This window comes from Lepidochelys kempii, chromosome 18, assembly GCF_965140265.1.
Source record: "Lepidochelys kempii isolate rLepKem1 chromosome 18, rLepKem1.hap2, whole genome shotgun sequence".
NCBI classification, from domain to species: Eukaryota; Metazoa; Chordata; order Testudines; family Cheloniidae; genus Lepidochelys; species Lepidochelys kempii.
The window spans coordinates 24944589-25066644 of NC_133273.1; the positions used below are offsets into that span (position 1 = coordinate 24944589).

At 42.6% G+C, this 122056-nt stretch overlaps 1 protein-coding gene across 8 annotated transcripts; it reads left to right on the top strand.

Annotated features, from left to right (window-relative positions):
* The first annotated feature begins 46433 nt into the window (after positions 1-46433).
* On the top strand, positions 46434-121200 carry SLC45A1 (solute carrier family 45 member 1). 8 transcript variants are annotated; one of them, XM_073316558.1, is made up of 10 exons: positions 46434-46721; positions 54754-54825; positions 98226-98633; positions 101400-101492; positions 103080-103304; positions 104459-105198; positions 107064-107217; positions 108812-108988; positions 112199-112404; positions 120795-121200. In XM_073316558.1, exons 3-10 carry the CDS (start codon positions 98237-98239, stop codon positions 121059-121061), a joined length of 2259 nt encoding a protein of 752 aa, XP_073172659.1. In that variant the 5' UTR covers positions 46434-46721; positions 54754-54825; positions 98226-98236; the 3' UTR covers positions 121062-121200. The 8 variants fall into 8 exon arrangements, with proteins under 8 accessions (XP_073172659.1, XP_073172660.1, XP_073172664.1 ...); XM_073316559.1 differs by lacking the exons at positions 46434-46721; positions 54754-54825 and adding an exon at positions 90168-90187; XM_073316557.1 differs by lacking the exons at positions 46434-46721; positions 54754-54825 and adding an exon at positions 92222-92411.
* The last annotated feature ends 856 nt before the right edge of the window (positions 121201-122056 follow it).

The following is a 122056-nucleotide window of genomic DNA, read 5'->3' on the forward strand; positions in this document are numbered from 1 at the left end:
TCAGGCACCCCAAAATCATTAGATTGACTTAAATATCATCAGATTAAAAAAAACTCATAATATAATATATTAGATTCCCTAATTGCCTTTAGTTTTGAGCTTTGAGGGCTGGAAACTTAATATATTAAAAATGAAATCTGATATTCTCACAAAAGTACAGAATTCCAGGCACTCTGACTGAAAGAAAAGCATCAAATGTTAGGAGACTTGTGATGGAATCATGAAAGATGGCAACACTGCAAATAGTTTTTGAAATGCAACACTATGCACCAGTCCAATAAGAGGGAAAATAACAAAGTTATGGTGTATGAGCTCAATCAAATAGGTCGCAACTTAGAAATTATTTTAGTTTTATATTGAAAGCTATTGTCACCTTGATCACCTTGCTTGATCGGTCCTTCAACCCTCATGTGTATTGCACCGATCACAACACATCTTCCATTCTTCTCTTATCTCGGCCTTCCTTCTCCATGTGCGGCCATGTCTTTTCACGATAAAATCTTCCCATCTCTTTGGAGGTCGGTCGAGTGGTCATTTCAGTTCCCGTGGGTACCACTCAGCGGCAGCTGTAGTTCATCAATTGTCAGTGAGCCTAGTTATGTACCTGCTTTCCACAACGACAATCCACCCTGCTGTCTGATCACTTCATTGAGGACTCAGTCACGGATTGAAAGAAGAATTCTGGGGATTTCAATCCACGACCAAAACCTATTGTATTGAAATGAAAAGTGAGGTAAAGTCTAACATACTGATTACGAAGTTTAATACCTTGGCTGACAGTCTCACAGCATTATAATGAGAGGATCTCCAGTTACACAGCAACTGATCGAGACACAGTATGGTGGGTCATGTCACAGATTTCCAGAGGAGTGGGGAGGAACAAGTGATGCTGCTGTAGAAAGAGACAGAGAACTCAGTGCAGTGTACAGGTCCATCTTGCTGAACTGATGGTAACTCAGGTCAGGCCCAGCTAGCTGCCCACACTGGCACTCCAGCTTTGATTTTATTCTGCTAATTTTTAAATTGCCTTTTTGCTCTCTATTTTCAGTCCCATGCCAGCTGAGCTTTGCACTGGATGTTTGGATGCTCCTGAGGCAAAGAACCTGATCTCTGGTCTTGGAGGAGGTTGAGTCAGGAGAGAAGTAACAGACTGAGCATTTGGTCAAAGGTGAGGTAACTGCAGGGACCTCCCCAAAAGAAGCTGGCATAGTCCTGGGTGGCCAGAGAAATGTGTAGCATATCCGACTGTCTGACTCAGAGCTTGGCAAGGATTCTATTGACTGCATTGTCTGGAAATTAATTCTGGCAACACAAGAGGAAGTGAAGTGGTTAAATGAAGGTGCTGCATGTGGTGTGACAGTTACAAGTGCAACCTCAAGCAGGCCTCTGCCAGCAGATCCTGTATTTCAGGTTGGTCTGGAATCCCGGGAGGCTGCTTCTTTTTTAAAGTACTTTAGATCTAGCTGTCCTCCCTCCAGAAGAGGCTCTTCTGGAAAACAAATGTGTGTATGAAAGAGAGTGAGCTCGATGGCCTGGCCATGACCCATACAGTAGCCTGGCTGTGAAATAGTTGAGTTTCAGTCTATACTGCAGGTTGGACCCATGCTATAACTGAGTCAGGGAAAACTGTGGCGTAATCATGTTCCCTGATGTTATTGCACTTGCGCTGTGGATAGACCCAGAGCATTTACAAAGGTACAAAGACACTCATTGCCCTGTTTGGCTGCCAGCCCACCCCAGAGGTGAGAATCTGCTATGCTCTCTGTGCTGATGACCATACAAAGGTCTCTGCATATTACCACTCCCACAGGTTTTTCCTCCAGAAAGATGAGTACTAGACCTAATCCCTACTTGAAACTTTGTATATTTCCACCTTTCCAGCCAGGGTCATAATACATATGTATACTTAGTGGACGAGTCACCATGGTATCTAGGCACCAGAGTTCCTGGAGGAATTTCCTGCCTTACAGATAGGAGAACAAAAGGGTTTTCAAATCAGTATTCCAGTCAGTTACAATCCTGTTTGACACGCAGAATGACACAGTCTAATCTAAAATATTGTTATCCAGGCTTTGGCACTTCCTTGGGTTACTTTCCCTCCCACCAATCAGCTCTCCCAACTCATCCACAGAGATTCTCCAGCTTTGGAAACTTGTCCTTACCGAGCCACAACACTGCTTGTGTCAGTTGCCCAGACTCCTGCAAAGGCTTATAGGAGGAAAGGTGACAGGCAAATGAACTTTTTCTGGGTTGGTAAGGGCATGGTGAGAACGCTACAGGCCCTTTCTATGGTGCTGCTCACTGCAGCTGATTCAGCACCTTCCTTGAAAGATTCAGAGGTAATGTTTTCAGTTTAAGAAAGTCTGAGAGGCAACAGCTCAGTCTGCATTACCAGTGTCTGTAGCGAATGAACTGCAGGAGTGAGCTTTCCATAGTACAGAGGGTGTACTGATTGCAAAGCTGACAGTGGCTTGCACCCATTACATTATATAAAAGCGTGCATTACTCCTTCAGCAGGATTGAGACCTGGAGGATTGAATACTTGATGCAGCATTGTCTGGTGGTCTGAGAACAGGATTGGGAGTTTAGGAGGACTATGTAATTCCTTACTTATTTCACAGATACATTGTAAAGAACAGTTATTGCCTGTACAGATCTTTGAAGATGCAGTGTGCTACAGATGATCTAAATGGTGACATCAGCACAGAAAATTTCCTGCAGATTTGTGTTCCAGTGAATCTCCTTACTGGATTATGAAACAAAATGGACCTTCTTATAATATGTGTTCTGTTTTGTTGGCACAATAAATAACATAAATAAATAAATAACAGTTGGTTGTGACTCTCTATTTGTCACTTTGCAGACAGACTGTCACCCAAATCTGTGCTAAGATGGCTGATTGCTCACTCAGGGCTGCTGGACTAGATGGACCCATGCTTTGGTCCAGAATCACAATTCCTGTATTTTGTCTACCAGTAATGAACTTTTCTCTTTTGTCTGTGCTTTAGACAGTAACTGACATTTTTTAGCATGCCTCTTATAGAAAATTGGTGCACGTCTCAGGGCTTTCAAAGTGGGGAAGAGTCCAACAAGAGTTGTCTTTCCTGCTTGCATTGATTATCACAGATATTTGTGTTTTAATCTGTAAGTTTCTTCCCCACAGCTCAGTCTCTCTTTTCATTTGATCTTTGAGAATTGATTATGTTGAAACTGTGACATTAAAATAATTTCCATGGCTCCAGATTCTGACTACACCATGAAAGAGGAAGCAATTGCTCAAGGAGAGGCCTTATCAGTAACAATGTAGATCAGTGGTTCTCAAAGCCAGTCCGCCGCTTGTTCACGGAAAGCCCCTGGCACGCTGGACCGGTTTGTTTACCTGCCGCGTCCTCAGGTTCGGCTGATCGCGGCTCCCACTGGCCAATGGGGGCTGCGGGAAGTGGCGTTGGCCAAGGGACGTGCTGGCCGCCCTTCCCGCAGCCCCCATTGGCCTGGACCAGTGAACCGCGGCCAGTGGGAGCCGCGATTGGCCGAACCTGAGCACACGGCAGGTAAACAAACCAGTCCGGAGCACCAGGGGCTTTCCCTGAACAAGCAGCGGACCAGCTCTGAGAACCACTGATGTAGATAGAAAAGGAGTACTTGTGGCACCTTAGAGACTAACAAATTTATTTGAGCATAAACTTTCGTGAGCTACAGCTCACTTCACTGGATGCATTCAGTGATGTAGATGACACGCACAAAGGGAGACACCTCCTGTATGTTGCTTTCTGAATAAATACTTCTTTAATCTGCAGGAGCCAGAAAGTCCCTTAATGGGTCTGATTGCTTCTTTTAGCATTCTGAGTAACTTTGGAGCATACAGAATTTTGTTCTTCATCAAGAAAGCAATATGCACCAGCCTAGAAATGCAGAGCCCAAATCCAGTGGGATATGAAATGAGCTAATGGGATCAGAGGAAAATTGGAAGCATTTATTTAGCTATTTAAGATACTCTGAACAAATAATTTCAGTTTCCTGTTAACATGCCAACAACCTCTATGGGTGGGGGAATGGTATCTTATGCAAGAAACAGACAGCAAGGCAGCTAAGGCCTTTGTTGCTTTATCAGAATTTAATGATGGTGAAGCACTATACTAATATCAGGTTCCTCCAGCCCCTCAGAATCTAAGAAGTGGAGGATTCTGGGAAAGTTTCTCCCATGCATCTGCATCAAGAAAGGAAAATACAAAGCCCTAGAGACCAGACTTCATAGATTGATCTGTAAAGTTGAACATCAGTGGGGATCAAGTTAACAAAACGGGTCCCCAGGAAAGAAAGACCAAGTCTTTAAAGTCACCAGCATGGAAAATAAATTGAGAGACATGTAAAAGAGAAATATAAACCAAAGAAGAGCAGACTCCAGGTGAAGGAGGAAGCCACAGTCTTCACAGGGCCTCCTTTCTTTCCAGGGTAGGAGGTGATGGATGTAGTCCTTTGGATACTGATCAGAAGGGAATTCATTTCCCAGCTGTTTTCTATTCTCCCTTGTTAGTTTTTGCTCCCACGGTTCTATAGCAAATACCGGATCTTAGCGCCTACAGTACTGTGCAGGAACTGCAGCTTTACTCATGTGTGACTCACAGGATACTGCAAACCACCTACTGTAACAGCTGGCCAGATGTCATTGCAAAGAGAGCATAAACTGGGTCTGAATGCCATTTAGATTTATTCAGAAGCATAATAAACTGCCTGCTGCCTTCATGAGCTAGAGTTTGCATTTTAAACCCATGAGGGATGGTTGTTCTTTGTTTTCTTAAGATGCTTTTAATTCACTGTACAAACATTAGAAAACCATCAGCACAAAACTTAAGCCCTCACACAGACAAACTCTCAATTGCATAATTAGCAATATACTAGCAGGGGCCTTCTCTAAATGTCCTTATCTCCACATCACAAGCATTAGCCTGTAGGATCAGATCTCTGGAAGAGTGTGATTTCACAGGCCAATTCTGTGGGGCCAGGGGAAAGCACAGTTTATGTCACACCTCTGCACTTGCCAGCTTTTAGGTAATAACTAAAAAAACAAGGAAGCAGGAATTTGGTTAATGCTGAGACTTTTCTTTCCAGCCCTTTTCAAGGTGAGCAGTTTATGTGGTGAGAACTTGCCTCACGTCAGCACCATCTCTACATTTCTACGATTATTCTGCTGGGACTCTGGGAGCTTTAGGGTTATATAAACAGGAGGAATCCCCTGTTATTCCCACTAAGTCCCTTTAAAGCTTAAGAAGCCCAGGTACAGGGATTCCTTGCTTGTTCATGTGATGAGCTTCAGTTATATTCCATAAATGAGTTTTCCTGCACCTTTGAGGCTGTGCACAGGTTGGCCAAGAGACCCAAGCCATTTCCCTGAAGAATGGCACACTATTAATTAAAGGAAAGGCAGCAGCCACTCCTTGTGAAGGGCCTGTGGGACCCATTTGTCTTCCTTGCTGTTCACAAAATGGGCCATATGGAGCTGTAGGTGCTCAAGCAGGTTTTTCTCTGTTTCTGTAGACTGTAACCATGGTCTTGAGCAGCAAATGGTGATTCTTCAGTTCTGAGTACAGAATGCGAAGGCTGGTTCATTAACACTATGTTCACTAACACTCTCAATAACTATGTGCAGTTTGGGACACAGACAGCATGGTAAAGACTGGGCAGAGTAGCGGGGGGGGGGGGGGGAAAGCATTTCTCTGTTTCTGAAGCTGCAAGGAGCCAGAGAGAACAAGGGAGTGGGCAGAAGCAGATTCTGATTCCACCTCCCCAGTAAGAGAGTGAAGTTCAGTGTCCCTACATGTCACATTGAGGCATTAGAAAGCTTATATAGATGAATATTCCAGTGCCACTTAAGAAGCCATGGGACTTCTGCCCTGGTCTGCTTCTTTAGCCACATGCAGCTCCTTTGGTGAAGGATTAGAAATGATTAGAAGACACCTCCCTGTATGTTTTTCAATGTCTTAAGTGTCAGTTACTTCTAACTGCAGCAGATTGCCTGCAAATTGCACCAGATCATGGGATTTTGCTTCTGAGATTCTCTGACTGAGGAGTTTAAGCACAAAGTAAACAAAGCCAGAGCAAAGTGAAAGTTGGATGTGGGATTTGAACTTTGTATAGAACACTTTAAATATGTTCCTTGGCATCCTTTTGTAGGAGACAGAAGGAAAAAGATGTGTGTGCTCCCCTAACACCCAAACCCTCCAATGAGTATATCCATGGACTACATACATTTAGAAGAGCTCTAGAAACCAGGACTGACCCCACAACCAGCACGGTCTGTACGCCCCATGTGCTTTCCCCCTTCAGAAGAGGGAGTCTGCAGCTTTCAGAATGATCATCCAGGATGCTGTTGTTAGATGTCTGTATAAGCTCGAAAGCATGTCTATCTCATCAACAGAAGTTGGTGCAGTAAAAGATAACCCCTCATCCACATAGTCTCCCTAACATCTAGGATATATCAGTGGTATTGAATCTATCTGAGGCACAGAGCCTCTTCTCTTGCTTCTGAGTCTCCAAGGAAGCTGCATGTATTTCATTTCCATCTTCCAGGGAAAACGTGAAGGTTACTGCTGTGCATGCAGACAGAACACCAGAGGTTACTAGTTCAGATTTATTACACATTACATCATTTTATTGCAGCAACTGACTCATTAGATCAGTTTATTTAGCAATTAAATAATATTAAATGAGGAAACTGTATCAGCTATACCAGCCCAGGCCCAGCTGACAGCACAGCCTACTCCCTTTTCTAATCCGCACCCTGATACATTTATCTCCACTCCCAGAGACAGGGAGAGAGCAGTTGTACCTGGATATAGGCTAGTAGGGAACATGGATGATAAGGAGAGAGAGAGGATGAGACTTTAAAAGTCTGTAACCTTTATTACTATAATTATTATTTATTTCTATTATGGTAGTGCCTAGAAGCCCCCATCATGGCTCAAGATGCCATTGTGCGCAGTGCTGTACATTCAGAGTGAAAGAGATGGTTCCTACCCCAAAGAGCTTACCATCTAAGTAATAATGAATGATATAATTGAATGAACCTGGACGTGAAGACTGCAGGCTTTATATGAACTTTGCACTGGTCCTAAGCCCATCCACTCCTATCTCTAAACTCTGCTATTGCAGCTTTCTCCTGACCTGCTGCAACTCCATTCCTGACCCTGATACCCAATTCTGCCAAAGCACCTTAACCCTGCCCAGCAAAACCCCTTCTGTTCCACTTCCACTCCACTAATCACTGGCAGTTGTACCTGATACCAGAGATGGTTTTCTGATGTTTATGAAAAACCACTGGAGGAGATATTGAACTCACTACACTCCTTTCATTTGTAAGTTACCTCCTCGCTTCAAAGAATGTAGTCAGGTGCAGTGAACTCATGGGTCATTGATAAGGCTATGATTTTTTCATGGAGGTCGCGGAAGTCACAGAATCCGTGACATCCAGCAATTTCCATGAATTCAGCCCTGTAGGCCAGGAGCGAGTGGCAGGGGTACCCGGGAGCTCCAAGCCGCTGTAGGCGGTGGGGGTACCCTGAAGCTCCTGGTCACCACGGGTGGCAGGGGTACCCCGGAGCTCTGAGCCACCAAGGGCGGTGGGGCCCCTGGAGTTCCAAGCTGCCACGGGTGCCTGAGGTCCTTCAAAGCTCCTGGCCACCATGGGTGGTAGGGGTACCCTGGAGCTCCAAGCCGGGGGACTCTGGAGCTCCGAGCCCCCAGAACTTGGAGCAGCCCCCATAGCTGCCCAACCTCTGCAGGTGGTGTGGGGACCCTGCAGCTGGGCTCCCCATTTTGTCAGGGATATTTTTAGTAAAAGTCAGGGACAGGTCACGGGCTTCCGTGAATTTTTCTTTATTGCCTGTGACCTGTCTGACTTTTACTAAAAATATCCCTGACAAAATCTTAGCCTTAGTCATTGAGCCCCCAACTCCTGCCTATGTCTGTAGTTGTATGTGAATGGTTTGGAGAGTCCTTACAGACCCCACTAGCACCCTCCAGACTCAATAGAAAGGAGAACTGGGTATGCAAGGACAGAGAAGATGTTGCCAAAAACATTTTAAAGAAAGAGATTGTATTTTATGGATCAGAAAACACATTATCTCTTATCAGAGTAACAGCCGTGTTAGTCTGTATTCGCAAAAAGAAAAGGAGGACTTGTGGCACCTTAGAGACTAACCAATTTATTAGAGCATAAGCTTTCGTGAGCTACAGCTCACTTCCTCAGATGCATCTGAGGAAGTGAGCTGTAGCTCACGAAAGCTTATGCTCTAATAAATTGGTTAGTCTCTAAGGTGCCACAAGTCCACATTATCTCTTAGAATCTCATTTTGAGTGACTGTTTGTGCAGTAAACCCTGGAATATCTGCAAAGCAACATGCTGTGGTTGCTGAACAGGAAAATGACTTTCCTGCAGTTGGAGGATAAAGTCTCCTGTCTAATAGGGCTAATTTTGGTCAGCTGGAACAACATCAACCTGGTTCAGTCTCTTGGCTGAGAGCTGGGAGGCTCCACTCTCTGCATGAAATCCTGGCCGCATTTAAGTCAACAGGAGTTTTATCATTAACGCCACTGAAGCCAGGATTTCATTCTCTTTCCTCCAACAGGGATTGTTCAGGCCTGGCAGGGCTTCCTCGGAACACATCTAAGTTCAGAGTTAGAAGTTGGAACTTTGTGCTGCAGACTCCCATGTGCATAAAGGTCACACGTCTGCATCAGGTGATTGTCCCCACTCTGCCAAGCCAGTAAGCTGCCATTGCCAGGCCGACAGCTGCCACCAAGACATGCTTGCGCTGTTAGTTTTTAAATCACTGTTATGGTGCCATATACCTGCGCACGCTGATATTCCCTATGTCTATTTTTGCCATTTAATTATGGATACCGTTCAAATCCTGGTGGTGGAGGTTCCATCCTGTAAATACTTGCAAATACGGTAACCGTGGCTTAGCTCCATGGCCCAGCAGCATTAGGGGAGGTCAGAAGGCAGCACTGCAGTGAAAAGAAGGCCTCAGGATGGTTTGAGTTAGCACAGTTAGTTCAGAATTGAGTCCGTCCAGGTATGTCTAGAGGACACTTGCATTAGTGTAAATTTCACCTTCTTCTGACCCATCAATGTTTGTTACACCAGCTCAGACCCTCCCATATACCAACCTGTAACTTACACCCTCACCTATGTGTGATAAATGGTGCTCATACATCTCAGGGATTATGCATTGGTGTCAGTCAGGATAAAGTTGCAGCCAGAAGAAGGCCAGATCAGGAGCAGAATGAAAGCATAAGTAGGTGTAACTTATGTACATGCATCTTCACTTCTGTTGTCCATGTGTTACACCTGTGTCTGTAAGTCATCTCCGTGCAGTTTCCACTGTCTGCAAAGGGCCAGGGCCATGAGGACCTGCAAGATAGAGGCTCTTGCAGAACAAGGGATATGCTCTGTATTTATATTTCCTTAATCTACAGTAAATCACCTAGGCTGAGAGTCCATATTTGCTTTTTGTGTGCAAACACGTGAAAGCAGGGAAAGGGACCTATGTTACACTCCTCCCCATCCCTGCATTAGTTGCTTTGCTTGCAACACCCTCCTGTGCCAGCCCTCTGGGGCGTGACTTATGTCTACCTAGGCTGATGGGTCAAATGCTGCCTGCTTATGGTACCAAAATGAGACATCACTTGCAATAAATTGGAGTGATGTGAAATAGGAATTAAGTTATACGTGGAGAAGAGGCTCCATGTATAACTTAATTCCTATTGTAGTTAACGTGCTGAGAGGTTGGAAGACAACCTCAGTTTTAGCCTCTTCAATATCTGATCGTGTGTGCCTATTGTTGAGTGACAAGGGACTGTTAGACTCTATCTCCCTACTGTATTACATGATTTGGGATTGCACACCATAAAAGACACTAGAGAAAACTACCCCCCTCCCTGCTCCTAATTCTAACACAATGTGCCTGTGTCTTTGTCAGACACAGTGTCTTTCTTTTGATCGGGGAGAGAAATGTTGTTGCTGCCTGTCAACCCCAAAGGGAAGGCACCAGTGATTCATTTATATTAATCTCTCTACCTTTTGCACTCTGAATTCATGCAGACAATGCAGGCAAAATTTTTCCTCTGCTGCCTGACCTATCCTACCCTTGCACTCCTAGACACTAGCCTGTTTTCAAAACAGTCTCAGTCCTGCCTTTAGCTATTAATTTTCAAAGAGCCATAAAGGAGTTATGACCCTTTTTCTGCTACCACTTGAACAAGTTAGTTCACAGCAATGTTTCCTTACATTTTAGAAAGAGGATGTTCTCTTAGCAGTGCTGCTGAGTGAAAAGTTAAGTTGGCCTCAACAGGGGCAAGATCTATGAAAAAAAAAAACACTATTTAAGCCCCTGAAACCTGAACTGTCCCAAAGATAATAAGAAGAAACCATCACATGAACAGGGCCAGATTAATCTTTTGTGGGCCCTGGCCCCTGGACCGTGCCCCACTTGGCCCTCTTTCCCCCAAGGCTCCGCCTGCTGCTTGCATGGTGGGAGGAGGAGAGAAGCGAGCAGGAAGTGAGAGGGGAAGGGGGCGGAGTGGACCGAGTGGCAGGTAGGCCTTTGGGCAGAAGAGGCCGAGTGGGGACAGGGCCTTGGGGTGGAGCATGGGCAGAGCAGCAGGGTGGGGCGGGGCCATGATCCAGGCACCAGGGCCCCTTCTGAATGTGGGCACGGCGCCCTTGGCACCATTGTCCTGGTACTGCATATAAATCCTACTTGCATGGCGATAATTATCATCAAATGCAGTGGGAAATTAAGGTTGACTATCTTCCCAGAGAAAAATTCTATGCTGTGTGTGTGTGTGTGTGTGTGTGTACATTCACATGTGTGTGAGAGAGAGAGTATATGCTGTGTATGTGTGAGTGTGCTGTGAGGGCCATATTGTGAAGTCCTTACCCCGGTAAGAGTCTCTTGGAAGTGAATGGGAATTTTCTCTGAGTAAGAACTTCAGCATTTGACTCTGTGCATTTTTGGGCATGCACATAACTCACAGTAACTGGAGAGAGCACTGGTCTATGAATAGTAGGATCTTTGTTCTCTGGGTTTGGTTGGCTCAGAGTTGCCAAGCCTCCAGGATTGTCCTGGAGTCTCCAGGAATTAAAGATTAATTTTTAATGAAAGATTATGTCATCTAATGAAACCTCCAGGAATACATCCAACCACAATTGGTAACCGTATTTTTACACCCCAATCGTGTGAATGGGATGCCTGCCCTACAGGGTGCACACGGGTGCTGTATCTGGAGTTCATTAGAAAAGCTCTTTGGATCTTGGGGAGAATATGTATAGGTAGTGTGAAGAATCTGGACTGGACCACTGAAAAAGACATGCACAGAAGAATCACAGTAAAGGGAATGACATAGAGAAGCATTGCTGTTGGTGGTTACCAGGGCCGTCCCTAGCAATTCTGGGGCCCTACGCGGCCCCTCCCCCCAACGCAGGGGGTGGGGGGCAGGCCTCCGTGGGGGGCTGGGGCTGGCTCGGGGGGCACCACCCCCCAGCACTCCCCAGCGGCGCGGCCGGGGCCTGGTTGCTGCACTTCCTGCCATGGTGAGTGCAGACCCTGCCCTGCCGTGGAGCTCAGGGGAGTGGGGCAGGGCTGGGGCAGAGCAGGGGCTGGAGCGGCAGGCAGCTGCGCAGAGCAGGAAATTTGCCAGATTTCCTGGTGGCCTATGCAGCTGCGTATTTTGCATGTGGGTAAGGATGGCCCTGGTTGTTACATTAAGAGAAACCTGATTGTGCCAGGACTTTGTTCCTCATGTGTTATGAAGCACTGACAAAGGAACATACGGGCTACAGTCGCTGGGCACAACAGAAAAGCATCAGAGTGGAGATGCAGTCTTCCTTCTGAGTGTTCTTGAAAATGTTTTGGCTTCAGCTATACTCTGACAGTTACTGTATTTAATTTGGGGTGGGGACGTGAGACTTGAACAACTATTGTTATGATCAGTGTTCTGAGTAGCTGTGTAATTTACAGGGATTATTTGTTGTTCTTCAATTTTTTCTCTTTCTCTGTTGGCTGAAGCATTTATATCCCATTACCTGCTTTCTGTTTAGCTGTCAGGAGGATTTTTGATAGCATCCCAAAGACCTAGCAGTCTCTCACTGGAGGAGGATTGGTCATTTCCTTTCTATAAAGGGTGGGTTCATTGGATCAAGTGACTATTAAGCACCCACACTGGCTGCCTGGAGAGTAGGAGGAAAATGAAGAACCTGGTTCCTGTTTAAAACTCTCAGTCTGAGCCTGTTTCCTAACCCAGCTAATTAGAGGCATGCTCCCAGAATTTCAAGTCAAGCATAGAAATGATACACATCTGGGCTATGCGGCTTCTGCTGAATCCCAGAGCTGCTGCAAGTTTGTGATTTCGAGGGAAAAAAACCCCTTTTATACTTTTAAACAAAAGGAAAAATTTACACTAAATGTGGAACATTCCTTAGCAATTTTGCGTTACATTCTTGTAACACATGCAGAAAATATTTTCTAGCAGAGAAGTTTAAGTCTTGAAACATCTATTCACCAGGGCAGGATTTTCCCTTCTGGATTCACTGTGACCTACTTCACTATATAGGAAAACCTTGTTTGCAAACTTGTTTAAATGCAATTCAAATCTAGTTCTCAGTAACTCAGTCTGTAGTAGTTTAAAGGGCAGGGTTCAAAACCAGTTGACATGTGTCTCTGTGCTGAACTGGCGCCTCTCTGAAACTACTATCTTGTTCTCTAGAATTTCAGATTTTATTAAAAATGTAAGTCTATTATTATTGTGAAGAAAGCCTAAAAAGTATGAACCAAGTGCAGCCAAGGCAGAGATGTCTGCCTGAGTCTGCATTGAGCCTAGACTAATAACTCAGTCAGGTGTGAACTGCCCTATTCATCTCAGCAAGGAGTCAACAACGTAAACATTTAAATTATAATCACTGGGCATCTGAGTTAACTATTTCATGCCTCATATGTGACAGGATTGTGAGCATCACAGATCTACACAATTTACTGCAAGTGATGTCTCATTTTGGTACCATAAGCAGGCAGCATTTGGGAGACACCACCAAGGAGAAAACAAGGCCAAAGAGCCTGCTAGAATGCCTGAGTATATTCAAGCTCAAGGAGCTTGTGTAGCCAAGTGGTAACACAATTATATTTTAAATAGCTGCACAAGCTGCTGTGACTGGCATCTGATTTTGGTGATTCTCATGGGCAGAGCTTGGAAAAGTACCATTTGTTTAGCTCCAATCTGTGCCCTGTGAAAGATCTAGTATGCATAAACCACTGTCAGAAAAGGCTTTTAAAAATATTTTCTAAACAAAGTGGAACACTCGTTAACCCTCAGGGGGTCGCAAAGTTATTATCTGGGAGGTCGCAAGCTGTCAGCCTCCACCCCAAGCCTCGCTTTACCTCCAGCATTTTTAATAGTGTTAAATATTTTAAAAAAATGTTTTTAATTTATAAGGGGGGGGGTCGCACTCAGTCTTGCTGTGTGAAAGGGGTCACCACTACAAAAGTTTGAGAACCACTGGTCTAGTCCATACAGTGAGGAGTCAGCGCAGCTCAACAGAACCCAGATGCACTGGGCTATCAGAGAGAGTGATAGTGTATTTTAACTGAGCTCCCAGATGCAGGTGGAAAAGCCAGAATAGACATTTTCTCTTGACCCTTTGCCAGCCTTGTCTTTGGCAAGTTACTGACCTGGTACATAATAATCTTCTGTAGTTCTCCCAGTTACTGGGCGCTATCCATTACTATTTGTCTTACACAATAATTATACTTCAGGGTTAGAATAAAAAATTTCCCTGGACAAGACCTGCTATTGCATCAGAGCTGAGGCTCCTAGTCTATGAACATTCTGGCAGAGGCATACAAGCAGTTGACTGCAGTAACCTCTTACACATTAAAAAAAGCCAACACTACACTGCAAATTAAAATCGATCAGTCCTCTCAGCATGTAGCAACTGCACAGATTCTGATAGATGGGGGAAAATAATACTGCATTACTGGGGGAAATCAAATACTTCAGAGAGATTTCAAATTGCTTGTTCTATCCATTCAAAAGCTGTTGCTCTGGAAAAAGACAGCATGAAGACATTTGATTATCTTAAAGACACATCAGTCTTGTGTGTGCGTGTGTGTGTGAGAGAGAGAGACTACCATTGATGTTGTTAGGAGTAAGGTATATGATTCATTAAGGAGAGGTGGCATGCTACAAAGTGAAAGATTACGGCTGCTGCCCTGTTAAATACATTGAGCATGTTTGTTTGCACCAGTGTAAAATGTGAGTGAAAAATGGCTTGAGAATATTCCTTCCACAGCCTGATACAAGGAAAATCTAAATAAAAGGTGCTGTGTCCCTTAGGTCCTGTCTGCAGGTAGTGCTGATCTTTCACAGGGTAAATCTCAGACAGGGCTTGGGCTCTAGCACAGCACAGTGACATGCAGGCCTTGGTGTCTCCCTGTAGGACCGTCCAGAGACAGAAGGCCTCTGAAGCTTGTTAACATGCTGCATTTTTTTCTATGTGAATCCTGCTCCTCTGGATTATTTGACTATGTGCCAAATCACAAACGCTTGGAAATACTATTTCAGCATTTGTTTTGTGTCTGGGGAGCAGACTGACAAGATCATTGGTGGCATTTTCTGTGTCATAATTTGCACTTGTGCCTATATTGTTCAATTTCACGTCAGTTTGCCTTCAGCAGCAAACACACCCATTAGAACAAGGAGGCCATCTCAAGAGCATTGCTCAGTATGTCAGCTATGGCTATAATTGTAGCATCTACTTTTAAACCAGATGTTTTCTGGTGATTCATGCTGAAGTGAGCTGTAGCTCACGAAAGCTTAAGCTCAAATAAATTGGTTATTCTCTAAAGTGCCACAAGTCCTTCTTTTCTTTTTGCGAATACAGACTAACACAGCTGCTACTCTGAAACATGCTGAAAAGTGTAGCCAAACTTGGCAGTTTAACAGATATCGCCAAACACGAGGTTTTGAACAGTGTGTCATATTACACCAATACCACATTGTGGTTACTAGAAGCAAGATGAGTAAAAATATGCTAATTAGTGCCATATGTGAGTTTGTATAGTAAGACAGTAGTCTAGATCCCAGAAACATCAGAATTTAGGGCACTAAAGCTTTTTCCTCCATGAGTCATACCTGTCTTTTATAATTTGAAAACCAGTTTATGAATCATTCATGAATACTCCTGCTCTTATTTGGCTAGATGGAGGTTCATTCCTATGTCAGCTTCTGATGGGCTCTGACAACTGCACCAGGCTCCTCCTTCCTGCTGGCAGGAAATAACACTATCTGAAAATTATTAAAGCAAGTCTATTTTACAGTCATGCCCATGCTCATCCAGCTGCTTCCAGGCATGCATGAATGATTAAATGAACTGCACAACACACTGTGTCCCCATGACTAAGAGACTGCCTTTCCTGTCCAGATTCCATCCATGGGTTATGATGAACAACCTGACCAGTTATGGCCTCTGGAACAACTCTATGACCAGATAGTCAGACTCTCAGGGAGAAATGCAGTTTACGTAGAACTTGCTTATTGATCATGAACTGATTGTATACTGTAAAGTACTAGCAAAGTATGTGCTGTCTATGACTTCTACGTAGAAGGGATGATACTCAACCTACTATTGCAATGCTCAACACAGAGAAAATAATCTAACACTGAATATTTCTTTATTAATACTCAGATCAGTTACAGTAAAAAACAAACTGTAAGAACATGGAAAAGGAGTACTTGTGGCACCTTAGAGACTAACCAATTTATTTGAGCATAAGCTTTCGTGAGCTACAGCTCACTTCATCGGATGCATACTGTGGAAAGTACACAAGATCTTTTTATACACACAAAGCATGAAAAAACGGGTGATTACCACTACAAAAGGTTTTCTCTCCCCCCACCCCACTCTCCTGCTGGTAATAGCTTATCTAAAGTGATCACTCTCCTTACAATGTGTATGATAATCAAGTTGGGCCATTTCCAGCACAAATCCTGGATTTGTGCTGGAAATGGCCCAACTTGATTATCATACACATTGTAAGGAGAGTGATCACTTTAGATAAGCTATTACCAGCAGGAGAGTGGGGTGGGGGGAGAGAAAACCTTTTGTAGTGGTAATCACCCGTTTTTTCATGCTTTGTGTGTATAAAAAGATCTTGTGTACTTTCCACAGTATGCATCCGATGAAGTGAGCTGTAGCTCACGAAAGCTTATGCTCAAATAAATTGGTTAGTCTCTAAGGTGCCACAAGTACTCCTTTTTTCTTTTTGAGAATACAGACTAACACGGCTGTTACTCTGAAACCTGTAAGAACATTAGGAAACTTTTACAGATATATTGTTAATAGTTATTGAAATTATTTTACCAAGCACTTCTCAATTACTTATGAAACACTGGATACCTTCCATCCTTGTAATATACAATCTTGAGAGGATTTATGTTTACAGACATAAGCTGGAGCCTTCACTTAGTATCATGACACCAGTGAATTATTACTTTAATTAAAATAAATAAGCAATTAACACTTGGTATTTTACATAAATCTATAAAACTAAATATGGACATTTATGCAACATGTGTGAACCAGCCCTACCCCATCTTCTCTCACTACATAACACATTTATCTCTATACTTTCTTTTCCATTTGTTTGCATTTTACAAAACAACAATTTTTTAAATTTAACAAAGAAAGAAGGTTTAGAAACAGCATTGGCCTTGGTATGAAGCCCAGGGACTGGAAAGTCCATATGGTTGGAGTCACCTAAGTGAGTCATTTCCCAATCTTCTGACTGCCCATCTCCAGTAAATGAACCACTTTCCAATTTCTAACAGCTCTTTTTTAATCACATGGAGGAAAGGAGCCAGCATCTTTTCTGCGGCCCATGACTGGGTGTTAATGAATCATGAATGAGGGAAAGGTGCACTTACAAAAACATCTGTGGGAGCACTGAGTGTTGAGGAGAGGTACAGAGCGTGGAAGTATCATGGAAAGAGGAGCATGGAAGATCAAGGGAAGGGTATTGGGGAGTCAAACAGGGATAGAGGACTATGGGACAAATGAAGAAACCTAGATCAGGGCATAGGGAGCATGAGAAAAGGGAGTATATGAAGATGGTGTGGAAGAGCTTAAAAAAACTAGGCAACTGCAGAGAATGCTTGATGAGCTCCAGGAAGTCATTGGAGCATTTGGAATTTACTTTTCTATGCACCAAGCATCAAACCCCTGTGTCTCTGAAGTGTTTACTAGAGCAGAGGTTCTCCAACTGCTCCATGGAGAAAGCTGGCTAGTCACACACTGCTGTCTCCTCCTCTTAATTTCCAAATGCACATCATCATCAAGACAAATCCAAAAGGGACGTAACCTCCTTGCAGATTGAGCATCACCTGAATTGATCTCTAGCTAGGTCCTTAAAATGGTCTGTCTGGATGTTCAGTCTACCTCAATCATTAGTGAGCTTAGCACACCTTCAAAGCTTTTGGTAATAGTATGATTGTTGACTGCATAGCGGCTTTCCTTGGCAAATGCACTTCATAATTCATTGGTCTAGTAATATATCCATACCAAGAAAGTTGATAAAATTAAACCAGTGCTAACAGAGATGGTTGCTGAATATCTTCATTGCTGATCTTGTCCTACCACTTAATATGGAGCAGCTGACAAAAATAATGCAAACCGAAAATGTCAATTCGTTGTTCTTCAGGGTTTCTTAGCACCAATGTTTCACTGCCTTCCAACAGAGTTGGTATAATCGTGGTTCTGTATATTCACAGCATTGTAGTAAACCTGATGTCCTGACATCTCCACAGAAGCTGCAGAAGGACCCAGAATGTGGTGGCAGCAGCTGCTATGAATATCCACATCTTTTGAACATATCCCAGTCCTGTCTATGATGCTACCCAAGTACTTAACAGATGCTACCTGTGCGATATCCTCTTTGGACAGGTTACTACTGAACAGGTTGTAATCTAGCATTGGATGCTGCTTGATGGTAATGGTCAGGGATTTAGTTTTATCTAGATTAATAACCTGACCAATGCATGCTACTTCTTTCCTGATCAGATCAGCCATCAGCTCCAGCAGTCACCCATCTAAGCCAACAAGGCAGTGTCATTAATACATTTCAGGGCTCCAAGTAAAATGGTGTTCAGTTCATTGCCACCAGCGGCTGCATCCTCAAAGTTATTCATCAGCCAATATACGCCAATATTGAACAACAGTGGTGCTGGAACGCAGCCTTGAGTAACTCCTTTGGGGACAGAAACCATGCCATGTATCATTGACTTGAACATTGCTTTCTCTTCCATTATATAGCTCTTTTATCAATGACACTATCTTTGCACAGATGCCAAGTTGCCACATCGGATCCCATAAACTTGCTCCATGCAGTGACTCAAAGGCCTGAGGAAAGTCTATGAGTGCTTTGCACGGCTTATTAAATTCTCATAAAGCTCTCTCAAGGAAAAGATTTGGTCGATAGTGTGTGTAAAGGTGCACTAAGCCACACTTTGCCATAAAGTGCAATACTGATTCTAGACATTACCTCAGAAATAAAGATTTTCCTGGGACCAACAACAGTGCGATACCTGCCTATTCCTGTTCTTCTGTCCCATACTAAACTTCCTGAGCGTATTTGCCCAGGTGACATTATCCTTTCTTATCTGTACATTAACGTTGCTCACTGTAATGACGTCTTTTATCAAGATTTCATTATCAATTGTCTACAGTTGCTGATACAAATTATCTGCAGCTGCATCATTGATCTTGGCGTTGGTGGGACCATACACAGAGACGATGGTATGATGCCTGCAGTCAGTACAGAATCAAACACTGATAAATTGCTCATTAATCATGTGCCAATTCTACGATTCTTGTCTGCCATTGGGTGAGAGTACTATGATCTAAACTTGCTCAAGCAACCTAGCAGGGCTGCCTGAGAACAAAAATGTATAGTCCTCAACTTTGTTTTCCCCACTTCCTGGCCAGTGCACCTCAGATAAGGCACAGATATTGACGTTCACGGTTTTCAACTGCCTGATGAGGAGGCTAGCTTAAGCAATTTTGGACAATATTTGGACATGCCAGGCACCAATTTTACATTTACCACTGACATACAGAATGCAGAGATGGCCTTTTCACACGTTTTCACTGGTCATTTCTCCCTCCATTGCAGAAACAAACTCTTGACCATTTTGACTTCAAAAGCAATTGACCAGATTGTCACAGGTGATTGGCTTAATTAGAAACACCCTCATGAGATAAACCCATTGATCCTGGAGGACATTTCCAGATGTTAAATTGCATTAAAAGCTAAAAATAGATTATATGTTTCCCGGATGTGGGCTTTCCATGAAAGCAATTGATGCAGGTGGTACAGTGATGTAACCATCAGTGGGAGGGTAGTTGAGTCTGTGGTGTCCCAAATAGGAAGGGCTGTTACTCCATGACAATCTTTTAGTTGGTATGTGCTCCATATCTCAGATGAGTTTGAGAATTCCTGTGCTAGATGGCTTTGGCATTTCTGCAGATCCTTCACAAAGTCAAACTGATACTTGTTCTGTTCTACTACAGATGACTCTGCAGAGAAAATTATTCCCAAATCCCCTTTCTTGTCTTGTCCAGAAGATCAGGAACAATTTCCTGACGGGGAGGAGCTCATCTGGGTCATTGATGCTGCCTTTTGCAATAACATCTGCCTGCCCATCCATATTAGGCAATGTGACCAGCCTGAGAGGCATTCCTTTTTCATTCAGTGTCACTGAGCTGTACGTGACTCAGTTCTGATATATTATTTACACTGCACTGTTATACATACAGCCAGTCACACTGAACATACCCCTGTACATAAAGCAGAGGGCTTGGCCTCCTAATTTTTACACAAACTACTGGGAGCATATTTTAAAGAGCAATATGGAAATTTCCATTTAAATTCTGTACTAGCTGAAAGGCTGTGTCTCTTCCAAATCTCTTAATTGGTCTAGTAAAATCCCTATGTCATCAGTTAGGACTGGCTGACTGAAAATGGTTTAACTGTGTCACAGGCAGGTAGTTTTCTGACTCAGCTGGAGGAAAGTTGAGATGTACAGTTCATGTTGTACACAGACTTTAGAGACTCAACAAGTCTGAGACAATAACCTTGATGCAAAATGTAAATTCCAAACCCAATTGCTTCATCTTTCTGACATGAGCTTAGTTCCTTTTTAAGTAATGGAAAACTGAAAATTCAATCATGTAAAAACCATTCATGCAGGTCACTTAACGCCTCTGCATCTGTTTCCCAGTCTGTACAATGGGAGTGATATAGTGGGATTGAAATGGTTCATTAATGTTTTTAAAGCAATTTGGTATCCTCAAATGAAAAGTGTTGTGTTGTTCTTTTCAGGCCTCAAACATAGTTTCACACGCAGAACATAAAAACTTTATTCATAAAGAAAAAGGTGTTGTTGTCTTTGCCTACATGGTAATATTGACTTGGAAAGACAAATCTTGTCTCTGGACCTGCTTTGCCAAAATATTTATAGAAGGTCAAACATGATTTTCTTCCCCACTGAACTGAGCAGCAAAGCTTATTTTGCATTAAGCTGCAGGTGTGCATGGTAGCCTAGCCTGGCTCATTATCATTTCCTTTCTGAGGAAAGTGAGAAGGACCTGAGTTGAGGCCCAGATACTGGAGAAGAGTCAGGCCTCCCTGCAGAAGCCTCTGAAAAAACAGTCTGCATACAAATTCTAACAAGAGACAGGGCTGAGGGCTTAGAGAGGAACATGAAAGATGGAGGAACCCAGAGTGACTGGCCATTAGATACAAACCTGCAAGAGGGAGATGCCCCTAACTCCCAATCCAAGTATTTTTGTACGTATGCTTAATTTGCTTGTCTTGCCTGTTTCAGAACTGAACAGCACCTGAACACAACCCTCGGGAAGCTTGTCATTTTATGAGTTGTGTGCCAAATCCTGATGACATGGAAGTTAATGGTAATTCTTTCACCAACTTCAATGAGACCAGGATCCAACTATGTCTGTAGTCATAGAATTATGTGCTGGTCATTTCCCTGCATGTGAGGGGCCTCCAAGACTTAAATCTGTCACAGAACAAATGAAAACAATGGTTTTATCACGTGAGTGAGAGTTTTCATCTTCCAATTTTCGAATTTCTCTGTGTATATACAGCAAGGACCCCACTTTGAGCTGTGAAGGGATATGCTCTGTCAAGTAGATCAAATTCCCCAAACTAGGAAGGTATGATATCAGTTATTGGCATCCTGGTCTCTTGGGATCCTGCAACTGACTGATTCCTGAAATGCCCTGCACTGGATGTCTGAGGAGGGACAAAGTCTGCCAGCTACTGCAGCTTTATCCGCCAGGGGATATACAGAAAACTATCAATTCCTATTCCTCCTGTCTGGAATGTCAATGGGTGGAAGCTTCAAAGCACCCTTAGTTCTCATGCTCCTGGTCGACCTTACGGGCAAACTTGTATTTTGGTGCCCTTCCTTCAAGTTTAAGAACAGCAACGTGCGGCACAGGGAGGACCAGGTCCTGGCTTCAGAGCCTGGCCAGGCTGCACAGGAAAGAATTTCTGAGCCCAGCCATACACCCCCTGACCACCAAGCTGGAGAAAAGCAGATGCATGGCCACTACCCATGCCCACAGGAAGCGGGGACCCAGGGGCTGGCCTGCTGGCTCCACCGGGGCAAGCCCTGCTGCCTGCATTTCCCCACCAGGCTGACAACTCTAGATGGTATCACCAGCCACTCACCTGGCTGGCCAGGTATTCCAGCCCTAAGCTTGCTCGTATTCACAGGCCCACCAGCTTGTGGCACTCAACGACACCCCTGGACCATGGCACTCTGGACAGTCACACACATCACCCACCCATAAGGTCAGCCCTGCCCTGGTTAATACCCAGCTTCAGTGAGACACAAGTGGGCCCTTGGAGAAGAGCGCAAATGGGGGCACTAATACATTCTAGTTATAATCGATTATAGCAACCTCTATCCTGAGGCAGTGCCCTACTCAGACTATGATCAAGGAATTAGTCCAAGTTTCACCAGAGTTGAACTCCCTACTGACAGCATCGCAGAGCAAAGAACAAATTTCTTGTCCTGCCTAACACAGAAGGTTTGGGATCCTCAAGCTAAAATCAGTTCCTGCTTCTGTTTATCACTCCAGACAGACGGCTCAGTTGAGATTTTTAATAATCCTCCAAAAGTATATTGCGTAACTTAATGATGACAGATGCAGAAGACTGGGACTGGTGCTTCTCCCTTGATGCCTCTTTGTGATTCGGGACATTCCACACACTGGCAAAATCTGAAAGTTGTCTCCGGTACTTCAGCTAAACTAAGTTAACTGAAGGTGAATGGAAGGTTCCTTTTGGTCTCTGTAGAACCCAGCTGCAAGTTAATCATCACATTTTCAAGTTTTACTGATACTCTCTTTTGTACAGCACATTTACAAACGATAAATTATATTTTTCTTCCTTCTGAAAATACCTGTCTACCCCATACAGTCATTCACAGCCACACTACACATTCTGGGTTCTCACCACCATGCTGAACCATGTGTTTTCGAATTGCTGCAGAATCACTATGAGAAATTACACAGTCCCGGTTTGTCTAATAACTACATACTGTATATCCTCCCTCAGAAACAGCTTACCAACCATACTGGGAGGTCGTCATTAAACTAAATTCAATTATTTTCTCTCTTATCTGAGTTCAGTTGAGACAGAGAGAGCACCCTTTCTGATCCATGTGAATAGACTAGTTGTCCAAGCAGTTTGGCTTTGCTCACGTGACTGGACAAACAAATGGGCAGCTTGATGAATGTTTCAAGTTCTGCAGGAGCAAAAAGCAATTAATTATCTCATAACCAGTGCGTATGCCATGGAGTCCCATTCCCATTGAGCCTCTATTGCTGGTCTCACTTGCACTTGGTAGATAAAATTTGTAAATTCCACTGGGAAGGAGTCTGAATGTCTGTGGGTAGAATTTTAACCATTGTGACTGGCCAGGGGAAAGTTTTATCTTGGGTTGTGGAAAGCTTTGCATGTTAATAGCTTTTATCTTTGCTAAAAAAGCTTTTTCATGTGTGTCCAAAAGGTCAGCCCTGAGGGGCAATTCCAAGAGGTCAGAGTTTCTTCATTAACAAGCCCTGAGGCCCAGCTAAAAAGGGGAAGGATTGAAAAAATATCCCCATAATTCCTCTTTATATAATCTTGTCAAAACAGTTTCAGATTTCTGAGATTTCTACAGGAGTGCAGAACTAGGCTGGAAGAATTGTCTGAGTGTTAATTTACTACCTGATGTCTCAGCCTCCTGGAAAAGACTGGAAAGCAATGGTCTCCTGCTGGAGTCTTGGCCAGAGGTGAATAGCTGAATGAAAAAGCCTTTGCTCTGTATTTGAGCCTCTCTGACCTTTCACTTCCTGTTCAGTTGTGAAACAAAAAAGTAAACATTTAACTGAATGTGCTAGCCTGGGACAATTGGCCTTATTGTGGGATGAATGCCAGTCTCGTCTCTCTCTGCATAAATCCTCTTCACTGGCAATGCTAATGGATCTGCTGCAGAAGAAAGCCATGCCCTGTATAGGGCAAGACCTGCATCTAGTCAGAAACACAAGTGGTCTGTTGTTGGGTCCCTGGTAATGTCCTGTATGAAGAAGGATTGTTACATGGGGTGTGCAGATCTCTCACAGTCAGAGAGAAGAAGGGCTCTCAAGTACTTACTTAATTTTCAGTATAGAGTATTATGAGTGAATTTTTAAGTCACCAGCATTACCACGAGGTTTGATTCCAGAGTAAACTGTGGAAGCAGTTAGACTTCAGCCCTAAAATTGTGCTGTCACAGTTATTGGGATAACTACCTGTAGGTCTGACTCCTCCTGGTGGTCCGATCAAGAGCACCACCTTTTCAGGTCTCATGACTCAAACCATCACCTGGCTCAGCATGGAATCATGTGATTCTCTCACTTTCAGACTGGCCATGCACTCCCCTGGTACTAGCCATGAAAGTCTCAGCAGGTTTGACTTAGGCTCAGATGCTGCAGTTCTGTTCCTTTTGGGGCAATGACGGTAGTAATCAAGGCACCACTTATTTAGGACAAAAGCATTTAAGACTAAATATATCTTAAACACAATAAAACAGACTGTATGAATATCTAGCTTTATCCTAAGGCTTATCTTCTCTGGATCTGAGAAGGCCCAATTTCTTTAGACTCCCTCTGCAGAGTCTCCCTCTGTGTCAGCATGTCCCACTAGACAGCTTTGGACATGTAACTCTCCATCCTCAGAGGGCTTTGAACTCTTTAGTCTCCTGGCAAAACAAGCTTGCTGCTCCTTGGAGACAGGAGGTAAGGTCCTTGAAACTGATAGTTTTGTGCATGGTCTTTCAAGTGCATACTGGGGTGTTCTTATCTGGGAAGCCATTGTGGTGCTTCTGTTTGTTCTTCCCACAGACCCCAGTATAAGTTAGATCAACATAGTCATGCAGGAAATTCTTATAATCCAATATACAATAACTTTCCCTCACTGACCTGGTCACATACAGGGTTCAGAAAATTGTCACATCTCAGTATTCCCACGATTATTACATATCAGCTCTGCTTGTGTCACATGTATATCTCTGGATTGTTTTGAAGACACCTTGCAGCTCCTTTCTAGCTTCCACTACACCTGACCTGACAGGACACTCTTACATCATATGTATTGCTGGGCTCTATTTGAACTAAAGTGAACATAAAAAGCTGTAATTCAAACAGCTATTCTAAATTATAACTTTGCTTTCAGTAAGTCTCACCATTATTTCAAGATTTATGGCTTAGCTCATGAGCTCTACAGAAATCAATACCACCTCAAGAAACATTTATTTACAATTATCCATTGGTTTCTGGAAGTACATCTTTCAGAAGGGTTAGCTGGATTGTTGATATGCAGTAACCATTGTTATGCATATTGCAAACATATGCTTCACAATGCCATATTATATGCAAATCCTTATACCTGTTACTTTTGCTTCGTTGCTTAAATGTACTATTGTATTGTTTGAAAAGAAAAAGAGGCTAAATAGTTCCATTATTCAAGCCTTCTGAATCTGAACATAGAAACATTATAGCTAAAGGCAAGCCTTGTCAAACATTGGAAGTCTGGAGGACAATGCCAACCTCTTGCATATTTTGCTTATTGTAGAAAGTTGCATAATTCCTGGGGTAGAATTTTTAAAGCACGTTCATCAGTGCTGAACACTAAAATTCTACCCTGCCTTGGTTTGTGAGTTCTGAGGATAGGAAATAAGTTGGTATGTGATTGTGTGTTCCCAATGAACATCAAGAAATTAGTCCTTGAAGCCTTCTCATGACTGAAAGGATCCTTCTAAGATTATGGAAATTGGATGCTTTTCTTTCTCAGGCTGACTGGCTTAAGGTGTTGTCTACAGTAGCACTGATGGAGAAACTACCTTTAACAGGTTTCAGAGTAACAGCCGTGTTTGTCTATATTCGCAAAAAGAAAAGGAGTACTTGTGGCACCTTAGAGACTAACCAATTTATTTAAGCATAAGCTTTCGTGAGCTACAGCTCACTTCATCGGATAGTGAGCTGTAGCTCACGAAAGCTTATGCTCAAATAAATTGGTTAGTCTCTAAGGTGCCACAAGTACTCCTTTTCTTTTTACCTTTAACAGGAGACTCTGGGAAAAGTACAGTAATATTTGGTCCCATATGAAAGAGCAACATACCATAGTCATAGGTTTCAGAGTAGCAGCCGTGTTTGTCTATATTCACAAAAAGAAAAGGAGTACTAGTGGCACCTTAGAGACTAACCAATTTATTTGAGCATATGCTTTCATGAGCTACAGCTCACTTCATCGGATGCATTCCGTGGAAAATACAGTGAGAAAATTTATATACACACAGCCCCTTATCCATATATAGCTTTCTGGGTACCCATAACTGAGATTCCAACTGCTGACATAACTAGTGTCAATCCCACATTAATACATTTCCCAATGTTTCCAGTACATTAATGTGGTTAACCTCATGGTTAGACATACTAAAAATCACCCCCAAATTGGTTATTTCGTGATTCTGTGGTGTAATTCTTTATCACAAGCTACATATTGCAAAATATTGCTAAACTTTATTACCTTAGGTTAAGCAATTTGCTACTTAGGCTAACTATTAAAACCACCACTAGGCCTCAGCTTATTGTCAAGCCTACCTTAGTTATTACACAAATTCTTACATTTCCTACTTCCTTTACAGCTTTAATAGATTATGTTTTGCTATCTTAAAGCATTTTAGTATGCTTTGTCACATAATATGTAATTTAATCTTGCACCCTAAAATCAGGTCAGAGGTTACAGGTCAACAGATTGGTCTCTCAGCACCCTGTGTTGCTTTGTAGACTGAATGCAGACTGAACCAACTAGTTTCAACATTGTCAACAGTTTCATCATTTTTAACCCTAAATATTTATTTATAGCCTTTTCACTCAGAAAAGGGATTTGGTGAAATTAAAGAAAAGTTAAGTTTACATCACATATAATGATGAGTCAGCTAACAGTTCTCTAAGTACACTGAAATGCTCCTATATTTTAGTTTGCTTAATGGGGGGAGGGATAGCTCAGTGGTTTGAGCATGGGCCTGCTAAAGCCAGGGTTGTGAGTTCAATCCTTGAGGGGGCTATTTAGGGACCTGGGGCAAAAATTGGGGATTGGTCCTGCTTCAAGCAGGGGGTTGGACTAGAAGATGACCTCCTGAGGTCCCTTCCAACCCTGACCTTCTATGATATGCCAGATGCCAGAATTGTAAACTGTAAGCATTATATAAGTAAGCTTGAGTCCATAAACCTGAAGTCATAATCATTGCTGGTTTTATTTCACACTTTGGTGGTACTGTTCCATGCAGTATAGACAAATCTTGATTTTACTAAAATTTCAGCAGACAACACAATATTTGTAACACCTACAGAACATGTGATTGCTGGTTATCGGGCAAGGTGACAGAGGCATTTTAAAAATTATTATTGTTTGTAAAATTGGAGTTTGCAAAATCAGAGTTGGGGTGAGATTCTCAACCCCACTGTGTATCTGTGTGCTGGGTAAGACAGCTGGAGCAATGTAAAGGGGGTAGAAGAGCCTTTGATACAACCAGGAAAGAATTCCCCCAGCATGGGAACTGAGAAGACAGCTGCAGGATGTCTTTCAAGGACCTCACCCTTCCCCAGCAAGCCCTAGCACAGGTGGTATGCAGGGAACAGTCGTATGTCTGAGGGGAGAGGGTTATATCTGGGGGAGGGTCTGCAGATAGTCCTGTGGAGACTCTGTGCAGTACTATGTCCCACAGGCAACCAGGAACAGACTGGATAACTTTGGCAGCCCTAAGTTTTGCTAGGGGCTGTGAGAGTCCCCAGAGCAGCCCAGAACTGTAAGGGAGGTTACAAATGTGGTTTAAAGCTACTTCAACCCCACTCTTCCCCTCCTCCTGGACTGTGAGTTCTGTGCTAAGCCTTTTACAGGTGCAGCACAGAATCTCAATGGTAATCTCTGAAAGAGCCCCTGGGTTCTGTGAAGTGCCCTTTAATGTCATGCTGCCAACTGAAATAACTCTAGCACTGAACAGTTCTACAGAGATCCTGGATGAGCTGCACAATGAGACTTCACAAGAGACTTGGAAATTGAAACCAGATTTTCTTAGACTATTAACAGAATTGCGACTGATCAGAAATCTTAACTGCCAAATGTTGTTAACACCTTTAGAATTCCCAGTAACGATCCTTCTTAGTTTTTTAAAAATCTCACTCTAGTTTAACACTGTAACTTTGAGTTCCTGGGGAATCATGAGTTATGGATAAGATTTGGAAATCTAGAGGAAATTTGGTATCTTATATGCAGGTACACATTTTTCATTACTTATCTATGGACTACACAGGTTAGGTTAGGAGGAAAAAATGTTAACTTGATGGGTTCAATTCCAGTCTTTGTGATACACTCCTTCTGTACCAATGTGTCTTATTTAATTATGATGCTAAGGAATTTTTGGATGTAAAAATCAAAGAAAGGGAATGACCAAGATAAATAATGATCTACGGTAGTTTGTGAAAACATGAATGAGCTGGAGGAGAATACATAGGTGATTCTATATTATTCTGAAAAAAGAAAAGGAGTACTTGTGGCACCTTAGAGACTAACCAATTTATTTGAGCATAAGCTTTGATGCATCCGATGAAGTGAGCTGTAGCTCACGAAAGCTTATGCTCAAATAAGTTGGTTAGTCTCTAAGGTGCCACAAGTACTCCTTTTCTTTTTGCGAATACAGACTAACACGGCTGTTACTCTGAAACCTATATTATTCTGAATACTCCCTTCTCTCACTGCAGTAGTGTACAATGACTGGATGTAGGTGTATGGATAATAAGGCCCATGATTGGTGAGACAGTTATCAGTTCATTTGGCACCATTACCTTATGCTAGCCATCTGCAGCATTAGTAAATTGGCGTTAATTTTTCTCACAACATGTCCCACCCCTCGCAAATATTGTGTATTTTAAATCTGAGAGGTTTGGAACAATTTTTAGTAGCCAGAAATACCCTCAAAACACGTATCTTTGGTGTATAATTCAAGTTATGCCACTCAGTGGTCTATTTACCATAAATTTAGGGATGAAATATTATTGCAATGGAGACAATGTTGAGAATACAGTAAATAAAAAGTTAAAATGAACTATTCCAACCAGTTTAGAACTGACATACAATTTCCAAACCAAAACATACAGTATATATCTGGATTGAATCCAAAATACCTTCCCCTCCAAACTGGTTTAGGCCTGACAGACAGGACAGTCTATAGAGCAACAGATCATGTGATTAAAGAGTGAACAAACTATGGTGTATCATTAACAAAACGCCAGACTGGATTTCATAGTGCTCTTTTGTGATTAGTGACCCATGCAATTTGCTCAAAAAAATAACAAAGGGACAAAGGTTCATTCTGTTCAAAATATACCCAATAATAAAAAAAAAGCAAATGAAACCGTTTTTGTATAGCAATGTACGGCTACCCATCATTGAAATATAACTGCAAAGAACCTTGTGTTCTCTACACAAACCTCTACACTTTGTAATACACTATGAGAAAGAGTTTAGACAAGTATTGTGCCTGATTTCCGCACACCCCAGTTCTGCTGATGTCCTTCAATCCTGACTCTCAGCCTCCCCAGAAATCTACCTTTGCCAATGCCCGTCTATCCAGGTTCTCTATTTTAGCCCATACCTCCCTATGAACACAACTTGACCAATGCCCTTCAATCCTAAACCACAGCCTCCTGCTATTCCAGTCCTGGGGCCCTTCTGCATTCTGCCAATACCTGTCAATTCTCATCCGCAGCCCTCCCGGATAACTCAGTCCATGGACTCTATTGAGCAGACTGCCATTCAAATTAGGCTGTAGGGTGATCTGAATTAATGAACTGTAGACACAAGGATGAGACCCCACAAAACTCACTTCTTTTGTGATCTGAGCCAAGTTTTGAGCCATTCTCCAGAGATGAAAGGCGAGTCCCCCATCCTCTACCACTATTTTTAGACAATTTTACAATGTTCAGAATATGAGGTAAACACCTTTCATCTAAAATTTTTGCCTAGAACAAATGGCTGCTCTGGGCTGGATGGCTGTGGCCCTTTAAGGGCTGCTCTGACTTGAAGGCTAGGCACCAGCAGGTATGGAGGCTGCTCAGATTGAAGGGCAGATGGCATCTGGAGAATTTTGGAGTACTTTATGGCCAGCTGGTTGGCACCTGATTTTGAGTGAAGATCAAACAGATAAATGTGAGGTGCCTTGGCTGGGAGCTCAACAGGAGGAGAGTGGAAAATCCTGGATAACCTAGGCAGTAATTCAAAGAAGGGGAAGACCCTATTCTTGGAGCGTTTAAGGGTATTGTGACACAAAGACTCATTTGTGGTTCACTACTCTGACAACAATTCTTGTCAGGTCTGACATACTCCTGACACACCTTACATTCAAAAAGTTGCATGTAATATATCCTTGGAAAACTAATTACACAGTATGCATCTGATGAAGTGAGCTGTAGCTCATGAAAGTTTATGCTCAAATAAATTGGTTAGTCTCTAAGGTGCCACAAGTACTCCTTTTCTTTTTGCAAATACAGACTAACACGGCTGTTACTCTAATAACTCACTGATCATTAATATTCTTATGTGCTGTATATATGTGGTGTGTACAAAGAATTATGTTCTTAAAATGTGTTTTGGCAAGCAATGCATAAGCACAGTCTGCTTTGGCAAAGGAATGGGTATTTGCTTGTCTGACCAGCCTGGTCAACAGGCAGAGACAAAGGTACATTTACATAAAAGGTAAACAAAACCATCAAACTAGTAACTGGGGAAGATAGCCTCTTAACTGTAAAGGCAGAGGGCAGAACTTCAAATGATAAGCAATTGAATCAACATTATTGTATTATAGATATGTATCACGTATGGTCTTTTATGAAAGCCAGTGACACACTGCTAATTGAGATAATTGTGAAATGTCTGCATTAACACTATATGAGGAATTATAGCTACTCACTGATATTACACTTTAAAGGCTGACCATACACAGGGAGAAATAGGTTCTTTCTCAGACAGGAGAGAATGCAACTATCAACCTGTCTCCAATGTAAATTGACCAGCATGGAATCAAAACAATGGAAGCCCAATTTTCATATGAATCAGCAGGGGGATTAAGGTCCAAAGGAAAGAAAGAACAGCAGGAAGCTTCCTGCTGTCTTGTAAGTTCAGACAGCAGCAGAAAGCAACCAGTCCTGAGGCAGGGGGAGAGGGAAACCCCTGACATCAGCCCCTGCCTCCCTCCCCGGGCTCTCTGCACAGCAGTCTCTCTCTCTCTCTCACACACACACACACACACACACACACCCCCCCCCCCCGCCACCCTGCATTCCACATTAATGGTTTGCTTTGTGTCCCGGAACAGATCAGCACAACACGCAACAGCTGTCAGAAATGGTGCTTTGAAAGGAGAGAGGTGCATGTCTCCAGGGCAGCCGAGTTCAAACCAATGAGCAGAGCGGTCAGGTGAGGCAGTATGGGACAGCTCCAGAGGCCAATTACAGCGCAGAAAGCAATCAAGTGTCTACACTGCCATAGAGCGCTGGAGCCTGCACAAATAGCCTTACAACTCTCATCGATGTGGGTTTTTCTGTAGCACTACAACTGAGGAGTTTCTGCACACAAAGTGGCTTGGCAGTTGTGTACACGTCTGCAGTTTGAGTGCAAAAAACTGCTTTACTGTGCAGAAACTTTCCAGTGTAGACAAGTCCTAAATAGCAAAGGTGCTGCTATTTTGAGACTGCAGCTTGTTGCCAATAGCAGTGCTTTTCCCTCAGACACCACTAGTTATCTTCCCTTTCCGTGCTGTTAGTTGGCACATAGCACCCTATTTCTTGCTGACTCCAAACGGGAAGGTATTTTCCCATCTTTCCTCACTAACTAAAATATCTAACTAGAGGAGCAGGGATTTTCTAAGGCACTTTAGGGATTGCATTGTTTTGGATTAGACAATATTTTTCTATTGAGCAGCATGTATCAAAGTTCCAAATGAAGTGCCTGCCCCAGAAATGTGAGCGAGTTGACAGCATTAATCATAAGCTGCAGAACCAGGAAAGCAGGGGTGGCAACATTATTATTATTTGAATAACTTCCTACCCAGCAGCAGGTCCACCTAGTGAGCAGCTGCAGCTCAGAGCAAGAGCTTGTTAACTTTCCAGCCAGCAAATAGCTCTGAAAGTGGAACATGTAATGAATAGCTTCAATTCATCAGCCTATTGTACTGTCTATATGTGAAATTTGGTGTTCAATTTCAAGTAATTATCATTGTTTCAGTTTCCTGGAGCCTTCTGTTCACATATTTGTGTTAGGTCAGCTAACCTGTTTCATAAATACTAGAAATGCCTTATGAATCTCAAGAGTTTGCAACATTAAAGCAGAGTTTAAATATTATTAAATCTCAGGAACTGTGATGCTTTACAATAAACTTCAGATATGTAACTTTATTATAGAGTTAAGATTCAACAATTCTCCCTTTCAGTCTTAACCAGCCAAAGAGTTTGTGACCAGGTGTCAAACACACAGTTCCCTTACAAACAAGATTTCCTTCAACAGTGGCAAAAAAAAAAAAAAAGTTATAACAGATGCTCCTAACTGGGGAGAGGGAAGGGGGAAGCAAGCCTGGTTCCTGTAGCATTTAAAGCCCCACATGAAATTGCAGTCTCATTAGCAAGGGGTCAGCAGTCATTACACATGACTGCTCATTTAAATGTTACTGAGTGGGTAAAGGATCAGTTCTTGCTCTGCAGCTGCTTGCAGATGCAAAGACTGAAATCTAAGGGATCAGTTTGTTTGTTTTGAGGTTGGAGAAGAACTAAATCAAATAAGTGAAATATTTAAATAAACATTGAATGGACTCTCTGAATATAAAAATCAACCCAGGGAGGGAACAAATTTCACAGGCATTTCTTTGAGCCCAGAACACATTTCTATACACCGTGAGGAGGAAATTAGAGAATATAAAGATGTTTAAATATACAAAAGATTTCTTCTTCTGCAGGATAGTGGCTACGAAGTGACCTCCTTTACCTCATTCAAATACCTTCCTAAAACTGACTCCTAGAGTCTACCCAGTAATAGCACATCAAGCCCAGAACACAGAATTTACTTTTAAAAATAATTCACTGCTGCATGAATTTTGTCCTTCACCAGTGTCTCTTGTATGTATGACTGTATTTGGACTGTATTGTCTGGGTTTTAGATTAAGCTCCTTAGGGCCAGGATTCTCGATTTCTGTTTCATACAGCCCCAAGTAAACTATTAGTACTGAACAAAAATAAATAATAGCAACTCCCTGCTGCAATGCATGACAATGACAGGCAGATAACCTATACAATTAAAGAAAAGGAGTACTTGTGGCACCTTAGAGACTAACCAATTTATTTGAGCATGAGCTTTCGTGAGCTACAGCTCACATCCAATGAAGTGAGCTGTAGCTCACGAAAGCTCATGCTCAAATAAATTGGTTAGTCTCTAAGGTGCCACAAGTACTCCTTTTCTTTTTGCGAATACAGACTAACACGGCTGCTCCTCTGAAACCTATACAATTAAGGCTTTAGCTGTGAAGTGGTTAAAAATGACCAGAACATGTTACACAGAACATGACAGGGCTTGTGTGTCAGAACAATCAGGGCAAAATTTAGAGCTAGAGCCAATCATTAGAAATTCTTGTTCAGCTCCAGAAAAGTGATTATTGATTGAACTGGGTGAATTCTAATGAACAAAACAAAGAAAACAGCAAGTTGTTTAACAGCAGCCCTGAATTTTGAAAGGATGGAAGATTCTATACTGCCCGGAAAAGAAACTGCACATCTACACAATAGAAATTGAGGGGTGTGTGTGCCTATTTTTTAGCTCTGGCTAGGACAATTAGTTACTGTCAGTCCCCCCCGTCCAAGAAAAAAAACCCTGTCCAAACCACACATCGAAGGCAATTTATAGCAGACCCATAACAGGGAGGCAAACCATTATTCCATCAAGTCAATTGCCCTAGAAACTGCTGCATGTGACCTTTATGAGAAAATTCTCAGACGTTTCACAACAAAACTGCAAATAGAAACTCTGTGACCTATTTACTAACCAGGGGCATAGATTAGATGTGAACTGATGACAGATGTCAGAATATTTGTGTAAGCAAATATGGCACAAGTTTTCTGCCCAAATTCGGTGTGGTTAATTCAGGTGACTTCAGCCTGCTGAAACATTACATCACTGTTACTTCTCCATGGCTCACATGATGAAATCTCAAAGAACGAGGCAGGAGCTGTTTACATGGGAGGGCATGAAGAATTTTGCTATCGTTTCATAATACATGCACAATGACAGTTGTCAACATCCAGCCCTAGTGCAACTTCACTGATGTCAATTGATGAATTTGGCCCTAAGGGTCAAATTCATGACACTAGAATCTTCTCTTTGGTTCTGATATTGACTCCAGAGTTGAAGTAGAGAGAATCCAGTAGGGTGCCAAGGATATAGTAGGAGGCATGTACAGGGGGGAGATACACAGGCCAGGGTTGAGGAATTTACTAAGACACTAACAGACAAAAGTTTTGTAGACAATTACTGTTTTAATTGGTTTCTTGCAGCTCACTAGACTTAGGCCCTGAGTAATGACCCTACAAATTAGGAAACCAGCCAGCCAGACACCTACAGAGAGACTCCTTTTTTCCATCTTTATTATTCTGGGATGCGCACACTTAGTCTTCTCCAAAAAACCCTCTCAAACAAGGAGTTTTTGAAGCACACCTGGAAGGGTCACCGAATTCAGGGTACTTTGAACCAAGGGAGCGGAGTGGTTTCCAGAGTCTAAGCCCTTCTATAGTGAGGGGGGATACAGCTCAGGCACATCTAATGGCTGCAGGCTGTAGCAATATAGTACAAGGATAGGCGATCACTCAGACAGACTAGGATCAGGCCATGTAGGTAGGGATGACCATTCAATTACATATAGGGTTTAACACTCTTTATGGGAAATGCCATTTAGAGCCAATTATAACCTGGCTGACCTTCACTGGATTTTAGAATGCCTAGATGAATTTGCTTTATCCTCCATGATGGAGACTTTGCTTTCTTGCTCATATCTGGGAAATTCATAGATCTGAATATCATCCTCATTTATGTTAAAAAATAAGTGCCTTGCATAATGACAGGTTTCAGAGTAGCAGCCGTGTTAGTCTGTATCCGCAAAAAGAAAAGAAGTACTTGTGGCACCTTAGAGACTAACAAATTTACTGGAGCATAAGCTTTTGTGAGCTACAGCTCACTTCATTGAATGCATCCGATGAAGTGAGCTGTAGCTCACGAAAGCTTATGCTCAAATAAATTGGTTAGTCTCTAAGGTGCCACAAGTACTCCTTTTCTTTTTGCGAATACAGACTAACACGGCTGTTACTCTGAAACCTGTCATTATATACACAGAGACCATGAAACAATACCTCCTCCCACCCCACTCTCCTGCTGGTAATAGCTTATCTAAAGTGATCACTCTCCTCAGAGGCTCGTTCACCTGCACATCCACCAATGTGATATATGCCATCATGTGCCAGCAATGCCCCTCTGCCATGTACATTGGTCAAACTGGACAGTCTCTACATAAAAGAATAAATGGACACAAATCAGATGTCAAGAATTATAACATTCATAAACCAGTCGGAGAACACTTCAATCTCTCTGGTCACGCAATTACAGACATGAAGGTCGCTATCTTAAAACAAAAAAACTTCAAATCCAGACTCCAGCGAGAAACTGCTGAATTGGAATTCATTTGCAAATTGGATACTATTAATTTAGGCTTAAATAGAGACTGGGAGTGGCTAAGTCATTATGCAAGGTAGCCTATTTCCCCTTGTTTTTTCCTACCCCCCCCCCACGTTCTGGTTAAACTTGGATTTATGCTGGAAATGGCCCACCTTGATTATCATACACATTGTAAGGAGAGTGGCCGGGTTTGGATAAGCTATTACCAGCAGGAGAGTGGGGTGGAAAGAGGTATTGTTTCATGGTCTCTGTGTATATAATGTCTTCTGCAGTTTCCACAGTATGCATCCGATGAAGTGAGCTGTAGCTCACGAAAGCTTATGCTCAAATAGATTGGTTAGTCTCTAAGGTGCCACAAGTACTCCTTTTCTTTTTGGTTAAAGATCGAGAGAGAACACAAGATCTTGCTATGAAGTCCTATCCATCATGTTTAGAACTGTCAGTGTTAGGCTTTTTTAAAAAAGAAAATGAAAACAATTTGCTGTCTAGAAGTGTAACTGCGCTAAATCCAATGAGGTCGAAGGCAGCCAGTAGGATTTGTTTTATCTTACTAGTCACCTGTCTCCTACAGTCCCATCAGCACAATTGCCTTTAATCTATGGCTTTGTGCTCCATACAAATTCTATTTTCAGTTCCACTGGTTAGATCAGAGTAATCTTTTTGATTTAGTGGAGTTACTCTGGATTGGAATCAGAATCATACATCAAAATTCAGGATGTAGTTTTCACTGCAAGGAGAAAGAGAGTGATGCCTAAGTGTTTTGGGAAAACATAATAAAAAGTAAAAGCCAGAATGTTTGTTTGGCTTATGCCCAAAATGTCAAAAAGATAAAATATTTGTGTGTGAAATAGCTTTGCACAGATCACTGTAGGAGCTCAACAGCCTTAAGAATGCCAAATTATGACCCTATAGGGCAAGGTTAGATATCCCTCAGAATCTGGCTTTTAATTTTCTGAGTAATATGGGAGAACCTATACAAAAATAAAATAGTAGAAAAGCATTAGTACACTTTGAAGTAAGTATAATAATGTAGTGCTATTGTCTGTGTTCCCATTGGGTAAGGATGTGGTGTGCATTGATGTCTTTATTGTGTCTGCACCCAACGTACTCCACGGGAAAAGGCCTGCCACTTCCTCTAATAGTTTTTTTTTTTTTTGGTGCCAAAAGGCAAACCCTCCTGCAGTTGTCCTATGCGTTCATTAGCACTGCAAGGCAGTACAAAAAACTTAAGCAGGCCATGTCTAGATTTCCTTTTAATAAATTTAGAAACCTATTTAAAGGAATGACTTGGGAAACACTTCTTTAATTAAAGAAAAAAAAGTGTTTGTAAGCAGGAGAGTGGGGGGCTCTCTTTGTATTGATAATCAAGGTGGGCTATTTCCAGCAGTTGTATTGATAATCAAGGTGGGCCATTTCCAGCAGATGGCCCACCTTGATTATCAATACAAAGAGAGCCCCCCCGACTCTCCTGCTGGTGATAGCTCACTTTACCTGATCACTCATTATAGTGTGTATGGTAACACCCATTGTTCCATGTTCTCTGTGTATATAAATCTCCCCACTGTATTTTCCATTGCATGCATCCGATGAAGTGAGCTGTAGCTCACGAAAGCTTATGCTCAAATAAATTGGTTAGTCTCTAAGGTGCCACAAGTACTCCTTTTCTTTTTGCGAATACAGACTAACACGGCTGTTACTCTGAAACCGATCTTTAACCAGTTTTTCTTTGGCATTCACGTACTGTGAATACAAATTTCCTGGTTTGATCTCTCAGTCAGCTGCTTCTCCCTCTAAACCAAACTACCCTGTCATGGATCAACAGCAGGTCAGTGGTACAATGAACTACCCTTCAACCGTGGTTATGTGTTCCTGGGAGAGTAATAATGATAAAACCCCCAACCTAAAATAACTTTCTTCCTGATCCTGTTGCATCCCTCAGTGGTGACAGGACAGCATAGACTTACTTGAATGATACACATTATAGGAACAGAGCTCAGGAACACACTCACTCCCATGCAGCCTTTATTGTTTCCTCTCCTTATCTTCTTGTCAGAAGGAAGCTGCTGGGATGAAAGTCACCAGATGACTAGGCACCAGCTGTGTCTGAAGCTGTTGCTGTTATACTCCAATAGGTCAGGTTATCAGTGATGTTATTTAAATGACACAATTAGCCCATGTCTCTGCAGAGTGAAGTGACTTCTCTGAGGCACAGTTACTTTACAGCATACACGCCTGAGGCAGGGAGTGACCTATTCCATTATCCAGCCTGCCAATCTGACTGACAGAGACATGAACTTGTGCTTTTCTAACTTATTCATTCCGAGTTAAGACACAGACATATCGAACCAAACAAATGTTACATGTGCAATCAAAATATTTTCCTAAGTCAGTCATCTATTCCTATTTACCAGTGATTTCTAAAACAAAAGAATCCCCCCCGCAAGAGAATGAATCAATAAGTAAATAAGGAATCAGCCTTTTCAGGCAGCTTTTCTTGTTTATATACTGGCTGTTTTCCTTAAAACTTTAATTTATAAGCAAATCCCTTGTTGCCAGAAACGGATTTCCTCCCCCCCACACTCAAAAATTTTTTTTTGAGATATATTTCTCAAAAACTGATACTTCTGTAGAAACTAATCAGAGAATTCGTTTCCTAACACAGTTTCTGCACATGCTGGTTGATACACATGTGATTCTATAGATTAGAATTTTAGGGTGAATATTTCACTGGAAATTGGTCAGGCAATTGAAGTTGAAGAATTTTTAAAATCTCCATTCAATATGGCTTTGACAGAAGACAGAAGTCTCAATTAATTCAATATGGTTTTGTAATTTCTGCTGCAAGAAGTCAGGAAATCAATGGCAATCTTGAACAAAATGCTTCTACGTGTCTGTCCTAGTTACAAGGTTAGCTGCACCTCTGTCACTTGTCTGGGCACTCTGAGTACACCCCCTTAAGTTCAAAGCCCTGAGCATTCACCTCTCTGTGGAATCCTGCAATTCTTCCATTCTTAGGCCAGGTCCTGGGCCTGCAGTGCACCATGCTTACCCAGCAGGTGTGAATGGGTTCAGCACCTGTAGTTCTTCCCTTTGGGAACCTGTGACCAGTGGTAAACACAAGTGACTCAACACAGCCTTCTTAAAACAAAGTATTGTCTAGTCTTTAACATTAAGAACAAAGCATTATGTAAGAGAATGTATGTATTTAAAAAAATAATAAAAGGTCTATACACATATCTACCTTACCTAAGGCTTGCCACCCCCACAGGCTGCTTAGGAAGGCCTAACTTTTTCAGATCGTCAAGCATGCGTCAGAGTGTCAGACTGTTCTCTGCAAACAGCTTCCTAACAACTGCCTGACCTCTGCTGAGAGAGAGCCTTTCTAACTCTTCACTGTCTTTTTGATCTGTTCAATTCCCAGCACTGGCAAAAACAAGCTCTAACGTGGCTGGCACCAAGGTAGTATGATCTTCACAGTTAACAAATGACTGCTTCTTGGAGCAGCTAGTCCTATAACCCACAAGCAGAGAGGCAATTCTAGATTTAGTCCTAAGTGGATATGGTCCAAGAAGTGAATATAGCTGAACTGCTTGGTAATAATGATAGGTTTCAGAGTAGCAGCCATGCTAGTCTGTATCCACAAAAAGAACAGGAGTACTAACAGGAGTCGCTAAGGTGCCACAAGTACTCCTGTTCTTTTCACTTGGTAATAGTGACCACAGTACAAATTATATTCAACATCCCTGTGGTGAGGAAAAAACACCACAGCTGCCCAACATGGCAGCATTTAATTAGAGAAAGGGGATCTACACAACGAGGAAGTTAGTAAAACAGAAATTAAAAGGCACAGTGTCAAAAGTGAAATCCTTGCAAGCATGGAAACTTTTTAAAGACACCATAATAGAAGCTCAACTTAAATGTACACCCCCAAATTAAAAAATACATAGTAAGAAAACCAAAAAAGGGCCATCGTGGCTAAATAAAGTAAAAGAAGCAGTAAGAGACAAAAAGGCATCCTTTTAAAAGTGGAATTTAAATCCTATAGAAGAAACTAGGAAGTAGCATAAACTCTGGAAACAAAGGGTAGGAATGGTCAGTTTTCAGAATGGAGAGAGGTAAACAGTGGTGTCCCCCAGGGGTCTGTGCTGGGACCAGTACTATTCAACATATTCATAAATGATCTGGAAAAAGGGGTAAACACTGAGGTGGCAAAATCTGCAGAAGATACAAAACTATTCAAGATAGTTAAGTCCAAAGCAGACTCTGAAGAGTTACAAAGGGATCTCACACAACTGGGTGACTGGGCAACAAAATGGCAGATGAAATTCAGTGTTAATAAATGCACATTAGAAAACATAATCCCAACTATACATTTAAAATGATGGGGTCTAAATTAGCTATTACCACTCAAAAAAGATCTTGAAGTCATTGTGGATAGTTCTCTGAAAACATTCACTCAGTGTTGGGAATCATTAAGAAGGGGATTGATAATAAAACAGAAAATATCATATTGCCACTATCTAAATCTATGGTACACCCACATCTTGAATACTGCATGCAGAGATGGTCACCCTATCTCAAAAAAGATATATTGGAATTAGAAAAGGTACAGAAAAGGGCAACAAAAATGATAGGGGTCTGGAACAACTTCCATATGAGGAGAGATTAATAAAACTGGGATTTTTCAGCTTGGAAAAGAGATGACTACAGGGGAATATGATAGAGGTCTATAAAATCATGACTGGTGTGGAGAAACTAGATAAGGATGTGTAATAAGTAAATAATGCTAGCCTGATTATTGCTTGCATATTTATACCTGCCTCTGGAAATTTCCACTACATGCATCCAACGAAGTGGGTATTCACCCACAAAAGCTTATGCTCCAATACGTCTGTTAGTCTATAAAGTGCCACAGGACTCTTTGCCACTAAATAAGTAAGTGTTATTTATTCCTTCTCATAACACAAGAACTAGGGGTCACCAAATGAAATTAATAGACAGCAGGTTTAAAACAAAGAAAAGGAAATATTTCTTCACACAACACACAGTCAACCGTTGGAACTCCTTTCCAGAGGATGTTGTGAAGGCCAATACTAGATAAATTCATAGACGATAGGTCTATCAATGGCTATTAGCCAGGATGGGCAGGGATGGTGTCCCTAGTCTCTGTTTGCCAGAAGCTGGGAATGGGCAATGGAGATGGATCACTTTATGTTTACCTGTTCTGTTCATTCCCTCCGAAGCACCTGGCATTGGCCATTGTCTGAAGACAGGGTAGTGGACTAGATAGACCTTTGGTCTGAACCAGTATGGCTGTTCTTATGTTCTTAATACCTCAGGCATTGTTTCTTAGTTCCCTTGAAGTGTTTATCCGGAGGTGTTTTGTTTTCCAACAACCTGTTATTTAACTAAACCAATATATGCATACAATAAACATCACAATGACCCAAGATAGCCACACTGCAATTAGCCCAAAAACCAGATTACACACAGTTTTCAAGAATTATTACAGATCAGCCCCACAGCCTTCAAAATGGCATCAAGCTGTGGAAAATTGAAGAATATTTTCAATCCCGACTGCAAATGCAGAGTTACTCCAGACAGCACCTTGCAATGGGAAATGAGAAGTAAGGGGTTAGGGTCTCCCTTCCAAATACCCCAAATCATAGAACTGGAAGGGACCTCGAGAGGTCATCTAGTCCAGTCCTCTGCACTCATGGCAGGACTAAGTATTCTCTAGACCATCCCTGACAGCGGTTTGTCTAAATGGTTCTTAAAAATCTCCAATGATGGAGATTCCACAACCTCCCTAGGCAATTTATTCCAGTGCTTAAACACCCTGACAGTTAGGAAGTTTTTCCTATGTCCAACCTGACCCTCCCTTGCTGCAGTTTAAGCCCATTGCTTCTTGTCCTATCCTCAGAAGTTAAGAACAATAATTTTTCTCCCTCCTCCTTGTAACAACCTTTTATGTACTTGAAAACTGTTATCATATCCCCTCTGAGTCTTCTCCTTTCCAGACTAAACAAACCCAGTTTTTTCAGTCTTCCCTCATTGGTCATGTTTTCTAGACCTCTAATAATTTTTGTTCCTCTTCTCTGGACTTCTCCAATTTGTCCACATCTTTCCTGAAATGTGGTGCCCAGAACTGGACGCAATACTCCAGCTGAGGCCTAATCAGCGCAGAGTAGAATGGAAGAATTACTTCTCGTGTCTTGCTTACAACACTCCTGCTAAGACACTCCAGAAAGATGTTTGCATTTTTTGCAACAGTGTTACACTGTTGACTCATATTTAGCTTGTGATCCACTATGACCCCCATCTCTCTTTCCGCAGTACTCCTTCCTAAGCATTCATTTTCCATTTTGTATGCGTGCAGCTGATTGTTCCTTCATAAGTGACATACTTTGCACTTGTCCTTATTGAATTTCATCTTGTTTACTTCAGACCATTTCTCCAGGTTGTCCAGGTCATTTTGAATTTTAATCCTATCCTCCAAAGCACTTGCAACCTCTCCCAACTTGGTATCGTCCGCAAACTTTACAAGCGTATTCTGTATGCCATTATCTAAATAATTGATGAATATATTGAAAAGAACCAGACCCAGAACTGATCCCTGTGGGACCCCACTCATTATGCCCTTCTAGAGTGACTGTGAACCACTGATAACTACTCTCTGGGAATAGTTTTCCAACCAGTTATGCATCCACCTTACAGTAGCTCCATCGAGGTTGCATTTCCCTAGTTTGTTTATGAGAAGGTCATGCAAGACAGTATCAAAGGCCTTACTGAAGTCAAGATATACCACGTCTACCACTTCCCCCCGTCCACAAGGCTTGTTACCCTGTCAAAGAAAGCTATCAGCTTGGTTTGACACGATTTGTTCTTGACAAATCCATGCTGACTGTTACTTATCACCTTATTATCTTCTAGATGTTTGCAAATTGATTGCTTAATTATTTGCTCCATTATCTTTCCGGGTACAGAAGTTAAGCTGATTGGTCTGTTATTCTCCAGGTTGTCCTTATTTCCCTTTTTATAGATGGACAAATATAGTACCATTTTCCAGTCGTCTGGAATCTCTCCTGTCTTCCATGACTTTTCAAAGATAATCACTAATGGCTCAGATATCTCCTCAGTCAGCAACTTGAGTATTTATACAGGCTTCCTGCAGCTTAAGCCCCTGTTGACTTTGTTTTTTTGGCTGAAAGGTCATTCTTCATTACAATTGATTTTAAAGTTTCTACCATTAGTTTAAAGAAATTTGAATTTAATTCAATCCACTAAACGCCATAATTAGTATCTCCTCTCTTTATGGCTATTGTAAGTATCCCATTAGTGCCCATAGCAGCACAGAAATCTCAAACATTTGGGCATCAATGCAATTAAATTAGAAAATTTAAATTGTAGTTTGAATTTTTATGTTGTACGATTTGAAAGTTGAAACATTTACTGTGCTGTTTACGATTTTCAGGTTTCCTTCTTCTGTAAATGACTGAGGGCCCCTTTGACCTGATCCCCTCCCCACCATCAGCGGCATGAAACCTATGGCTCCTGAAACCCACTAAAGAATCAACCCACCCCAAATAATCAATAGTATTTTCTCAGCTGGCAATATGGTTTACTATAACTGGATGATATATCGTAGATGGGCTCGTCTCCCCACAAAACGGGAGACTCACAAGTACCCCCTTCCTAAAGATTCAGAGGACCAACTTCAGCTCTCATTTATACCACTAGATATCTGGAGTTACTCCATTAAAGTCAGTGACTACTCCAGATTTACAGTATTGTAACTGAACAGATTTCAGCCCAAAATGTTTGGTTACCTGATGTGATGATATATGGACTATATTGCAGTCAACTGCATGGCATAGAGCAGGTATCTCAAACTCAAATGACCACGAGGGCCACATGGGGACTAATGCATTGGCCCGAGGGCCGCATCACTGACACACACCCCTGCTGCCCCGGCCCCGCCCCCACTCCACCCCTTCCATGAGGCCCCACCCTTGCTCCGCCTCTTCCCAGCCCCCATTCCAACCCCTTCCCTGAAGTCCCCACTCGATCTCCGCCCCCCCACCCCCAGGGGGTGCAGGGGGTGTGCAGGTTATGGCAGGGGACTCAGGGCAGGGAGTTGGGGTGCAGGAGGGGTGAGGGGTGCAACAGGGGGTCGGGGTGCAGGCTCCGGCCCGGCGCCGCTTACCTAGAGTGGCTCTGGGGTGGCAGCAGCGCAACCTGGGGAGCCTGCCCTGGCTCCGCTCCAGGAAGCGGCTGGAACTACGTGCCTGGGGGAGGGGGACACAGGGCTCTGTGTGCTGTTCTTGCTGCTTCTCCAGGCACCGCCCCACCGAAGCTCCCATTGGCCGCGTTTCCCCATTCCCAGCCAATGGGAGCTGTGGGGGGCGGTGCCTGGAAGCAAGAGCAATGCACGGAGCCCTCTGCCCTCTCCCCCCCAGGGGCCACAGGGACATGGTTCTGGCCACTTCAGGGAGTGGTGCGGGGCTTGCAGCGCCATGGGGGGCAATCCCGTGGGCCGAATCCGGCCCGCAGGCTGTAGTTGCCCACCCCTGGCCTGGAGGTGGGCAGAGGAGTGGGGCGGGGAGCTTGGCGGGCCACACGAAAGAACCGCGTGGGGCCCCGTGTTTGAGGCCCCTGGCATAGAGTCACAGCTTGTAATGTCTGATGTTTGTTTATTGTATTGAGTTTTATTCAGAGGTAATTAAAATGCTATAAGTGTTAATACATTGTAAATGGAGTTCACAGCATGGGGACTGAACAGTTACTGTGGTGAGAAGCTTAATATAGGGCAAATGGGTGTGGTGCTCAAAGGGCCATGGAGGATCCCCCTTCTCTTTTTCTAGTGAACAGGGCCTTCTTGTTCATTATAGCACTGAATGCCTCAGAACACCCAATAAATGAATTATACATATGCCAAAGAGCACTTGTGCCTCACCACAAAAATGCAGAAAACTAACAACAATGGAATGTATAGTGGATGCCTCCTTAATGCGCATCACAGAAAGATTACCTAATGACATGTGCAGAGTCCAAATTAGCAAAATAAAGACAGATTGCAATGGATTAACTTTAACTAACACTTCTTTATTGCAAGGCAGCCATGACAGCAATGGAGGGCACTTCCCCTCAGAGTTCCCCCAACTTAATTTCCATATATCTCACAGGGATATTCTACCTAGTGACCTCACAAAAAAATGCCATTTGACATCTGTTAGGACACAGCCTCCACCTAGAGCAACTTTCTGGTGTCATTATAAACTGTCAAATTTACTCTTTCAGACAGAAATTGCTAAACCAGTGGGGCCATCGAGTCCAGTATCCAGACTCATACAGTGACCAGCACCAGCTGCTTCAGAGGAAGAAGCCCTACAGTAGGCAGCAAGGAAATGAGAAAATGGAGTAGCTTCTAACCCCCAATGCTTAGAAGTTGGCTCATACTTTCAAGCAGGTGGTTTTAGAGCCTTTTCAAAATTCTTGTTTAATTTTTAATATTTACAATTATAGTTCGTGATATTCTGGTTATCCATATAAATCATAGACATGTAGGACTGGAAGGGACCTCAGTAGATCACTTAGTCCAGTCCCCTGTACTCATGACAGGACTAAGTATTATCTAGACCATCCCTGACAGGTGTTTGTCTAACCTGTTTAGGGTGCCAACCTTCCTGGTTTCGCTGGGAGTCTCCCGGAATCAATCCCTATCTCCCAGAGGCTACTGCAGCCAAACCGGGAGATTTTCGGCACTAACAGTCCGGCAGTGCAGCGGGGCCAATGCAGGTTCCCTGCCTGCCCTTGCTCCATGCTGCTCCTGGAAGCGGACGGCCCTGTGGCCCCTGGGTCTCTGTGCGCTGCCCCCATCCCGAGTGCCGATGCTGTAGCTTCTATTGGCTGGGAACTGCAGCCAATGGGAGCTGTGGGGGTGGTGCCTGTGGGCAGGGGCAGCACATGGAACTCCCTAGCCCCTCCCCACACCCAGGAGCTGCTGCCAGAGAGATGTGCCAGTCGCTTTCAGGAGCCACCTGAGGTAAGTGCTGACCCTTCACTCCCTCCTGCACTCCAACTCCCTGCCCCAGCCCAGGGCCCACACCCAAACTCACTCCCAGAGCCTGACCCCTCACCTCCTCCTGCACCTAAGCTCCCTCCCAGAGCCCACACCCCCTCCTGAATCCAAACTCCCTCCCAAAGCCCACACCCCCTCACGCACCCCAGCCCTCTGCCCCAGGCTCAGCCCAGAGCCACCTCCTACACTCCAAACCCCTTGGCCCCACCCCCAAGCCCAGAGCCCACACCACTCCTGCACCTCAACCCCCTGCCCAACGTGGTGAAAGTGAGTGAGGGTGAGGAACTAGATTGAGTAGGGCCGGAGCCTCGGGGAAGGGATGGGAAGGGGGGTGGGGCAAGGGTGTTTGGGTTTGTGCCATTAAACAGTTGGCAACCTGTTCTTAAAAGCCTCCGGTGATGGAGATTCCACAACCTCCTTAGGTAATTTGTTCCAATGCTTAACTACCATTACAGTTGGGATTGTTAAGCACTGGAAAATGCCTAATCACTTTTTCAATCCTGCTAAATAATGTTATCTAGCAGCAATGAGCTCCACAGTCTAATAGTCCACAGTGTGAAAAAGTATTTCATTCTATCAGTACTGAATTTACCACCTTTCAAATAAATTTTAATTGAATGTCCATGCTCTTGTACTATAAGCCAGGGAAAATATAAGTTCCTTACTATCCTCTGTTAGGGGCAAATTCCTAAAGCTGTGTTTGTATGGCTATTAGTATTATGATTTATTATGTTTGTATGGAACCCATTTTGTTATCTAAAATGGAGGACTTGGTCATGTGATCAGGAGGGCAGTTGGAGTGTTTTCCCGCCCTTTCCAACAGTCAGCAGTGGCTCAAGTAGTAAACAAGTTCCAGTTTTAACTGGATTTTCCTGGGGATTCTATGGAGTTTCTCACTATAGTCTATATAAGAGCAGCAGTTACCTCAGCTTGGGGCTGCCCATCTGAGTGGCAGGTGTATGCAGGTTTGCTTCCACAGGTGATCAAAACTCCGGACAAGTGCCATCTCCAGCTCTTACTTACCATCTGCAGCAGTTAACATCCATCGTTGTCATTCGCCTGTGAACACCCAGCTGCCATCCTGTGAGTCTGCCGCTGTGTCATCTGGAGCCAGTGAGAAGGACGAGTCATCGAGGGATCTCCTCAGAGTTCCTCTCCTGAGGCTCTGAACAAGCCAAAGGATCGAGGTCCTGAGCGACCATCAGAAGGGTGATATTGTATGTTTACTTACCTTTTGTACTCCATGGGGGTCTAGTTTGGGTCTTGGCTTCAGGACACAGATGTTTGAGTTACTGTACCTATAGAGGGAATAAGTTTCTGTTATTGTTTTATGCATTTTTCCTCTTCCAATTTATGTACCTCAGTTTCCCCAAAATAAACACAATTTGTTTGGTTTATATACACCTGATTCTACTTGCCTCATTCCAGCAGAGAGAGGGGGAGGAAGGTTACATAAGGAGGATTATCTTGGCTACCAACCAGGTGATATATACTGGAGCTCGCAGTAAAGGACTGTGGACCTATATTTTTGTTGGGGGGGGGGGGGCTGTAGCCTTTCCATATTTTATTCCTTGACCTAACACCACCTTTACAGATTAAAAAACTCTTGTGATAAGAGATGGACCAGATCTGAATTGTCTGCTGCTTCTATATACCCACTATACACAGATGCCCCCAAATTCCTGTGAACCCTCCAGCTCCCCTATTCTTGAGCTACTGATAATTTTTACAGAGAAATTCAGTTGCATGCTAATCTTGAATAAATTATCCAGTGGTCATTGTGTGATTATTAACCAATTCCACAGTTTAAGATTAAAAACTTATTTTCTAAGAGTACTTTGACTTTGTTTATGGCTCCACTCTAGAACTATTCATGCTGAGAGATTTAACCAGTTTTTCAATATATAATCAATAAAACAGACATAATAAATGTACAAAAGTTTGTACATTACAAACTGGAAAAGGTGATTTCAAGCATAGATTTCACTAGTCTTTCTCCACCACTGTGGTCTAGGGGCTGTGGAATAATTTCTGATGTGTTGCATTGGTGTGGCAAAGTGGATTGATTTAAGGTTTGGCACCGCTGTATCACAGCAAAATTCCTGCAATACGCAATTTGACAAAACTGAGGAGTGTTATACAAGATTGTAGTGGAGTAACTCCCATCAGTGGGAATGATGGGGTGAAACGTCATGCAGCATTGTGAAAATGTCCATTTTGTTGTTTGGATTCAATTGTCATGTCACTACATTGTCCTACATATTATTTTGAGGTCCTAATTTTGCAGTAAAAATCTTAGTGAATTTAGAATCAGTGTATAGAAATCTTTTTTTAAATCCTTGTTCAGATTATATATTTAATTTTGGATATATAATGTCTTGCGAAGATTTATATCCATCCAACCCCCCCCCCCAAAATCGCTGATTACCTTGAAATCTAACACAATGTAGACACTCTCCAGTGCCATGCACTGATTTTATAGTTTTACTATTTCCAGAAAAATCTATTGTAATCCTGAAACTTTGTAGATTTGAGTCATACGTTTTATAATCATATACTAATACAGGGCTAAATTCTCCAGGTTTTACTCATGTGAAGAAAAGGTTGAATTCTCTCAGCCTTTACTCCAACCACTTACTCACTCAGATAAACCATGTGTTACTACTTTAAGATGTGGAATCTGTTCCACACTTGGGAAATGTAAAGGACCATCTCCCTCTAGCATTTTAACCTCAATAGTAAAAATAAAATACCTATATGTAGCTATAATATAATAGGCCTTTCCCCTCTAGATTCTATAATTCTGGCAGCACCTTTCATCTCAGGGGATCCCAGAATACTATACTTTACATACAGGATTAGCTTACTCTACAACTGAAATACAGCTACCTTTGGGAAAAAACATGGCAGCTCTCCAGTATTGCACAATGACACCATATGACAGTTTAAAATAGGTGTAAAGAAGAATCCTGCATTAAGCTGAAACTTCAGGGTAATACAGGAAGGCAGAATGTATTCATCCCAATAAAAATTTGGCCAAGACAATAGGATTAGCATTCCTATTTTTGTTAAAAGTGCCACTGGATATTTATTGATACCCTCTCCACTTTTAAATCTCTCAAAAAACATCTTTCACTATGCTGATGATAGGGACTCTTGGTCTGTACAGAAAATTCCTTTTGTTTTTTCCTTCAGACTGAACTCCATCTGTCTGGTTGGCTGGCAAAGGAGCACCCTCCAGAGGACAATGATCCTGTCCTATAAATTATACAAACTACAGCTATTGGGCTGCACGACTGGTGATTTATTCCTGTTGAATGTAGCCAATTTAATCATTTTTTTAGTAAATTTATAGTACTATATCCTCACGCATCCTCCAAAAGACTCTGGAATCTATGTGTTTCCTCATTCACATATACTTATCCATGACAAGGACAGCTTGAAAGATTAATCTTCAGATGCCATCTAGAAAATTCTGGTAGGGTCTTTGGGTGCAAATGAGAAGTGTCAGCTTTTGTAAATTCAGCTCAACTGTTGGAGACCAGGGTCTTGTTTCACATTATACTGACTAATTCTACTGGAATGAGCCATTGCCCTTTTAAGATACAGTGACATCAAGGAGTGAAATGGAGCTGAGTATTTGAATTAGTAGCATGTAGCAGTGGATGTTAACTTCAGCCTTTCCCACCCCCGCATCCTCTTTGCTGACATTCAGAGCAAGCAAGGCAGCGAGAGCATGAATCAGTGGAAATAGTCACACAGACAGGAAGTGGATTCAGTAAAGCCTGTGGCATGGACTTTTCCTGAAGATCAGGTTTCCATTCCTTTCTGGTGATCTGGCCTTCAACGTGCACTTATCAATTGTATTTTTATACGTTTAGATTTTTTTTTCCCCTTCAAGTGAGCACTTGTGCTACTTGAGCACTTCCTCGTGTCTGTCTTGCATTTTGGAAACTCCAAATTTATTTATAACCTGTATATATATTTATTACTTCACACCTGAAATTTGTCTCTCTGTATAAAGTAACAGACAACGGCAAGTGTCCAAGCATAAAATACCTCTTAGAGGGTTACTGCTTTTCTGAAGATGCTGAAATATTTGGGCTCTGCTTGCATCTGGCTAAAAATAAGTGCCTATACCATGTAACTAGTCACATTAACATATAATTAGAAGGACAGGAAATAATGTTTTGAAGCTTTATAAGGAAACGGAGTGACAGAGACTAGTAAGAAGGCCAGTTTATGCATAGATAGTAGCACAATTGAGAGATGATCAGACTTCCTGTGCAATGCCCAGTTGGTTGAGTCAGACTCAACCGGTGTTCTTGTTTGCTCCGTGAGAGGCTTCATCCTGTAGGGAGGTGAATTATTACAGTGGGATGGAGTTCTCATACTTTAAACTGTTAAGGGGGAAAAAAAACAAAACAAACAAAAGAAAACCAACATTTTCTTCACTCAGCCTGTGATCAGAGCCCATTAGCAATGACGTCTGACCACATGGAGAAGGCCAGAGGTAGCAAAATTAGCAAGTTCAATGCACACTGATGTTTGTAATAATATAAATTAGTAAATATTCTAAATATTTTATTTTAGAAGGAAGGCTACAAACTACCACAAATTTCTGAACCTACACAAAACAACCAGAAAAACTTCCAAGTTAGTTTAAAATTGTTCTGTTCATGAGCGCAGCACCATTGTACATCTGTCAAAGTGTCCAGAGACAAGCCCATGGTGGACATGTAGCTTATGTTTAATTAAAAAGATGAATAATTTTCATTACTCATTTCCACGATATGCATTTCATTTCCACGATATGCATCTGAGGAAGTGAGCTGTAGCTCACAAAAGCTTATGCTCTAATAAATTGGTTAGTCTCTAAGGTGCCACAAGTACTCCTTTTCTTTTTTCATTACTCAGTTTCTGTCAGGATGAATGTGCCATGTCACATGCAGAATTGTATTGATCAGGATTCCTGACACATTGGGGATGACACAGGCTCTAACCCATTGACTGCTTCTGCATTCCCTTCCATTTTGACAGTCACCATAAAGTTTCACAAATATATACGTGACAGTTAGTTTATGGTGTATTGGAAATTAGGGATAGTTAATTTCATGGATATGCAGCCTGACTTTGGGAGGTGATGAGTGAAAACTCCTTGTTTCAGTGAGACATTCAGACATATAACTGGTAATTGACAGAGTATGTGAACATAAATGCAATAGCCCCCAACTAAAACCTCTCCAACGCATCATCAAGGATCTACAACCTATCCTGAAGGACGACCCATCACTCTCACAGATCTTGGGAGACAGGCCAGTCCTTGCTTACAGACAGCCACCCAACCTGAAGCAAATACTCACCAGCAACCACACAACAGAATCACTAACCCAGGAACCTATCCTTGCAACAAAGTCCGTTGCCAACTGTGCCCACATATCTATTCAGGGGACACCATCATATGGCCTAATCACATCAGGCACACTGTCAGAGGCTCGTTCACCTGCACACCTACCAATGTGATATGTGCCAGCAATGCCCCTCTGCCATGTACACTGGCCAAACTGGACAGTCTCTACGTAAAGGAATAAATGGACACAAATCAGACATCAAGAATTATTACATTCAAAAACCGGTCGGAGAACACTTCAATCTCTCAGGTCACTCGATTACAGACAATTCTTCAACAAAAAATCTTCAAAAACAGACTCCAAGGAGAGACTGCTGAATTGGAATTAATTTGCAAACTGGATACAATTAACTTAGGCTTGAATAGAGACTGAGAGTGGATGGGTCATAACACAAAGTAAAACTATTTCCCCATGTTTATTCCCCCCCGCCACACACACACACACCTGTTCCTCAGACGTTCTTGTCAACTGCTGGTAATAGCTCACCTTACCTGATCACTCTCGTTACAACGTGTATGGTAACACCCATTGTTTCATGTTCTCTGTGTATATAAATCTCCCCACTGTATTTTCCACTGAATGCATCTGATGAAGTGAGCTGTAGCTCACGAAAGCTTATGCTCAAATAAATTTGTTAGTCTCTAAGGTGCCACAAGTACTCCTTTTCTTTTTGCGGATACAGACTAACACAGCTGCTACTTTGAAACCTGTCATAAATGCAATAGGTTTCAGAAAGCTGTGAGGGAAGGTATTGTGATGCTAACAGACCACTCTCAATAGTTCAGTGGGCAACTATAATAGGATGACCAGATAAAACGGGGGGGAGGGGGAAGCGCAGCGGCCGGAGCAGCGAAAGCCGCAATATCAGGACAAATGGCATCCTGACTGTGCCTCGGTCAGGACGCGGGACAAAGAACTAAAAATCGGGACAGTCCTGATTTTATCAGGACATGTGATCACCCTAAACTATAATGACCTTTTGTCCAAGCACTGTTGGTAACATTTAACCTGCAGCAAAGCAGGAAGACAGCTAGAGTGCCAGCAGTGGGTCTCATGGTGGGTGACTGATTACAGCCTATATAATTTTTAAGCCTATATACCATGGCTGTGCAACGGACAAAGAAAAACTGGGTTGATCTAAACTGAGTGTCTTGGTGTGAGGAATTTTCCATTTACTTTGTGGATTAAAAAAAATAAATCTCTGAGACCCAAACTGAACTTTCTGCTTCCATGGGACCCAACCAATATCTCATGGGTAGGGCCCTACTAAATTCACAGTTCACTTTGGTCAATTTCATGACCACAGGGTCTTAAAATTGGTCAATTTCACTATTTCAGATGTGAACATCTGAAATTTCACAGTGTTGTAACCATGAGGGTCCTGATCCAAAAGGGGATCATTGCGGGGGGGGGGTGTCCCAAAGCTGTTGTAGGGGGTTTGCAGGATTGCCATACTCACTTCTGTGCTGCCTTCAGAGCCCAGTTCTGAAGGCAGCAGCTGCGGAGTTTCCTGCAGCTGGAGGAGGCTCCTGGAGGTGGAGGTAGGTCCCATCTCCCCAGTGCTACTGGGAGCGCCCCAGCTAGGGGGCTCCTAGCTGCTAGTCAGGGCCAGTGGTGGATTAATTTATGAGCCCATGCAAGGGGCCCTGGACATTTTGAAAAATTAGTGCCCCAGCCCTGGCAGGAGCGCCAGAGCTCAGGCAGGAGCTGTCAGGGACAGCAGCCCTGAGCCCAGGCACCTGAATCCCTGTCTTGAGCCATAGAGTGGGGGGGTGGGGAGGGGTGCGGCAGCCCTGAGCCTGGTCCCCAGGTCCTGGACAAGAGCTGCAGGGGGTGGCAGCCCCCATCCCAGGTCCCTGAGCCTGAACAGGAGCCACAGGGGATGGAAGCCCCGAGTCCTGTCTGGAGTCCAGATGCCCTCAACCATGGCAGGAGCCACTGAGGGGGTGGAGGGGGGGCAGGGAGAGGGAGCAGCAGCCCTGGAGTTCGGGCATCCAGAGCCTGGGCAGGAGCCATGGGGTGGAGAAGGGGGGCAGCCCCAAGCTGGGAAGGAGCTGCAGGTGGTGGCAGCCCCCAGCCCAGGTCCCTGAGCCCAGGCCGGAGCTAGGGGATCAGGGAGAAAGAGGGGAGCAGCAGCCCAGGCAGGAGCCATGGCCCATGAGGGAGAGGGAGCAGTAGCCCTAGAGCTTGGGCTCCCTGAGCCCGGGCAGGAGCTGCGAGAGGTGGCAGCCCCAAGCCTGGGTGCTCCCTGACCCACAAGATCTGTACTACCCTCACTTCTGCGCTGCCTGTGGAGGTGGGTCTGATCTCTCTCCCCATAACAGCCATGCACGGGAAGGACAAGTCCTGTCCCTCCCCAGTCTGGCTGATTTTGGGGAGCTCAGATTTCATTGGGCAGGGTTTATTTCACGGTCCATGAAATTGGTAGGGCCCTACTCATGGGGACACATACAACTTTCAGTGCTTGAGTTTTGGTCAGTTACACTACAGCCAGCACCTATTAGACCCATGTCCTTCCCAACTGGTTACAGCCAATGGGGAGACATTGAAGCCATGAATGATTGAGATTCTCAGTACCACCATGTGGGAGGAGCAGGAAACCAGGGGTTCTGAAAGCAAGCACTGGCCTATTTTCAAATCCTTGTTGGATATTGATGATCTTGGAAACCACTGACCTGTGTCAAACCTACTGTTTTAGGGAAAGCTAATGAGGCCCTAACAAGTGGATGGAGTTGCTTTAATACAGCTCTGCTCCTTTCTGACCAAGAACCCAGCAGATAATTATGGGCGATTGTCACAGTCTGTTCCCCAGTTACTGTATTTGATATGTAAGCAGAGTATCCCTGGCTCATTAGGCAGCGTGTTGCACACACAACATTTAATTCACTCAAGGCCAAGCAGAGCACAGCTGTGCAGTAAACAGCCTGCCTTGTTAGTGTTTGGCCAGAACAGACAGTTTTAATCTCTCTCATGAATCATGGTCTCTTGAATTTATTTTACATGTTCTGGAACACACAGTTTTCCTCAACTCAGTCAACTGGACATAAAGCCCAACGGGGCGGTGGGGGGAACAGGACATAAATCCATTTTCTTTATTAAAAAAAAAAAAAAAAGGTGTTTGTGGGTGGTGAGTGGCTTGATTACAGATGAACACTTTGTGTCATTAAAATGTACAGGAGAACCTCAATTCTCCTCCTCAACATGGTCACTGCAAGACACTTGGTGTGGGAGCATTATGGGTTTGGCTACTGCCAGTCTGACTAGGGTACCAGATGGAAGAATGACTATTTGTGTGTATGTGTGCACATATTAGGGAGAGGGTAGGGAAACTGCAGGCATGGGAATGTGATAATGATGCCTGCTCTTTTCTCTGAATTGATTCCCAAGGACTTCAGACTCCAAATATTCATATATTAATGTATTTTTCCTTATCTTTACTCATGCTGGTTTTGTGAACAGATCCTTTAGGAAAATAACATTTATTATTTAGTATCTATTGACTTGGACCCTGCCCCAATAAAACAACAGTTTAAATTAGACCCAAACAATATATTAACCCATAGATTAGGGTGCTGTTTTGCAGCAGGGCAGATATTAAATACATACTTCAAAGAGAATAGTGCCTGACCATAGAGTATGAAGACTTATTTGATCATATTGTTCACAAATGAATACCAAGGCCAGACTATCATGATGGGTGGATGAATGCAGGGTTTTTCTAAACTCTAAATCTGTGTAATTACTTCCCATTCCTATAATTATATATGGACTGTGATATTGCAGCCTGAGACCAGGGTGGTCCATATGCAAAAAACTAAAAATAACATTCTTCACTTAGATTTCCTAAGTTACCTTCAGGATGGGGGCAGGATCAGCGTCTGCTTGTTGGAAGGGGAAAGCTACGGTGTAGGTGAGTCAAAAATTTCAATACTGAGGGAAGATCAATGGGAAGTTGTAGGATGGGCAGTGGTAGGTGCTCAGATACTATGGTGATGAGCATGGTATAGACCAGTGGTTTTCAAACCGTGGGTCATGACCCATAACTGGGTTGTAGAATGGAAGAGACTGGGTCACGGCAGCTATGGTCAGCACCGCTGACCGGGCCGTTAAAAGTCCCGTCGGCGGTGCTGCCTGGCTAAGGCAGCCTAGTCCCTACCTGTTCAGACACCACGCTGAGCCCCGGAAGCAGCCAGCAGCAGGTCCGGTTCCTAGGCTTGGGGGGGAGTGGGGGGCACGGGGCTCCATGTGCTGCCCCAGCCTGAGCACCAGTTCTGCACTCCCATTGGTCAGGAACCGGACAGTGGGAGCTGGTGGGGAGGTGCCTGTGAGCTGCGCAGAGCTGCTTACGTCCCTCTGCCTAGAAGCCGGACCTGCTGCTGGCCACTTCTGGGGCGCAGCTCTGTCCGTGGTGTCAGGACAGGCAGGAAGTCTGCCTCTGCACCCCCGCTGACCGGGAACCGCCCAAGGTAAGCCCACACCCCAACCCTGCTCCCCAATCCTCTGCCCCAGCCCTGAGCCCCCTCCCATACTCCAACCCCCTCATACCCAGCTCCATTGGGTCACAGGCATCAACAATTTTCTTCAACTGGGTCACCAGAAAAAAAAAGTTTAAAAACCACTGGTATAGACCTCTGTGTGTAGGGTGCCAGAATGGGGGGGGGGCGCTAAGGGGCCATGGCCCCCCCACTTTTTACCGGAGGTAAGGGTGAACAACAGGCAGGCAGGGGGCAGAGAGGAGCAAGTGGGGGGGAGGGTCTAGGGGGAAGAGTTGATACGGGAGTGAGTCCTTGGGGGAAGAGGGAAGGCAGGGGCCCAGGGAGAAGGGGCGGAGTGAGGACGGGGCCTCAGGGGTGGGCCCACAGTTCAGGCGCTTGTGCCCCCCCACATTTAGGGAGCTTCCATCGCTCCTGTTCTGTGTCATACTTTTGTATGAAGCTAGACCCTTTAACACATGGAATTGTTCACGTAAAATCCACGTCTTCACTTTTTCTGAATACTCAGTAGAAGTTTCTGTTTTTCTAGCTGTACACAGCAGTGCCATATCAATATTATAACAAAGTAATAATATAAATAAATAATACAGACTGAGAAAAGTATGGCAAACTGTGACCAGACATGATCCAGACACATTCCTAATAAAATCCTTAGGGCTGCAATCTCTAGTAATACCTCTACACATGAAAACTGTACCCCCAAATCTGCAATAATTCATATTCTGGGGGGGAGGGGGAAGCCTTCTAGATGATTAATTCATCCTGTTTCAGGTTATTTACTAGACATGACACACCTCTTGGCAGAACCATGAGCACAAGATAACATCCAGTGACTCAGTGATAGCACCAGAATCCCTAGCAACAAAGAGACAATCCTACTGATCCCTAAAGAATCAGATATATTACAGGGCTTCCAAAATACAAAGGTAATATATTATCTGATCCTGAGTCTAGTCTGCTAAGGAAAGAATGGGAATATACCTTCTGACACAACCCCTCTTTGATATTAGGATCTGACCAGCAGTTTCATGGTCTGTGTTTGGATGATGCCTGTTCCATCCCTGTAATGCCAACCCAAAGGATCAAATCAATGCAGAATTAGAAAACAAATCTGAATGGTATAAAATGCTTGTGGTTCTGTACTGTTGGAAGGACATGTCATCATTTACTTTTGCATTGTTTACCCACCTCCTGTGTTTTCTGATTCACAATGACCTGCAAGGGAACATTCCTACACCATAGCCAGGGCACTGAGGTGTAGCTAATTGAGCAATTAAGTTATCAGGTGATGGAAGTAAAAAAAAAAAAAAAAAAATATCAGCACAGCTAGATGGATTTGGCTAGCCAGCTCCTTTTTGTTTATTACTTGTTATTATGTAACATGCGTGTATAGCTCCATGGGTGCACATAGTTTGGCACAAAGATGTAATCAACCACTCTCAGGTAGACTCCAGCTGGCATCTGGGGTCAGGAGTTCAGTCAACTGACCACTGAGAAAGGATAATAGGAGTTTCTTACCCTATTGTCTGGATTTCGAAAGCCAGTTTTTAAATACAATCCCCCATGTTTCTAATAGAGTTTTCTGTTAGGGGTCGACTTCTGAGGCTGTTGGCATTTAGAAGGGACTATAGTGTCACAGTTTTTTCAGTCAGTAGCATTTCACCTATATAAAGTTGCTCACCATAAAGTGTAGGGAAATGGGGAGCTATAAGGTGCTAGTGGATCCACACACATTTGGAGAGGGAAGGAAGGAGGAAGATCAACCCCCATGTCAGTGGAGAATGACAAGTACTACCTAGATGACCCATCAAACCTTGAGGCCCCCTCAGTACTTTAGATGGAGGAAATGCAAGATAACAGTGCTTCTGGAGAGCCTTTAAGTCGTGCTGATGGGTCAAGGCAAGCTTCCCCAGTCAGTAACCGTGGAAACAATAAATGTAAACCAGCATTCTTGGCCCCTTTGTCTGCCATGCACAGGGCTGCATCAACAGCTGTGCAGCAGTGCTGGAACAATTTTTATAGTGGGGGTGGTGAAAGCCATTGAACAAAACCATAAACTCTGTATATAATGGAAACCACTTTAAGCCAGGGGCTGTGACAGCACCCCCAGCTCCCCTAGTTCCAGCACCTATGCAGCTGTGATTATTTTTAAGAGGCCAAGTCAGTGAGGGAACAAAGGAGGGGCTTTCTGGGTTAAAAATGTATGGTGTCTCTGTATAATTTTTCATGAGGGGTGTACTCAAATATTTGGATGGCAATATCTAAACTATATCGTTAAATTTAATCAATCAATCTAAATTTGGATTATTGCTGATTATGTACTATATTTATTGTATGATTTTTTAAACCAAACTTTGTACTTTGGGATAATTTAAGCAATATACCCAGATGTACAGACACTATTTCCTTAACCTGTAAAATATACATTAGCTTTAATCACACTGCTCATCGGAACCCATCACTGCTTTGCACCTTTGATGTAGTTAAAATGCCCAAAGAGCTGGAGAGGGCACATTTCTTACTTAACAATGTCATGACTGTAGAAGTCAGGTGGCTATGCATGTGTATCAAATGTGCATGATGCTCAGGCAAGATTTCTGAGGGGGACCAACTTAGATGAAGTATTATAGTATTCTTTATGGTGAGACAGGCAGGAAGGAGATGAAGGCACTAAGAAATTGGTCTCATTATCTGCACCAACTCAGCCTATTTTAGCTTACTTGGTTTAGAAATCAGGCTGAGGGAGTCTTGCAGGACATCTCAGTGTCGATATTTGTCAAACCAAAGTGTGTCCAAAAAAATCATGAGTCAGACCCTCAAAATTCCAGGGAATGGCTTAAAAAATCATGACTTATTTAAAAATAACACATTGTGGGTTCTTTTTATTTACCAGCTGATTATGGAACTGTGCACCGGGGTGACATTCTCAAATTTTTCTCCACAACCAGGAAGGTTAGAAACTTTTTAAAATGAAACCTGACAGTTATGCAGTCACACAATTCCTGGAGCTGGGGCTTCAAGAAAGGTGACAAATATTGAGAGACTCAACAGAATCTCAAGAGTTGGCAACAGTGTGTGGGAAGATTGCTTGCTTTTTTGACTGGGCTCTGAAACGCCCATATGTATGTTACTTGGGCTTCTTGAGATGCCAACATCAGTCCCCTACTTGTGACCTGTCCTGTCACACCTAAATTAACAATACTTTTCATTTGGAGGGGGATAAAGGGGAGGCATAGATCAGCATTCATGTTACACTCCCCATCAGTATCTGGCCCAAGCCAGCGAAGCTAATGATACGAGTGTGCCAAATTTGGTCACGTGCAACCTGAGGTATGTTCTGCATATGCTAAGATGATGATTTGAAAGGGTCCCAAACTGCTTTGTAAACTATATTTTTTATATTAAACCTCACACTCATGAAAAACTTCACCCATTGCTGAAAAATTGCTTCCTCTGAGGTAGAATTGGGTAGCCATTTAACATAAACTAACAAACAAACAAGTTTAGGACAGAGTGTAAAGAATGCTATTTCTGATAGAAATTGTTGGGGGGCTTTAGGAAGTCAGAATGTAATTACGCAAATGGGAACTTGGCCACCACACCAGGGCCCGCTAAGACTCCTAATCTTGCTGAAAATGCCATGGAATTTTTAATAAGTGGCCAGATCCTTGGTTTTATGCCTGTCTGAAAGATCATGTCGAGTAGCATTTGCTAGGACACCAGCTCAGTAATGGAAGTGTCACCAATACCACTTAATATGCTGCTTATCAACCAGTTATTGCTGCAGCAATTTATTAAGTTGCTCACACTTGCATAGATTTACAGTGATTAAATTATGTGGTATCATCCATCCCCTGCCTAGAGCACTGAACAAAGAAATAATAGAATATCTCAGCTAGAAGCTATGCTAGGTACCACAGGCTATATTTACTAAAAATAAATTTGTCCTTTAATTGAATAATGTTGCAAAATGTCATTGATAGCAGCACCTACTCCCACCCTGTAGAGTTTAGAAATATTTGCTTTAAACACTGTTTAGAGAATTATAATTAAGCAACACATATCCCAGGTCAAATTTAGCCCTAAAGAAACTTAGAAAAGGGATCATTAGTATATATATATATATATATATATATATATATATATATATATATATATATATATATATATATATATATATATATTTCAGAATTGTATAAAAATGGTGGTTCAGATGCCGTTTTATTATGTAATAATGGCTGCTTTCTAATGAAACACCTGTCTGTCTAAAAACCCTGTCATCACATTATGTAGGTTCTTTATGTCCAACCCCCCAGGGTTCCATCTGAAAGGCCCCACCTTAAAGCTATAAATTAGAGATCCAGACAGACTTAGACCTTACGGCTAGAATTCCCCAGAGATCCAGATGAAACTTAACCCCAGAAAGGAAGCTCTTGTGATTAAGGCACTGGACTGGGATATAGAAGATTCACAGATTTTAAGGCCAGAAGGGACCATTAGATCATCTAGTCTGACGTTCTGTATATCACAGGCCATAGAATTTCACCAAGTAGCCCCCTGCATTGAGCTCAAGTAATTTGTTTGGCTAAAGCATCTTCCAGAACGACATCCAACCTGAATCTGAAGACAAACTAACTATTGGAACAAACTACCAAGGAAAGAGGTAATCACGCTCAGTTAAAGATGTGTGCTTTATATCTAATATGAATTAGTCTGGCTTGAATGTCTAGCCATTGGTTCATGTTATGTCTCTCTCTGCTCAATTAAAAAGGCCCATTAGTATCCAACATTTCCTCCGTATGAAGATACTTATATACTGTAATCACACTTTGATAAACTACACAGATTGAGCTCTTAAGTCTGTCACTGTAAGGCATTTTTTTTCCAGTGCTTGATCTGAAATTCAGTTCCCTGCTTTTTCATAGTTTTCCTGTGTGATTTCAAACAAGTCACCAACCTCTGTATCTCAGTTCCTGATCTGTAAAATGGGGCAACAGCACCATTTCACAGGGGTGGTGTGAGAAGTTAATTCATAAATGGGAGGCACTGAGATACAACAGGGATGAGCACAAAGAACCCAGACAGACTGCTCCAAAACTTTGGGATCCAGATGAGACCTCTCCCCTAAGGATTGTACATTTTCTGTGATTCAGTAAAAACATGATCCTTTTGCATTGCATGGTGTGGGAAGTGGGAAGTTTACAGCAGTAAATGATTTCTTTTACTGTCATATTCTGGTCCCTTTGAAGTCACTGCCATTGATTCTGATATGACAGGCATTTTGGTCCTTATAGCAGTGCAAGTTATCAGTGTTCCCAGCAGAATTACTGGATAGTCTCAGCAAAAAAAAAAAAAAAAAAAATCACATACTGTATTTGTTTACAACTGCTATGAAATTAGCAAATGTAATTATTGTACAATCACTTTAAAAATGTATCTGTTAGTTTTGGGAAAGAAATACTAGCTACTATGAGTGATCACAAGATTCCTCAATAATATATGTGAGCAGCCAGCCCCTCATAATTCAGAAACATCTGAATCAAGTATTTAGAACATAAGACACCTCCATTATCCCAAAATAAGTAAAGGTTAGAGCAAACATTTCCTGAAGGTCATTCAGCTTCTGTATGTAATGGCCAAGAGGTTTTGGAATCTAAGAGCCTCTTAGCCCTTTGAGGAAACCAGATGGAACCACACATTACTTCCCTCTGATTAAGAGACTACTAGATTTTTTTTACCCTTCTCAGCAGGGGGTTAAATTGGATACAGTTGTGCAACTGTGCTGGGTGTAATTCTCCTGTACTTACTGTGAGTTCTGAAAGGCATGCAATCCTGATTTGAAGACATCAAGAGATGGGGGAAGTTTGCCACTTCCATTCGTGATTTGTTCCAAATGTTTAAAATCACACTCACTGTTAAAAATTCATGCCTTATTTCTAATTTGAATTTGTCTGGCTTTAACATCTAAACCATTGATTCTTGTTATGCTTTTCTACAGTAAAGAAAAAAGAGTAAAAAAAAAAGTAAAGAGTCTTTAGTACTGGGTATTTTCCTCCCTGTCACATTACTTCTATACTGTGATCTTGATCTTTTTGTTATTCTAAGAATATTGAGCTCTTTAGGTTTTCCATTGTAAGGCTTTTTTTCCAGCTCTTGAATCATTCGGGTGCAGAGAATAGCAATTATTTTTTCAAACACTTTTAAAAGGTAGACACCAGAACTGTATGCAGTATTCCAGTGTCGGCCTCACCAATGCATCATATAGAGGTAGAATTTACCTCCCAATTCCTACTTACTACTCCCCTGTTTATACACCCAAGGACTGCAGCCATACATCCCCTCCTAACCTGTCTCACTGATGTGCCTCCACCCTGATTGGAGGGATTCCATGGCTATTCTGTCTTTGACCTCTGCGCTAAGACTGCCAAGGTTGATAACTGCAGTGATAGTGGTAGTGTCTGTGCAAATAGGATCAAACTGTAAGAGACCAAACCACTGTCAAGAGGTAATGATTTTCAGTCAATACTGAACCAAGCCAGATTTGGAGGGATAATTTTACAGACCATCTCTTACTCCTAAAGGACAGAAGATTCTACCAAGAAACTGATTACACACCTGTGGATTCTCTCCACACAAAAACAATTTCACTCATCCAGCAGGCTGATTTTAGCTCCTGAGATTAATTATAGCACCTGCAGGATTGGCCTCATATTTTGCATCCAAAGTTCATGGTTCCAATCAGGGACAGTTAGTACATCCAAGCATCAAAATCAGCACATAAGCATTTATCAAAGACTGGATAGAAGATATTTGTGCATTGTTTGTTTACATTAGCTAGCAGTTTACCTGGGGTTAGGAGTTCACGGTTTTGTTATCTGTTCTATTCCTCTTACTCAACAGCTTTGGCAAATATTTACCTGACAGAACATACTGTCCCATTACTTTTTTCTAAGAAAATGCACTCAATCCCTAGAGAAACACTATCTTCGCACATGTTCCACTCTGTATTCTAGACAGTAGAGTTTTACTGGGGAGAGCAGAAAGTGTCTCAGACACGAGAACAATCTCATGCTGACCTAGGTATAGGGACCTATTACAGAGGGAGTCAGGGAAAAGGAAATATGTTTGAACACTTTTGTTTATTTCTGTTAGTGGCTGAAATTCTCCTCTGAGCTTCTGTGAAACAGTGTGTAGAGTATATTGCACCCTGAAAACAACTGCATGAACATTGAGACTGGTCACCCTAGTATGGACCACAGGTGTGTACATAAGGCAACCAATTTGGTCAGACTAGCAGAAGCAAGAAATCATTGTGAACAGTAATAAACTGCAGTGGAAAGAATTCACTCTTTGGTACCCTGGGTCAGAGGCGTGGCCATGGCTTTGCAGTGCCCTAATTAATCAATGTTCTGTAATGCAAATTGTTTAGGCACTGTTTGTACAAAGCTTTGAAAATATAAAACAGGATCAGCCATTTTTACTCTATTGGGTGGAATTTGCACCTTTGGCAACCCATTTGGTCCTAGGTCTCATGACGGTCTATAACCAAATACACCTATTTTGACAGCATTGTGTCCATTGAGCAGATGTACAGACCCTTATCCTTAGAGGCAAAGATTAGATACCTGATGCCATGGTCTGCCACTCAACAGCAGCCAGATTGGTGCCAAAGAGATTTTTGAAAGAGGAGGAAAGAAAGACACGAAGCACATGCCAGGTAAGTCAGTAGCCCTCAGAAGAGCTCCTATGGAAGATACTTTGGGGAGAGAGTAGTTCAAATCTGCCTTTGGAAGTAGGGTAGCTGGGTGAAGGTGCATTAATCTAAGTGGTTGAGACTACAGCTTTTATAGTGGTAAAGACTAAGGAGACTTTGCACGTATTTCTGCTTCCTCATGAGCTCTGAAGCTAGAGATAAGCACATGGGATGGCTCTTAGTTTATATCCAGCCATGGGAAAAAAGAAAACTGGCCGGTCAGGTTATTGTTATGAGCTTTCATTCTAGAATGTATCAGATGTCATGTGGTGCCAGTCAGAAACCAGAACCATGCAAGGTTGACCATCTGCAGTGATGTGTCCAGTTTATTCCCAACAACCATCTGTGTGCAGCTCAGTCTGGCATAGTTACTGAAGGCTCTCTTCCATAGAAGAACATGGGGATGCCTGGGAGAGATTTCCTGCTCTCTCTGGTAGGTGGATGGGAGGAGGAAGGTGAGATGGATGAAAACAGAAACCTTGTTATCAGTTTATTTATTAATTTAAGAGTCTGCAGTTAACACTGCATCATTAAGCTGAATGGCTTCTGTGTCCAGATTTCTATCTGAAAGTTAAACATCTTCAATTTTACAGTCTCCCAACTGCATTCAGCATTAAATAAGATTAATCCAACAAATGTAATGGATACAGTCATCTCAGGAGAATTTGCTGACATGATTTCCACTGACTGTCCTGGTAGAAGGCTTTCCTGTGAAGCACCTCCCTCACTAAAAAGAGTTTGAGCCAGACCGTTGGGTCCAGCCAAAATGCACACAACACAATCCAGGTAAAAAGGTGACCCAGTGCTCACTTGTGCTTCCCCAAACCTGAACTAGCTCTGTGCCAGACTCCTCTGCTCTGACCGACTCCAGCTGCTGAAGGACCCTAGGGGCCAAACCATAGGCCATGATGAACTGGGCATAAGGGTATCCCATGCAAGCTCCTCTACCTAATCTGTGGCCTTCTGTGCCAGAAGCAGGGAAAAGGGTAGCATAGGAACCACTGTGCTGTCTCCCTCACCCAGGGAGCACCTGCACTGAGGTGATGATCCTCATGTGTCCAGTTACATTGGATCTATGGCCAGATGACAGCAATGTTGTCCTCACAAAGCAGCCACATGCCACATCTGTCCATCTGCCTGTCTCTGACAGAGAAGTAATTGTTAGAGATGGCACATAGACAACTCAGTGCTTTATGGCTACACTCTTTCTTGTCACTGCACACTTTGGGACAGGGAGGGGCCAACATCCCCTGCCTCATCTGTCTGAAAGACACACTTTACTAATGGACGAGACAAAGTTAAACACAGAAGAAGTGGACTTTCAAGTTTTTCCTGATGACTGGTGTATAGGAGAGGAGGGAGCAGTCTGAGCCCTGTAATTAAATCAAGTGCTATTGCATCCCATCCTGTAATAGGATATAGATGATAATCTGAGCAGAAATGCATACTGCACTGAGTCAGAAATACAGGGGAATGCTGGGTTTTGAAGGAGATAATTAGGCCCAGGAATCTGGTGGTTTCTTATTTCCATGTTAGAGACAGGGGGTAGGGTCAGCACTTCCTATAGGTTTCTTTGGTCAATAGGCTATTAATCAAGATTCCACTTCTGTTTAAAAATGTTTGGGTTCAGGTAAACAGTAAATTGCATGAGCTTTCACACATAGTCATGCCCCATGTGGCCAGTCAGCACCTCAGTCTGACATGTTTCATCCTGTGCAGCACTACACCTTTCCTCCCCCTACCATACTGCTCCTCAAAAACCCACTACCATGTGTGGTACCACTTCCCTGCTCCATGCCACACTTCACTAACCAATTTTGTGAACTTGGCTCCCTGTGCCATACTGCACTTCCCCTGCCTCCAGCCACATGGGCTACCACCTTCCTGTGCCATACTGCATATTCAATTAGGTGATCTGAGAGGACTGGCGTACAGGCTATAAGTTTCTGTATGGGGAGAAGACAGATGACAGTGATCTCTTTAATCTAGCCAATGAGAGCCAATGGCTGGAAACTAGACAAATTCATACTGAAAATGAGACATAAACCTTTAACAGTAAGGGCAATTAACCCCTGGAACAGTTTATCAAGGGTGTGATGGAGTGTCTGACTCCTGAAGTTTTTAAATCAAGATTAAAGGAGTACTTGTGGCACCTTGGAGACTAACCAATTTATTTAAGCATAAGCTTTCGTGAGCTACAGCTCACTTCATCCGATGAAGTGAGCTGTAGCTCACGAAAGCTTATGCTTAAATAAATTGGTTAGTCTCTAAGGTGCCACAAGTACTCCTTTTCTTTTTGCGAATAGAGACTAACAGGCTGCTACTCTGAAATAAATCAAGATTGAATGTCTTTCTAAAACTATATGCTCAGGATCCACCTGAAGTTAATAGGCTAGATGCAGGAACCACTGAGTGAGATAATCTGGCCTGTGTTATATGGGAGATCAGAGTAGATGAGTGTAATAGTCTCTTTTGGCCTTAAAAAACCCTCTATGGATCTATAACACCACTGCTGTTTTAGACGTTGCTAAATCTCCTACCATTTGCAATATTGTCACCAGCTCCAGTCCTCCACCTCTCCTCCTTAAAAGCCCTCCCAAGAACTCACCTTTCTGAGATGCCCTGACGGATGAGTTAACAGCCACTACTTTACATCTGTACAGTCCTGTTCTTTGTATTAATAATAAACAACAAACAAAGATAGGTCCATGCCTGTACTGTTCATGTAATTGTATGGCTGTGACCCTTGTCCTTCCCCACATTCCCTCCATACTATTTGTCACCTCTACTTGATTTGGCATGTCTGCTATTTAGATTGCAAACTCTGGAGGACAAAGATCACGTCTGTCTCCACTTTTTGGGCATCATAATTTGCCATTCTCTACCTCAAACAGCTCCACAGCCTGCCTTGTGCATTCACACCTCTTTTGTGTATCAGCTCCTCAAGCCACCCACTCATGGTGCCACACTGCACCAAAGTGTCACACATTAGATCTTTGCTTGGTTGATTTGTTCAGAGCTTCTCCCTCCAAAAGCTCATGGTGAACATCAGGCTAGAAGATATGCTGCTTCTAGAGAGAATTATCCTTTTGTGCCCTTTGTGTTAAAGCAAAACAGACAGTAAATTAAGTTGGATTTCCCTTATGTGAGATCTGCAGAGTGGTTATGGGAGCTGGATATGAATTAAAGAACACGTTTTCCTTGAACACCATAGTACTTACATAAAACATTGTATGGCAGTATACTCCCATCGCATTTACTGGATTCTATTAGTGCCCTCTAGTGACTAATTTTACATGCAGCAATTTTGTTTTCAATCAATATTTGTAGGGGCTGATCTGTTAATCCTAGTCTAGATCTTGTGTTTCAATTAGTTTGATGACCATATCAACTTTTCTCTCAGTAGGAAGTGAAGGGTGCTCACTCTCAGATGCTGAATGAAGTTAAATGGGGGTCACTTAGTGGACATCAAACAATTGCATGGAAGTCGCATGACTGCACTGAAGCAAAGCCTAGCCACCTGGACACCAATGTAAATGCAATGCAGCAGGCTCTTGCTGCCCAGAACCCAAGTGGCTGCACAGGAGCCAGGACAAGGGTGGCATGTTTTCCTGAACAATTGCTTTCTAGAGGTTGAAGAGAGGCTAGCATTTTACCTCAGATTGCTCTGGCCTGCGCTGACTGGTCACTGGTGTTTCATGTATTGCATACTGAGTAATAACATGAGGATTCCATATTTCTAAAACTAAACTGGCTGCTTACAGAGATAGCTATTTGGAAACAGACTTCTTGGTGCCTCGTACAAACTCTTCCCTCCTGCAACCTGTGCTCCTCCCTTCAAGTTCTATACAGGTTGCTACCTCTTTCCATTTAAGAATTGTTGTTGTGTCTTTTGTGCAAGCATTTTATGACTTGCTGGGGCCTGATGTTACTAGTATGTAACTCATCCTAGGCACACAGCCTTTACCGCCAGCACGTTGCAGCCTGTTAGGCCTCACAGACCTTCAAGCGTACTGCTCTTCAAACAAGCCTCCTATTTCTGGTCTGTGTTATTGCTGTTGGTGGGGAACTTGCTTCCTGTCTGTTGCTGTCTTCATTCTGTTGGGTGGCATTCTATTGGTCCTTTGCATTGGTCATATGTAAGGATATGATTTTGTCACAGAGGTCATGGATTCCATGACTTTAACAGACCTTCTTTGGCTTCAGCCCCTGCCAGAGCGGCGGGGCTGGAGCAGCAGTCGATAGTCAGCCCCTGGGGCTGAAGCAGCAGTCAGCACCCCAAAATTGTTAGTACACTCCCTTCCCATGTCTGTTCTGATCTTTTCTCAGGCTGAGATCTGGATTTCATGAGACTGTAGTTTTCTTTTATTGTCACTGTATTTTAAAAACAACCACAAACACCTCACACTGTTCCATGTATGGTCTCAACTGGAAATTGATGCCTGGCCAGTAGATATACTCCCTGGCTCATCTCAGGCATGCCTCTATCCCCAGGTATGATGCATGTATCCCTCTCATGATGTCAGCTCTTATATCTGCTGGAATGACTGCTGAGTCCTCTTTAAACAAATTCCCATCTTGCCCACTCAGCTCATCTGTCACCTAGTAGTAGCTAGTGACCTCCTGTGGCACTTGCTCTTTGCACTCCAGCCAGCCCCGAAGCAGGAATAATTTTACTGGGCCTGTCACACCCAGAGGTGAAAGTGGGCCGGTATGGTGTACCGGTGAGAAGTGGCTGCCAGTACCAGCCCATACACAGCCCATGTTAAAGAGCTGTACTATGAGTAAAGTCTGTTACTGCTTCTTGTCCAGAGCTCTCTCTGCCGGTGATGGTGAGTAAGCACCTCATTCTAATTTTTCCTCCCTCTTTTTCCTACATTGAATTATAAAATAAAACCAAGGAAAGGACACCACACAGAAATGCTCCCAGATCTTCCACCAGTGTCTCCCCTAAATCAAATTTATGTTGGTCCTGGAATTTATAATAACTTCCTGATCCAATAAAAAGTACCATATTTCTACCCTGCTCTTTTTCCTAGAGGGCCAGTGTGGCTATGAACATTTTCTACAGATCACAAACAGAACAGGAATTCCACCTCATTCATTCATATTCATATTATTCATACTACATGGGCAACAAATACTGGAACAGATATTTACAAACATAGTGCAATAACACAGGCATGTATACAGATAAGGCAAATGAGCTGTCTGAAAGGACAGCTTTTACAGTAACTTGCAGGGGCCCTAGATTTCCTAATCTTCCATGGCATGGCTGAAGCCTGTGCTATGAGGGTAGAAAGGGCAGCTTCCTCATACTGACATAACCAAAACTACAACTGGCACAAGTCAAGGGTGGAGAACTGGTGGGACATAGTGGCAAGAGCTTGGTTCAACTGAGTTTCAAAATCTATCTACTGAGTATTCATTTGGGTTATAAGGAAAACAACATCTGGCAGAAGTACAGGCCTCATTAGCTAATACTTCTCAAATATAGCCTTTCAAACATTTATAGTATAATATTATGACATAGCAATAGATTTGACAAAAGCTCTGGTTCAATGTTCTAATATCTGTTTAGACCACATTAATTGCAAAACTGTTATAGCAAGAACTTAGTGGATCAATGCTATTGGTAACAGGATGCAAGGCCTTCCACTTCTAGGTCATCAGTTCATTTAGGCCCAAATTGATCACAATTGAAAGTTATCAGCATCTTAATGCTGTTTAGTGTGGAATGAATTGCTAGGTGTCAGTCTAGTGGACAGCTAAAGGGACAGCGGTCCATATCATAAAAATACCATTACAGGTAGTTAAGCAGTGAATGGTAAAGCCATGCTAATTGGGGAGAGGCTAAGGACCCCTTTCTCGGAATGCTTAGTCAAGTTTCAGGCACTTTGGTAGAATAGAGTGCAAGAAACCTGAGGGGCAACTCTTTTGTGGGTGAAGAGACAATGAACATGCATATTTCACCAGCAGTAAAAAAAAAATTTACTTGATAAATTAGATTTTGTTTAGAAATTATTTGTGACTCTAAAGTGGTATAATTTTCAGAGTAGCAGCCGTGTTAGTCTGTATCCGCAAAAAGAAAAGGAGTACTTGTGGCACCTTAGAGACTAACAAATTTATTTGAGCATAAGCTTTCGTGAGCTACAGCTTACTTCATGTAGCTCACGAAAGCTTATGCTCAAATAAATTTGTTAGTCTCTAAGGTGCCACAAGTCCTCCTTTTCTTTCTTAAAGTGGTATAGGAACTATGGGCATGCATGCTTAAATTCAAGCCTGTCATGCATGTTTATCAGAACACTGCCATACTTAACATCAAGTAAACTGCAGTTTCCTAGCTTATTTGGCATAGAGAATCTCATAGAATACTGGCAAGGAGATTTGGTAGGCATGTAGTCAGGTGAATGAGCTTTCAAAAATATGTTACTGCTGCTGTGCCAGATCCCTGCCTGGATGGTTTCTATTTTATGGTACATGAGTTTCACAAATAGAGAAAATGCAAATGAGTAATCGTGAGGATACATTTATTGTGTGACCATATTTTCATGTGCATTCCATTTTTATACTCAGTCTCTTATTTTGAGAATGTTGTCCAGGGAGCAAATAAGGCCAGAGAGTTCTGGATTTTTCTGGTCAAAAGAGGGGATCCCTCTGGTAAACATTCAGGACAAACATCAGGAAGTTAGTTCCCTTATTTAAGTGCCCTCATACACAATTTTAACTTGCCTGTACACAGGCTGTGGGAGAAGTGCCTTACTTACCTGATGTCTGGGCCTACTTTCAGAGTAAATTTTCCAGAGTTCTCTGTTTGTGAGGTGCTAAAAGAAGTTGATCTGAAACTCAAATGAGGAAAGTTAGCCATTATAATTACCTGAGAAGCCTTCTCCTTTATCTTCCTAATAGTACTACCTTTTTCCTAACTTGTCCAAGGGAGAATTTCTAAATGGTTTATAGTCTAATTATCCAATCAGTTAACTGATGTTGCCAGAACTCTGCTTATAATAAACAGAATTGGGCTCTCTTTTTAAAAGGCGCTTTAATTTTTTGAGTTGAGGGCTGCATATTTTTGAATTTGTTTTATTTGGAGGGGATGCTTATTTGGACCTAAAGGCGGGCTGGGCTTATAGCACAGAAATTTTGCTTAATGTCCCGTGAAAAGAACTGTTCTGGTTGCTATGCCATTCCCAAATACATTTAAAATTCTGATAGGCTTTTTTAGTCCCAGTTCAGCACTCTGCTGAAGACCAGTAGGAGAAAGAGGGAGAGAATACCAAGGTGAGATGAGAGAGTCTCATTGGTTGCCAACCCTCCAGGATTGTCCTGGAGTCTCCAGGAATTAAATATTATTTTTTAATTAACGATTTCATCACATGACAATTTCCAGGAATCTGTCCAACCAAAGTTAGCTTGACAAAGCAGAGCAGCAGTAACAGATGCTACAGAGTTGGTTTAGAATTTTTCAGTTTTTAGAGTTTAGAGTTTTCAGTTTTAAAAATGAAAATGTTTAGTTCTGCCTGAAAAGTACATTTTTTAGATTTTTCAATTAACCAAAAAGTTTGGGGAAAAAATCATTTTCAGTTTGATCTGAAACTAGGGTTTCTTTTGTAATATCTTAATACTAAAAAAGTAATTCACACAGTGCTACTTGTGTCTTCTCTGGATACTAAAATTAAACAGAGGCATCTCAGCTGACTATTCTACTGGCAGGTGATTTACTGGGATTTACAGTCTGAGGAGATGGAAGTATTTCTACCACTCTCAATGAGACTATTTCCTAGACCAGTGGTCCCCAAACTTTACACCTCACGCTCCCCCTTCCTCCTGTCAGCACACCCCCCAACCAGGGCTGGGAGAAGGGCCGCGGACAGCGGTAAGGAGACGGAGGCTGGGGCCCTAGGCCAGGAGCAGAGCAGGGTAGTGCTCCCTAGGGTTGCCAGGTATCCGGTTTTCAACCAGAAACCTGGTCGAAAAGGGACCCTGGCAGCTCCGGTCAGCACCACTGGGCTGTTAAAAGTCCAGTTCGCAGGGCTGGCAGGCTCCCTACCTGGTTCCATGTGGCTCCTGGAAACTGCAACATATCCCTTGGGCTTCTAGGTGGAGGGACAGCCAGGGGACTCCGTGCACTCCCCCCACTCCAAGCGCCAGCTCCGCATTTCCCATTGGCCAGGACCTGTGGCCAATGGGAACTGCGGAGGCAGTGCCTGTGGGCAGAGGCAGCATGCATAGCTGCCTGACCTATCCATTTAGGAGCCGAGGGACATGTCACCACTTCTGGGGAGCCCCTCGAAGTAAGTGCCCAGAGCCTGCTCCTTGTACCCCCTTGTGCACCCCTATACCCTGCCCCAGCTCTGAGCCCCCTCCCGCACCCAAACTCCCTCCCAGAGCCTGCACCCCGCACTCTCTCCTGCACCTCTCCCCCAGCCCTGAGACCTCTCCCGCACCCAAAGTCCCTCCCAGAGCCTACACCCATCCACACAGACCCCCACATCCCCAATGCCCTGCCAGAGCCCCCTCCCACTCTCCAAACCCCTTGGCTCTACCCCCCAGCCCAGAGCCCCCTCCTGCACCCCAAACCCCTCATCCCCGTCCCAGAGCTTGCCCCCCTACACCCTAACCAGAGCCCCCTCCCACACCCTGAACCCCTCATTTCTGGGGTGAGGGTGGGGGAGAGTGAGCGACAGAGGGAAGGGTGGGATGGAGTGAGTGGGGAGGGGTGGGGGGCAGGGCCCCGGAGAAGGGCCGGGGCAGGGATCTTTGGATTTGTGCGATTAGAAAGTTGGCAACCCCATGGGGGCTGGCCTGGGCCCAGCTGCACCCCACAAACCTTCCTCCACATGTCCCCCCCCCCCAATATTTGAATTCTGACTTTATTAAGATCTACTTTTCATTTCCTCTTGCGGCTTAGAAATGAGAGTCCTGCTGACAGAACTTAGGTCTGTGGTGTATTTGGGGAAGGAAGTCAAGCAGTACTTGCACTGCCTGATTCCTTGACAGACAAGTGAATAAGCAGCAGGTTAAAGAAAGTTTGAGCTGGACAGAGCCCCATTATTAATATGAATGGGAGATGGAACAAAACATATTTAAAATATACATATATATTTAAGAAACATTATATGCAAATATGGTGTTAATATGAAGCAACTCTAGGATCTTCTTTTGACCAGGTCAGTTCTGCAGCTCTCCAGTGTCCTTAAAGTCTCCCAGAGACTAGACAGATTACATTTTTTTCCAGCAGATTGAGTGTGCAAAATGTTTTTTGTTCATCTGATAGCAGTGCTCTTGTTTCAAGGGCTGAGTGTCTATATTTATAATTCCAGAGAAGCAGCTCAGCTAGTGTATGTAGAGAGACTTATGGTTTAAATTGCCTAAACATTTTCATTCTAAAAGGTCATATTCAGTTAATAAATTTAATGTTTTATCTGTTGGCTGAAATTTGACACACTTGCTCTCAGTCTGAAATTTTCATCAAAAACGGCTGAGCCACTTTCTACCAGACTGTATAAAGAAGTGGTTAAGAACGACCAATTCTGGGTCAGACCAAAGGTCCATCCAGCCCAGTAGCCTGTCTACTGACAGCAGCCAATGCTAGGCGCCCCGGAGGGAGTGAACCTAACAGGTAAGGATCTAGTGATCTCTCTCCTGCCATCCATCTCCACCCTCTGACAAACAGATGCTAGGGACACCATTCCTTACCCATCCTGGCTAATAGCCATTAATGGATTTAACCTCCATGAATTTATCCAGTTCTCTTTTAAACCCTGTTATAGTCCTAGCCTTCACAACCTCCTCATGCAAGGAGTTCCACAGGTTGACTGTGCACTGCGTGAAGAACTTCCTTTTATTTGTTTTAAACCTGCTACCCATTAATTTCATTTTGTGGACCCTAGTTCTTGTGGGAACAAGTAAATAACTTTTCCTTATTCACTTTCTCATGATTTTATATACCTCTATCATATCCCCCCTTAGTCTCCTCTTTTCCAAGCTGAAAAGTCCTAGCCTCTTTAATTTCTCCTCATATGGGACCCATTCCAAACCCCTAATCATTTTAGTTGCCTTTTTCTGAATCTTTTCTAATATCAGTATATCTTTTTTGATATGAGGGGACCACATCTGTAGGCAGTATTCAAGACATGGGCGTACCATGGATTTACACAAGGGCAATAAGATAGTCTCCATCTTATTCTCGATCCCTTTTTTAATGATTCCTAACATCTGGTTTGCTTTTTTGACTGCCACTGCACGCTGCGTGGACATCTTCAGAGAACTATCCACAATGACTCCAAGATCTTTCTCCTGATTTGTTGTAGCTAATTAGCCCCCACATCAGGTTCTCAAACTTTTGTATTGGTGATCCCATTCACACAGCAAACCTATGAGTGACCCCTCCCTCCCAATTAAAACCACATTATTTTACATTTAACCCTATTATAAATGCTGGAGGTGAAGCGGGGTTTGGCAGTGCAGGCTGACAGCTTGTGACCCTCCCTCCCCCCTCCATGTAAGAGCCTTGCAACTCTCTAAGAGGGTCACAACCCCCAGTTTGAGAAACCCTGGTATAAAGATGTGCTTTACTGCTAACAAGGAATGTTTGTAACTTTTTTCCTGAATAGCTTTAGCACCTCATCAGCAAGTGAGGAAAACTTGAAATATGGCAGGGACTTCACATTGTTAGATTTGCCTGTAATTAGCTCACTGAAAATCAGATTTAATTTAGCCAAGTTACAGGGATTTAAAACTGTACTTTGCACATACACATAGAATTATGTTAAATGATTAATGATAAACATTCTATTAGCACTGTGCATGCCTGTACATATAAACTGAAAAATTCCTTTCAATAGATGTTTAAAGACCCTACAAGTTGTGCACATACATGCAATATAAAGTAGAGTGAAATTTCAGGTTTAATAGGTAGAAGACTGTGGGACATGCTCTGTAAAAGTGTGTTGTGAAAGAAGGCAGAGCTCAAAAGGAGTAATAAGGAGGCAAGTAAGCATATCAGTAGGAGTAGTCTTATCCTGACAGCTGCTTATCCTTTATCAGCTGTCAGTGTTCTTTAGGCATCATGGTAGAAATGAACCTTAAGATGATATTTGAAAGCAGATAGACCAGTGGCTTTATGTATATTCTTTATGGAATAATATTTGCATAATAGAGAGCACGAGAGAAAGCTCAAAGGTTCTTGTGGGAGAAGTGGACAAGTAGGTGACTGTATACACCCTATACTAATCCACATTACTGAAGGAAAAATTCTGGTTGCTAGATTTTTCAGAAAGATACAGGCCAGTAAGGGAACAGGCAAAATATTATTCTATAATGTGCAAGTTTGCTGGAGCTTTATGTGAAAGTTGCTGCAATCATAATTTGAGACTGCCAGGCTGAGCTGGTGACTGAAGCTTCTAACATGGTGCATGTTACCTCTCCCCTTCAGCACAGGCAGCAGTCTTCACTCTGACTTTCTTCGCTTTTGGATTATGTTAGTTTCTCACTATTATGCAGAAAAGAGTATACTCCCTTCCCTGCCCCAACATCACTGAAGAAAGTCTTCCTTTGATGCATAAAGGTCTGCTTGATGCCAGATGCATGAGTCCAAAAGAGTCCATGCTCTGACATCTCCACAATTTGTAGCCTCTTTCAATCTGATACGTTAGTGCAATCATTCCATATTTCAACAGACTCATCTCAGATGCGCATGTTACACTGGAACATATGCCATAGGTGGAAAACTCTTGTAAGAGCTTTCATTTTCAATTTTTCAAAAATGAATTGAAAACTGCAGTGTTTCCCCTGATCACTTGGCACTCAAGCTGTATATCACTAATTGTTGTCTCGTGCTTTAAATTAAGTCTTGGTGGATTTTCTGTAACTTGAAGTTTCTAAACCATGATTTGAGGGCTTCAGTAACTCAACCAGAGGTCTGTTACAGGAGTGAGTGGGTGGGTGAGGTTTTGTGGCCTGTAATGTGCAGGAGATTAGACTGTATGATCATAATAGTCCCTTCTGACCTTAAAGTGTGAGTCTATGAAGATGAATCCACCACCTGAGGAAGAATTCAGCATCAAAATCCGCAAAAGACCTATTTAGTTAAGAATGTGTTGTTGTAATTGGGATGTACATGACAACTTCAGAATAATATTAACCAAACCATTTACACTGAGGAATGGAACTAAATGGTTCTATCTGTATTAAGCTTTGTGCTCAGGGCATTGGTCATTCTGCATACGCATGCACACTTTTTAAACTTTAGTAATTCTAAGTAGTAACTGACCGAGGCACACACTCAAAAGGTTAGTGTGGCTATTAACCAGCGAGTGGACACTGCAAAGTGAGAGACGGAAATAGTAAGGCAACTGAATGAATGGAAATACTAAATTAGAATCTAAAACTGGAGGAGACAGGCCACTATGGCCTAAAATCTTCCATCTCTATAAACAGTTAATTGAAGAGCTTGACAGTTATTCATGCTCATGTTAGCCACCTGCTCTTTTGCACATATAGCACACTGAGTTATTGCAACGTGTACCTTAGCACTTGTAAATATGTTTAACCTTGGGAAAAGGTTTTGTCATGTAGTTTCCTAGCACCCTGGAAAGATGGAATGTTTTCAGTAATAATTAACAGCTCTCTAGAGGTTAATGAGCTGCAGAGCAAACAGCCTTTTTACAAACAAATGATTGTTTTATAACTTTTATTTAAAAAGAAAAAACAACCACACAGAACTAATACAAAGGGAGTGGAGAAACTCTTAAGTCAAGTTTAGTAAAATATAGCCATGTTGTCTCTTTATAGGCCTCAATCCTGAAAAGCCCTGCATGCTCTTGCCCTTATCCAGCAAAGTATTTAGGCATATGGTTAATTTTAAGCACATGTAGTAATTCCACTATAGTGCTCAGAACCTTCCAGGATTGAGCCCCTAAGGAGTAAAAATTGATACAGAGTCATAGAAATATAGAACTGGAAGGGACCTCAAGAAGTCATCTAGTCCAGCTCCCCGCCCTGCATTGAGGCGGGACCTAATACACCTAGACCATCCCTCACATATTTGTCTAGCCTGTTCTTAAAACCCTTCAAAGATGGAATTCCAAAACCACCCTTGGAAGCCTGTTCCAGAGCTGAACTACCCTCATAGTTAGAAAGCTTTTCCTAATATCTAACCCTCCTTTGCTTCAGATTAAGCTGGTTACATCCCATCCTACCTTTCAGTGAACATGTAGAACAACTGATCAGTCACCATCCTCTTAATAACAGCCCTTAATATATGCCTTCACATATCTGATTTCCTCCTCAGTATCCCCCCCCACCCCAAGAAACATGGACAGTTTTAACTTTTCTTCATAGGTCATTGTAGAAGGTGCCACTGCTCTGCCCTCTAGTCCCCCACTTCCAGGCCTCTTTCCTTCACAGGGACTCCACACAGTTGCTTGTCCAATTGCCACCCTTTTGGGGGTTGCAGATATATACAGACAGTAACTCAAAACAAAACTCAGCGTCCCAAAAATCTGTTTTCTAAGGCATAGCACTTACCTCAGAACCTGGCTTTGGCTTGCAGCCATCCTGCTCAGAGAAGACTTCTTTATAGACATCCCAGGGTCAGTTCTCCCAAACAATTACTTCAGCTCTCTTATAAGGAGCCAGCTGCTTGCAGTTCCCTCTCCACATCAGGTGTCTCTCGTTAGTTCACTTAGCATGTCTGCTCCAGGCTTCAAGTCTTCTGTAAGTGGGGGAACAGTCCCGCTATTGTGGGGAACTTTCCTGGCTTCTGTACTACCCCGGTGAAGTGGGCTAGCGAAAGGATCTGAGTCCTTGCTCCCACTTCCTTTACCCAGTGGCCTCCCTGCCCTTGAGGACTCCCCTTCCACTCTCCTTTTCTGGCAGAGTCCTCGTAACCCCAACGAGGCTGGGCCCAGGATTCCTGGGGGGCTCGACCCCCAACCCGGCTGTGGTCACCTAGGACAGGGGTTAGGGTGTCCCCACTCCGGGGTACTCTCTCTGCAGTGGGCACTTCTCTGACCCACTGACCATTACATACAATTTAAAGCAAATGCAAGTTATTTAATCAACAATTAATTTTTAAAAGAATAAGGAAAAATGGGAAAGATTAAAGGAAACACATCAACCCGCTCTGTGGCAGGGAACGTCACAAACAGTGTCTCTGGAATGTCAGGGCAGTTGACAGTCTGTTTCTTGTAAGTCCCAGGCCTTCTTCTCAGACCCTGGCTGTGCTGCAGGCATACTGTGGGTTGGACACTTGACCTGGTGGTGGCCACACCCTCTCAGACTCTAAGTGGTAGGACCCTTCTTTCCAGTGTCACCCCCGCCCTGTTGGGGTTAAGATCCAAGCCTGGCCTGCAGAGCCTCTTGGCTGAGACGTCTCCCTGTGCTGAGCCCGCTGCCCAGGGTCCCCCTCGCTCTCCCCAGCTGCTCACCACACCCAGCTCTGGATTGCTCTAGCCCCAGCTACACCACTCTGTCTCAGCACTGCTGCTCTGCCTCCAGCTCCCTGGGCTGCTTCTTTGGCCCCTGTGGCTCCGGTTGCTACAGCTCTGCTCCCAGGACAGGTCTGCTCTGCAGGCTGCTTCTGTGACTCTGCTCCCAGCACTGACCTGCTTCATGGGCTGCTTTTCTGGCCCCTCTGGCTCTGGTTGCTGCAGCTCTGCTCCCAGGGCAAGTCTGCTCTGTCTGGGCTGTGCCTCTAGCTTTAAGGCTGCAGCTCTGCTCCCAGGACAGGGTCTGCTCTCTCTGGGCTGCTTTTCTGGTCCCTCTGGATCTGGCCCAGCTCTGCTCCCCAGCTTAGCTTGGGCCCCTGCTTTCTCCTTAGCTCGGCCCCACTCTGTCTGAGCCAGGCAAATCCAGCTCACACGGAGGACACGACCTCCCTGGCCTCCTGACTCTCCGATTAGCCTGCCTGCCCTGTCATTCAGGCTGACCTGCAGCATTGGCCTCTCCCCATTGTTCCTGGGGACTATCAGTCTCAGGGTCCTGGTTTCCCATAGACCCTTCCCCTTTTAGTAGTGGGAGCTAGCCAACCAAAACACCCCCACTGAATGTTAGTAAGGGGGCAACAGTCCCCTTACATGTGGACAGCTCCCTCACTTCCTCTGCTCTCTCACAGTCACATTTTCTAAACCTTTTGTCCTTTTTGTTGCTCTCCTCTGGACTCTCTCCAATTTGTCCAGATCTATCTTAATGTGTGGAGTCCAGAACTGGACACAGTACACCAGTTGAGGCCTCACCCGCACCAAGTAGAGTGAGATGCTTACCCAGAGACAATGTGTAACTGTTGAGGGGGGGCATAATTTAAAGGTTCTTATGGTATGCAGCAGAGCTCAGGGAAGAGCATATAAACCCTGGCAAAAATCTGGTGGGAGGGAGGGTATATGACCCTGTTGCCTCTGCATTTACCCATGTCTTACATGTGGCATTCCTGTTAATACACTTCAGAATATTAGCCTTTTTCACAACTGCATCACATTGTTGACTCATTCAATTTGTGATCCACTGTAACCTCCAGATCCTTTTCAGCAGTACTACCACCAAGCTATTTCCCCATTTTATATTTGCCCATTTGATTTTTCTTTCTTAAGTGTAGTGCTTTGCACTTATCTTTATTGAATTTCATCTTGTTGATTTCAGACCAGTTCCCCAGTTTGTGAAGGTTGTTTTGAATTCTAATCCTGTCCTCCAGAGTGCTAGCAATTCCCTCCCATCCCCCAGCCTCCCCTGCCCTTTGGAGTCATCTGCAAATTTTGTATGCATTCTCTCCCTGGTTTAGTTATAAGCCAGTTCCTTAACAGGATGCATTTAATCAGCCCCTCCTGACTTAAATCTAACTTATCTAAATAGTCTTTAAACTGTATTTTCCCCATTTTGGCTTGTGTTCCTTCCTCCTTGTTGCTATATTAATTGTGTTAAGTATCTGGTCACCATTAACCTTTTTAGTAAAGACTGAAGCAAAATAGGTATTAAACACCTCAGTCTTCTTGATGTCATCCATTATTAGCTCTGTTTTCCCACTAAATAGCAGACCTACAGTTTCCTTCATCTTTCTCTTGCTCTTAATGTATTTGTAGAACCTCTTCTTCTTACCTTTTATGTCCCTTATTAGGTGTAGCTCATTTTGCTCCTCAGCCTTTCTGATTTTGTCCCTACATACTTGTGCCATTCTTTTTTACTTCTCCTTAGTAATTTATCCATGTTTCCACTTTTTGTGGGATTCCTTTTTGATTTTTGACATGCTGTTCTACCTCCCTTTGAAAATGGGGACATCATCATAAAAATACCTCCTGAAGGGGTTGTTTCTCAGAAACTCTAACAGTCAGTATGCCAGTTAAGGCTATATTTAAAAAATGAGTAACCCTTTTTGTTTGAGATTGTGTCTGCCTCGGTTGCCACCTTTCTATTTGCTGGTAACCAGATTCCCTGAGGCTCTTCCCCCAAGGCCCTGCTCCCTCTCTTCTCCTCTAAGTCCCTGTCCCTGTCACTCACTGGATCATCTCAGGGAGCCTGCCTGTAAGTAGGATGCGGCCCTGGCTGAGCAGGGCTGGTGAGAGTTAATGAACCGGTGCCTCCCCTGAACCCCATGGTAACCAGGCTTTTGGTTCGGGTGCCATTTTCGATTTGAAAACTGGGCACCTGGCAACCCTAATTTTATGGCACCTGGACATAGAAGCCAAAAACTGAACTGTCCATGTAAAACCTGGATGAGTGGCAACCTAGCACCGGGCTGGGAGAGCGGTGGTGCAAGACAACATGCCCACCCACATATTCGAACTTAAGGTGGTTTGAGATTATGCATAGCAGGACCTTGGGGTGGGGAGGGGGGGAGGTTAGTGCTCCTTTGTGCTGAGAAAGTTATTTGATAGTTGAGACCAGAAGATCCTTGTATACAGAGGTCCTCCCATCTTATCTCCTGAAGTGGGCGCTTAAGAGCCACACTGTCCTCACCAAGGATGCACCTAGTTCAGCTCTACCAGAGTTAGCAATATCAGGAATCCTAGGTAAAGATTTTCTTCCTACATGCAGCTGTTTTGAGTGTGGTGACTCAACTGATTTTAGTAGTGTGACCATTAACATATACTGGTGTCATTTGAAATTAGAATTGGTCCAGTAGCTGCTATCAGGTTTGATCAAAGCATCAACTTATTCTACACAGGGCAGAGCTGTATGTCACAGTGCTTCAAACACTAGCAGCAGCAGCCTGTGCCTGGCATACACCATAGCTTGTGAAATTTTTAATGCCAATGGAACTGAACCACTCTTAGCGTGGACAAGGTTTGTTACCCTCCTCTCATTTAATCTGTACTTCAAACTGCTTTTAAACATGTGCAATTTGATAATAAAATGACCTCTTTCTAGGCTACACCACAAGTATGAAACAGGATTTTAGTACAGTTCGGACCTATTCACACTGGCTGACCATGTCACGTTACAAATTAGTTTAGCTGGAATCACTTTAAAATGGAGTTTAAACATAGTTCCTTAACTCCTTTGATGGCCTGTGAAAATAGGTTGGATAGGGCTTCATTCTCACTTTAGCTCCGCAGAGAGGAGAATTCAGTTTTGTAACATTCTGACATAGTCAATCATCAGCCACTGTAGAAGCATGTCCATGCCTCAGTTTCCCTATTGTAGTTGTTTTCCTGCTTCTGTGCCTTAGTTTCCCTCTGCTGGTAGTTTCCAGCCAGACTAAGAATCCTTCCTTTCCAGGGTAAACAAAATAAGTCCAAACCTTCATCCTTCTGTATAGGGGCTCCACTAAATCCTTCAAAATAGCCAGACCCCTCTGCCTAGTGCCTATGTGACCTTAACCTCCTACCTTTGTATCAGGACTTCATGACATAACTGCTAAGAGGTGCGATTTAAATAGTCCTCTGGTCTGAAAAGGCTTCTGTAAAACAATCTGATTGATTTGTGTTGGATTATCATCACTAGTACTATTTAATTTTATGATGGTAGTCTGCAAAGGCCCCAGTCAGGATTGAGGGCCCCTTTGTGCGTGGCATTGTATAAACACACAGAAGACGGTTCCTTCTCCGAACAGGTCAGTCCAAAACAACAAAGTACAGAAAGGAATGGGGGGGAGGGGAGAGAGAGGAGAATGGGTCACAGCAGTAAGAAAGTGTTCATGGTGGCCAGTTATTTGCACAACTAAATTGTTTTGAGACAGATGTACATAATTATAAAAGTCTACTTTTGATTAGCACTATCCTAAGTTATCATCCTCTGTAACAGAGTGAAGGGGAAGCTAAACCAGTCTCTGCTTTCCCATGAGAACCAAAGCAGCAATTATTTAGAATTGAAAAGCTGTGTTTCGTGTTTGTGATCAGCCTGCACTAGATGGGCTGCTGGTGCTACTAAAGTAATGATAAATTATGTTATATTCAGTCTCATTAACTGAACCAAGACCAAGAAGTGAAAAATATAGTACTTCCCTTTCAGACATCTAGCACTTCTGCTAGGGGATAAGTGTTACACTTTTTGATGGTCAGATTAATACATATTGCAGAGTTCAATTAGACTGCCTCATAACTTTAGCAGACTTCACCATTAATACATTTCAATTGGTTACATACTCCAAAGTACTGTGCTGCAGTTCTGGTAATACGTTAGTTCATGTACCTGTGGGGAAGGCACTGTAGAACTCAAATTAAATTGTTAGCGTAGCCATACACTCCCTATATCACCTTGGACAAATAATTTAATCTCTCGCTGGACTTCATTTAGCTAAATATGAAATGGAGAAAATAATCCTTCCTTTGTCCCACCCATCCTTTGGGAGTTTTGTTTATTTGGATTGATAATGCTTCTGGGCATGGGTTATCTGTTACTATGAGTTTGTACAGGGCCTTTTCATAATGGAACCCTGATTTTTCATTGGAGTCTCTAGCTGCTACCATAATACCAAGAATAAGCCATATGTATATAAACTATCAGTTTATCCATCCCTTTGAAAGCCCAATAGGCTGTTTATCTCTCAGCCAATAGCAATAATTGTTTTAGTTTCTCCCCCTCCATCCTGTAACATGTAAGCAATCTATACTGATAAGAATTGGTATTCATAGACCATCCTTAATATAGGTTACTTATGGGGCACCTGTAGAGTTAGGCTTTTTCCATAATAGATAGCTCCATCTACACTAAGCATGTTGAATAAGTTTTACAAAAATTCCATCTGGCCCTGGTATCTTCAGCTGATCCTTGGCACTCTTCCTATTGTAGAAGCAATTGAGTTTACCTTTCTGCAATTACACACAACTGTTGCTTTGAAGGCACCAGGGAATGCATTGCACAAGGAAGTTGCAGCTCCTCCTACAGACACTAGTCATTCTGTGACAAACTGAACCTCTGCTAGCTTGTGTCATTGAATCCAGATGCTTCTTTGCAAAAGGGACTTTTGCTTGGCCTTTAAGTATTCTATAGCTGCAGTACCTGACTATTAGGCAATTTTTTCAGTGCATTGAGCTGGCAGTACAGACATTTGGTCTCCCAGGAAAGAATCTAATTATGCTTGAAAGAGAATCTGCTGCTTCCAGGTGGCTCATGAATGGAGGTCTCAGATCCATTAATCTTAATTGAAAAACATGTTAAATTAAGTTTAAAAAAACACCAACAACAACAAAACCTTTAAGAGAACAATAAATTCTGTGTTGTTGCCTGAAGCAGAATTTCACTCAGCTGGAGCTAATGTTTTCCTCAGAGAAAGGATTATGGAGATCCTGAGAGAGGTTTCCAAGAAACAGAGACCTAACCCTGATCCAAGTTAGGCAAATAATGCGGTGTCTGTCTACTGGCAAGTGAAACACTGAGCCGAAAATGAAGCTGTAAATGAGGGAGGAGATGAATACACTGTCAGACGTTGTTTCACAGAAGGACCAAACAAAGGGATTTAAATGAATAGAGAACATCTGTCACCCAGAGAAAACATCATGGTAGGAGGGAATAATTGAGATTCACAGCAAATAATATATATAGTGTCATCACCAAAACTCACCCTTTTGAGCTCTGTTGAGTTAAACTAGAACAAAGTAAACTGGAGACTCCACATCTTAACAATTTACATGTACATTTACAGCAAAGAAAGAAGAGATTTGTAACTTCTGTCCAGGCCCAAAAAGAATGCATTGCAGGAATCTGGTTCATTCTCACCATCAGTACCCTGGTAAGGAATATACAGTCCTATTCCACAATCCCAAATAAACAAGCTACATTAAAGGACACAACTCATAAGGGCACCTCTTGGTGGATAATTGTATCTACTTTGGCTAATGTCGTGAATCTCTCCGAAGTTGGTAACTCACACAGCAGTCATCTACATGATTTTCTGGGCAGACTATTTTAACACTTGACAGACCACTGTATTAAGGGCCAGGTGGAACATACTATCAATAAAGGAAAACAAATTATAAGTGGCTCCTAAACATCATTGTCCCCTGCCTTATCTTCATAGGTCCCCATAGCATACATCTCTTGTAGGCTGAAATGGGACAGAAGATGGCTAAAGCATAGATCCTGGAAGTCATATCCCAAGTCACTTTGTCTGTAGGATAAAAACGTATTAATGGCTGTAGAGTTGGAGACATAACATACCCATAATGGTAATATAATAAATACACTAGAACCTCAGAGTTATGAGCACCAGAGTTACAAACTGACCAGTCAACCACACTCCTCATTTGGAACTGGTAATATGCAATCAGGCAGCAGCAGATTAAAAAAAAAAACACTGTACAGTACTGTACAGTAAAGCTACATAAAGAAAATTTAAAAAAATATTGGAGGTGGTAAGGAAACGGTTTCTGTGCTTGTGTCATTTAAATTAAAATGACTAAAAGCAGCATTTTTCCATCTGCATAGTAAAGTTTCAAAGCTGTATTAAGTCAATATTCAGTTGTAAACTTTTGAAAGAACAACCATAACATTTTGTTCAGAGTTACAAACAACCTCCATTCCAAAAGGTGTTTGTAACTCTCAGGTTCTACTGTAGATGAATCCTCAAAAATATATTCCTGTGCTCTGGTCCAGATCCACATAGAAATTGTTAAAAGCCAAATTCTTTATTAACTGCTTAAAAGGAATCATTTTGGTATTAATTTGCTCCCAAGTTGTATTACATTAGAGATGCATCAGTCCTAATATAATCTTTAAGTGCTTGCATTTCAACTCTAACTTTGATTTTTTTCTGGATTTGCCTTCATCTTCTCTTGATCACATGCCCTACGGGCTGAAGTTGTATTTAGCGTTGCATTCATTTTTCTTTGTATAATTTTAGTCCAGCAGTCTCAGTTGCCTTAAGAATATTATGTTCTTCCTCAGACCGCGCATAAACTTGCAGAATCTCACTTATTTTCCTCTGGAAGTTTCCTGGGATGTCTAGGATTCTGAATGTGAGGTGACAAAAAGCAGTATTTTCTGAACAGCATCTTAAAGTTGTTGGGTTAGCATTGTCGTAATGGAACAGAACTTGTCAGAAGATATAAACTGCATTTGCTGAAGAGACTTAATTGGAGACCATAACTTCCACTTTGGAAAGCATGTATTTTTTCAATTTTACAGTGATGCTTTTTAGGTCTATGCAGATAGAGATGGATCAGTTCCTCCCCCTGCCAATGGGCACTGAAGGGTATGGCACATCACTCTGTCTCAGTAATATGTTCTATTACAGTATCCCATCCACTTCGAGAAAGAATGGGATTGTGAACCTCTAGGCCAGAGGTGGGCAAACCTACATCCCGCGGGCCACATCTGGCCAGCAGGACCGTCCTGCCCAGCCCCTGAGCTCCTGGCCCGGGAGGCTAGTCCCCCTCCCACACAGCCATGCAGGCAGCAGAGCTGCGAGCTCCTGCTGCTCTGAGCAGCATGGTAAGGGGGTTCTGGGGGGCAGTCAGGGGACAGGGAGCAGTTGGATGGGGCAGAAGTTCTTGGGATCACAGGGGTTGGATAGGGCATGGGAGTCCCAGGGGGCCTGTCAGGGGACAGGGAGGGTTGGATAGAGGTCAGGGCAGTCAGGGGACAAGGAATGGGGGGGTTCAATAGGGGGTGGGGTCCCAGGGGGGCAGTCAGGGGACAAAGAGCAGGGGCAGGTTGGATGGGTCAGGGGTTCTGAGAGGGACAATCAGGAAGTGGGAGGGAGCAAATAGTGGGCAGGGGCCAGGCTGTTTGGGGGGCACAGTCTTCCCTACTCAGTCCTCCATACAGTTTTGCACCCCCAATGTGGCCCTCAGGCCAAAAAGTTTGCCCACCCCTACTCTAGGCCATGCTGACGGCATAAGTCATGGCCTCCTCTTTGACTAGAATCTGCACCGTTTCTTCTTTAAGCAGGATGTTTTTATTGTTCCAATTTCCTCTAAGCATTTTATTGAGGTCCATCTTGATGATCGCAGTTTGGTCCAGGAGGTGGACCAATTAACAACAAAGGCTTCAAACACTTCCTTGCCTTGTAGTTTTTGCTGAAATGTTTTAAAATAAAAGAGTCAGCTTGAGCAAACACTCAGTGTGGAAAATTTCAGCCTGAATGCTTAAAATTTGGCAGAGTTATAAGTAACAGAAAACAGGGCCTTATAATGGCTAGTGTTAGATAAACTTAGCTATTGGCATTGCAACCAGCTTGCCTATTGTTAGGAAAGCTATATCATACCAATTTTTTTCTCTCTCTATGCTTTACTGTAGAGCTTCTGCCTAGAACATTCCCCAGTCTGCTACTGCTTGGTTTCTTGTTGGGTGTAATGTGTCCACTGTGACCGGGTCAGGCCAGACAGCTACAGGAGAATGCTCCTTGTAGCAACGAATGTTGCACCCAGGGCATTTCTGGAAACCAGGCCAGCCTACCTGGGCAGTGAACGGGTGAGGGCAGCAATCATGTGGACTGAGAGCATCTTGCTGGGCTGAGGGGTGAGTGGATAGTGTCTCCTGCAGCTGCCACTGGTGCCTTGCACACTCTGCACAAAGGCAGGTATATTAGACCCAGGATAGGCAGGTCCCTTTTCCCTTAGTAGGTGAACAGGGTTACTCTAGGTTAATTAGGACACCTGGGGCCAATCAAGGGCTTGCCAGAACCTATTAAAGCCTCCTCTCCAGTCAGACAGGGGCATGCGCTAGGAACTGAGAGAGGAAGGTGAGCTACTGGAGAGCTTGGTGGTGCAGATGCTGGAACACTGCTCCAGCAGGGTGTTGGCAGCAAGCCCAGGGACATGGGGGAAAAACTGAGGGAAAGAGGAATACCCTAGCCCACTGCTAAACAGAAGCACAGGACCCACCAAGGCAGAGAAGCAGCAGCTCAATCACACCACATATTTTCACAGCTGGGCTGATATGCAGAAATTTAAGAACAGGGCCCTTAGAATATATTAAATAGGCACAGTTACATACTATTGTGTTTCTGTGAATATCAAGATTTATTGACATGTAAAATGCTACCTGGAAGAAACATATTTAGGTTGAGATTAAGAGCCTAAGGAAAGGAGGTTTCTAAATTGCCTAACTTCCATTAGGCGTCTTTGAAAATCCCAGCTTTAATCAATCATATGACTATTTTCAGTCTATACTCTTCTTCTACTTGGTAAACTTGCACACATTACATAGAATTATAGGTGTCTATGATAAACTTCTCAGGACAGGGATCAAGTCTCTATAAAATATATTTGTCTTGTGCTGGGGGTAGAACTGTCCATTCATGCTCTTTCCTCATTGATCGGTGGCAAACTCCTGTGACTAATGCACTATAGACATAACTGTGCAATGCAAGATCCCATTGGCTCTCTTCCCTTCTGTTTTTGTTTTTTGGGTTTTGGCACACAAATGCTTGAAACCATGAGCTAATATGGTCCTGTGACTAGGGTCCCAGTGGGGGCCAGTTGCAGTCATTCAATTAGGGTGAACTGCAAAGAATGGGGTAGATAATCCCCAAAACTGGTGGATATTTTCAATACTTAGATTTACCAAGTCAGCATAAAACAGCTTCTTTATTACCTCATGGGTTGCCCAGAGCCAACAACACAGTTCCCTTGAAGTAACCCAGCCTCAAGCCTCCATCCAGCTACTCATGTCAAATATGATGAAGATTTATGAAAATCTTATCACATAAAAACAAAAGGTTCTACCAATCCCAAAGGATTAGGCCTATTACCTCCCAAGTTTTTGACTAGTCCAGATCTTACCCAAATACACGCATAGTCAATTCTTATAACTAAACTAAAAATAAAAAAAAAAATCCAAGAGTGAGAGTATGGTTAAAAGCTCAATATGCACACAGACATGAGTTCAATTCTGGGAAGCTATTTAGGGTGAGCACTGAAGAAAGGTTTTTTTTTTGAGAGAGAACTAGAGCCCCAGGATTTCCTTAACCTGGGGCTGGTTTTAAACATGCTTCTAGCAAATAAATATCATTGTACTCTAAATGAATGAACACCAGTACTGGAAATAGGGTCTTGGGTTGTCATGGCCACACAAACATTTTAAGGATGTTTATAATTTAGTTTTTTTTGTTTGTTAGATAAATAATAAACAGAATAACATAAAAAGTTCAGATCTCATGCCAGGCAACCTCTTGTGACACGAGTCCACAAAGGCTCATTGTTCTCATCTGTGCTGGAGGGATTATATGACCCTCAGTCATAGTCCTAGGGCTCTATATGAATTTGCAGACTGATTGAAATCCACCAGCACTGAACTGTTCTCTGTAAAAATTATTTTTTCAGGTGTTACTGTTGCACCACCTAGTGTGCAAACGAGTTGTACCTCTGTTAGTGATTTCCATATTATGGAGACATTCTGTTTCACCAAATACAGAAAAGTGACTCTTCATTAAACATGATCACAAACCAAATATACGATCTTCATGATAAAACACACTGTTCACTGAGCAAGGCACTGAGATGTGCTCTGGCAAAAAGGCGAATTTCAGTTTGAGTGTGTGTAATATAACAAGCACAAAGGGGTTCAGTGTGATGTTACAGCCATCTCTGTAAATATAGATTTACATATTGCAAAACGTTAGCAATAAAACGTTTTATTTGCTTATTTATTTATTTATTTTATTTATGAGCTCACGAAAGCTCATGCTCAAATAAATTGGTTAGTCTCTAAGGTGCCACAAGTACTCCTTTTCTTTTTGCGAATACAGACTAACACGGCTGTTCCTCTGAAATAAAATTAAGGTTTTGGGATTAAGTTTTTTTTTTTTTTTTTAAAGCCACACCGGGTGAATTAAACAAATGGCAGTATTCAAGCCCACTGACAGCAATTCTAGGCCCCAGGGCAGAACAGTCAATGGGCCCCTGGCCCATAAGGACGTGGTCTGCCTGACATTTGGGCGGTGCTGCATGTCCACTGGCTAGTGCCCCGCAAGCTACTGGCTGCACATTCTCTTCCTGCACGGCCAAGGCTTCAACGTGCCCACCTGGCTGCCTTTGCCCCTGCCCGTACCACCCCACATGCGCCTAGGAGCCCCTGCCCTGTGGCCCACACAGGCAATTTAAAAAGGCCTGGGTTCCTAGACCCCATCCCCACTCCTCCCAGCCTCTTCCTGCCCCATTCGTCCCCCAAACACACACTGTCTTCGCTCTTCCCCAGCGCCTCCTGCACGCCGCTGATCAGCTGATCATTAGCAGGCAGGCCGATCAAGAGGAGCTGATCGGCAGGGCCGCTGAGCACCCATTTCCCCCCCCCCCCATGGGTGCTCCAACCCCAGAGCAACCACGGAGTTGGCACCTGTGGCAGAAACCCATGTCTCTCTCCTACTTCCCCAGGATTTTTCCAGGCTGCAGGTCTCTGCCTACATTGATATTCCCAGCAAGCCAGACTGCCTAAAGAGGCCAGTGACTATGCTTTTGCTTTCTCTCTGAAGACTTATGATCATCATATTGCCAGCAGTTGTAAGTTACCACACAGCTCTTTACATATAAGGACATTTATTCTTAAAATTAAATTACAGAGAAAACATTTTAAAAAGTTCCTATATGCACGCTAATGTAACCCACACACCTCCTGGGTATGGTGTTTTGTCCCATCTAGTGGCACCGAGACCACTTAGAGAGAGATTAATGAGTTTGCTCTACAGCCTTAGCTAACAGCCAGTTGGCTTTTAGCTCATGCTGCAGAGGCTCATGCACTAAGCTCCAGAGATCACAGGTTTGATCCCACCTGCTGACAACCAAGGTCTGTTGGAGTTACACTGACAGTTTACTAGAAGTCTTAGGTCGCTTCAGTAGGCTAAAGTACTTCCAACCCTTCTCAGGAAAGATCCCTTGGGCAGAAGGTCTTGTCCATTTGCTGGATCAGAAAGAAGCCCAGGAGTCAGTTTAAACTCAACATATTTACCCAAAAAGTCCTCTTTGTTGGTCTCTGAGGAATCCTGTTTGAAGCAGTATATGTGAGCTCTGAAAGTGGTGGTACTTCTCTGGAGGAGTTACAGCCTGAGTGGATTTTTCTAATCACTCCTGTGATAGTGTTCTCCACTCACGGCAGGTAGGGTGCCTCTTCCTGGCCATTCTGGGGAATAAGTCCCCAGGTCAACACCTCTTCCTACAAGTGCAAGGTGTCCCTCCACCTCTGTCTCCAGCCATTCTCTCATTTCAGCTGCAGCCCCTTTGTCCCTCAGCCCTCCAGCCAGGTCACTATTGTGGTTTCCCTGGGGGTGGAATCTCCTCTGCAAAACAGGCTCAGATAGTCTTCCTATGCACTGCCCTGCCAGTGCTACTTCCCCAATGACTGATTGAAGAAACCCAGACCCAACCTACACTCCAGTTTCCAGCTCAGGGACTCTCTAGTCAGCAGCCAAGGTCTATTCCACTCTGTACCTTGCTGGATTTCTCCAAGCCCTTTTCTAACCTTCTAGCTTGCCCTTGCTTGTCTGGGTCTGCCAGCTTCACCACTCCCTCCTCCCAGGGAGCAACTGCAGGCTACTCACCTCAACAGCCTCCAACACGCCTCCTTCTTCCCAGAGAGAGACTGCAGTTTTTCCCAACAACCCAGCACTTCTGTTGCCAGTTTCCTGGCTTCTATATACCCTGCCTGTTCCTGCACAGGTGAGCTTCTTTTAATTAAGGCTTCTCTTGCAGTCTTAATCCCCTCCCCCCCTTGCCACGTAATAGGCTAATTGGCCCCTCTGGCTGCCTTAACCCTTTCAGGGCAAGTGTGGGGATAACTCCACACTGCTCTTAGTTCCTGGAGGAACTGTGGTCACCTACAGAACTATATACAGTCCCTAGCCCACAATGATACATAAACTAATACAATAAGATCTCCCAAAGATAGTGGCAGGAAACTGCTATATCTGTCACACTCTATGTCGAAGAGTGAAAGTGCCAACCTTAAAAACAGCTCAAGTTCATTCAGAACATAGCAGCTTTTCTGCTTCAAAAAAAACAAAACAAAACCCCACACTGAAAACACATTAACATGGTGCTCTACTCCCCTTTGAATAGTCAGATTCAAGGTTTCACTCCTCTTTAAAGCCCTCCCCGGGAATGGCCCATGTTACCAAAGGGATTATCTCACTGGGTATACAAGACCTCCCATGACATATGTGTTCTTCTTCAGACATACTGAATTTAAATAGAAGTACTTCATTTTGCAGCTTCTAGCAGCTGCAGACAGAAGGTGTAGTATGCCTGCTTGTCACAGTTAAGAGTTTTATAGTAATTAATTTTCCTTCTGATCAATTCCTGCCCAGTCATAGAGTGTGAAATAAATTTCTGCTTAACGTAGTTGTTCAGAAGTTTTCTCAATGTATCTGGGAGAGCCATGCACCTCTTCCTCAGCTGCAATTGATGCCATCTTTGAATTCCTCCATACAACATTTCGAACCAACTTTGAAAGATTTCCAGAGCATGTGTTGCTTAGGACTGGTCATACACAGTCAACAGTATCTTTCTGGAGGCCTGTGTAATGTTGAGGATTCATATTCCTCCCTGGTTATAGTTGCATCTTTTTCTGCCCAACTATTTATTTTTCTCAGAGCTTCCCTTTTCTTCCTTCTCTCCTTCCTAACGCATGTTCCACACTTAGATAAAATATTTTAATTTACCATAATCTGTCATTCTGGGTGCCCTCAACTGAGGATTGAGATCAGGGTTCAGAGTTGAGTTGGTGCTGGCAAACATTTTTTGCTGAAGTGTTCTTTCATTTCCATAAAAAAGTGGATTAAGTGGTGAATGAATGCTAAATTAGCCCCTTTCCTTGGGTCATTCCTTCCTGGGCAGCTTTTTTCCTTCAGTAATCATAAGTAGTTATATTAAAATTGAAAAAAGGTTTTTGCCCCTCCCACCGAAGCCCCTTGAGCATCTGAGGTGTGTTGTATGCTTTTGGGATGTTTGGAGATTCTTCCCCTCCCTTAACCCTGGTTTTATTCCACAGGCCTGTCATGAGTCCCTGGTGAGTGCTGGGAATCCAGAGGAGTGTAGGAAAACTCTGTCCATTGGCACCTAGTGAATATAGCAATATCTGCCAAATTCTGAAACCAATTACACCTCTGTAGGCATAGGAACACAACAACCCAAGTGCCCTCTGAAACATCCTGGGTCATCTTAGGTTTTGAACATTTTCAGAGAGGCTCTAAAGGAAGCTTATCTGTATTACTGTAAAAGGACAGCACTTCTGAAAATCTTGTTGCATGCGAGTTAAAATTGCCAGTCATTTGTTTTTAGGACATTTTAAAACCAGTTGATCAGCAAGGTGGTAAATCTAAGTAGAGGGTAACTTCAAAGTAGCATTTAAAAAGCCATGTGACTAATGCAGTGAGTGACTTTGTTTATATAGATTTCTTATCAAATATACAACTCTTACTTGAGAAGACTTTGATAGAACTTAAACTATTAAATTGAAACAGCAGCTAACACCAGCAGCCTCCTAGTAAAAATAGTCATACTTGATTACAAACCCTTTGTGGGATCAAAAAAATTCTCTTATGAAGACTGGAAATATTTAACAATAAGAGAACACAGGTATTTCTCCTGTTAGTTTGTCCTATTGTTATGCAATACAGGCAGCTTGTTCTTGCAGCCTGCAGCTTTAAGAAACAATAGCTGAGGCACAGAGAAAAGCTGATGCTTTCTGCAGAGCCCCAGCAAGCTGGGGAGAAAGGAGAGCAAGAATAGTGATGACATCACCATTCTCCCCAGCCAGAAAGCAGGCTCCTTACACAGGGAGGGAGGATTCAGCCACAGCAGCAGTGACTAGGAACCTGTACCTCGGATAATCCAGGCATAGATAAGCATTTGAAAAAGGATGCTCCTCCATCTGTAATTACAGGTAACACTATTTCATACTGAACAAATACAATGCTTTCTGTGATCCAATCCATTCTCTCTTAGTGCTCTGGGCATTTGCTTCAGGGCTCTTTGACAGGAAGCTTTACAAATACTGTATATGGGGTGACATTTTAGAGGAGGATGGGAAGGAAAGGATGATACCTTTTGATCTTAGTTGCATCTCTTTCTGCAGTTATTGGTCAGATCACTGTGCAGTTCCTTGGATAATACTTCTCCTGCTGTGGGAAGTCCAGAGAGAATGAGCCTTTGGAAGAAAGAATGTCCTGTCTTAAATTTATAAAAATGTAAGACATGGACTTCAGTATAAATGGAGAATGGCCATTACTGTGAAAATTTCACAAGGGCTGATATGATTTGTGGTTTTCTGCTTCAAATGCTTCATGTTGGTGAATAGGTCACCTGGGCTCTATATTGCCTTCCTTACAATAGAAAGGGTGACAGACTTGATTTTACTAGTAATCTGTTTATTCATTAATACATTTTAATCAACAAACCTTGTATTTCAGAACATTTGGTGAAAGCCTTAAGAACCCTTGTATATCTTATACAAGGTGCTGGGAAATATTTTATATTTGCAATTCAAAGCTTGTCTCACACAATGAACAAAAAAATTAATGAACCCTGCAGTCTGGGCAAATCTGCTGTTAGACTCATTTGCCTTCCTCTCCTCCACTAGAGTGATGGTCTCTCCGCATTTCCATTGCTGTATCACTGATAGAAGATTTAATTCTTGGCTGAAACTAGAAGCATAGGAGAATTTTCAGCCCATTGCACAGAGTTCTAGACTGACATTTTCATGTGAAATTAATATTAGCTGCACAGTCAGTGCTTTGAAAATTAATCTCAAAGTCTTGGCCCAAGAGAACTTTCTTTTTCCAATATTTAAAAAAAACACCTTTTTGTTTAAATGAGGGTACTAAGAGCCTATGTATATAAAGTACATGCATGCATCCTTCTGACAATTCATGTGCCTGGTTGACAGGACAATGGCATGGTACTAAAAGGTAAGACACTATTACATTTGTGACACTAAAAAATTAAGTAAAAAAAAAAAATCCTAAAAATTAAAAGTGAAATGTAACTAAGAGTTATATACTAGTTGCTTTAGATACAGTAAGAAGTCTATCCCTCAAACTGTTTAACTCTCAGGGAGATGTTACCTGATTTGCTACCTTAGGGAAGTTCGTAATTTAGTGGCAGGCCCCTGTGCTAAGGAGGATGGGTTCTATCCCTTGTGAGGTGGAGCTGAGATAAAACTCTAGGGAAAAGCAATCTTACTATTAGTGTTTAGACTCAATCTACCATAAGTATAGGATACTCAAAATGAAAGCTGCTCAGTCCAATAATATCTCCTATTTATGCAGAACCTCTCATTCCAAATGATGTCAAAGTGCATTACATATTTTTTGTGTTATATACAGGAATCACTTCATAGAATCATAGGACTGGAAGGGACCTTGAGAGGTCATCTAGTCAGTCCTGCCATGAGTGCAGGGAACTGAAGTATTATCTAGAACATCCCTGACAGGTGTTTGTCTAACCTGCTCTTAAAAATCTCCAATGATGGAGATTCCTCAACTTGCGTAGGCAATTTATTCCAGTGCTTAACCACCCTGACAGTTAGGAAGTTTTTCCTAATGTCCAATCTAAACCTCCATTGCTGCAATTTAAGCCCATTGCTTCTTGTCCTATGCTCAGAGGTTAAGAACAACAATTTTCTCTCTCCTCCTTGTAACAACCTTTTATGTACTTGAAAACTGTTATCATATCCCCTCTGAGTCTTCTCTTTTCCAGACAAAACAAACCCAATTTTTTCAATTTTCCCTCATAGGTCATGTTTTCTAGACCCTTAATAATTTTTGTTGCTCTTCTCTGGACTTTCTTCAATCTGTCCGCATCTTTCCTGAAATGTGGCACCCAGAACTGGGTGCCACATTACTCCAGTTGAGGCCTAATCAGCACGGAATAGAGCGGAAGAATTACTTCTTGTGTCTTACTTACAACACTCCTGCTAAAATATCCCAGAATGATGTTTTCTTTTTTTGCAACAGTGTTACACTGTTGATTCATATTTAGCTTATGGTCCACTATGACCCCCAGATTCCTTTCTGCAGTACTCCTTCCTGGGCAGCCATTTCCCATTTTGTATGTGTGCAACTGATTGTTCCTTCATAAGTGTAGTACTTTGCATTTGTCCTTATTAAATTTCATCCAGTTTACTTCAGATCATTTCTCCAGGTTGTCCAGGTCATTTTGAATTTTAATCCTATCCTCCAAAGCACTTACAACCTCTCCCAGCTTGATATCGTCCGCAAACTTTATAAGTGTACTCTGTATGCCATTATATAAATCATTGATGAATATATTGAACAGAACCAGACCCAGAACTGATCCCTGCGGGACCCCACACTCATTATGCCCTTCCAGCATGACTGTGAACCACTGATGATTACTCTCTGGGAATGGTTTTCCAACCAGTTATGCACCCACCTTGTAGTAGCTCCATCTACGTTGCATTTCGCTAGTTTGTTTATGAGAGGGTCATGTGAGACAGTATCAAAAGCTTTACCAAAGTCAAGATATACCATGTCTACCACTTCCCCCCCTATTCACATGGCTTGTTCTCCTCTGCTGTTTTTATTTAAACATTTTGAAGGTGCTCTTTTAATGTAAATTAAATAGTTTAATTACTGTATGGTGTGCAGCTCCCATAGCTCAATATTCCATGCTATATGGACTCTTCCAGAAGGGAAGTAAGTTTCTGATGGGCAGGGCTGCAGCACTGGGAGCATCAGATGGTGCCAGGGGAAAAGTGGGCCCACCAACTTCTATTTTTAGCCCTTCCACCACTCAACCAGGGGCAATGGCAGCAGCACAAGGGGCACTGTGTGCTTAGCAACTATATCCAGAAACTGAGGCTTCTCCTGTTCTCCCTCCTCCCCCTCATCACCATCCATACCAGCAGTCATGCAGCACACAGGACCTCTGGACCTAACTTCTTTCCTTCATTGATGGGACTGGCATAAAATGTGAGCTACAACATATTAAATACATTTGGAGCCACTTCAACTCACTTCTGAATTAATTTATCTTGCCCTTCCAAATTTATCAATATTAACTAGCTCACTTTCTGTATTGGTTAAAAAAATAGTATGGGTGATGACGAGGCAAAAGCAAATCTAAGTAATTCCAATGCATGGGGTGTTTTTTAATCCCTAATGTTAACATGTTATGCCTGGACAGTCAGGGTGGAAGCAGTAATTTCTCACATAAGCAAAGATGGGCAAGAAGCACCCATAACATTTATTTCTATAATGTCATCAAAAGCTAAGAAATTACAAATAGAGAAAGCAGCATTAAGCAGCGTTTTGCACAGAATCAAATTTAATTAAGACATAATTCACCTTTTTCACTGGTGATAAGATCCATATCCAAATGTAGGCATTCCACAGGCATCAGCCAGAACACAAACATAGGCTGTGGGCTTAGCTACATATCAGTAATAGATCAGTTACGTGTCTTCAGAGGGCAATGTTAATGATACGTTACTCCAAAAGCTTTGAAAACAAAGACATCATTAGCATTAAAATTAGTGCACAGATTTCCTTTCTGACGGCACCTTACCATTAAAACCAAAAAGCCATGGATGCTCAAAGACCCTGGTTTGCTATATTATGTTTTTTGCAGATGTTCAAACCACATAGTAGATGACGCTTTGTCATTATTCTCTTGCAAAATTGTGTTACACATAGAAAGTTGTTTGTTTGTTTATGGGATATGTAGCTAGTGATACCAAAAAGATGACATGCAAGGATGCTGTTGACTTACAGTAACATCACTAAGGCAGAGTGAAATAGAAAGGTTTGGCAAGAAGTTATTTTTGGTAGCCTGCTTAGTCCAGGACATAAACAGTGAAATTAGTTAATGAGTTATGTAGGAGCCACCAAAACATGCCAGAAACAGCCCCATGCCAAAGAGGCAACTAAACACTGGCAAAGACTAAGGGCCAGATTCTCTAATGGGCTCAACAAAGCACGGAGTGAAAGAGGGGAGTGTCAGGGAGCCAATTACAGTTCCCTGATTCTTTGCCTGGCTTCAGGTACAGGTTAGAACAATCTGGGTACTTCTCTAACTTGTACCAGTTAGCTATAGTCCCCAAGGGACCATTGTCTAGTCAGGGATTGACAAACCACATTATGCTCCTTCCAACACTGCCCCCTACCTCTAAACACATACCCTGCGCCAAAGGCTGCAGCGAGGGGAGCCTAAGAGCTGGATCTATTGGTTCTGCACCTGCTGAGGACTCCTGTGGCCAAGAGAATCTGCAGCAAGGGACTTGCAGCCAGTCTCTGCTCCCTTTGTACCCACTGAGCAGAGCAGAGTTCTGCCTATAAGCACTGAATGTGTGAGAAAATAAGCAAATGTACTTATGTCCTACTTCCAGCTATCTGGAATATCAGTAAAACAAACTCTTCTGCTATTAAGGCTCCCAAGGCCTTGCCGAATGTTTGCTGACTGAAGAAATCATATCAATAACAATCGTTGATCAATCTCTAAGGCATATTTGAAATTCCTTAGGAAAGAATCAGCACTCATACTTTTCACCTAGCATCAAATAAGCTAGCAAGGCACATATACAGATATCTAAAAGGGCGTTAAGAAAAAGGAGGGTATAACATTGTATTGCAAATACAACCCAATGTATTGCAAATATTCTGTCCTCCCATAGGTCTGCACCAGAGTATACCACTCAGACACCTCCACCAGAGGTTGTTTCTGAAGTCAGTTATGTATTACACTTAGACAAGATTTAGCACACACAAAACTAGATGGAAAAACAACAAAGAATCCAAGAACCTTCCTGTTGTCAAAAAAGTATTGGAACCAGTGACATACAAAGGAGGAGAATGAAGAAATAAGGTAAAGGTTCAAAAAGAAGAAAAGGTGCTGAAAGTGAAGCTGATTTCCAATTACGATGTGAAGGTAAAAAAAAAAAAAGATGTTGAGCTTTCCTGGGTGAAAGAAGTAAATTAAAATGTTGTAGAAGGTGAATCTCAAAATGAAGTTGAGGCACTGGAAGAGGAGATGTCAAACAGGTGCATTTTGTCATAATCGTCACATAGACCAGTTTATAAATATAAGTTTATTTTTTAGACAGGACTATCTATGTTTCTGCTATGATTCTGTTTTCTCTGTACTGAAGCTGTATATCGCTATCAGTTTATGAGGCAAAAGAGATGCTGGACTCTGATGAATGTTACTTTTGTCCTGTCTTTTTGTTTTTCTTAATTTAAGATAAAAAGGCCTTTCAAACAGTGTGTGTGTGTGTGAGAGAGAGAGATATATCTAAGGAAGGCAGCAGCCTGGGCCTGCCGCCCCAGACTTCACAAAATGCCGGGGCGGAGAAAATGAACAACCTCTTAGCTTTCATGATAACCACAGCAAACAGCTCTACTGCACCTGATCGGACTGGGGACTTGTCCTCCATCACTGGCACTCTAGCTTCCTTCCCTCTCACAATATTGGTTCCACGTCATCCATGAACTATAGTGACCTGCAAGGGCATTATGAGGGAAAAGGCCCCTAGGGGCCAGCATGTCCCCTACTAGGTTATTAGCACAGTAAGTTCTTGAATTGACCAGCATTCATTTTCTACATTAAAATCTTATGTTCTATGAAAGGCTGAGGCATTCAATATGCTCCATGACCAGAAATGGGCTAGAACTTCAGCAACTAAAATCAGGTGACATTTCTCTTTCATACCAATACTGAATCTCAGCTTTTTTCCTCCCAGGAATATTCACAATGATCCCTTCAGCTGCAGCAACCCCTCCCAGCGATGTGCTTTTCCCCAGCCTGTCTTGTCAGGAATTCTGGAGGTCTCAGATCTCAGGCTATTCCGGATCTGTCACTCGCCACATCAGTCATCGTGCCAACAACTTTAAAAGACACCCAAAGAGGAGAAAACACATCCGCCCCTCCCCTCCACCACCCCCAAATACACCATGCCCTATTGATCTGATTGATTTTGGGGATCTCCACCCTCAGAGATCTTTCCTAGAACTGCTGTTTAATGGGTGTATTCTCTTTGGGATTGAGTTCAGCTATGCCATGGAAACAGCCTATGTGACTCCTGTGTTGCTTCAGATGGGGCTGCCGGATCAGTTGTATGGAATGGTGTGGTTTATCAGCCCAATACTAGGTAATTTTTTTTAACGCTAATTTTACCCTCCTGCTTTTCCACTTCACAAGGGATTAGTTTGACACTGAGTTCTTTCTTTTCTTTGCTATTTAATTTACTTTACAGGTTTCACACATGTGATGTGGAAGTTGGAACCACTACCCATAATTTTAGAGAACAAAATGGAGAATATACCTCATTGGCCCTGGCTGAGGAGGGCGAGATGTGACCAAAGAGGGATTTCTCATTACTGATTTCTGAGTCTATTTTTTATTTGCGACCAACATACTTCCAGAATTTTGGCTACTCCATTTGTATATTTAAAAAATTAATTTAAAGGAAGTCAAGGAACTAACCTCTACTGACCCAACAGAAAGAGGGGGAAGAATATGGAGACTAAACCTCTCTGGGCCTGTCAGCAAGCTGGGTGGAAAGATGGGGGAGGGATAGCTCAGTGGTTTGAGCATTGGCCTGCTAAACCCAGGGTTGTGAGTTCAATCCTTGAGGGGGCCATTTAGGGATCTGGGGCAAAAATGGGGGATTGGTCCTGCTTTGAGCAGGGGGTTGGACTAGATTGACCTCCTGAGGTCTTTCCAACCCTGATATTCTATGGGGGATAGCTTTGAGTTAAACAAGGCATCCCAGGGATGGAGTAAATCTACTTCTCAGTCCAGAGTTTTGCTTTCTGTTGGGGTTGTGGCATATTCCTCTGCACAGACATGGGGTGGAAGGTGTATCCTTCTATACAGGAAGAGCAGCAGAAGGTATTATTCCACAACTTGGGTAACATCCTTCTGTCTCTTTGTATTTTTAAAACTGATTTCAGAAGAAGAGAAGAAATAATTCCTTTCCTCAGTCACTGAATCCCTACCTGGCCCAGTATAATCCAGGCAGCATTCAGATTTACACATTGACTTACTGCTACAGCCCAGGCTAACCTCATAAGGAAGTTCTGGTTTAAGGCAGTGAAGTTATTCATACAGAACAGAGCACCTTACAGGATAAAATAATTGCCCATTCATTTTACACTTTTTGTCAAACTCCACTGTTATTTTGAAGTGGATTGGATTGCATTGGGTCAGGCTGGTACCAGCTGAACATTACATAATGTACTATAGTTCCCAGCTTCCACTCCAGGAAATTCAAAGAAGTAAATAGTGCAAAAGCCTAAGGCCCAGATTTTTAAAGGTATTTAGGTCTTGCCGCACTCAGCATTGCAACACTTAACTGATAAGTGGGAGTGTGCTAATAAAGTTTGCGGATGATACAAAGCTGGGAGGTACTGCCAATTTAGAGAAGGACCAGGATATCATACAGGAGGATCTGGATGACCTTGTAAACTGGAGTAATAGTAATAGGATGAAATTTAATAGTGAGAAGTGTAAGGTTATGCATTTAGGGATTAATAACAAGAATTTTAATTATCAGCTGGGGACGCATCCATTAGAAGTAATGGAGGAGGAGAAGGACTTTGGAGTATTGGTTGATCATAGGATGACAATGAGCCGCCAATGTGATATGGCTGTGAAAAAAGATAATGCGGTCTTGGGATGCATCAGGAGAGGTATTTCCAGTAGGGATAAGGAGGTTTTAGTACCATTATACAAGGCACTGGTGAGACCTCACCTGGAATACTGTGTGCAGTTCTGGTCTCCCATGTTTAAGAAGGATGAATTCAAACTGGGACAGATACAGAGAAGGGCTACTAAGATGATCCGAGGAATGGAAAACTTGTCTTATGAAAGGAGACTCAAGGAGCTTGGCTTCTTTAGCCTAACTAAAAGAAGGTTGAGGGGAGATATGATTGCTCTCTATAAATATATCAGAGGGATAAATACTGGAGAGGGAGAGGAATTATTTAAGCTCAGTACCAATGTGGACACAAGAACAAATGGCTGTAAACTGGCCACCAGGAAATTTAGACTTGAAATTAGACGAAGGTTTCTAACCGTCAGAGGAGTAAAGTTTTGGAATAGCCTTCCAAGGGAAGCAGTGGGGGCAAAAGATCTATCTGGCTTTAAGATTAAACTTGATAAGTTTATGGAGGAGGTGGTATGATGGGATAACATGATTTTGGTAATTAATTGATCTTTAAATATTCATGGTAAATAGGCCTAATGGCCTGTGATGGGATGTTAGATGGGGTGGGATCTGAGTTACCCAGGAAAGAATTTTCTGTAGTATCTGGCTGGTGAATCTTGCCCATATGCTCAGGGTTTAGCTGATCGCCATATTTGGGGTCGGGAAGGAATTTTCCTCCAGGGCAGATAGGAAGAGGCCCTGGAGGTTTTTCATCTTCCTCTGTAGCATGGGGCATGGGTCACTTCCTGGAGGATTCTCTGCTCCTTGAAGTCTTTAAACCACGATTTGAGGACTTCAATAGCTCAGACATAGGTGAGGTTTTTCACAGAAGTGCGTGAGATTCTGTGGCAGGAGGTCAGACCAGATGATCATAATGGTCCCTTCTGACCTTAGTATCTATGAATCTATAAGGAGCCTAAATCTCATTTTCAAAGTTGTGTAGGCACTTAGGAGCCAAAATTTCAAGTGCCTATGTCCCTTTTGAAAGTAAGATTTAGGTTTCTAAATGTATTAGGCATAGCAACACCAAGCACAACAATGCCTAATACCGTTTAAAATCTGGGCATAGATGACTGCTGTTGATCGAGAAGGTCACATTCTGCCTTAATGATGCATTTCCTGCCTTCTAAACTTCCCATGATGAAGTCTTGGTGAAACAGGATGGTAATAGAAATGTCCCTTACTTGTGAGTCATTTTTGTTTCAGGATTCCTGCTGCAGCCTTTTCTGGGGGCCTGGAGTGACAGATGCACATCAAGATTTGGCAGGAGGCGACCCTTCATTCTGGTCCTGGCAATAGGTGTGTTTTTTTAAATATAAAAGAAAAATAACTTTAAATCTCAAAAAATGTTAGTCAGTGAAAAACCTCTCCTTCCCTTCCACTTCCCTCCAACTGCACCCCCCCCCGGGGCAGTGTTCTTGGTGACAGGCCCCCTCTTCTCCCCAACCCTCACTGGTGCTCTGACCTGAAAAGCCCCATTCCCCTTCCCCTCAGCTGTGCAGGGCTGTGAGTGCCACAGCTGGTGAAAAAAGCATAGGACTGGGCTTCAAGATCTTGACTTCTAATTCCAGCCCTGACACTTGCCATGTGGCTCTGGTAGAATCTCTAGCCTTTGCTACACCAGTTTCCTTTTCTGCATAAGAGAGGTGCTGTGAGCTTTAGCTGGTTAGTGTTTGAAAATGAGGTGTGTGCAGTGCTGTTTGTGTTGAATTTTACACTTAAAAAGCTGAGGTCAGCAAGTGGGATTGTTTCCTCAAAAGCAGAAGGAATTTATAATTGGTCAGAGAAATACATAGACTATTGCCCATATGGCCTTTCCCAGAGTGAAAGCTCCCACATGCGGGGGCCTGAGAGGTTCCCTGCTCCAGGGGAGAGTTATGGGGCTCTCTAGAGTTTGCTGGGGCTGGCAGATCCAGAGAGGCAGGAGCCTTCTAGTTTGCCTCTGGCTGGGTCTCCTTACTGTTGTGCAGTAGAAGGCAGGAAGGGGAAGCAAAGGCAGTTAGTGCTTCAAACAGCATTCCCTCCTGTATCGGTAGCATTTGCAGTGGATGATACTGCTGAGTGTGGACAGTCCCCTACTATTCCCCACACCCTACCATGAAACTCCTTCTATGTGGAGCTCCTGTAGAGGGGCATCTATAGGGTTCCAGGAGGATGGAACAGTGCTACATCTAAACTTTGAGCTGTGTGTGATTCCCAACTCATGTTTGCATACTCGCACCAGTTCTCATTGAGTTAACACAAGTCTAAATAGTAGTGTAGCCATGATAGCATGGGCAACAGCAGCAGAAGCATGGCTTAGCTGTACTAAGTACCAACCTGCGGGAAAATGGTGGGTATGTACTCAGTACAACTAAACCATGCTGTCACTGCCTGTGCTATTGTGGTTACATTATGATTTATAATTGCAATAGCTTGATGAGAGCTAGTGTGAGTATATGTATGTTAGCTGGGAACTATACCCCTAGCTTCTAGTGTTGACATTAGCCTCAGATGGCACTCTCCCACTGCCTCCTGTGTGGGCAACTAGAGATGTATGTATGGAAGCGTCCTGTCTGCTCAATTATCTGGAGAGATCTAGTCCTATGTGAAGGCCTGTCAGCAGAAAGGAAACTCTACAAACAAACAAACTATGGAAATTGCTCATTAAATTTTGAGATTGGATCTAAGAAGAGCAAATAATTCAGTTAGTTTGGACATTGTTGGGAACAGAGATCCAAAATCTTTCCATAAACCACACAGAACCCCCAGTCTGTGGTGATCTGACTGTGAATGATGCTACCTGCTGTACTGAGTTTGGTGTAGAATAACAATCGGAGAGCAAGGAAGGATGGGCCTTCATAATTTTTTCCTCCCGGTTGATCTAATTTGATTCCTTGTTCCTAGGAGCATTACTGGGGCTCTCACTTATGCTGAATGGAAGGGACATTGGCAGTGCGTTGGCTGACACTGTGAATAACCATAAGTGGGGGATCATTCTCACAATCTGTGGGGTTGTCCTAATGGACTTTAGTGCAGATTCGGCAGACAATCCCAGTCATGCCTATATGATGGATGTGTGTAGCCCAGTGGATCAAGACAGGGGGCTTAACATCCATGCTTTGTTAGCAGGTATGCACTTTTATTTACTCTTGCATGGTATATAGCCATTTAGCTATGAGCAGACAAGTTCCAATATAGAATAGCATGGCACAAATGTTTGTATATACCATAGGTCTTTGAACTGTAATGATACATACAGCTTTGGGTTGGGGAACTGTCTCTTTTCCTCTACTATAAGTATAACTCAATAGGTAACTTCAGTAATTTAAAAAATAAACAGTGTATAAATTATAGTAAGTTTGTGATATTTTGCCCTTTATCAGTTTGCGTTTTATTGTCAAAGAGTTTAACAAATGTAAAAATAGAAATAAACCAAATTCTTGACAGCTCTTCATGAGACCCCCCTCAAACAGATATGGTAGCAATAATATTTACAGAGAGGAGATGATCATACTGTATTCAGGAGAAAATACCATTTGTATTGGCTTTATTGGAGGAGGCAAATCCTGCTGGTTGCCCTAAAACTGCTGATCTTTATTTTCATTGTTAGCTATCAAATTCTGCAGTTTAGTTTTCCTCTTTCACCAGATTTATAAAACATACTTCTGCATTGCTCTGTGTGTGTGATGAAAGAAAGGACATTCGCCTAAGGCTGTCACCACATGAATGGAGTTTGTATAATGTATATATTTTATATAGTGTTTGTTTTAAACAGTGTTGCCACTTCAAATGTGTAGCCAGCCCATTATTCAGTAAATTGAGCTAACCTGACTCTGAATACACACAGAGAAGAGCTTCCTATTGAGTATGAAGGATCAATTTTAACTTCACTTTTCAGAGCAGAAATGCACTTTAATCCTAGAGCTATGCCATGAGGCAGGTAAGCATCACTATTGTCATTTTACAGGTGGGAACTCTGACACTTACAAAGATTAAGTGACTTGTCCTAAAATGAGCTGGCAAATGTGGGAGTAGAGTTGGCTTCAGATTCTTTACATCAATTACTTGTGCAGCATCAACCCCCTTCCCCTCTCTATCTCATCATTAATGTGTTTTTGGTGCAGGCTATTGTATTGTATTTAAGAGATATAAATCCTTAAAGTGATTAGCTAGGAATTGGGAATCTAGCTCAGAACTCATGATTCAAATGGTGCTGTGCTTCATTGCCTTTTTTCTTTAGGAATTGGCTAGGGAAGGTAATCTTAATCTATTTTCCCCAACAGGTCTTGGAGGCGGCTTTGGTTATGTTGTTGGAGGAATAAATTGGGATAAAACCAGTTTTGGAAGAGCTGTGGGAGGGCAGCTCCGTGTCATCTATGTCTTCACAGCAATAATATTGACTATCACTACTGTCTTGACTCTAATTAGCATTCCAGAAAGACCGCTGCAGTCTTTTAGCAAGAAGAAAAAAGTGATGAAGAGTCCAAGTCTTCCTCTTCCTCCTTCTCCACCTCTTTTGTTTGAGGAAGGTGTACATGAAAACCTCAGTTCTCGTAACGCACATGATTTATATGCAAGTTTTACAAGTCCAATTTCCCCTCTCAGCCCACTCACACCTAAATATGGCAGTTTTAACAGCAGAGACAACTCCTTGACAGGAATTAATGAATTTGCATCATCATTTGGGACCTCAAATATTGACAGCGTGCTCATAGACTGCTTCACAGGAGGGTATGATGGCTATTTAGCAATCCCAGCTAGCTTGCCCAGACAGGCAATCAGTGTCAGCTTTCCCAGGGTGCCAGAGGGCTTTTACTGTCAAGAAAATGGAATCCTGGACCAAGGGGAGAATTCTGTAAATCCAGGGACAGATGGAGATGCATTAAGGGTGGGTTCACTGGATGCAATAAAGCCACGATCAGTAGGGATTCTGAAAAGGCCTCAGACCTTGGCCATTCCAGATGTTGTAACAGGATATTGTCCAGAAAGTAGCAGGAGAAGAAATGTAACCTTCAGCCAACAGGTAAGGGGAGAAAATATATCCAGAAACAATGTCATGACCATGTAATCTGAACATTCATTTAGTCTCTTTAGATAGTTTTACCTTTTATTTTAAAATGCTTAAATATATACTTTTATCATAATGACTGACTTTTTGTTTGTCTATACACACTTGTGATTAAGGGCTCTTTGTAACAGCTTGTTTATGAAAGCTATGGTAGGAATACAATGTATGAACTCATAATATGAGTCTATTAATAAGAGAGATTTAGGGAACAAAAATTAGTAAGAGATTGCGGGAAATTATTTATGATTCGGACTCTCCGCCAGGGAATAATGTGGGCCTTTTCCCACCCCTCAGACAATATAACACAAGGTGCAGAGGCAAATTATGTGCATCAGCATTTCTGAGGTTAATAATGTTAGACACAAAAAGAAAAGGAGTACTAGGGGCACCTTATAGACTAACCAATTTATTTGAGCATAAGCTTTCATGAGCTACAAATTAATTCACAGCCCATGAAATGATAACCAAAGTAATGGTGGGTGTGGGGAGGTGTTTTGCTGTGAGCATCTCCTCATGAAGATTACTGCCCATGTTTTCATCAGGGAAAGTGAGATTTTCCAGCTCTTGGGAAAAGGCTGTGGGGCTTGTCCCCAAACCTAGTGGTTTCCTGGGAATCTGCAGGAGGTCAGGGACCTCTGTGTGCTGGTACATAACGGGAACAGAAATGAGGCACCTGTCCTGTTATGTATGTTTCTTTTGCTATCTTTTGACCCAGTTATACATTTTGTGTTTTGAAACATGCTTAACGGATATTTTTTGCCATCATATTACTGTTTTCAGGCTTGTGAATGAGCTTATTTTGTATAGGGAATGCATTCAGCAGCCCTTTGTACACATGAGCCAACTTCAGCCAATGATAACCTGATGTTAACAGGTGTAACACTCATGTAAATCTTTTGCCAAAATTCAGGAGTGACATAAATGGCGGTGTAAATTACATGCTAGGTGTAAGTTGGTCTTAAAAGGTGCAGGTGGGAATAGGAAGTACTTTAACATACACCAACTAGATCAGTGATTGGCAGCCTTTCAGAAGTGGTGTGCCAAGTCTTCATTTATTCACTCTAATTTAAGGTTTTGCATGCCAGTAATACAATGTAATGTTTTTAGAAGGCCTCTTTCTATAAGTCTTTAATATATAACTAAACTATTGTTGTATGTAAAGTAAATAAGATTTTAAAAATATTTAAGAAGCTTCATTTAAAATTAAATTAAAATGCAGAGCCCCCCGGACCGGTGGCTAGGACCCGGGCAGTGTGAGTGCCACTGAAAATCAGCTCGCATGCCATAGGTTGCCTACCCCTGAACTAGACATTCAGTAGCTGTGCAAAATGAGTGTAATTTACCACTATGAGTAAAATCCTGGTTTCCCTGATTTCAGTGGGGCCAGGATTTCATCCCATGTGTGTGGGGAATAGCAGGAAAAACAACTAACGTGAGTGTGTAAATTAAAGGAGGTCCTTTTGTCTGCACCACCCCTACTATTCCTGCAGCCAAATGCAGCCCTGTTCTGAGGACAGCTCCTATTGACTTCAATGGGATTCATGTCCACTTACGCCAGTACTAAATTTGGTTCCCAAAGAAATCCAGAAGAGTGTAAGATACTTGTTTCGAATCCACTGAAAGCCAAAACCGTATACAGAATACTACTTTGCATTTTATGATTAACTTATTTACTCCATTGCTTGCATCCCCACTGAATCTAGACTCATCTTTATTCTCAATGTTTACTTTTTATGGCAACACTGTCAGTGACCACAAAGAAATGTAATATTACACAGCTTTGTTTTTATGTTTTCTGATTTGGAGTTCTTATGGTGCAGGTTGCTAATATTTTGCTGAATGGTATGAAGTATGAGAGTGAGTTGAATGGATCAGGTGAGATGTCTGAGCAATCACTTTCCATGAAACTTCTTTGTTCAACCATCTGCCACATGCCCAAGACTCTGCGTAACCTCTGCATCAACCACTTCCTAGGTAAACCTGCACAATGTCATGTTTTCACCATGAAAGTAATCATATTTTCCTTCAGAAGAAAATGGTTTAAGAATCAGTTTAGATTAATATTTTAAAGTGTTTGATCTATTGTGGTTGTCCCTTGCTGAGGACTACTGAGTAACTGAGTCCTAATTTTCTCCATGAAGGTGACTGATAGTATTCCAAACTCCAGAAAGTCTCTTATGGTTCTTCTATAACTAGATTATTTTCTACCAGAAATGAATACATATTTATTTTTAGTAAAAAAATAATTCCTTGTTTATATCGGCACTAAGGAAATCTACCTCTGATTAGGTGGAGTATATGTACTAGGACACAAGAAACTGAACTAGGAGCAGAAATTATAAATTGAAAATTTTATCATTAAAATTTTACAAATCAGCCTCCTTTGACATTGTCCTCTGGTATTGGACTTCTTATTGAATGAGTGTTTATTTGCTCAGAGGCCTCTAAGGGCATTTCTAGATGAAACTCACTGCTCAGTAAACTGGGGTGTAAATCTTCAGAGCTCCAGTGTGCCATCCACTAACTGTCCGTTCCAAAGGGAACTCTTCATGTGGACCCTGCACATACACTCTTAGTGTGCAGTATGCTGGAGCTCTGTAGATTTATCCCGCAGTTTGCCACACAATGTGTGTTCATTTAGACATGTTGTAAGGATAATGATGGGTGATATTCTCTTTTATTTGTGCCAGGGACACTCCCATGTGAGGCAACACAGGGTTCAACTCTCTTTCTACTCATGTTCCATGTGTACATGAGGCTCCGTAAGAAAGATTGTAAGAGACATGGGCTGTGGAGTTTTCAGTATTCTGATGGCAGCCAGCTCTACACCACCATCACTTTCCATCTGTTAATACAGTGGCCAAGTGACTGTAGAAGGCTCGATAGGTCAGGCTCAGTCGAGAGAAGACTGAGTTAATATTAATAAGTTGGCAGAAAGAATCAGATGAACTGTTGCATCAGCATCCTTGAGTGAGGGAACACAGCCACCATTTGCAACATACATTCGCTGCTATGGAATTTTATTGAACTAGAGGATGCTGCTGGAGTCCCAGGTAGTCGCCATAACTAAAAGCACTTTTCCCATCTGATTTTGGAAAGATCAGTGGAGTCATCTCTCTCAGACCTTGCTACACTAATACATGCCTTTGTCATCTCAAGATTAGACTACTATGATGTGCTCTATGTGAAAGCTAGATCTTGAATCCATTTAGAAACTGAAGCTAGTTCAGAATTCTGTAACCCATTTGTGGTTTCTCTTGCTCTGATCAGTGCTCTGACCAGTGCAGTCTGCCTTTGGGGATTCCAGGTGGTGTTCAAAGGGTAGGTTTTAACCTTTAAAATGCTAACTGACTTTGATACAGATTACAGTGTAGTATATAAAGAGAGAGGTCTCAGGTAACTCCCATGATGATGATAAGGGCAAGCTGTGGAGTGTATTATAGAATGTTACACAGTTTGTTTACTGCTGGGACTTCTAAAATATGCAAGAGTACCCAGAGCTTGGAGTGGGAGCTTAAAGATACCATTCAAATTTAAATAAATAAATATTGCTTCTGGCTTCTTCTAGGTTGGCTCTCGTTTGAGGGAATGTTGCTGTTCTACACAGACTTCATGGGAGAAGTGGTGTTTCAAGGCAATCCTAAAGCCCCTCACAACTCTGATGAATATCAAAAATACAATGCTGGGGTCACCATGGGGTGTTGGGGAATGTGTATCTATGCATTCAGTGCTGCATTCTATTCAGGTATTAAGCAGAGCTTTCTCCCATAATGCTGAGAGGAGAACGAACTGCCTCTGAAAAGCTGCTTCTGCAGTATAGAATGTTGTTTTAGGCTTGGCATTTATATTGCAGATTAGAGTGCTACTTGATGGTTTTTCTGCCCTAAAATCTTTTTTTTTTATTAGCAGTTCTTGTCTGTCTGTTTGTTAATACTGGTTAGCATTGACAGCACAGACACCCAACAGTCTCGTCACAATAAAACAAATTGCCATTGTATAGCACTGTTCATAAAGTAATCCACAGCTTCACAAAACTCTTGTGAGGTAGGTGAACTGAGGTATGGGGGAATTGCACACTTCATAGCTTGTGTAAGCCGGATATTTTGCATGCACCAAGGGTTCCTTGCATCCCACAATTTTCCCACATAGCTCCCTGCCATCCCACCTGCCTCTATTGCAGGGGCTTCCTGTAACTCCCCTGCGACTGCTAAGGATTCTGTATGCCCTGCATTCACACACCCTATGCACACACAAACCCCATGCACAGGGAGCATGCATCCCTCCACCCATATGCACAGGGACACAGTCCTACTTGCAAAGTGGGAAATGTGGCTATGAAATTACTGTAATGTGCGTGCACAACTGACTACTCTGAGTACAGTTTTTCAGTTATCAATGGTTTTCTGCCAAACTGGGAGGACATTAATAGTGGGGCTCCACAGAGGTCTGTCCTGAGTCTGGTTCTATTCACTATTTTCATTAATGACTTAGATAATGAAGTGGAGAATATACTTATAAAATCTGCAGGTGACATCAAGCTGGGAGGGGTTGCAAACAATTTGGAGGACAAGATTATAATTCAAAATGACCATGACAAATTGGGGAACTGGTCTGAAATCAACAAGATGAAATTCATTAAAACAAGTGGAACCTACTGCACTTAGGAAAGAAATGTCAAATGCACAAATATAAAATTGGGAATAACCGTCTAGGCAGCAGTGCTGCAGAAAAGGAACTGGGAGTTATAGTGGGTCACAAGTTTAATATGAACCAACTGTGTGGTGCAGTTGTGAAATAGGCTAATATAATTCTGGGGTGCATTAACAGGAGTACTTTGTGTAGGACTGAGGGGGAAACCTAATAATAGTCTTCAAATATGTAAAGAGGATGGTGGTAAATTGTTCTCAATGTCCATTGGAGGTAGAACAAGAAATGTAATCAGTTAAATCTGCAGCAAGGGAGATTTAGGGTAGATATTAGTAAAACCTTTTTAACTATAAAGGATAGTTAAGTACTGGAATAAGTTACTAAGGAAGGTGTGGAATCCCTATCATTAGAGGTTTTTAAGGACATGTTAGACAAACACTCTCAGAGATGGTGTATGATTGCTTGGTTCTGCCTCAGCATAGGGGGGAAAATTATATGACCTCTTGCAGTCCCTTCCAGCCCTACATTTATATGATTCAATGTATTGGTAGGATAGACAGAGATGAGTCAGGACTACTGTTATGCTAGAAGACATTAATGGGTACTATCAACCAGTTGTTTGAGCTAAAACAATTGCAGAGGGGTTTAAAATTATGGCTGTACTAAAGAGCTGGTAAGGCTTCGTGGGGTCCCCCCCATTTCCCACCTTTCAGCTTCCTGATTTTCCAAAAATCCAATAGTATTCTGGCCCTTGATACCTTGAATGTTTACTGAAATTTTGAAATTGAATAGTTGTAGCATTCAAAGGTTATTGTGTTACAGACAGAGGCAAATAGAAATGGTATCAAGTTGAGTGTAACGTCTTTGCAAGCTCAGGCAACCATTGTGCAATTCCTTCACTCACCACTGACAGGCAGCCTCTTCTGGGTAGAATTCTGTTTTTTTGGCAAATAGTAACACTGCACAAGTTATGCATATTGCAAGCATTTGGACTCACCCAGCAGCACCTCCTACTGGTCATCCTTGGGAATTAGCTCAATTTCCAGCCCAGAGCACCCTCTGCAGGCCAGTGATCTACCTTACCACTAGCCCCCATGTCCGGTGCCCTTGCCTTGGGTGCTGCCCCCTGGCAGTACCCCCACTCCCTAGGAACCCTCACCCACTATCCCCACATCACCTCAGTCATGGCTACTGCCAGTTACCATCAAGCCCCCACACCCTGGGGCAGACTGCAGTGTAAAAGCCAATCACCACAGGCAACAAGGGATTTGGACTGGCTGCCCTTACCCACCCTCAGACTGCCCCTTTGCAACCCCAATACCTATAAGGGCCTGGGACCAGGCCCTGCAGCCTGGGGAGTTGCTGGCCTAGGGCTTCCCAGCCCTGCCTTACTCTAGGTCCCCAGGTGAGTTCCCCTGCAACCAGGCCTATCTATCTCTCTCTAGCCAGAGAGAGACTGCCTGAGTTTCTGGCTCCCAGCCTTTGTAAGGGCCAGCTGGGCCCTGATTGGGGCATGGCCCAGCTGCGGCTATTTCCCCTATCAGCCCAGCTTCTAGCCCACAGCCCGCTCAAAGGGCTGGCTTTTCAGTCCTTCAGGGCAAGAGCGGGTAGCCACCCCGCTACACATACACACTGAGAAGAAAACATACAGTACCCCTAAGATATATTCATTTTTTTCCACATGACAACTTATTTTGTTCTAGAAGTAGCAGTCCTTCAAGAAATGTGCAGTTGGCGGAATCTGGCCCTTATTTATCAATCATTTCTCCACTAAAGATCTTACATTTCATTCATAGTCCTGTTAAAGTTGTATCCATAAACCATAGATTAATAATAGACAGGGTTCAGAAAACATGGGGATGTACACCTAAAAAGCCTTAATGTGGGTAAAGGAAGGATAGACAGGCCATTCTTCAGTTCATAATTACCTTCTTAACATGCTCTGTGTGAAAGATCTTATTCTGCATGACCTGAAAAGCTGACAGTACCAGAAGCTGATCACTCCAACCTTATACAGTATCACATATGCTAACTTTACAAGTATTTGCATTAAAGTATACTTCAAAACAATTGGCAAAAGTAAAAATTATGACATCAGATTAAGAAAAAGAAATATAATATCTCACAAATTCCCTTTATTGTTTGTGGAAAGTTATTTCCCATAATTAAATAAACCAATAATTCTAATGCTTTGAGAAGGTTAAAGACCAGGGCAACTAGGATGTAGTCACAGCAGAAAGTTAAAAAAATACACAGAATCTGTTTATATGTTTCTGTGCAATTTATTCTCTTAAATTCTATTTTACAGCTGCACTAGAAAAGCTGGAAGAATACTTCAGTATTCGCACCCTGTATTTCATAGCATACCTTGCTTTTGGACTTGGTACAGGCCTGGCTACAGTCTCCAGAAATATCTATGTGGTTTTATCTTTATGCATAACTTATGGTATTTTGTTTTCAACGCTCTGCACACTCCCTTATTCTCTGTTGTGTGATTACTACCAGAGTAAAAAGGTAAGTTTCCCACTACTACATGTTTTTAAACCATAAAGTGCAGAAGTTTCTACACTACCCACAGCTAAGACAAACTTCTGCCAAGACAGATCATGTTCAACTAGAATTTTTTGCTCCTTTTCTTTTTCTGCTGCACATACAATCAGTTAGAATTAACTTGTTTAAAAATCTCTTTCTACTATGTGGCCAGCCACGGGTAGAAAGGGAACTGAATCTTCTTCATCTCTATTGATTTTCCTTTGCCCTCCTCCCCTTCCCAGCCTCTCTAATGCTTACTTCTTTTTCCTTGTCCCTTGCCCTCCGCTGCATATTGCTGAGAAGCTGAATATTTATTTTAAGTTATTTTTTCATAGCTCAGTCTGTGCTGGCCAGGACACTATTAATGGTCCTATACTCATGTTTGGCAGAATCTGATCAGGAAGCATAAGAAAATAAGAATAGCTATAGTGGGTCAGACCAATGGTCCATCCAGCCCAGTATCCTGTCTTCCGACAGTGGCCGATGCCAGATGCTGCAGAAGGAATGAACAGAACATGGCAATCACTGAGTGATCCATCCTCTGTTGTCCAGTCCCAGTTTCTGGCAGTCAGAGAATTTGGGACACCCAGAGCATGGGGTTGCATCCATGACCATCTTGGCTAGCAACCACTGATGGACCTATCCTCCATGAACTTATCTAATGCTTTGTTTAACCCAGTTATACTTTTGGCCTTCAGAACATTGCTTAGCACTGAGTTCCACAGGTTATTGATTTGTTGTGTGAAGTACTTCCTTATGTTTGTTTTAAACCTGCTGCCTATTAATTTCATTGGGTAACCCTAGTTCTTGTGTTATGTGAAGGGATAAATAACATTTCCTTATTCATTTTCTCCTCCCACTTATGATTTTACAGACCTCTATCATATCCCTGCCTAGTTGTCTCTTTTCCATGCTGAACAGTCCCAGACTTTTTAATCTCTCCTCTTCTGGAAGCTGTTCTATACCCTTAATAATTTCGGTTGCCCTTCTCAGTACTTTTTCCAGTTCTAATACATCTTTTTTGGGATGGGGCAACCAGAACTGCACACAGTATTCAAGGTGTGGACGTACCATGGATTTATATAGTGGCATTAAGATATTTTCTGTCTTATTATTTATCCCTTTCCTAATGGTTCCTAATAGTGTTAGCTTTTTTGACTGCCACTGCACATTCAGCAGATGTTTTCAGAGAACTATCCATGATGACATCAAGATCTCTCTCAAGCGGTAACAGCTAGTTTAGATTCCATCATTTTGTATGTATAGTTGGGATTATTTTTCTAATATGCATTCATTACTTATCAACATTGAATTTCCAAAGCCACACTGAGCACAGGGGGATGGATGAGCTAGAAATACCACAAGCAGTCAAGACTGAGCGAGAACTAAAGGTGGGATCAAAGAAGGTACATATGCACCTAATCCTGTTTTTAGGTGCCTGAGTCCCCTTTTTAGGCACAGTTGTGATTCACAACCTCCTACTCAGCTGCCGCCTAACTTTGTAGTACCTAAACTTGCTTGTTGCATAAGTTTTGGCAGTAAGAGTTCCATAGGTGCCCGTGTTTCTGCTACTGAGCATGCACATTGCGGCATCACTCTTGGTGTCCAGGTGCATGTCTCTTGCCTATGCTCTGGAATGATTCACACACTGAAGAAGATGGGTATTAGAGTGCGTAAGTCATGTGTGGGGCCCAATCTGGTAGGCAGTCTCTTAGCACACCTACTGGATCAGGCCCCACATGTGAGTTCACACAAAACAGCTGGGGGGAGGAGAGGAGGACAACCTCCATTCTAACTTTTAGCCTAGTGGTTAGGGTATTTATGCAGGATGTGGAAGACCCACCCTTCAAATCCCCCTCTGTCTGATGAGAAGAGATTTGAACAATGTGCTATAGGATATTCTGACATGGGGCTCCCTCAGTATCTCCTTTTGAAGTTGGCCCACTTTAATTAAATGATTGAATAATTAAATATCAATTGGACTGAGAAAGAGTTAGAATGACTCTATAGCTTAGTGGTTAGGACTGTGGCAACTCCCTGTTCAAGTCCATTCTCCCCTTCAGGTAGAATCATAGAAGTATAGGACTGGAAAGGACCTTGAGAAGTAATCTAGTCCAGTCTTCTGCACTCATTGCAGGACTACATAATAATTAGACCATTTCTGACAGGTGTTTGTCTAACCTGCTCTTAAAAACCTACAATGATGGAGATTCCACAACTTCCCTAAGGAATTTATTTCAGTGCTTAACTACCCTAACAATTAGGAATTTTTTCCTAATGTCCTACCTAAACCTCCCTTGCTGTAATTTAAGCCCATTACTTCTTACCCTATCCTCAAAGGTTAACAAGACCAATTTTCCCCTCTCCTCCTTGTAACAACCTTTTATGTACTTGAAAACTGTTATCATGTCCCCTCTCTCAGTCTTCTCTTCTCCAGACTAAACAAACCCATTTTTTTCAATCTTCCCTCATAGGTCATGTTTTCTAGACCTTTAATCCTTTTTGTTGCTCTTCTCTGGACTTTCCCCAATTTATCCACATCTTTCCTGTAATGTGGCACCCAGAACTGGACACAATACTCCAGTTGAGGCCTTATTAGCATGGAGTAGAGTGGAAGAATTACTTCTCATGTCTTGCTTACAACACACCTGCTAATACATCATAGAATGATGTTCACTGTTTTTGCAAGTGTTACACTGTTGACTCATATTTACCTTACGAGCTACTGTGACACCCCAGATCTCTTTCTGCAGTACTCCTTCCTGGGCAGTCATTTCCCATTTTGTATGTGTGCAACTGATTGTTCTTTCCTAAATGGAGTACTTTGCATTTGTCCTCATTGAATTTCATCCTGTGTATTTCAGATAATTTCTCCTGTTTGTCCAGATCATTTTAAATTTGAATCCTATCCTCCAAAATCCAAAGCACATCCTGGGTTAGTACCTTAACTGATCAGCTAAAGGTTATAAGGAAGTGCCTTCTTGGGCTGTTTTGTGTGAACTCGCATGCAGGTTTAAATTAAATTTATCCTGGCAAAAGTAGGTGTGCTGACAGGCCAACTATTGGATTGGGCCCCCGCATTCAATCTAGACAGCTGAATGCCTATCTTCCCCTGATTAATTAATCACAAACAGAGATAGGTGCCTTCCTACAGACCAGACTTAGGCACCAAACATCAAGAGTGGTTCAGGGCTTGGCATGCATCCTTCTCATAGACATCTCCCATTGGCTAGCTTAGGTGGCTCCCTGCCTAGCAGGGCTAGCTTTGTTGATTGCTTCTATGTCTCTCCCCATTCGTTGTGTAGGAGTCTGGGTGCCCAACTCAGGCTTTGTGGACCACAGTGATGTTCCTGTGACTTTCTAGGTGCCTAAAAGTTAGGAGCATCACAACACCTAAATCCCTTTTGTGGATCTGGGCTAAGGAATCTCTAAAAATGTTTTAGGACACCCCAGCACTATACAGCAAAAGGGAAATACCATGTCTCAACAGAATACTGTTCATGCAGGTGATATACACTGGCTGAATGGCAACCCTAAATCTCAGGCAAACTTCATTACTGCTGGAGCACTTACTACAGCTGTCAACAAGGTTGCCTAAGCATTTCCATCATAAATCACTTTTCAGTTACTCATACTTCTCAGATTTGCATGATTAAGGGTGAATTTTTCCAAGTCTAATTTCTGCCCAAGGATAAACTTGTTCTATTGTCTGCACAAAAGCAGTTCATTTTTGAGAATGGGGGGGACCTATTATTTTAAAAAAATCTAAAATATGTAAGTTTTATATGAATAGTTTTAGCAATGTCTGGAAGCAAAATAGGAAATTTGGTAGGTAAGAGCTGTGAGGAAGGAGAAGTGTCTTACAGTATCCTTGTGAAAATCCATTTGCCTTGTCACCAAGTTGTGAAGGTTTGAAAATAGTAGCTTGTACATGCCTGATAGCTTTTGAACTATGGCTGAAATTTTAACGTTGACGTTTGCTGACTTTTGAGTGCTTAACTGTATAACCCTAACATTATTGTGATGCTATACAATATTCTACATGAATTATATTTGCCCAATTGTGACCCTTGCCGCATACTCATACAGGGGATAGACAATGTAAGGAGTCCTGGCTCCTCACATAACAGGGAGGAAAGCAGTTTCTACAGGGCTGCTACTTTCTCTTTTCCCCTGCACATGTGATGGGCCAGGACAGGGAGTAAAGAGAACCTTGGATATGAAATGTCCTCCAATATGCTTGCCAAGTGAACTGATGTGCCAGGAAAGTAATCTGTACTATCTGTAGTGCTAGCACAGATTATTTCCTCCCCTAGAACAAGGGGATACCCAAATTATGATTCTCTGAGTCACAATCAGTTTCCTGGCTTCAGCATTTCCAACCCCAAACATTTAAAACAAAAATCATAAGATTGGCTTTAAAATCATGTTTTTTTAAAAAATAATTAATTTGTGATGAGTTCTATTTGCCTTCTGGGTTTTTAGACTCTAGGATACACTAGGATCACATTTTCAAGATATTCTCCACAACCATGAGGGCTAGAAACTTCCTTTATCTATATACAAAAGCTCAGATTCTCACATATTAATATCACTCCAGGAGCTTGGGAAACACTTTTTGTCACAAGACTCCCAGTAAAATTGTGAGAGTTGGCAAGATTGTTGTGTGCTTCTGTGGCAGACAACAATACATTGCCTCTTCCGCAGGGCTTGAGGCAAAGCCACAAATTGGCCCTAAATTATTAGATCCTGGTTGCACAAAGGATTGTATGCAGGCATACAGGATCGCAAAGCACTAAAGTAATGGAGCTCCATAGGTGTAACTCTTTGCAGGATCAGGCCTTATTTAGTAGTATTGACATATCTTGGAACCACTTGCACACTTGATAAACAGACCTACCCAATTAAAGCTCACACAAATCCTTGTGTCAAATACTCTAAACAGATGGAATTTAATCTCAGTAAACTTTCTCCTGCATTAATTTTACAAGTGACATTAACTGAACAGCACACACCTGTATTCACCTCTTTGGATACAAATATTTTTCCAAAATTCTTAGCATGTAAATAAAGATGCAAACATGACATAGAAAAAGGAAAATGTAAAAATTTAAGGAAAGGGGGGAAATCGGCATCTTGCATTAACTCAAGCAGAATGTAGTATTAAATAAGGACATTAGACAGTTTCACAATTTAAATTATTTTACGCAAAAATAGCTATTGTGTTTTTTTAGAATCCCTCTGTTAAATTCTTTTGTTTCCCCATTTACGCTTAAACGATAACTGAGTAAAACATGGGTCACTATATACAATGGGAACTGAGACGTCACAAAACCTGTGTTTATTGGCATCATCTGCTAGGGCAATTGTCAAATTCAGATTCTGGGGTAACTGGAATTAAATTAGCTTTTTATACATTGTAAATTGTAAATCTTGTTTCTTTTTTATATATTCCTATTATTATTACATTAAGTATTTCAAACCTTGTTAATATTGACCAGAGACCTATCAGAAAATTCATAGCTTTCCTAAGCATCTGTAGAGCAAAAATGACATGATTATGGTAGCTTCTTTGTGAGTACAGGGTTCTGCATAACATCAGTGAAAACAGACCAGTCTTATTAATTTAATTCTACTGCTTGTTAGAAAAGATAGGAATGGTAGCAGAGACACTGGAGCTGTTGATTTGCAGGTTCAGGAAGATAGCAAATGCATCAGTTTACATGTGGAAGTTGTTTTCTCCACTGCAAGAGTTAAAAGCTAGTTTTATTAAATGAAGGCTTAAAATCTGCAAAAAATGGATGGCTGTAGCTCCCTCACACTGGTGAGTGGATTTCTGCTTGTTACTGGTGAATGGATTTCAAGTAACGAGTATTAACATTATCAGTCACTGTTCTAGTTAATGGGCTAGAAGTGTCTGTTGGAATAGTTGTGTATTTATCCTTCTCTTGTTTAGCTAGTAAGTGTTTGGCTGTACATATTGGGCCAAATCTTACTCCTATTGGTATCAGTGGGACTTTTATAAAATGATTTCTGTGGTAGCAGGATCAACCTCACATTCAGAATTTCCAATGGAAGATTTATCACATTAAGAATTCTATTCTCCAATTGATGTTGACCAGAAAGAAACAACTTTTAGGAGCATTAATGGTATATACTTGTATTAAGGGGAGAAAAGATTCCCCAGCAGACAAATTCAGGAAATATTGGAGTTTCAAAAGGTAGAGAAGATCATTTGCCTTTCTGCTGAGCTGTTTCCTTTATGCACAACTGCTTTTTCCTATGGCGTTGCCTTGGTAGTCCAGCATTAAGGGAATAGTCCAGAGAAGAGATTAGTTTGCTAATTAGGGCTGTCAATTAATCACAGTTAACTCATGCGATTAACTCAAAAATTAATTGTGATTAATCACACTGTAAAACAATAGAATAGCAATTGAAATTTATTAAATATTTTGGATGTTTTTCAATTATTGTTTTTCAATTGGATGTTTTCAATTATAACGCAGCATACAAAGTGTACAGTGCACACTTTATATTATTTTTATTACCAATATTTGCACTGTAAAAGTAACAGAAATAGTATTTTTCAATTCACCTCATACAAGTACTGTAGTGCAATCCCTTTATCATGAAAGTGCAACTTACAAATGTAGGGTGTTTTGTTACATAACTGCACTCAAAAACAAAACAACGTAAAACTTTAGAGCCTACATGTCCACTCAGTCCTACTTCTTGTTCAGCCAAATGCTAAGAGAAACAAGTTTGTTTACATTTACAGGAGATAATGCTGCCCACTTCTTAATTACAACTTCACCTGAAAGTGAGAACAGGTGTTCGCATGTCACTGTTGTAGCTGGCATCGCAAGATATTTACATGCCAGATGCGCTAAAGATTCATATGTCTCTTCATGCTTCGGCCATCGTTCCAGAGGATGTATTTCCATGATGATGATGCTTGTTAAAAAAATAATGCATTAATTAAATTTGTGACTGAACTCCTTGGGGGGAGAATTGTATGTCTCCTGCTCTGTTTTACCCACATTCTGCCATATATTTCAAGTTATAGCAGTCTCAGATGATGACCCAGCACATGTTGTTTGTTTTAAGAACACTTTCACTGCAAATTTGACAAAATGCAAACAAGATACCAATGTGAAAGTTCTAAAGATAGCTACAGCACTCAACCCAAGATTTAAGAATCTGAAGTGCCTTCCAAAATTTGAGAGGGATGAAGTGTAGAGCATGCTTTCAGAAGTCTTAAAAGAGCAACACTCTGATGCAGAAACTACAGAACCCAAACCACCAAAAAAGAAAATGAACCTTCTGCCGGTGGTATCTGACTCAGATGATGTAAATGAACATGCATCAGTGCACACTGCTTTGGATCATTATCGAGCAGAACCCGTCATCAGCACAAACACGTATCCTCTGGGAATGGTGGTTGAAGCATGAAGGGACATATGAATCTTTAGCGCATCTGGCATGTAAATATATTGTGATGCCGGCTACAACATTGCCATGCAAATGCCTGTTCTCTTTTTCAGGTGACATTGTAAACAAGAAGCAGGCAGCATTATCTTCTGCAAATATAAACAAATTTGTTTGTCTGAGCAATTGGCTGAACAAGAAGTAGGACTGAGTGGACTTGTAGGTTTTAAAGTTTTATATTGTTTTATTTTTGAATGCAGGGATTTTTTTACATAATTCTACGTTTGAATGTTCAACTTTCATGATAAAGAGATTGCACTGTGTAAGGTGAATTGAAAAATACTGTCTTGTTTTTTACAGTGCAAATATTTATAATAAAAATAAATATAAACTAGAACTGTACGCTTTATATTCTGTGTTGTAATTGAAATATATTGGAAAATGTAGAAAACATCAAAAATATTTAAGTAAATGGTATTCTATTATTAACAGCTCATCGCGATTAATTTTTTTAATTGCTTGACAGCCCTAGTGCTAACCCTCAAACCAGTGGTTTTCAACTTCTGGTCCTTGGACCCGTGAGGGTCTGCAGATCCTAAGATTTCCAAAGGGGTCCACACCTCTATTGGAAAAAATTTAGGGGTCCTCAGATGAAGAAAGGTTGAAAACCACTGCTACAAACCACTACTACATTCTCAACAATACTGGTGTAAATTCAGCAACTACTGGGGACAGTAATTCCTTACGCTGCTAGGTTTGGGAAATCAATGTGTCCTCCTCTATTAAATGTAGTGAATGCTGCATATGGATGTTAATTATTGAAAGTCTCATCTTGCAGGTTTGCATTTAGCATATTGTTTTACCATGTTAACAATTTGCATATTTTGCTCTGGTTTGCTAAACTACTCTCTAGTTCTCATATGATTTTCTTTCCCTTTGAACAGTTCACAGGATCGACTATCGATGGTACCAAGAGGGGGATGGGCGTGGATATCTCTCTTCTGAGCTGCCAGTATTTCCTAGCTCAGCTTCTTGTTTCTATAGTGATGGGACCCATAACTTCCATGGTGGGCAGCGCTAACGGGGTGATGTATTTTGCCAGCCTCGTGTCTTTCATTGGCTGCTTGTTTTCCTCTCTGTGTGTCATATATGAGATTCCAGCCAACGAGGAGACGGCTGAGGAGCAGCAGCCGTTGGTGCTGAGCGTGTGAAGGGGCCCCAGCTCCGCAGTGCGGGATCTCTGGTGCGGCTCCATCAGCCGCCGGAGAGGGGCTGGCGTCTGCCGGGGAAGAAGAGGCACCAATCCGTACGAGGCCCGCTGGACGCTGCAATAAAAGCGACTCAAACAAACTGTACTTGTGCCTCCTTATTACTCCGGACGGCAAGTGCTGCGTGCCCCGCGGGAAGGCTGCCCCGATTGCCCCTGGGGCGCTGCGCACAGCTGGCGGGGCCACACCAGCCAAACACACGCCCTGCAGCGGCCGGCATGGGCGGAGGAGGGGCAGCGGGGCGCGCCTGTCCCGGAGACCGCCCGCTGCTGGGGGAGGGGGAATCCACCCCCTCCTGTTGGTCGTGTCTGACCCGACGTCACGTCGGTCGGATCTTCCCAAAGGGTTATTGGAGGAGGGGTCACGGCCTTAGCGCCATAGGCCCCGCCCCCGAAAGGCCAATGGCCTTGGTTATTGCTAGGACAACCGGCCCCGCCAGCCACTGATTAGCACCTCCTATTGGGCCGCCGCCCGATTACTCACTGGTAGCCAATGGACTCCGAGAGTGTTGTGATATCATCTCTGATTGGCTACTGAGATGGCGTGCCCTCCCTCAAAGGGGGCGGGGCTCCGGCTTTGACTTGGCTATAGTGTTCCGTGTATCCCGCCGCCCTCCCATTGTCCTGCTCGGTAGCGGCTGCTCCCCCTGAGTCCGTATCCGGGTTCTCTTGCAGCACTTCGCAGGCGCCGCTGTAGAGTGAGTCTGTGGGAGCCCGGAGAGCGGGGGTGCTGCTGGCCGGGCTGAGCTCCCGAGTCTGTGCCCGGCCCGAGCCGCCGCTGGGTCCCCCAGCCTGAGCCTGCCATGGGAGTGTGGCAACCTGGGCCGGGGGGTGTCTTAAGAATTCATGCCTAGTAATGAACAAAGGATCTTTGGCACTCCAAGTCTATGGAGGGTCGCAACGGAAAACCTGTTGTCTTTTAAGATAATCAAATCGTTT

What these genes read in the sequence shown, in the direction of transcription:
- SLC45A1 (XM_073316558.1), top strand. Translation starts at nt 98,237, where the DNA reads ATGATCCCTTCAGCTGCAGCAACCCCTCCCAGCGATGTGCTTTTCCCC. An exon ending in CATTCTGGTCCTGGCAATAG is followed by an intron (nt 101,493 to 103,079) that starts GTGTGTTTTTTT and finishes CCTTGTTCCTAG; the next exon opens with GAGCATTACTGGGGCTCTCA. An exon ending in CATCCATGCTTTGTTAGCAG is followed by an intron (nt 103,305 to 104,458) that starts GTATGCACTTTT and finishes TTTCCCCAACAG; the next exon opens with GTCTTGGAGGCGGCTTTGGT.